This window comes from Sus scrofa, chromosome 17 (assembly GCF_054392235.1).
Source record: "Sus scrofa isolate SSC_HxYL_T2T_F1_AM1 chromosome 17, Sscrofa_HxYL_maternal_Yorkshire_Landrace_v2.0, whole genome shotgun sequence".
NCBI lineage: Eukaryota > Metazoa > Chordata > Mammalia > Artiodactyla > Suidae > Sus > Sus scrofa.
Genome location: NC_139399.1, coordinates 48,141,805 through 48,283,884, shown reverse-complemented (window position 1 = coordinate 48,283,884; position 142,080 = coordinate 48,141,805). Strand labels below are relative to the sequence as shown.

Below are 142,080 nucleotides of genomic sequence, written 5' to 3'. Positions count from 1 at the left end.
AGCTATCACTTCACACCCGTCAGAATGGCCATCATCAAAAAGTCTACAAACAATGCTGGAGAGGGTGCGGAGAAAAGGGAACCCTCCTACACTGCTGGTGGGAATGCAGGTTGGTGCAACCACAGTGGAGAGCCATGTGGAGATTCCTTAAAAAAAAAAACTAAAGAACTACCATGTAATCCAGCAGTCACACTCCTGGTCATATATCCAAAGAAAACAATAATTTGAAAGGATCCTTGCATCCCAACATTCATTGCAGCATTACTGGCAATAGCCAAGACATGGAAGCAACCTAAACATCCATTGACAGAGGATGGATGAAGAAGATGTGGTACATATATACAATGGAATATTACTCAGCCATAAAAAGAATGAAATAATGGCATTGGTAGTAGCAACATGGATGAACCTAGAGATAGATGATCATACTAAGTGAAGTAAGACAAAGACAGATACCATATGAGATCACTAATAGTGGAATCTAATAAAAATGATACAAAAGAACTTATTTGCAAAACAGAAACAGACCCACAGATTTCAAAAGCAAACTTATGGTTATCAAAGGGGAAGTATTGCAGGGAGACATGGTATATACACACTATTGTATACAAAATCAAATCTTTAACAAGGGCCTACTATATAGCTCAGGGAAATCTATTCGATACCCTGTGATAGCCTATATGGGGAAAGAATCTGAAAAAGAATGGAGATTCACTTTGCTGATATATTTTGCTGTGAATATATATAGCTGATTCACTTCGCTGTGTGCCTGCAACTAACACAACATAGTACTATTTATTTAAAAAAAAAAAAAAAAAGAGGCCAATCAGTGATGGCCAATAAGGTGGGTTGTATTATAAGAAAGCTAACTTCAAATCACGTCAGTGTGCAGAATGATTCCCTGGAGTTGGCACCAGTCTAGGTAAAGAAAACAATGTGTCCTGTCACCCCTCTGGCTGCCTGCAAGAAAGGGTTTCCAGGGACCCCACAAGCCTGGAGGAAGGGAGAATACCTAAGAGGCCATCACCATTGTCCAGGTGAGAGGTGATGCCAAAAATACAGCTTCTCTGTTTTTTGGTTTTTTGTTTTGGAGTGATTTTTTTTGTTTTTTGGTTTTGTTTTGTTTTGTTTGCTTTTTAGGGCCATACCCGCAGCATACGGAATTTCCCAGGCTAGGAGTTGAGTCAGAGCTACAGCTGCCGGCCTACATCACAGCCACAGCAAGGCAGGATCCGATCCGTGTCTACGACCTACACCACAGCTCACGGCAACACCAGATCCCTGACCCACTGATCGAGGCCAGAGATCAAACCCGCATCCTCGTGGGTACTAGTCGGATTTGTTTCCACTGTGCCAAAAACGGGAACTCCCAAAATACAGCTTCTTTATTTCTCCATGACTCAAGTTCACTCTTTCCACCACCCTACCCCTAAATGATGAGGTCCTATTATACAGCACAGGGAACTATTTCCAATCTATTGGACTATTTCCAAGAGACTATGTCCAGTCCTCTCTTGGGATAGAACATGATGGAAGACAGTATGAAAAAAAAAATGTGTATACATATGCATGATGGGGTCACTATGCAGTACAACAGAAATTGGCACAACACTGTAAATCAACTCTAATAAAAAAAACATTCAGTGAAAAAAAAAATGGAGCATAGATACACATGGAACTTTGCAGAGGAGGTGACCACAGGTCTGACTTCTTAAAGATGAGTAGGAATGAGAAAGGTAGAAGAGACTGGAAGGACATTTCAAGCAAAGGAAGCAGCACAGAAGTGAGAATTAGCAAATGTGAGCTTGGGGGCATTTAGAGTTCCCGGAATATGAGAGAATGAAGAGGGAATGAAGAGTAGACTGAAGAAGTGGACAGAGATGAGAGCCTTCCGGGCGTTTTGACCATCGTGCAATCAGTGCTATTTTTACACCAGTGACACATTCAGATTGGTGGCATGGGAAAATCTCTGTGACCAGTGTAAAGACTAGATGTGGAAAGTGATGGTCACTAGGTAGGGAATTCAATTAAAAGCCCATCATCATGGTCCAGGTTAGATAGGATGAGGCCTGGCCTAGAGCAGTGGCAAGAGGGATGGACAGAACCTGGAAAGTTTTAGAAAATAAAGTCAGAAATGCATGGCTCTATTGTTGTAGAGCCAAGGGTGATTCCCATGTGTCTTGGGTGGGGCCCTCAGGGGGTGATGGGGAGGTGCTAGGGATGGGAAGCACAGCATGGGGCCAGTTCGAGTGGAGCAATAATGGGCTCGGTCCCAGACAGAGCTTTCTGAAGCTGGGGGCACATCCAGGTGGATCTCAGCAGGCAGCTGGATCCCAATCCAGGAAGTGATTGGACTGGAGAGGCCAACCCCAGGCTCAGGAACCCCAGGAATGAGTGAGATGACCAGAGTGGGAGAGGACCCCAGGGCAGAATCGTGATTTACAGTGACATTTGAGGGGCTGATTGAGGTGTGGGAGGTCAACAAAGGAGAGGGAGAGACAAACAACTAGGAGAGGGGGTTGCCAAGGCAACCAAGGTAGTGACGAGTTCCAAGGAGAAAGTAATCAACACTCTGATGTGGCCCGAATCGCAGAAAAATAAGAAGCAAAGTCCTTTGAATTTAGCAATCAGAGGGCTGTTATGAACCTTAGCAAGTACTGTTTGGGAGGGCGAAGGGGTAAAAGCTAGTTAACAGGGGCAATGGAATAAATGGGTAGAGGAGATGCAGGCCTCTCCTGAGAAAGTTTGGATGACTAGGGGAGGTGCTGGGTGGCAGCGAGAAAAATGTGAGTGATCAATGGAGGATTTTTGAAAATGAGAGACCCTAGAATCTTCTCGTCTTGAAAAAGGCCATTAGCAGAGAGGTAGGGGATGAAAAGAGGAATGATTTGTGAGCTTGGATCCATTTTCTGAACCTGGCTGAAAGGAAACAGGGTGGGTATGATTGCAGATGTCTCGAGAGCAGATGTCTCGAGAGCGAGCGGTGGAGAAGACTCCCTTTCTGATTCTGAAAAGCTTAGAGGCAAGTCCTTGTCCGCTGTCAAATTCCACAGGGTGCTTAGGACCAGTAAGAAAGGGTAAAGGTGCATTGAGTGGAGGAGCAGAAGGTCCTTTGGTGACCGTGCTGGATATTCTTCACTGGCCCCTCCAGAGCCATCCTCCCTTTGTTTGCATCCTGCTCTGTGCCCTGGATGGCTGACCACCACCCATGCTCCCTGCCCTCTGGCTTCTAGCTGAGTTTGACCAATAGAAGAACCAGTGGGAAAGTCAAGGGGAAAGGAGAGTAAGGTTCTCTTGCCTGTCTTCCTATGGGCTGTAGGTTGGCACTGACCATAATCCCTTGTTCGTGGATACAGGTGGGGTCCCTTTCTTAAAGCCACAGCTTTCTCTCCAGGTTCTGTAAACCCATGCCCTCCTCTCATCTCTTTAAGAGTAGACTTACTGATGACTTCCAGTTGTTTCTCATTCCTGGGTCCTTTGTTATCTCTGGAACCCTTGGCCCTCCCACACTCTGTGAGTAGTCTGTTTATTAAAATAACTTCGGTCGAGTCCTTTAGAGTGCGCCACCCTGCCAGGATTCTGGTGGAATCAGTGAACTTGGTTCATCTAAGCACTGGGACAGGTGCGTGGGAAGGTATGTGACATTGAGCAAAGACAGACTTCATCTCTCCCCGCCTAGGGCTGCCAGTCCAGGGAGGGAGCCAGATTGCCATCAAGTAAATCAAGAAATCCCTAATTTTAAGCTCTAATAGGTGCCATGGAGAAATCTTCCTAGATCAGAGAAGCGACATTTGATCAGAGGAGTGGAAGTTAACCAAAAATGGGAAGAGCATGGCACATGAGGTTATGGCATGTGGGGAGCTCTGTGGTAGGAGGGTGGTACATTCCAGAAACCAGAAGGACTTCATAACTTCATAACTGCGGCACTTATCAGTAAGAATGATTTTGACCCAAGTGACAGAAAACCCAACTCAAAAACAGTTAAACAATAAGAGCTTTATTATCACACATAATGAGTTCCAAGGGAGGCAGCTCTAATGTCATCAAGGACCCAGTTTCTGTCCATCTTTCAGTTCTCCCATCCTCTGAATATCAGCTCCTGTCCCCATGGTCACAAGATGGCTGCAGGCACTCCAGGCATTGTATTCCCCATACCAAAGTCCAGAGATGGGTGAGAGTGGTTGTTCCTTATACCTCTCTTTGAGGATCTTTCCCACGCCTCTACCACTACCAACTCTCATTGATCAGATTTGCCCCAAATGCCCACTCAGAAACCAGTCACTGACAAGAGAAATAGGCCTTCCCATTGTGACTCTCGTAGATCAGTCTTTGTCACCTGGAGTGTTTTCTGTTAGCAAGAACCAAATAGAAATGACTGTTGGGGTAGGAACCATGTAGAGAGTGGGGAGAGGGGGTGGTCACGGTGTATGATGAGGCTGGAGAAATCAGTTGATCTTTCTCTAAAAGCCATTGAATGATTTCAAGTAGGAGATGGGTATTAAAAAGAAGTATATACTTAAAAGACCACCCTGGCTATTCTGGGAAGCTTGGATCATTGGAAGGAAGAGTAATTTGAGGAGAACAATTAGCAGGTAACTGCAGTGGAGCAAGTGAGAGATGATGGCTTGGACTAAGTTATTGGTGGTGATGATGGAAAGAGTTAGGAGGTACGACCAACTTGCCTTATGATGGGATGTCACAGGTGCAGTAGGAGAAGACTCTAGGGTGACTGCCAAGTGTCTCCTACCATAGCAATGGCATCATTCTCCAAAACAGGAAACAGTAGATGAGGATAATTTAGAGGAAGAAGGATTAGGAATTTGCACTAAAAAAGGATAATCAAGTGATGAAAAAGAAAAGCAGATCAGGAATTTCATTTCAGTCACAAGACTGAGATGTCTGAGACATTGGCCAATGGTTGGCTATCAGTTCTGGAGCACAGGGTAGAGCTCTGGAAGGGCGGTCATTCAAGAGAAAGATGGATGTGTTGGTCTAAAGCTCAGAGGAGGCTGGGACTGGACAATCAGTTTGGAGAATCAGCACCCAGGAGGTAGGCAAAGCACTAGGGATGCATAAGATTGAGGGAAAAGGTACTCAGTGAAAGAGAAGACCAAGCCCCAGACAACCCTGACACTGAATGGGGCTGGTCTAGATAGGGAGGTGGCATGTGAGAAAGAGAAGATAAGGAAAGACAGAACACAGAAGCCCGTGAAGGAGAGTTTCCAGGACAGAGTGGCCACTGGCCAGCCAGGTGCGCAGACATCCAGGGAGGTGAGGGCATGCCCTGGACCTGGTCTTTGGGGACCCCTGCCACTGCAATTTTAGGGGAGGGGGCAAAGCTAACTGGGTGGAGGATGATGTGGAGACTGATTGAGAAAGCAGGAGGGAAAAGGGGGACCTGGGAGGGGAGGACAGAAGGTTCTGGAAAGTACTCTTTCTTTCAAGCTGTTGTTTGGAGGGAGAAGGGCTATGTGAGTTTGAAAAGCAGGGACAGGTAGCGGAAGGGGCCCCAGAATGGGGGGATTAAGTGTATAGGTGAAGGGATTAGTTGTGTTCATGGAAAGGGGCAAATTAAATCATGTACATTTTACCAAGTAACCTGATCTCCGTGTTTTTCTGGAGGTTGTTTCTCTACCCTCTGAGTACTGACTACAGCTCTGATCAGCAGCGATTTCATCCTGCCTCTTGTCTGGGGCCATGTCTTTATTCGTTTTTTTGGTTTTTTGGGGTTTTGGGGGTTTTTTGTTTGTTTGTTTGTTTGTTTGTTTTTGGTACCTTTCAGTACCTAGCAACAGGCAGTGAGTGAGGTAGAGGTAGAATAATGATTTTCTGCTTGAAATCAAATGTCTGAAATGGAGGTTCAGAATTTTTTCTTTTTTATCAAAAAGACCTTGTGAGAACTTCTCAAGCTGGGAGATTGGCGGCAAAAGAAGCTTTGGGAGAGGTAGGGATGGGAGGGTTGGGGGTTGGAAATGTCACCAGTTTAGTTCCGTGGCTGGGCACTGGGAGGCGTGCTCAGAGGATGTGCACAGGAGGAAGGGCTGGGACTCCTCCTCCCAAGCTGGACCCAGCTTTTCACAGGTGACAGTGTGGGATCCAAGGTGCACCTGCGACCTAAACCACAGCTCACTGCAACGCTGGATCCCTGATCCACTGACTGAGGTCAAGGATCAAACCTGAGCCCTCAAGGATACTAGTTGGATTCGTTTCAGCTGAGCCACAATGGGAACTCCCTGTTTATATATATATACACACACACAAATATATATATATATATATATATACACACACACACATATATTTTGGCCTTTTTGCCTTTTCTAGGGCTGCTCTCAAGGCATATGGAGGTTCCCAGGCTAGGGGTCGAATTGGAGCTGTAGCCGCCAGCCTACACCAGAGCCACAGCAGCTCGGGATCCGAGCCGCGTCTGCGACCTACACCACAGCTCACAGCAATGCCAGATCCTTAACCCACTGAGCAAGGCCAGGGATCGAACCTGTAACCTCATGGTTCCTAGTCAGATTCGTTAACCACTGTGCCATGACGGGAACTCCTGTTTATATTTTTTAATTCATTAATTCTGGCCAGTGGTATAGGCCAGTGGCTACAGCTCCAGTTCAACCCCTAGCCTGGGAACTTCCATATGTCACGGGTGCGGCCCTAAAAAGCAATGAAATAAAATAATAAAATAAAAATGATCACATCATTTTCCTCCATATAATCAGCCTTCAGGGACTTCCCATTGCTCTTAGAACAAACTCCTGTCCTGGTTTCAAGGCCTGCCAGGCTCACTGGACCTGCCCGTTTCTTCGATCCCCGCTCACTGTCCATTGGCCACCAGCGTATTCTTTCAGTTCCTCAATTGCACCCAGGCAAGTCCTCTCCGACAGCCTTTGCTCACATTGTCCCTCGTCCCAGGAAACCTCTCCCCCACCTCTTCCTCTCAGCCTTTCCAGCTTAAACATCCACTCAGAGAAAGCCCTCCCTGGCCCCCTGTCCAGAGCAGGGTCCCTGCCCCACTTCCTTCCTGAACATTCTGTTGGTTTCCCGCACATCCTCTGACTTCTTCTAAGAAAAGCTCCCCACAGGCCATTTCTTAGAGACCATTTCCCCCCACCCACTCTGGTGTTCCCGCCCCCCCCCCCACACACACACAGTTGCTGCGTGGAGAGTAAATCTGGCCGATGTTCTCCACCTCACTTGGTGGGGGCAAGCCCATTTTACAGAAAAGGAAGCTGAGGTCTCCAGAGACAGTGTGTGGCTGGCAGGGGCAGTGCTGAGCCCAGATCTCTCGACCTCGTCTCCAGATTTCAGGGCCATAGCGAGCCCCTGCGGAGCGCAGTGATGCAATTTGATATCCAGGGAGAAGAAATAGCTAGAAAAATGTGTATAGGAGTTCCCTTCCTGGCTCAGCAGTTAACAAACCCAAACAGGATCCATGAAGATGCGAGTTCAATCCTTGGCCTCGATCAGTGGGTTTAGGATCTGGCGTTGCTCTGGCTGTGGCGTACACCAGCAGCTATAGCTCTGATTTTACCCCTAGCCTGCAAACCTCCATATGCTGCAGGTGTGGCCCTAAAAAAAAAGCAAACAAACAAAGAAAAAACGTGCATATGTGTGGGAAAGTGGTCCTGTGGGAAGCCCATGATGAGATACCCAAAAGGATGTTGAATGTGGGTGCTGGATGTTTGGTCAACCAATCTGATCAGAAGTAGAGATTTCCAGGATTCTAGCCCTAACAGATACTACAGTACAACATAAAACAGAATGATATTTTTCTTGGCAAAAAAAAAGGGGGAAGACCAGGAGTTCCTGTTGTGGCTCAGTAGTAACAAGCCTGACTAGCATCCATGAGGATGCAGGTTCAATCCTTGGCCCCACTCAGTGGGTTAAGGATCCAACGTTGCCATGAGCTGTGTTGTAGGCTGGCAGCTGCAGCTCCGACTCGACTCCTAGCCTGGGAACTTCCATATGCCTTGGGTGTGGCCCTAAAAAAAAGGGAGGGGGAATGTCTCAATGGAATAGAGGAGAAAACCCAGATGGAGATTCTCCAGAATATCACTGCAGCTTATGAGAAGAGCAGAGGCACCACACAAAGTAATGGCGAGTGGAAGGATTTGTCATGAAGTGGGGCTGGGAAATGATTTTTATCTATTTAGGAAACCAAAAGCAAGTTTCACCTCCCCTTGGACTAATCATCAAAATCAGTGTCAGGTGATTTAAAGAGTTTACTGCAAAAAAGAAAAAAAAAATTATACTACTAACTAGAAGAAAAGTGGAAATGATTCATTAACTAAACTGTGATTGAGGGAGGCCATTGCAGCCCTCAGAGCCATAGAGAGAATTATGATGGAAAATACAAATATAATTGCCTATAGGAAATGTAAGTTTCTCTGTGTTGAAAATTCTCATAAATAAAACATTCACCGAGCAGTAAGAGTTTTCGTAATGAATTGTTGGGGCAATAAAAGGCAGTAAGAGTCCATTTATGAAAGATGAAGTTCAAAAGGCAAATTCAGTTAAAAATGTTGAACTTAGTCATAATAAAATACATGTAAATTAGGATGGAGAGATACCACTTTGGGCCCATCAAAAGCGCACTACAAAACAAGAGGCTGGCAGTGCTGGCTCGATCCCAGTGGTACAGGACCTCTTGTGCACAGCTGGCAGGACTGTGAAGTGGCAAAACCTTTCTAGAAGACAATTTGCTTAAGATGTGTAAAGAGCCTCAAAAAGGTTCATACTGTTTGGCTCAGGAATTCCATTCACAGGAAGCTCATCCCAAGAAAATGATCTAAAGGAAAGAAAGATGGGTGCAGATAGATGTGCACTGTGGCTTTATTTATAAAAGCCAAAAAAATGGGGGGGGGGGAACAGGGAGGGAAAAAAAGGAAGCTATCAAAATCTCCAGTCCCTGGGGAATGGTTAACCAAATTATGTTTCATTCATTAAATAGATTATTAGGCAGCCATTAAACATAATAATTACAAAGAATGTTGACTAACACGGAGAAATGCTTAGCATATAATCAGTGTAAGAGGATGGTGCAAAATTATATATATAATAAAAGTATTTATTGTAAACAAATGCATAAAAAGACCAAGAGGAGATTGCTCTTCAGATGCATTTGCACAGAACCCAACTGTGGGTGCTGGGATTCCAGATTTTTCTGTTCTTCTTCATGCTTTCGTTACTGCACACATTTTCAGCCATGATCAGGTGTCACTGTTTTATGAATATAGTTTTCAAAAAGACGGATGAGAACGAGAATGGTGTATTGAACACAATATACAATATACTCGCCATCCAAGATCATATACTACTTTTATACTAGGCGAACCAAGAAAAAAGAAAACAAAAATCAAGGGAAAAAAGAGAGCATCAGGTCTGAAGGGGATGGTACCTGCATCAGGCAAGTTTTGAAGGTGAGGAGGAGGGACGATCAGAAAAGGAAAGAAAATGGTCCAGCGTGAGGGAGGCTGCCTGGGTGGGTTCCTTTCAAAGAGCCGAGGAGTGGGGAGCTTTGTGCTCCTGGCAGCCCATGCCCCTCGTTTGAAATGCCCATCCTAGAATATGGTAAGACCTCGTCTGTTCTATAGATCAGTGTGTCTCTTCCTGGCCATGCTGTTTCATCATTTCTGCTTTATCCTTTGTGACCTAGTAGGACAAATTCAATCCTTTTCCTCCTACTGTGCTCCCACCACTTGTTTTTCTTTCTCCAAATTATCTTGGCTATTCTTGCCCATCTCCTCTCCCTTATGACCTTTAGAATCAGCTTATTAAGTTCCCATTAGAAAACCCTGGTGGGATTTTGATTAGGAAGGCATTGAATTTGTACATTAATTTGGAGAAAATTGACATCTTCACAATATCGAGTCTTCAGGACCCTAACATTTCAAGGGTGGTTGAGTCAGAGGCTCTGATTAATGAGACTGGGAAGGAAAAGGCGTCATAGAGACGGGTTAAAAACAAGGAGAGGGTGTTGTCATGGAAACCAAGAGAGCCGAGCGTTTCAAGAAGGCGAGGGTGATCAACAATATCAGACCCTGCAGAGAATTCCAATAAGACAGGGATGGAAAAACACCCACTGAAGTTGGTAATTAGGAGGTTATCGGAGCCCTCAGCAAGAGCGGTTTCAGGGGTGAGATGGAGCAGAACCCTGACTGCAGCGCCTGAGGATAATAGATAGTCAGCAAAGACTCCCCTTTTGCCGAAGTTTAGATAATTAAGTTTAGATAATTAGAAAAGTTTCAAGAAGGATTGTTTGGAAGCTAAGAAAGTGAAGTGTGGAGTCGGGAGAAAGTTTTCTACTCAAGTCAACAAAGAGTTCTTGAGCCTCTCCTTCCTACGTGCTGGCTAGCTCTCGCAGGGGGACCTGTGAACAGGACAGACACAGCCTGCCCCCACGAGCTGATGGAAGGAGAGGTGTATGGTGCCCAGAGCAGCAACGGGGCCGGAAGTCAGGGAGGAGGGGGTCTGCTGATGTTTCCCAGAAGAAATCTGAAAGATGAGCCGTCATCCACCACTCAGAGGAATCCGAATGAGCATTCCAAATGAAGGCCCTGCAGCGGGAGGGGAAGGGAAGGAAGGCTGGCCCGTGATAGGGGAGCAGGGTGAGAAGTCAGCTGGAGGATTCAGCAGGCTGGGGAGGTTTGGGGCTTGATCCTAAGAATGATGGCGACAGCAGGAGTCCGGAGGGGGTTCTTTGGAGGAACCTTAAAACAGCAATGAGGGAGTTCCTGTGGTGGCGCAGCTGTAACACACCCGACTAGTATCCATAAAGATGCAGGTTCGATCCCTGGCCTCGCTCAGTGGGTTAAGGATCCGGCATGGCCGTGAGCTGCGGTGTAGGTCATAGATGCGGCTCGGATCTGGCGGATGTGGCTGTGGCTGTGGCATAGGCTGGCAGCTGCAGCTTTAATTCCATCCCTAGCCAGGGAACTTCCGTATGCCACAGGTGCAGCCCTAAAAGTAAGATTAAAATAAAATAAAATAAAATAAAAAATAAAATAGCGATGACATGTTCCTACTTGCAGGTTGAAGGTATCCCTCTGGCTTCTAGTGAGGAAAAAAGGATGCAGGGGTGCAGGCAGGGCTGCAGGGAGATGGCAACTCTCCAAGGGCAATCCATACTAGGGCTGGGGGCTTGGACTAGCTTGTTGGCAGTGGAGGTGAAGAGAGCCAGGAGGATTCAGGAGCCACTGGGAGGTCAAGACTCCAAGGCATGAGGCTGGCCTGTGGGTGGGGGATGGGTGCGAGTGAGCAGGGGAGAAAGACCCCCCCCATGTCTGTTTGGTGGTATCTTTCCATGAGATGTGGGACTCTGGTGCAGCCCCAGATTTTGGACAGAGCTAGCTGTCTGCCGAATGTGTTGAGTATGAGGGGCATTTTTGAAGAACTCAGGCTGAAGATGAGGATTGGGGGGGGTTCAAGCACAGGTGGGGGTGTAGGGGGTATTGAAGCAACTCGGGCGGTGGGTGAAATTAAGGAGTAGAGTATGGAGGGAATGAACAGAGGACAGAGGCTAAGCCCAGACGGGCACCAGCATTAAGGGGGCTAGATACGGAAAAAAGAGACTGAGAAGGAGGGACAGAGGGGCAAGCAAGATGGGAGAGAGTCTCCAGAAGCCCAGGGAGGAGAGTTTCCCAAAGGACAGAGGTGGCTGCAGAGGGGCCATGGGCAGGAGGGGAGGTGAAGCCTGATTGGCTACTCTGGACTTGGCCTTTGGGGCCCTTTGCCACTTTTGGGGGGAGATCAAAGGTGAAGATCTATGGTCTACCTGTGAGGGGAGGAGGGTGGATAAAGGTGCAGCGTATTTCATTTGGCTTTGGTTTTAATAGAAGAGCAATATCTGGGCATGTTAATTTTCCCAGAAGGCACCTGTGGGATGTGAGCCATTGCAGAGCAGGGGCAATTAGCTAAATGAAGCCTCCAAGGAAATGAGGTCACGTGGACGAGAGGGATCCATCCCAGGCAATGATGTGCATCCAGCTCCCGGGAGACAAGTCAATACTTGGCCTTTTACCGAGTAACCTATGTCCCACTTTCTTTCAGGGAATTTGTATGTGACCTTTTGTGACTTAGCCGTGTCTCACATTAGCAGGAATTTCATCCTGACCATGGCCAGGACTCTGTCGCATTCATTCAAGAACCATCCCCACTGGGGGCTGCTGAATACATTATTGTCTGACTTGAAATAAAAATCTGCAATAGAGGATCAAAATCTTATAGCCAAGGGAGTTCCTGTTATGGCTCGACAGGTTACAAACCCACCGGTGTCCATGAGGATGCGGGTTCGGTCCCTGGCCTCCATCAGTGCATTAAGGATCCCACACAGCATTGTTGTGAGCTGTGGTGTAGCTCACAGATGCAGCTCAGATCTCATGTTGCTGTGGCTGTGGTATAGACTGGCAGCTGCAGCTCTGATTCGACCCCTGGCCTGGGAATATCCATATGCTGTAGGCGCAGCCCTAAAAGAGGGGAGGCTGTAGTTCCCATGGTGGCTCTTTGGAAACAAACTTGACTAGTATCCATGAAGACACAGGCTCAATCCCTGGCCTCATTCAGTGGATTAAGAATTCTGCATTTCCATGAGCTGTGGTGTAGGTCGCAGATGTGGCTCAGATCCGTGTTGCCGTGGCTGTGGCATAGGCCGGCAGCTGCAGCGCCAATTCATCCCCTAGCCTGGGAACGTCCATATGCAGCCCTAAAAAGACCAAAACCAACCAACCAAACAAAAAAACCTTTTAGCCAAAAAGAGTTTGCGATCAATAGGACGATCAGAAAAACGTGTGCACACACATGCACCGGCTGAGTTCTACATGGGAGAGTGAATGAGGAGTTAGGAGAGCTTTCCAAAGGGGAGTGTGGCAAGAATGCCAACCATTTCATCCACACTCCCCCCATATAATGTCACCCAGGACCCCCGAGAACAGTGCACCCGGGAAGCTTGGGCAGTGGCATGGAGAGTGAGGCAAAAGGAATTCCACTCGTACACAGTGTAAGAGAAAACTATTACCATACATGAGACAGTTAAAAAAAGGGCACCCTGGAGCAGTGAGGAAAGAAGGGCTTAGTCAATAAAAGGTGCTAGAATGATCGCTAAGCCATTTGGAAAAGCAAATCCACCTTATTCTTCACTTCATGTTATACACCAACATCAAGTTCAGATGGATTAAAGATTTCAATTAAAAATCACACTTGAATAAAGTCGAAGTGAATATTCCTCCAAAACTCTGGATAAGTGCTGCCTTCTAAGCCTAAAAGCAAGGGAAGCATTCACAAAGAAAAGAAAGGGAAAACAGATTTGAAATTTTAGACTTAACTGTACGAACATGGAAAATAACTTCTTAAGATGTCACGCCGAGGGTTAATATCCTTGGTGTTTAAGAATCCATACAAATTGAGTTTTAAAAATTCACATCACTGCTGGATAAATGTGAAGGGAGAGGAACACTCAATTAACAGAAGATTAATTTTTTATGGCTCATAGGTTGAACCTATTTTCCAATATCTAATTATTTTTTAAAAAGTAAATTAAAACAACAGTGAGATAACACTTTTTGCCCATCACAGAGTGGGGAAAAACATTTTTAATGAGAATACCCCATGCTGGCTAGGGTGTGATGAAACCGACAATACTGCTGATGGGAATGTAAATTACTACAGCCTTTGACCCAGTAATTACACTTATGGCGCTCCATCAGAAGAAGATAATCTCAAATTGACAAAGATTTATGTACAAAGAGAGGTAGCGTGGCCTTGTTTATAACGAAACAAAAAGTTGAAACAACTGAAATAATCAACTATTGGGAAAATGTTAAATTATTTAATATCCACTCAAATGGACTATTATTCAATTAATCATGGTTTTTACCAAAAGAGCTGGAAAATTCTTTACGATATCAAAGTGGAGCAGCAAATGAGAAACCAGAGTGCAAAACATGTGCCAGATATTATCTCAGCTATGGAAACAAACAGAAAAACACAGCTAGGGGAATTCCCTGGTGGCTTAGCAGGTTAAGGATCCGGCATTGTCAATGCTGTGGCTCAGGTTCGATCCCTGGTCCCAGAGGTTCTGCATGCCACAAGTGTGGCCAAAAAAAAAAAAAAAACCAAACAAACAAACAAACGGAAAAGTACTGGGACTCTGAGCCCAAGGGCAGAGGACTCGGGACACTTTTGATGGAGGACAGGGAAATAAATTGTCAAGCTCTGGAACAGGCCAGAGTAGCATCCTGGTTGTCTTCTCAAATTCAAAGAACTTTGTATCTGGAGAAGAGGAAGACTGGAATCTCGCTTCAGCATGGTTCTGTGGTCCAGCCTGCCCTAAAGCTCAAAGAAAGGATTGCATTGGTCATGAGCTTAAGAAATTGGCATTGTTCAGTATATCCAAACCAAAGGACAAAGGGAAGTCACCATTGAGCCATACCAGGGCATGGAGATATTACCTTAAGACAATGGAGCCATGGAAGATTTTTAAGCTTTCCCTTCTAGACAAATTACGTCTTCAGGGACTCTCTTCTTTGCAATACCAAAAACCCAACTCAAACTAGCTCAGGCAGGTGTTCCTGTCATGGCTCAACAGAAACGAATCTGACTAGCAACCATGAGGACACAGGTTCAATCCCTGGCCCCACTTAGTGGGTTAAGGATCTGGCATTGCCGTGAGCTGTGGTGTAGGTTGCAGACACGGCTCAGATCTGTCATTGCTGTGGCTGTGGTATAGGTCAGCAGCTGCAGCTCTGATGTGACCCCTAGCCTGGGAACCTCCATATGGCCCAGGTGCAGCCCTAAAAAGACCAAAAAAAAAAAAAAACCTATCTCAGGCATAAAAATAAAGACTAACAAAAGAGCAAAATCTAAAACTATAAAAATTTTAGAATAAAACATCTGAGAAAACCTTTGTGACCTCAGGTTAGGCAAAGTTTTCTTAGATATGATGCCAAAAGCATTATCATGAAAGAATAAACTGATAAGTTGGACTTCATCAAGATTACAAACGTATGTTCTTTGAAAGACACCAGTAAAAGAATGAAATAACCAGCCACAGACTGAAGAACATATTTGCAAGTCATATCTGACAAAGGTCTTGTATATATGAAGAAGTCTCAAAATCAATTTTAAAAAATTAAAAATGAGCAAACGATTTGAACAGACACTTCACCAAAGACGATTTACAGGTGACAAATAAAATACACGAAGAGATGCTCAACATGATCCGCCATTAGGGGAAAATGCAAGTTAAAACCACAAGGCATGCCACTCACATACCTATTAGAATGTCTAAAAGTCAAAAGACAAACATACCAAGTGCTGGCGAGGATGTGGAACAACTGGAAGTCTCATCCATGGTGGGTGGGGATGTAAAAATTGTACAACCACTCTGAAAGATAATTTGGCAGTTTCTTAAAAAGTTAAACACACACCTGTCATATGATCCAGCCATTCTTCTCCTTGATATTTAACCCAAAGTAATGAAAGCATGTATTCAAAGACTGGTACATGAATGTTCACAGCTGTTTTATTTGTAAGACCCCAAACTGGAAACACTCTGAACACCCATCGACAGGTGAATGGATAAACAAGCTGTGGTACATCCACACAGTGTAATACACTTTAGTAGTAAAAAGGAATAAAGTATCAATACACAACAAATTAGATGAATCTCAAAATAATTATGCTGGGCGAAATAAGCCAGACAACAAGAGTGTATATGTTTCCATTTATAGAAGATTCTGGGTATTGCAAATTAGTATAAGGTGACAGAAAGCTGATCGGTGGTTGCCTGTGGAATGGAGGGAAGGGGTTCAGTAGGAAGAGAAGAGGAGATTGCAAAGTGACATGAGAAATGTTTTGTGGAGTTCCCGTCGTGGCGCAGTGGTTAACGAATCCGACTAGGAACCATGAGGTTGCGGGTTCGATCCCTGCCCTTGCTCAGTGTGTTAACGATCCGGCGTTGCCGTGAGCTGTGTTGTAGGTTGCAGACGCGGCTCGGATCCCGCGTTGCTGTGGCTCTGGCGTAGGCCGGTGGCTACAGCTCCGATTCAACCCCTAGCCTGGGAACCTCCATATGCCGCGGGAGCGGCCCAAGAAATAGCAACAATAACAACAACAACAACAACAAAAGACAAAAGAAGACAAAAAAAAAAAAAGAAATGTTTTGTGATGATGGTGGGTATGTGTATTATCTTGACTGGTGGTGGTCTCAAGGATATATACATATGTAAAAACTTTCCGAACGGTACACTTTAAATAGGTGCGGTGTTTGTATGTCAATTATACCTCAAAAAAGCTATGAAATAAATAAATACAGAAGTAAATAAATAAGAATATGGGACTTGCATTGGTGCAACTTGGTATCAGAGTCTTTTCCCAGTCTCTCATCTCGACATTCAGTTTCCCTAGAACCCAGATACACCCCTGCCCTTCCTGAGTCAATAAAATTCCCCTTTTGCCTAAGCTGTTTTAAGCTTGGTTTCTGTTGTTTACGACCAAAGTGTTCTGGATAGCATGGAGATGATGCCTAGACTGTTATGAGAACACAAGAAGGGGACTATATTCTCATCTTGGGGAACTCAGAATTGGTGGAGGGGTCAGGAAAAAGATACCTAGGGAAGGTGACATTTCAGTTGATTTCTTAAGGAGCTGGGACCCGAGGAGAAGCAACTGCAAAACTTCCTAGGCAGAGGGAGCAGCCAGGAACTGTGAAGTGTGTGCTTGGAGGCAGTTGGGTGTCTCTGGAGTTTGGGATGGGAGGGGGATTGGTGGGAAACTGGAAAATTCAGCTGAGAGCAGCTTGTATCATGGACAGACTTGTGTTGTGTGGAGATCTCACTGGGACGTGGAAAAGCAGGTGGGCCCAGGAGGAGTCATTGCCACAGCTCAGAGCTGACCTTGAGGAACCTGTGGATGCCTGGGGGAGATGAGCAACAGGGGTCAGGTCTAGAAGTCTGGTTCTCAGGTGAACATCTCACCTGCAGGCACCGAGCTAAGGCTGTCACCATGTCAATGGCTGTAACCTGGGAAGACTGAGGGCTCAGGAGAGCCCACCGGGATCTGAGAACCTCCAACCCGACATTTCGGGGGCTGGCAGAGCCCAGGGCGCCTACAAAAGCAGTGGAGAGAAGGAAATGTCAGAGCCACGTGGCCACGTGAGCAGAGCCGAGAGCAGGTTGTCATGGAAACTGAGCTAGTGAAGCATTTCTAGGAGAGAGGGATCAGCAGGACCAAATGTAGCAGAAAATTCCAAACCGATGAAGGCTGAAAATTTTCTTTTGATTTGGCAATTAGTAGGACATTGATGAGCTTAATAAGAACAATTTCAGGGGATCGTGGGCCAGTGAGCGGGTGGCGATGGAAAGCGATTTAGGAGGGAAAGTGGACCAGAGGTGGTGATGGGCTCACTGGAGGTGGGGGCAGGGGCAGCAGTGTCAAGCAAGACCCCCAGGATGCTGGCTTTCAGAAGGGACAGCAGTGGGGAAGGCTGTTAGAGGCAGATCAGGACATTTTTATCTCACAGACACATTGGGGCTTTGACAATGTGCCGAACCCTGTTCTCAGTGCTTCACTTGCATTAATTCATTTATGCTTATAACTATCCTATAAGGTAGGTACTAGCTCATTAATCACCATTTACACCTGAAGAAACTGACACAAGAGGTTGAAACGTTGCCCATGGCAAGGAGAGACCGAGTCTGGATTTGAAGCCAGGCGACCTGGACAAGTTGTTGTGAGACCCCGAGCTAAACAAATGGGGATCAAGGAGGCAGGTGGTTCTAGGTTTGGGGGGCTGGGGGGGCTGGGGCTGGAGGCCTCAGAGCAGCCACATGTGGGGAAGGGCCCTGACTTGCCTCAAGCCCAAGCCAGTGGGGGACGCACACTGGGGGTCACTGGGTCCAGACGGGGGTCAGGGCTTTTAGGGATGGGCGACACTGGCCCAGACTACACCCCCATTTAGGGGGGCCACCAGGGAGATTGAAAAGGCAGGGTCAGGAGTTCCGTTGTGACTCAGTGGACTAGTCTCCATGAGGAGGCAGGTTGGATCCCTGGCCTCGCTCAGTGGGTTACGGATCCAGTGCTGTTGTGAGTTGTGGTGTAGGCTGCAGCTCCGATTTGACCCCTAGCCTGGCAACTTCCATATACTGCAGGTGCAGCCATTAAAAAAAGAAAAGAAAAGGCAGGGCCAGGGGACGGATGCGAAGAAGAGGGTCACTCCTGAAAGTGGAGTGGCCGACAGTGGGCCGTGTCCCCAGAGGTGAGGGGAGGTGACTTGGCCGTAGGGAGGCCTTTGGGGACCTTTGCCAGGCAGCCTCAGGGGAAGGCATAGGAACCCCAAAAAGGAAGCCATCAAAGGTCGGGCTATGAGGGAAAGAGGGACGAGGAGCACTAGAAGGACACGCGGAGTCCAGAAAAGTATTGTTTTTCAATGGAAACCGGGTTTTTTAATTTCAAAATTTTAATTAGAAAATGCACTCATATGGTTCAAAATTCAAAACCTACAAAAGAATGCCAGGTCAAAAGTCTCCCTGGGGCCCCTGTGCCCCTCTGCCCCAGGGTCCCCTCCATAAAGGCAACCAGCATATCTTTCCAGAGACAGAAAATTAAAAGTCACCATATAGAATTCTGGAATTCTGTAAATACACAGAAAAAAGAAAATTCAGAGTGTTGAAGCTCTTAGGGGCAGGACGCCTTGCAGAGTGAGTGATGGAACAGAGGGACACAGGAGCTGGGGGTCCCGTGGGGCAGAGGGAAATTAGTTTTGGACAAGAACGCATGTTTCATTGAATGGAACAAAATTAAATCGTTCTCCTGCTGCCAAGTTCTGTGAGCTCGGCCTTCTTCTGGGCCCTCTGGGCGTCCGGGCCTGGCGGCAGCTCCCGCTCCCAGGCATCGGTCCTGCCCCACAGCTGGAGCTCCCGCCCTGCCTTTGAAACTCTCCACACCTGGCCGCCGAATTAATCCCGCCAGCTGCTCCAAGAACGTTTTCTGACATGAAATGAAATGTCTGAAATGCAGCTCAATCTACTTTTTTAATTACTGGAACCAAGTGGAGTGTCAAGGGGACGTGACTGGAACCTCTAGGGCTGAGGGGAGGCAGAGGCAGTGGAGCGGGGGCGGGGGGCAGAGCAGAGGCTAGGCTGCCCACCAGGAAGGTTCCCGAATCTCTGCCTGCCTGCAGCCTCAGAAAGGGAAGCTGCAACAGCAGGGCCATCCCTCCCACGGCTGTCGGGCCCCTCTCGTGGTTGGCGTGGGGGTGGCGTTTGTCCCCTCACCTCAGCAGCCCCAGCTCTGGGGGATGCAGGGGCTGGACGGAGAAGAGGCCCAAGGGATTATGAGGTGAGCTCTGGGCAGGGGTCCCTGTGCCCCCAGTGCCTTCCCCTCCCCTCATTCTGTGACTCCAGGCAGATGGCCCCCAACTCTGGGCTCAGTCCCTCTGGCTGTAGAAAGGGTGGGTGGGGTTTGGGGAGAGTTTGCCCTGGGTGACCACTCCCTCCTGCCACCGTTTGGGGCCCTGACCATGTCAGACTTTTAGAGCCATGGGCCGCCTTCCTGTTGGAGAGTGATGCCTGGGTGACCACTCAGGACCCAAGTCACGGGACCCCACTGTCCAGTACACACAAATATCATGGAACCAGACCCAGGAAGCTCAGGGGGTCAGCGGGCACCCCAAAGACAGGCTTCTGGTAGGTTGAGGGGATAGGGGCTGGGCCTTGGGTCCTCCTGATGCATCCTCGGGGAGCAGGCAGAGTCCACCTGCCAGGAGTTCACAGGTGGGCTTTACACAGCTTCACTGCGTGACGGGAGCTCAGCCAGCACAGTCCCTGCCACCCCATGAGACCTCAGCCCCCGTTCCTGCTGCCTTGGAAGGTGACTTTTGAGAGCCTCAGTAAGTGCTATGACCTCTGAGGTGGAACTTGGGAAACCATTATAAGGAACAATCATTTTTTATGTCCATTTTAGTTTTTGTTTGTTTGTTTTCTTTTTAGGGCCACACCCACGGCACATGGAAGTTCCCAGGCTAGGGGTCCAATTGGAGCTGCAGCTGCGGGCCTGCACCACAGCCACAGCAGCACCAGATCTGAGCTATATCCACGAACTATGCTGCAGCTTGTGACAACACTGGATCCTTAACCCACTGACTGAGGCCAGGGATTGAACCTGAATCCTTATGGATTCTAGTCAGGTTCTTAACACACTGAGCCACAATGGGAACTCTGTTTTGTTTTGTTTTATTTTCTCTCTCTTTTTTTTTTAGAGCTGCACCCGCAGCATATGGAAGTTCCCAAGCTAGGGGTTGAATCAGAGCTGCCACCACCGGCCTACCCCACAGCCGCAGCAACACCAGATCCTCAGCCTACTGAGCAAGGCCAATGATTGAACTCGTGTCCTCATGGATACTAGTCGGGGTCATTATTGCTGAGCCACAAGGGGAATTCCTGTTTTAGTATTTTGAATTGAAAATTAATACATCTGTGGGGTCAGGGCCCCCATTTCCCTCCCTAGAGGCCACCTCTGTCACCTGGCTGTTAGGAGTCCTTGAGGCCCTCATGGCCTAATGTTAGGGTGGAGGGGAGGGGCTGGAGGTACACAGGGCCAGCTGACCCATCAGATGCAGGGGTGCAGGAGGGAGAGCAGCTGGGTGCTTGTGCTCAGGTGCCCGCCTGGGGGACCTGGTGGGTGTTTGCCATGTTCCCTGCAGAGCAATCTCTAAAGAGCAGTCTGGTGGAAGGTGATGGGTTTGATGTAGGACATCTTGGGCTTCAGGGGGCCTGAGGGACATGAAATCCAGATGGAGGAAATCACCTGGCACAGCAGACTGGCCCCGTCTCACCAGGAACAAATGGATCGTCCTTGCCTGTCCCTCTAGAAGCTTCCCCTCCATGTTCCCAGCAACCAGCACCCATTCCATACACTCTCCCCTTTCCACAAAATGCTGCCCCCTTCCCATCACGTGGTCCTGCCCCTGCTCCAGGGGGGAAAACCTCACCTCTGAACCCCTGCCCTCCAAAGCGGGGAGAGTTGCCCCTCCACCCACTGTCAGCCAGCCATCCCCAGGTCTCCTCTCCCTCCTGGCCCTCCAAGGCCTTGCTCCCTTAGCAAAGAACCCCAGCCCCATCCTGCTCCAGTAGACACTCCTGGGACCCCACACTGCTCCAGCTCCTGGAGCATGCCTTTGGCCGTGCCTGCATCATACTTAATTTCCTGGGCCAGCGATTAAACCCAAGCCTCAGCAGGAACCAGAGCCACAGCAGTGACAATGCCAGGTCCTTAATCCACGAACCCACCAGGGAGCTCCAAAGGTCTCTTGTTAATATGGGTGTTTTCAGCTGCAGATGAGATGTGAGGACCAGGACTGGGGCTGTTCTGTTCCCCAGCAGAGATTCTCAGTAGTATTTAATGGTTGGCTAAATTCATCCACGTGGAGATATTAACGTGCCAGGCGGAAATGCAGGAAATACAGGAGAAGATGCCCAAAGCCCTTGACCAAGTGAAGCTCATAGCAAGAAGAGCAGATAGACACGAAGCAGATGCATGGGTAACTACATCCTTGGCCCTCAGAGATCATAAATGTGATGATGAAATGCAGGATGAGGGCAAGAGGCTGAGCGTGGCCAGAGCCTTTTCCTGGCTGATGGGGTGGCGGAAGGGTCAGACTATTTAGATGGGATAAGCAGGGAAGCCTCTCTGAGGAGGCGGCCTTCAGTCAGAGACTAAATGACCCAAGGGAGTAAATCATGTGGCATCGGGGGAAGGAGGCGCACCAGGCAGAGGGAGTGTGTTCCGTTTGCTAGGGCCGCCGTAACAAGTACCACAAATTTAAACAACAGGACTGTACTGGCTCACAGTTCTGGGGCTAGAAGTCCAGGATCAAGGCATAGGCAGGCTTGGTTCCTTCCGAGGGCTGTGAGGGAGGATCTGGCCCACACCTTCGTCCTGGTTTCTGGAGGCTTGCTGGTGGGCTTTGGTGTTCCTTGGCTTGTCCAGACGCTTCACCTCTGTCTCCACTTTCCTCTGCACGTGGTTTTCTTCCTGTCTGCATACCTGTGTCCACATTTCTTTCTAGGACGTCAGTTCTACTGCTTTAGGGGCCCCACTCTACACCAGTATGAACTTTTCTTAATGACTTAATCTGCAGTGACCCTATTTCCATATTCAGAGATGCTGGGGTTATCACTTGAGTAGGTGGATTTAGGGGACACAAAATTCAGCCCACCACAGAGAGGCTCTGGAGCAGGGCCTGCAGTAGGACAAGCCTAGTGTGTTCCCACGATGGCAAAGACACCAGAGTGGCTGCAACAGAGCAAGGACGGGGGAGGGACGGGCTGCACCTCGCAGTTGATGGCCTCGATTCCAAGTGCAGTGGGGGGCACTGTGGGTCTGGGAGACCACACCCGTTTGTATAGATCCTTCTGGCTGCCCCGTGGAGAGTGACTGGCTCCGCACTGGGTCTGGATGTGGGCGTCCTTTCCTCCAGAGGGGTGCTGATGAGCCCTAATGAGGGTGCAGTGGAAGACAAGACAAATTTCCAGCAAGGGCGGGTGCCACACGGAAGCGGGAGGAGCCCGAAGGCCAATAGAACTGCTGGAGTCAGTGGCTCTGGGGACCAAGGACGAGAGGGGCAAGGAGATCTGAGTCATCTGTGTGCACCCAAGCCGGGAGGGGACAGAGACGCATCTGGCATGGTTGGTATCCAGGGGCACTTCAGTGGCCTGATCTACAGCTCAGAGACCAGGTCTAGCCCGGGACTCGGGCGGGGAGGGAGGAGACAGTCCATGGGGCTGAGGACACACTGAAGGGAGGGGTCCAGGGCCTTGAGAAGAGAAGAGAAGCCCAGCAAGGCCACTAGGGGAAGGTCTAGATGGTGGCCAGGGGGACCAGAGAAGGTGGTTTACCAAGGGAGGGAGGAGGGCATTTCTGGAAGGTGGAAGCTGTGCCCCGAGGGCTGGGAGCAGAAACGTTGGGATGGGGAGACCAGGAGAGAATGGCGCCCCCGGGGATCGGCAGCTGGGAAGCTCTGGGTGACCTCAGGCAGAGGAGCTGGTCGGGAGAGGGGTTTGGGGGGACAACTGGTTGGGAACCATACCCTGCCCTGCCCTGCAGGCGCCCCGGGAAGGGAAAGGCGGGAAAGGGAGAGGTGGGGAGGCAGGGGCCAGTGGGGACCTGTTCTCTGGAAAGTGACATTTGATATAGCAGTTTTTTGAGAAGACAGGTCAGGAATATGGAGCAAGTAAGGATGTGACAACTAGGGACCAGATGGAGCCAAGGGTGTAGGTCGGGGGGATTATCATCAGACATGTGTTACGTGCACAGGACCTAATTAAACTGCCTCTCTTCCTGGAAAGGCTGATCTCTCCTGTGCTGCTCTCCATGGCAACGGGGCCCCACGTAGGTACCATTTCCATCTGCATCATGGCTGGGGCACGCGTTCCCCACCCTCTATCAGCCTTGTCCACTTGCGACGGTCAGTAGCACTGATGAGTGCTAAATGCATTTGGTTTTGTATTAAAGCCTAGTACACAAGTACAGCAGGCAAGTCTGGATTGCGCGGCTCCATGATTTTGAAATTATGAACACATCCATGTAACCACTACTTAGATCAAGACGAGAACAATTTCGGAGTTCCCATTGTGGCTCAGCAGTAACGAACCTGACAAGTAACCATGAGGATGCAGGTTCCATCCCTGGCCTCACTCAGTGGGTTAAGGATCCAGCATTGCCGTGAGCTGTGGTGTTTAAGCCACAGACGTGGCTCAGATCTGTCATTGCTGTGGCTGTGGGGTAGGTTGGCAGCTGCAGTTGCAATTCAGCCCCTAACCTGGGAAACTTCCATATGCCTCGGGCATGGCCCTCAAAAGACAAAAAAAAAAAAAAAAGAGAGAGAGAGACAGAGACAGAGACAGAAAGAAATCAGGAGAGTAATTCCTTCTGGATGGTGGGTACCAACTAGGAGACTTCTAAGGGATGAAATTGTTCTTGCTTTTTTTTTTTTTTTTTGTCTTTTTAGGGCCACACCTGAGGCATATGGAAGTTCCCAGGCTAGGGGTCGAATCAGAGCTGCAGCTGCCAGCCTACACCACAGCCACAACAACTCCAGCTCTAAGCCAAGTCTGCATCCTACAACTCAGCCAAGTCTGCATCCTACACCTCAGCTCATGGCAACACCAGATCCTTAACTCACTGAGTTGAGGCCAGGGATTGAACCTGCGTCCTTGTGGATCCTAGTCGGGTTCATTACCACTGAGCCATGATGGGATCTCCTCTCCTGAATTCTATCACCCAAGGGTTTTGCTTGTTCTTAAACGTCACATGACCATTCACTCTAGTGTGTATAGTTTTAACAAATGCATGCAGTTGTACGACCCCCACCATAATTGAGATATAAAATATTTCATTCCCCTCCCAAATTCCCTCAAGCACTACCAGCCCCTAGCCACCCCTGATCTGTTCTCTGTCTCTATTCTTTTGTCTTTTTCCAGAATGTCATATAAATGGAATCGCAGGGGTCTGGCTTCTTTCACTTACAATGCATTGGAAAATTCATCCATGTGTGTTTTGGTGTTTGTTCCTTTTCATTGCTGGGAACTGTTGCATTTGGATGGATGTACCACAGCTTTTTGTTTTTGTTGTATTTAAATCTTTTTAGCAGTTGATGGACATTGGGGTTGTTTCCAGTTTGGGACAATTGGGGATAGAATTGCTATGAACATCTATGTAGAGGTGTTTGTGTAAACAAAGGTTTTCATTTCTCTCAGGTAGATGCCTGGGAGGGGATTGCTGTGTTATATGGTAAAATGTATGTGTAACTTACAAGAAACTGTCCAACAGTTTTCAAAGGCTGTGCTATTTTGCATTCACCCAGGAATGGATGAGAGTTCCAGCTGCTCCTCATCCCTGCAGCACTTTATATTGTTGGGGTTTGCTCTATTCTGTGTTGTTTTCATTTTAGCCATGCCTTTGGGTTCGTAGTGGTTCATGTTTCTTGCCTGTGTTTTTGTTGGGTTGACTGGGAGGGTTTTGAGTGGAGAAAGGGCATGATCAGAGGTCAGATATGTGCTCAAGGGCTGGCTGGAGGTTCATCCAAAAGAATGGATAAAACTTTACCCTGGGGTCTGGGAGGAGTTGGTGCATTGTCTGGGTGATGAGGCCACACTGGTGTGGGGTGACCATGAGGATTCAGGGAGTGAGAGATCTGAGTGGGGTTCCAAGGGTGTTTGGGAGGAACTGGCACTCCTTGGCTATTGTGGTCACCGTTGACCTAGGTCAGGGTCCCCAGAAGCAGAACATAGGACAAGAATTTAGGGACAAGTGGCTTTTAAAGGAAGTGATCCTAAGTCAAACAGGTCAGGAAATGGGGATGTGGGACAGGAAAGGGGAGGAGGCCTGGCGAGGCTGCATCTCAGACAGGTCGTGCAGTGGGTGGACCCGACCTGATCCCACGGGGTCTCCAGAGGGTCTGGCGCACGCCCGAGCTGTCCTTCATGGAAGGAAGGAAGCCGGGCTTGCACACTCCCACACGAGTCAGGCATCAGCAAGGGCATTGGGGGTGCATAGTGGGGTTGGAGGAAGGATGCACTCCTGGTTCTTAATACCTGTGGGAAAAATGCTCCCGATGCCCAAGAAGAGCTGTAGTTGTGGGAAACCAAATACCCCAAAGATGGGGAGAGGGAGGCACAAAAACTGGTCAAAAGGCATCTGAAAGGATGTGGAGAGCATCCACGCAATCCACTCCCAGCGTTGAACCACGGCACCTGGAACAGGGCGGGCACCTAGCAGATGCTCAATAAATCCTGTTGGCTGACTGAGTGACAGAAGCGGCTGAGGCGGATTGCTCAGGAAGGAGAGCTGGTTCCGGAGGAAAGACGAGGGGTTTGGTGTGCGGCCTGATGACCCTGAGCTGACGATGGGTAATGGGCCGTTCTAAGGGTCTGGTGCGCAGAGCTGGGCCCGCCTGGGAGGTGGGCGTGGAGAGAGGGGAGGGGGGGAGGAAGACCTAGAGGCTTGCGGGGCCTCCGGGAAGAGGAGCTGCAGAGGGTGAGGAGCAAGTGGCCAGAGATGAGGGGGAGGAGACAGGGAGAGATGGTGACACTGAGGAAACCCAGGGCCACATGTTTGAGGAAGAAAAGGTGGTCGGCCAGCTCGGTGCCAGCCGAGCTAAAGCCGCGGGCTGTGATCCCGCGGGACAGGCTGATGAAACTGGCCAGGAAGATTGCGATGGCCCGGAAGACCTGGAGAAGCCTGGCAGGGGCAGGGGAGACAGGCCTGAGAGTGAGGGGGCGGAGGGCAGAAGGGGGGCGGGGAGAGGAAGGCTGTGGGAAGAGGGACGAAAGGGGCCGAGGGGCCCCATGTTGACAGGATCCGGGCCAGGTGGCAGGATTAGTTTTAGACAATACCTCAGTGTTGGGCTGAGCTGCCTGAGGTGAATTAATTAAGTCCTCAGCGGGTAACTTTATCCCCGTGTCCTGGGTGAACCTCTTGGGGTCCCGAATGCTCCCGGGGAGGGCGGGTGGCATCCTGCCTGGGGCCCCCAGGCGTGGTCCTATTCACTGTGGCCAACATTGAAAGCCCCCAAGAGGGCCAGTGGGCAAGTGGGCCCCTGCGAGCCCTTCGGAACAGTGACGGGGGCGGGAGTGGGGACAGGGATGGAGGCAGCTGGATGGAGAGACCTGCCTGCAAAGGAGAGGAGAGGGAGCTGGGGGAGGCAGAGGCGGTGGGATGGGAGCCGTTGAGAATTTTTATGAGCAGAGAGAAAGGAGCCAGCAGGGAGGGAGAAATGGGAGGAAGAAGAAGAAAAGGGGGCATGAGGCCCTAGAGGAGATGGCCAAGGGGCAGCTGGCCTGAGACGCACAAAGGTGCTGGCTGGTCGCTCCAGAGACAATCGGGAGGGGAGTGGTGGGAGCCGGTGCCCCCCCAAAGCCTCCACGGTCTCCCCTGAGCAGGAGCCCAGGTTGTCTGGCGAGCCTGGGGGAACAAGGGGCACCGGGGGCTCGGGCAGAACAGCTGTTGCAAGAGTGGAAAGGAAGGAGTTTGGGGACCACTTGAGGGGCTGCTGAGCTGCATTTAAGACCCAGCTGAGGTTGGAGAAAATTAATCTGTGCTGGCGCCAATCAGTGTGGTGATGTGATTTTCGCCTGCCGTACTTGGCAGCCCAGAGGTGGAATGGAGAAAACAGATGGTTTCCTTCGCTCCTGCTCATCCACCGTCTAAAGCCGGCAACCCTGGCCGCCTCTCATTTACAGACGGGAAAACTAAGGTGCAACAAGTGTTACAACAAGAAAGGAAGTTAGGGCCCAGCCCAGGGACCTGGACCCCCCAGCTTGGGGCAGACCCCTGGCCCTGCTACCTTCCAATCGCATGCAACTCCCTGCCTCCAAACCCAGACACTCACAGGGCTCACCCCTTGTGTGCCCGGAACTGCTCAGCTCAGCTTTGCGTGCTCACTAAAACCTCTCTGCCAGGGGCCAGGAGGAAACAGAGGTATGTGTTGGGTCCAGGGTCATACAGCATGTGCGTCCACATTTTTATCAATTCTCGCCAATGTGGTGTATAGATTCAACATGATTGCAATCAAAATTCTAGTAGCCTTTGTGTAGAAGCTGACAAAATGATTCTTAAATAGATAGAGAAATGCAAAGAAGCTAGAATAGTCTAAACAATTTTGAAAACAAAAACAAACACAAAGTAGGAGGACTTGTGCTACCTAATTTCAAGACTTACTATAAACCTAGAGTAAGCAAGATAATATGGGAGTGGCCTATAGATAAATGCAACATGATACAGAGTCAGAAATACAACCATATCTATGTTTATACTAGAGTGCTGAGTGGTGGGAGACCGTCAAGGACCATGGAGAGGCATTTCTGGGGGATGGAAAAGTCTATATCTGACTATAGTAGTGGTTAAATCACTATAATATTTGTCAGAACTCATCAAAATACACCCTTAAGGAGTTCCCATTGTGTCTCAGAAGGTTAAAAATCCTGCCTTTGGGAGTTCCCATTGTGACTCAGTGGTAACGAACTCAGCTAGTATCCGTGAGAACACAGGTTCAATCTCTGGCCTCGCTCAGTAGGTTAGGGATCCAGTGTTGCTGTGAGCTGCAGTGTAGGTTGCACACTCAGCTGGGATTTGGCATTGCTGTGGCTGTGGCATAGACTGGCAGCTGCAGCTCCGATACCATCCCTAGCCTGGGAATTTCCATATGGCATAATACCTGCAACCCTAAAAAGACAAAAAAGAAAAAAGAAAAGAAAATCCTGCCTTGTATCTGGGTGGCACAGGTTCCATCCCTGGCCTGGTACAGTGGGTTAAGGATCCAGCATTGCCACAGCTGAGGCACAGGTCACAGCTGTGGCTTGGATTCAGTCCCTGACTTGGAAACTTCCAAATGCTGCAAGCAAGGCAAAAAACAAACCAACAAACAAAACACCTTAAAATGGATTCATTTCAGGTGTTCCTGTTGTGGCAGAGTGGAAATGAATCTGACTAGTATCCATGAGGATGAAGGTTCGATGCCTGGCCTCAATCATTGGCTTAAGGATCCGGCTTTGCCATGAGCTGTGGTGTAGGTCACAGATGCTGCTTGGATCCCGAGTTGCTGTGGCTGTGGCAAAGGCCAGCAATTTGACCCCTAGCCTGGAACCTTCATATGTGGGAGGAGTGGCCCTAAAAAAAAAAGGATTCATTTCACTGTATGTAAATTACACCCCAATAATTTAAAATATTATTTAAATTATCATCATGAGAAAAATTAGAACTATGTGGACCTCCCTTATAAGTACTTTCTGATTTATCAATTGTTTTTATTTATTGTTGGGGGAAAGCAGCCATAATCTTGGGACCTCCGAAGGCCTTAATTCAGCCCTGGACGGCTCGTCAGGCTCAGTTACCAGAGTCTTGAATGCCAAGTATAGTGATCTATGAATTATTTTACACTCTTCTCTTCAAGAGGCAGAGTGTAATTCCCCTCTCCTGAGTGTGGGCTGGACTTAGCAACATTCTTCAAACACTAGAATAAAGCAGAAGTGAAGGTATAAGATTTCAAACACCAGGTCACCAAAGGCACTGCAGGGCACTCTCTCTCTCACTATTTGCCTCTCCTCTTTCATCACTTCCTCTGGCGGAAGCCAGCTGCCATGTTCTGAGACCCTTCCGTAACCCTCTGGAGAGCCCACGCGGTGAGGAACCGAGGCCTCCCGCCAACAGCCATGCCGGTGCGCCATCTTGGAAGCAGTGCCCTCTCCTTAGCCGAGTCTTCAGAGCACCACAGCCCAGCCGTCCATTTGACCACACCTCCTGAGAGAACCAGAGCCAGAACCACCCAGCCAGGCTGCTCCTGGATTTTGGACTCCTGGAAACGACGTGAGAGAATAAACATTTGTTTTAAGCTGCTTAGCTCAAAGGTCATTTGTTATGTTGTAGAAGATAATGTACCAAGTTAAGGAGTTCGGCTGTCTCCTAGGGGCATTGAGGAATCCCAGAAAGTGTTAGAGAAAGGGAGTGGCGTGGAAGGGGCCAAACTTAGGAAGAAGTCTCTTGGTCCCAGGGTGGAGAAGGAACTAGAAGTCACGGGGTCCAGAGAACAGCAGCTAGAGGCAGAGACGCTGGAGCTGGGTTTCTGTTCCAGGTAGTTGAGTCAGGGAATTGCACTCTGGGCAGAGGAAACACGTGTGCTAAGGCAAGGAGGCCAGACAGTGTCTAGTGTCAGGGGCAACGGGTACAGACGGAGAGTGAGATTGCCAGCACAAGCATGGGTGGATAGTAAGATGCTCAGGGCCTGGCCAGGCCTTCCCACCTCCTCCCCAGCCTAGCCTAGACCAGCACCAGCTGTTGCTCCAAGATGTACTGGACACCTGCAGACCCCTAGCTCAACTTAAATCTCGCATGAGCCCCAGAGTTGTGCTGGCCCATCCCAGTGGGGATGCAGCAGGGAACAAGAAAACAAAATTCCCTGCACTCACTAAGCTTTCATATTAATGGAGGGAGACAGGAGACAAGCAAAACAAAAGGTAAATATAGCGTGAAGAGGAATATGCAGGATAATGAGGATTACACATTGGGGCAGCTGTGACTCGGGTGGCCATCTACTTAGAATTCACTGAGAAGGTAACATTTGAGCAAACACCTGTGAAGGGAGTAAGTTAGTCACAGTGAGATCCGGGAAAATGGTCTTCCAGGCAAAGTGAACAGCCAGTGCAAAGGCCCTGGGGTGAGAACACGACTATCAGAGCCTCATATCCAATAAAGAGCCTTCATGCAAATTTAAAAAAGGCACCTTGGACTTCACTTCCAGCCCTGAAAAAGGAATAAGGACTGGATTCAGCCTTCTGCCATAATCTAGACAAAATTTTAGAAAAAAATGATGTTTAGACATTGGACAACAAGTAGCATGAGAAAGTGGATCCCTGTGAACAAGGCAAACAAATAAAATGAGCTCTACAACTGACCCAGCTTTCCTCCCGGACGCATCCGGGTATAGAGAGGGGAAACCCAAATAGAGGTACTGCTGAGTCGCTCCAAGTTCAGGTAGGCTGAGGAATTTGTAAATTGGGGATCAGAGTACCTGATTGGAGGAAGCTATGCAGAAAAATAGCTCCAGAAATCTACATAAGGCTCCCCTTGAATCGTTACTGGATACAAGGTTGTCATATGGAGGGTGAAACTCCACGAGGCCAGGAGAAGACAGATGGGCTGGGTTCTAAGCTGAACAAGACGAAGAACTCACACAGGGTGGGGAGACTTTTAAGCTCCGTCCCCCTGGAGCTTGAGTCCTTGATGGCCTGATGGGATAAACTCTTCCCTGAGTGAAGGTCACTGTGAAGCCGCCCCAAAAAGCTTAAAAATGAGTCTCAAGCTGATCGAAGTAATTAGCGGGTAATCTTGACTACACATCACTTCTTAAAGGAAGACAGCAAAAATCCAGGCCATGAACAGTGTAACATTGACAGTGTTGAGCAGCCAATCCAAAACTCTTAGATGGGCCAAGAAGCAGAAAAATGTGACCCATAGCAAGAAGGAAAACCAGTAAATAGAAATGAATCCAAAAATAACAGAGATGGTGGAGCAAGGAGGCAAGACTGTTAAAGGGGCTTTTATAGCTGTGTGTTTAAAAGAAAAAGGCGGAGTTCCTGTCGTGGCACAGCGGAAACGAATCTGACTAGGAACCATATAGGTTGTGGGTTCGATCCCTGGCCTTGCTCAGTGGGTTAAGGATCCGGCGTTGCCGTGAGCTGTGGTGTAAGTTGCAGATGAGGCTCGGATCCTGCGTTGCTGTGGCTGTAGTGTAGGCCAGCAGCTATATCTCCGATTAGACCCCTAGCCTGGGACCCTCTATATGCCATGGATGTGGCCCTAAAAAAAGCAAAAAAAAAATAGGGCAACCTTTCTTCTAAGCAAAGACACCCACCAGAGCTCATGGCTTATAGAGCAGAATGGGAGCTGGACGCCCTCAGGTAGGGTGTGCCCTAACCATGGAGGACAGCTCTGGTGTCTATCCAGGGGACCCCAAGGAGGCTGGCATGGCTGGAGCAGTGCGAGCAAAGGTGTGGGAGACGAAGGCAGAGGTGACAGGGAGGTAGATCGTGGAAGGCCTGCGGGTCACTGTGAGGATATTGGCTTTTACTCTGGGTGACACAGGAGCCACCGGAGGGTTTGATCAAAGAGTGCCGATTGTGGAGTTCCCATCGTGGCTTAGTGGTTAACGAGTCTGACTAGGAACCATGAGGTTGCGGGTTTGATCCCTGGCCTCGATCAGTGGGTTAAGGATCTGGCGTTGCTGTGGCTCTGGTGTAGGCGGACGACAATAGCTCTGATTGGACCCCTAGCCTGGGGTCCAATCATATGCCGAGGGAACAGCCCTAGAAAAGGCAAAAAGACAAAAAAAAAAAAGAGTGTCAATTGCTCCAGAAGTTAACGGAGGATGAAGAGGAGGGGGTGAGAGTGGGGGCTGGAGGACGCTGGAGGAGGCCTCTTCAGTGATCCAAACACACGATGCTGGGGCCTGGCTAGAGGCAGGAGACAAAGCGATTGGGATTCGAGGAGAGAGACTCGGCAGGAAGTGGGGACAGATGGCCCTGGGCAACAAAAGCAGAAGGAGCCAGAGCTGACTTGAGCTCCTGGGCGCCCCGTCTTGGCACGCAGTGGCCCGAGGTGTAATGAGAAGGGGAGAAATGCACGGCCTGGGGGGTGAAGATGACGCTGTGGGTTGGAGGCACCTGTGGAACCAACCAAATGTAGCCTAAAGCCCATGACTTGAGAGACAGGAAAAAGCAGAGAGGGGTCTTGGCTGCAGGAGCAGCTAGAAGATGTCAGCGTGGAGGGCAGGGAGTGTGGCGGAATGAGGGCAGGGGAAGGAACGGAAGAGAGACAGGACAGCCGGACAAACAGACCCTGCCCGCATGCTGTGGTGGATGGTGGATGGGCAGACAGATGAAGTGACCCTGAGTGTGACAACGAGGGTGGGAGCCCACCCTGACCAGACCTTGGCGACATGTGATCAGCTGGCATGAACACACAGAGACACACACAGTGGAGCACACACACACAGAGCAAAACTCCACAAACTCCAGAAAGAAAGGAGGAAGGAAGGAAGGGCTGCAGGCCCAGGTGCGGGCACACACACACACACACGCACACACTGCAGGAATAACGCACAAACAGCAAATTCAATAAAGCTCCGCTGGAGAGTGGGAGAGAGAAAATGAGGCTGAGCGAGGTAAAGTCAGAGACAGTGAGAGAAGGGGGAAGGGCCTCAGGGAGACAGACGCACGGACAGGCGAGACACTGCCCCAGCCCACGAGGAGGGGCACACACACACACACACACAAATCCACAGGTGCCCGTCCTCCTTGGCTCTGACACCTGGAAGGTGCTTGGTGTCTGAGGTGGGTGAATGCACTGATGGGAGGGTGAGGGAGTTGGAAGTCACCCAGCAAATGAAAAGGAGAAAGAAGGTACAAAGGGACCCACGAGTGTGATTTGTGGTGAGACACATAGACACTGTTGTGACATGGCATGAGGACCAAATCTAGAGGGACAGTGGGACAATAAGAGATGATAGAGAAGGGGAGGAGACTCAGAGTCAGAGATTCAGAGAGGAAGAGGTGGGCTCACACAGACAGACCAAAAACAGGTGCAGCGAAGCCTGATGTGGGGACCCTGGACAAGCAAGATGCTGAAAGAGGCTTGCATGGAAGCCTGCCTGCCTGCCTTCCCTCCCTCCCACCCTCCCTTCTCTCCCTCCTTCCTTCCAATTTCCAAGATAATTCACACCAGTCTAATAAGTGAATCTATATGGGAGAATTTGTTAGAAACCAGGATTTGGGGTAACTTTAGTCCTCCCTGTAATGTTTTAATTTCTTCAATGTATTCATACTATCGCTTGGATAATTACAAATTCGTTTTCCAAAGGAGGATAAGAGACAGAGAGTAGGAGAAAGATACCCAACCACAGACATGTCTTCTGTCTGTCCATCCATCCTCCCCTCCAGCTACACACATTCCTCAGCCCCTTCTCTGTGCTGAGACCCAGCAAGAACTCAGACTCACACACTGCCCTCAAGATGCCCATGGGCTGGTGGGAAAGAAAAAACCCTCCACACATCCATGTGCCTTATTGTTTCTGGAGGCTCCTATGATACCGGGGCAGGGGAGAGGGGAGCTTTCAGCGGAGAGGGGGCACTGGGCTTCATCAAGAAGGATGAGGTGCATTTGGCAAGCAGGATGTCAATAAAGGGCTCACTTGAGAACCATGATGAACTCAGGGCTGTGGTCAAGTGCAAAGGACCCAGTGGGGTAGGGGCAGGGATGGAAGCAATCAGATCCACGGGTTCCTTCCCCAGCTCCTGTGTAGATAGATAGAGAAGGGAGATGGAACAAAAAGGAGAAACCGGATCACTGGAGAACTTCTGTCCTTGTGTTGGAGGAAAGTGGACCCTGAATGAGGGGAAAAGGATGGCTGTTGCCAGGGCAACCGTACTGGTCGTGGGAAAGAAGAGGAGCCAAGGAAAGATGAGAGATTTTGGAGGAAGAACCCGCACAAACTTGAAGGATGGCGGCAGAGGGAGAGTGATGCCTGGACTCTGGTTCCTGGAGATGGAAGGTAGGGAGCACAGATGAGGGTGGAGAGGATGAAGGTTGGTCTAGCTCACTGAGCCTGTGATGCTGGTGGCATGACAGAGGGGGGCTGAGCAGGGGACAGCAGATCTATGAGGCTAGAGCTGAAGGAGCGGGGAGATGGGGAGGCCAGCACAGAAGCAAGGGGCGTTTGTGCGGAGGGAATCTCTGCAGTCCTGGTGTGGACACTGTGGCACATGAGAACACGTGGAGAGAGAGGAGAAAAGGGGAAGGCACAGCCGTGGGGAGCACTGCCAGGGAAGATCGAGACCAGACGGGTCTGAAGAGGTGCCTAAGGCAGACGACACACTTGCACGTGTGCACGCATGACACACACACACAGTGAGGCTGAGAGTGACTTAGAGAATTCAGAGGTCCCCATCACTCAATCTTCTAATGGGTGATAACTGGGTCTTTTTCCCCCTGGACTCCTTGGAACTCAGCCTGAGGCTTTGGAACTCCCATCCTTAGCAGAGTACCCAGGCACTTAATGGATGTCTGTTGGTGGATGGATGGATGGATGGATGGATGGATGGATGGATGGATGGTACTGTCATCCACTTGCCCATCCACATGATGCCACAGTCATGGCTGAGAGAACAGAGGGCTCTAGCAGCCCCTTAGAGAGAGAATTGGCAGGGAGGGGAGACAGATGAGCTGTGGGAGGCTAAACAGGGCTCCTGGCTTCGGGATGGCACCAGAGAGGCAGTGACATTCTGTGTTAATAAGGACAGGAAAGGGACTGGTTGGGGGCGTGGAAGTGATGAGTCTGAGGCACCTGTGGAGGGAGGCTCGACGCTGGCTCCCATCCGTGACTGGAGAGAGTGGGGGTAGGTGGTTCGGCGCAGGAAGAAAATGGGGGCCCAGAGGGCAGGAGGTAAGTGTGTACACAGAACAGGTGGTCTGAGAGGAGGGGAGGGGAGGAGAAGAGGAGAGAGAGACCCTGGTCCAGAGCTCACCTGACGTTCTGTGCACAGATGAATGGATGAGCCATCAGATGAAGAGTCCGTGAGAGTGATGGACAGGGTGGGAGCCAGCCTTGACCATGCCCCAGAGAGACGTGACTCCACACACACACAGAGAAAGAAACACAAAGAAAGAGCAAAACTCCACAAGTTTCCAGAAAGCAAGAGAAAGAGCTGGAGGGGAAAGTAGCAGACACACGCGCACACACAGGCACACATACACACAGAGCAGGAATGACGCACACACTCGAAGCAAAATTCAATAAGGCTCCTCGGGAGAGCGGAGCGAGCGCGGCGGAGCGAGATGAAGACAGAGGCGGGGGTGGGGGGGCACATCAATAAAAAGTCAAAAAATAAAATGAAGAGGGGGAGGTGGGACCCTCAGGGAGACAGAGGCAGGCAGATGCAGACACGTGCACACGCGCACACACACCCACACACACACAGACGAGTGTGCGAGGGAGGGAGAGGTGGGTGGACAAAACCTGCTGTGATGCCTCCGAGAGAGGGGCTTGCTGTGACCCACGGTCCTCACAGAGACGGGTGCCACCTGTGACCCTCAGGGAAGGAGAAACAGGGCAGAACGAAGGAGGGAAGGAGAGAGGCAGCCCCACGGACCTCTGGACAGGCAGCCATGTGAACACTCAGACAGACAGACAGACAGAAAAGAACCCACATATTTGGGTCACATTCTAGAGGCCAAGCCCAGCTCCAGAAGAGGAAAAAAAGGCAGGTAGGGATATCTGAGCACCGACGTGTAGGCAACTCTGTTGGAGTGAAAAAGAGAAAAGAGCCTCCATGTCCATCCCCAGGAGGAGAGCTGATCAACCACACCTAACACTGTTCTGGACTGCGCCCTGGAGCGGATTTTAAAAACAGGGTGCGACCTGCGCTGTATGGGCAGACTGGCTTTCGGGGGGGCACATGACCAGTTTGGACCTTTTGTTGATTTCTGTGTTGTAAATACAATCACCAAGGCCAATTTCAATCTACCAACCGGCCATCACTGGACAGAGGTGGGAAGAGACAGCCACGGTCGCCCCTGCAGCCAGATCAAGTGGCCCCAGCACAGTGGCCGTGGGTCGGCATGTTCATGAAAGCACCCAGTCAACGGCACTTAGAGGGACATTCAGCAGGAAGGGATGACAGATAAAGGAGGAATCAGAGAAGACGCCTGGCTTCTGAGCCCGAGGAGGGCAGCAATTCACATGCCATGGACACACACCATATACACACAGTGAGACGGACGTAAAGTTAAAGCAAATGCCACCGATCGAACAAGAGAGGGCTGAGGGGACGGTGGCGCGTGTGGGCACTCGTACCACACAGCAGGCATGACGAGTGGACTCAGAGCAACGTTCACGAAGGTCTCTTTGGAGAGAAGAAGGGAGCCTGGCTGACAGAGAGCTGAGGACGAGGGCAGAGGGAGGGATGGAGGGGAGGAGAATCCTCTGGAAGGCACAGAAAGGAGGAGGCCTCGATGGAGGAGCACAGGCGGCACACAGGTGGGGGCAGCTAGGAGGCCGTGGCTGGGAGAGGGGTGGCTGGATGGATACACACTTGGGGCGGCAGGGGGACTCAGAGTGACTTAGCAACGTGAATGCTCAGACCGACTGACCAAAAGGAATACACATATGGCTGGCTAAGGGCCAAGGGCTGAGAACCTTCTAGAACTACGCTTTCCAGTATGGGAGCCGATAGCCTCATGTGGTTCTTGCACACTTGACATGTGACAAGTCCAGATCGAGACCTGAGGCGTGTAAAACACACACAAGATTTCAGAGACTTCGTATCTTTTCAAAAAGGAAAAGATAACTCCTTAATATTTTCATTGGTTACATGTTGAAACCATGACGTTTTGGATACACTGGATTAAATAAAATATATGATTAAAGTTAATTTCATCTATTTCTTTTGATGTTTTCTCTTGACTCTTTAAATATGGCTATTAGAAAATATAGAATTATATATGTGGCTCAGGTTACATTCCTACTGGACAGGGCTGGATGAGAGAGCAGACGGGGAGGCAGGCGGCTTGGAAGTTGGTGCCAACTTTTTATGTCACGGTGATAAAGTGAAAAGAGTGGACACAAGCTCAGTAGCCATCAATGAAGGATCAGCTAAGCCAACGCTCATGTCACGGTCTTCTGGCTACTACGCCTCGGATCAAAGAATGACAGAATTTTCCTGTGAGCTGCCAGGGAAAGTAATCCAAGACGGATCATCAAGAAAAACCCATTACAGAACAATACACACTTGGATTTAGGATGAAAAAATGAAAAACACTGCATTTTTATGAGTTCCCAGGAAGGGGAGTACAGAGGACGCACGCATTTCCTACGCTGAGCCCCACAGTTCACTCTGGGCAGGAGGGTTGTGAGGGGCTGGAATTAGGGGAAGGGGTCGTCAAAAGACATCTTAGTCTTAGAGTTCCCTTGTGGCACAGCAGGTTAAGGATCCTGTGTTGTCACTGCTGCGGCTCCAGTTGCTGCCATAGCGTGGGTTCGATCCCTGGCCCTACCTCTGCATGCCGTGGGTGTGGCCAATGAAGAAAAAAAGACAAAGAAACTTTAGCCTTGCGTGTAACATGTTCATATGTATCTTTAAAAGTTATGTAGCATTTCCGTCGTGAAAAGTTAATGTTTTTTAGAAAAGGAGAGAGAGGCAGAAAAAGGAGGGGGAAACTAAACTAACAGAAGATGACGACAAAGAAACTCACAGACACACCTTCTGTGTGTCCATCTGTCTGTTTATCCCATAGCCGGTTGAAAGAAACCAAGGACCCTGCCCTCAAGAGCTCACAATCCACAGGGGTCTGGCCTCCCCCAGGGGTGGTCACATGGGCTGAGGGGTGTCTCCAGGGGCAAGGGGTCAGCAAAGACTCCTTCAGGTTTCAACTGGGGCAGGGGGAGGGGGCAGGAGGGCACAAATTTGGGAAGAGGAAAGGATGAAGCCTGTGGTGGTCCCAGCAAGTGTGAGAAGGATGTCGGAGGCATCCTTCAATGAGCAGCTGGGGCTCAGCAGAACCTCTGGGCCTGAGACAGAGGGAGTGCTGGGGGCTTAGAGTGTGGACAGGTAATGTCACCTGCAGGCGGGAATCTCCTTCAGGGGAAGGGGCAACACTGGAAGCAGGAAGCAGGAAAAGAAAGGACCAAGTCCTGGGGAGCAGTAGCACTGAGGGGTAGATGGAGGCAGTGCGGGAGCCAAGGAAACGCAGGAGGAACCATCTGAATCTGGTCAACTGGCTGTCAACTCAGGGCCAAGACAATTAACTGGGAAAAGAATAGAATCTTCAACGAATGGGGCTGAAACAACTGGATATCCACAGGCAATAGGAGGAGGTTGGACCTCTAGCTCCTACCAGATACAAAAATTAACTTAAAATGGATCAAAGACCAGAGCTTGTGAAAGAGCTAAAACTATAAAACTCTTAGAAGGAAACAAAGGCATAAATCTTCGAGACTCTGGACAGCAATGGTTTCTTAGCTATGACACCTGATGCACAAACAACGAAAGAAAACATAGATAAACTGGACGTCATCAAAACTAAAAACGTGTGTGCTTTAAAAGACACCACCAAAGGGTGAAAAGACAGCCAACAGAATGGAATAATATTTTTGCAAATTATACATCTCTTAAGGGACTGGCATCTGGAATGTATATATAAAAAAAAACTATCACAACTCAGTAATAAAAAGACAAATAGTCTAATTTAAGAAATGGGCAAAGGATCTGAACAGATATTTCTCCAAAGATATATGGACATGGCCAATAAGGACATGAAAAGATGCTCAACCTCTTCAGTCATCAGGAAACTGCAAATCCAAACCATGATGAGCTACCCCTTCACACCCCCTGGAATAGCTGTGATCAGAAAGCTATAGAATAACAAGTGTTGGTAAGGACGTGGGGAAATGGCAGGTGTCGGCGATGGTGCTGGAACCCTCAGCCTAGAAGGAGTGCTGCTTTGGAAAACAGTCTGGTAGTTCCTCAAAAGGTCAACCATGAAGTATCCCATGGCCCAGCAATTCAATCCCTGGACTATACCCAAGGAAAAAGAAATACATGCCCACGTAAAAATGCACATTTCTTGGAAGTGGACGTTTCCATGCCTACACAAAAATGTGTACATGGATGTTCCTGTAGCAGCATTATTCATAACAGCCAAGAGGTTGAAACTGACAAATGGAGAGATAAAATGTGGTTCATCCATAAACTGGAATAGTAATTTGACAAGAAAAGAAATGAAGTACCTATAACGTGCTACGCCATAGAGGAATCTTGAGAATATGCCCGATGAAAGAAGCTGGGCACAAAGGACCACGTATTGTAGGATTCCACTTCCAGGAAATGCTCAGAATAGGTAACTTTAGAGACAGAAAGCAGGTAAGTGGTTGCCTAGGGCTGGAGGGGAGGGGAAAGAAGGGGGGTGACGGCTGAGGGGTAGGGGGTGCCTTGGGGTGGGGCGGAGGCAGGTATTGTCATGAAAACATCCTAAAGTTGATTGCGGTGATGGGGGTCCCAATTCTATGGAGGTCCTAAAAGCCATTGAATTGTATCACTTCCCTGGGTGTGTGAATTACATCTCAATAAATTTGTTTACAAAACAAAAAGAGGGAGAGGTGGGAGGAAAAACCGGAGCAATGAATTCCAGGAGAGTGGGAGGCAAGGAGGGAGGGGTATCCACAAGGGAGGACAGCCTGGTGAGAGCCCCCCCCCACCCCCACCCCAAGGGCTGGAAGGTGAATAGGGAAGCAGAACTGGAAAACAAAGGCCTGTGGGGGGCCTCCTCCCACACTGGGGTTGCCTCAGGACTGGGGGTGGGCTCAGGACTGGGGGTGGGCTCAGGCAGGACTGGGGGTGGGCTCAGGACTGGGGGTGGGCTCAGGACTGGGGTGCATCTGACGATGTGCCATTCCTCCCCCGCTCGTCTGGGGTGGCAGAGAAGATGACGGGTGTTAGGCTGGACCAAATGGACCAGGGAGAAACCTTTGTTTCTCTGGGAGAGAGGTGAGTGTCCATCTGGATGCTGGAAGTTGCCTTGGGGAAGGAGAAGAGAAAAAGGACTCTGGGAGAGATGGGCGAGAGAGGAATCAGCAGGAATTGGGAACAAGAGTGGAGGTGGGATGTCGAGGTGTAGGGAGGGGTCTTTGGATGTTTTTCTTTCCTTTTGCTTTTTAGTGCCGCACCCGCAGCATATGGAGGTTCCCAGACCAGGGGTCTAATCAGAGCTACACCTTCTGCCTATACCACAGCTCACAGCAAAGCCAGATCCTCAACCCACTGAGCAAGGCCAGGGATCGAACCCACAACCTCATGGTTCCTAGTCAGATTTATTTCCACTGCACTACAACAGGAACTCCATGGATTTCTTACCCAGAGATGGGGCCAGTGGTTTGCACTGCTGGGGCTAAGGCCGGCACTATGGCTGTGTGTGTCCAGCAGGGGCTGGTATGGATGCAGAAATGCACCATCTACAGGAGGGGGTCTCTGAAGCCCTAGGCCTGATGGTCCCAGAGAGAGGAGAGGGAGTAGGGCACAGCCCTGGGAGCACTGATGCACTCTAATGGGAAGATGGGGGAGGATCCAGCAAAGAAGGGACCAAGACAGCAAACAGGTAGATTCCCCCTTTTCTCTCTCCCCGTCCACACACACAAACACACACACACACACACACACACACACACACACACACACAGTATAGTGATCAGAGTAACAAAAAGATTTGGGACTGCTCTATCATTGTCTTCTCATGATGCCTTAACTTACCTGTCTCCCTTGGAGCTCTTCCTCAGCAAAGAGCCCAATGGATGCTCATATAGGTTAGAAGGATGAATGGTGTATGGGTGGCTGGGTGGATGGATGGATGGACGGATGGATGGATGGATGGATGGATATGGTTGAAGAACCAAATTCTTATACCTCAGCTGAGGCAGCAGCTCAGAAGTTGGAGAGGAGTCCTAACCTTTGAGGAAGACTTGGCGGGAAGAGGGGACAGGTGGGCCATGAAGGTAAGAATAGGAATAGTCAGAGATGACTTGGGGCTCCTGATCGTGGAGCCCTGGGTGGTAGTCATGCCCATTACTAATGAGAATGGGATCAGAAAGACATCCCGTGGGTGGAGAGACAGTACAATGGAATTGAGGAGCTGGGTAAGGGCTTCCTCAAGCTCAAGTCTGTGGCCGGAGGGGAAAAGAAAGAGGTCCGATGTGCAGGAGACACAGTGGTGCTGGTAGTGGTGGGGTTTCAGCACAGTGGACAAGTGCACCCTGGAATGTGTGTGTGTGTGGAGCAGAGAACCTGGGAGTGTGCGAGTGGGAAGAAGAGGAGTCGGGGAAGAATGGGAGAAACAGAACTGACTGACACTTAACTCATTAAGCAGGTTATGGACACATAGAGGAGCCGGCAAATGAACAGGCAAGGAGAGCAACAGAGAGGGTAAAGCCCACTCTAATCATGTAATCACATCTCAGGGGAAAAGATGAGGCCCAAACGTGTTCACACACAGCGAGATGGAGCAAAGACAGGATACAGGTCCTGGCACCTGCTGCTGTGTGTTTGTGGATGATGGGTGGAGGAACTCAGGGAGTAAGAATAAAATCAGATCATAGAACCAGACAGAATAAAATTCATGTGTGACCACTCTGCTGGTCACCTTCCTGATAACAGACTTCCTGTAGGGAAAGGGAGTGGGAACCAGGATCAGGGGAATGAAAGAGAATGTCAAGGCTTTAGAACAAAACTCTGCAAGCCCCCAGAAAAGAGAGAGAGCTGCGGGGGAAGGGCAGCCAGCCCAAGCACGCACACACACACATATATACAGCAGCAATGACGCACAGCCTCAGAGCAAAATTCAATAATTCTCCTCTGGAGAGAGGGAAAGAGCAGAGATGAGCAAGACACAGTCAGATACAGAAAGAGAAGAGGGATTAGACGTCAATAAGAAAGTTGAAAAGAAGCGGGGGCAGCAAGATTCACAGGCAGACAGATGGGGGGCAGGCAGAGACAGAGGTGCAGGCTCACGTGTGCCCACACGCACCTCACCAGACACCCCACCCCACATAGGGCACGGGGAGAGGCTCCGGGTGATATGCCAGATGGATGGTAGATGAGTGGAGGGGGTCGTGGATGGATGGTGGATGAATGCGTGGAGGGGGGTAGATGGATGGGTGGATACATGGAGGCAGGGTGGATGGATGGGTGGATACATGGGGGAGTGGATGGATGGTGGATGGACGGGTGGTGGATGGATGGATGGTGGATGGATGCATGGATGCGTAGTGGGGGTGGATGAATGGATGGATGCGTGGAGGAGGGTAGGTGGATGGGTGGATATGTGGAGGGGGGTGGATGGATGGATGTTGGATGGACAGGTGGTGGATGGATGGATGGTGGATTGATGGGTGAATGCGTGGGGGAGTGTGTATGGATGGATGGCTAGATGGATGGATGAAGCACCCCAGACACTGGAAACAAAACTTAATAGAGATCCCAGACAGAGAAAGTTCTAGAAGTCTTGTGCTGGCTCCTCCACCCGCCTCCAACTTCTCCTCAGCTCCAGGAGGCTGCCTGACCACCATCAGTGGGCTCCCTTCCCTCTGGCCTCCAGTTGGGTTTGGCCCATGAGATGCCCTGACAGGAGACAGGCGGGGGAGGAGAAAGCTTCCCGGGATCACCTCCACTGGCTGGTCCCCTGACAGAAGGCCACCGCTCCTCTCAAAGCGGCCCCTCTCTGAGACTGTTGCCTCCAGGTTCTGGTCATTCTATCCGCCCCTCATCCCCTGAGTAGCAGAGGTGGTCACAACCTAACCTCTGTCATTCCCAGGTTTCTGGGTTTTTGTATTACCACACTTGGCAACTTAGTGCCCTTGTAAGTAAACTCTCCTCTAATGTTCCTAAAGTCGAATGTTCTATCTCTTTCCTGTTGAGACCCTAACACAAACCCACAGAGAGAAGAACAGACAACACACATGTGTGCATGCATGAACACAAATGCACACACACACGTGCGGGGAAACAGAATGCACACAGAAAGGGGAAGCAGGGATACGGCTGGCCCTGGCAACCTTGTTTTAATAACAAAAAAGTAGAAATTATCTCAATGTCCATTACCTAAAGAAAGGCTACATAGTCCATGATGTTTCTCTTCTCTGAAATATCATGCAGCCAGTAAAAAGGCTGACATACAGCCTTGTGTGTTAAGATAGAAAGAGATTCCCCCCAAATTGCTCAGTCAAAAATCCCGCTGAACAATATACACAGCTCAGTATAATTTCTACGGGGAAAAGCACCCTAAACCCAAAACCATCAAAACCACTTTCTATTTCTATAGGGAAAATCGTGTATGTACATATATGTGTATATATATGCATGTGTGTGAATCTAGGAATGCATGTGTGTGTATATCTGTATGTATGCATGTGTATCTGCTAAAGTAATAACCGTGGTTGGAGAACAGGGTGGGAGGAATGTCAGAAGGACCCCTTTAGTCTTTGATAGGGACTGTGTTGCATCGGCTGTAGATTGCCTTGGGTGGTATACTCGTTTGGATAATATTGATTCTTTTTTATTTTATTTTTTATTTTTTTTATTACTCAAGTGAATTTATCACATCTGTAGTTGTATAATGATGATATCAATCCGATTTCACAGGATTTCCATCCCACAGCCCAAGCACATCCCCCTACCCCCAAAACTGTCTCCTCCAGAGACCATAAGTTTTTCGATGTCTGTGAGTCAGCATCTGTTCTGCAAAGAAGTTCAGTCTGTCCTTAATATTGATTCTTCCAATCCAAGAACATGGTATATCTTTCCATCTGTTTGTATCACCTTTGATTTATTTCATCAGTGTCTTGTAGTTTTCAGAGTACGGGTCAGGGACCCCCCTTTAGTCTTATCTGTTATTCCTTACTTTTCATACACAGAGGAAGTGTCCGTGGGTCTCTTAGGTAACCAAATCCTAATTTTAACAGGAGAGGAGGCAGCAAGAGGAGAAAGAGAACTAGAAAGTTGAAACAGAAGACCCTCTAGACAGACACAGCTTCCATCGGTCTGTCCGCCTATCCTCCCCACCTTCCACGGTTGTGGGTCAGCCCCTCCTCTGCACCGACACAGGCAGACCCTGTCCCAAGAAGCTCAAAGGAAGACATCCAAAGCCACACACGTCTGGGTGCTCCAGACACCTCCGGGGTGCCTCCCTCGGGGAAGGGTCAGAGGGCATTTCTGGGGAGGACACAGACCAGGATAGACAGGGGAAGTGGGGAGGCCATGCCTCAGAGGAACACCCTCTCACAGCAACAGATGTGGGGGTCGAAGCTCAGTAGGAAGAGGCCTGAAGAGGTGTGGCTGGGAGGGAGGGAGGGCACCGACCTGGAGGAAGCAGGCTGAGCAGGTGAGGAAGGCAGGGAATAGCCCCCACAAGCAGAGATGCCTCAGCTCAGGGAGCAAGAGAAGCCTCCAAAGGAACACAGGAGAGACGGCTGGACACGGGGGTGGAAAACCAGGAGGCTCATCATCCTGGGAGCCCAGGGTCCCTGTGGACCAGGAGAGACATGGAAAGAAAGGACCTGATTCTGTCTGGAGGTCAGTGGAGGCCTCACTTGAGCACCATGGATGGGCTCAAGTTCAGCTGCAGGTGTTTGCAGAGGGCGGGGGGTGGGAAGGATGAGGAGAAAGTCAGGGCCTAATGTTTTCTCCCAAGCTCTTCCGTGGACTGAAGGAGAGAGCAGACAGAAGGTACTGGGAACAAAAGGTCAGTGGAGGGAGGTGAACGTGTTTGTCTCGGAAAAAAACCCAGGAGAGGGGAAACATGGTGTTGCCAAGGCAGCCACGCTGACGGGGGGGGGGGGATGGAGAGAAACAGAGTAGAAGATGGGGGTGGGGGGGTCAGAGGAAGAATCAACGTAAAGGTGGGAGGCAGGATAGGAGGAGGGGGCCGCGATTTCCACCCCCCAGATGGCGGAGGGGCAGGGGAAGCGGTAGGGGAAGTCGAGGCTCTCCTCCCAGACTTGGTGAATTTGCCATGCGGGTGGGAACCCCAAGTGAGGATGAAAAGGTGTTTGGGTCCATGGGCCTGGCTGTACTCAGACATGAACAAGGGGGCAACAGTAGCCCCCCCGATGTGCAGGGCGTGGCCCAAGGAGAATGTGTGAGCAGAGGAGAGCAGAAAGAGGCGACCACAGCCTAGGGGGCTCTGATACTGGAGGGAGGCGGGGAGGCAGGCTGGAGGAGCGGACAGACAGAAAGGTCCACACACCCTGGGTGTGAGACTCAGAGACCACAACTTGGGGAGCCTTTATTACCCCCCGCATCTTCTCATGGTGTAACAACTGGTCTGTCTTCCCCCAGACTCTGAGTTTCCTCAGGACACAGCTGGGACTATGGGCTCTTTGCCCTGAGCAGAGCGCACAGTAGGTGTTCCACTGGCATTTAGTGATGGGTGGATGGGTGGATGAGTGCCATCCAGGGACAAGATTTGGGGTCCTTGCTGAGGCAGAGCTGAAGAATGAGACAGGGATCCTGAGCAGACTCGGGGGATCTCTTGGCAGGAAGGGGGCCCGTATGGGTCTTGAGCAGTAGGGGAGACAGAGAGAGACATGAGGCACCAAGCAAGGGAGGGACATTCAGTGCTGATGAGAACAGAAAGCGATGCCCACCCTGGGGTGTAGAGATGCTGGGGGAGGGTGTTGTGTTGCTCTGGATTTAAGACACTCAAGGGGGAGCGTCCCAGACAGGGTTGGCTCTGAGAGGGTCTCATCTCCAGGAGCATAGCAGCTCTCCCATGGCGGGCAGGGGCAGGGTGGTCCAGGGAATCTGTATGGAGTAGAGAAATTGGGCACAGGGGAGAACCTGGTCCCCCGCAAGTGTGAAGGTGGGTGGAGAAGAAGCAGTAGCTGAGGAAGAACATGTAGAGCACAGGATAGATACCAGCCCAGAGCTCCCTATGGATGGATAGGTGAGTGGATGGATGGATGGATGGATGGACGGACAATGAATAGACAGGCATTCAGGAAAACTTGAAGCAGGATGGAAAAGGTGGGAGTCCGCCTTGACCCTGAACACACACACACACACACAAACACACTCATACACACACACACTCACACACTCACTCACCCACCACACAGCAAGCCACAGAGAAAGAAAAACTCTACAAGCCTCAGAAACAAGAGAGGAAGCTGCGGGGGAAGCAGCAGCTACGCGTACACACACAGAGCAGAAATGACGCACAAACAGAACGAAATTCAATAAGACTCCTCTGGAGAACTGAGGGCGATGAAGTTAGAGGCAGCAAGAGAGGGGGTGGTACGGCAAGAAGTTTGAAAATTCGAAGAAGGGGCGCAGAACCCCCCAGGGAGGCGAGGAGGTGGAGGTACCCATGTCCCCAGTTTAGCACAGACACCACCCAGCCTGGCGCCCTGGCTCCCAGGAGCCGCCCTGGGGGGGTTCCTAGGTGGATAGATGGATCCCAAGGGGTGAGAACTGAGCCTGAGGAAGACCCCAGGGGGACCCAGGCTGCAGGTAGCTCCCCACAGCTCCCTCCTCTGCCTCCTCCCAGCTCTCAGCCCCCAGGAGGCTGAGCTGTGCTGACAGAGGCAGGTGCCCCCCTCCCCAGGCCTGGGCCCCCAGCTTCCTGCTGGGCCTGGCCGGAGCAGGGGTGGGATCTGAGGGAGGGGAAGGTGAGGTCCGCTTGTTTGATCCCCTGGACCTCAGGCTGCCAGACCCCCCTCCTCTCGAGGCAGACTTCTAGAAACTTCTCCTGATTCACTGCCACCACCCCTGGCTTCCTGCACCACCCGGGCAGTTCCCTGACCCACACCTCAGCAGCTTTGTCAACAGACCTCCTCAAATCCCCTTCATTTGTGGAGAGTTCTGTTGGGACCTGACTGAGGCCAGGATGGGAACAGGGCTCCAAGGAGACCGTGGTTTTATACAAAAAGCCTTAATTGTTCTTTAAAAAAAAAACAAAAAACAAAAAACAAATGCAATAGATTCTTATCTCACCTGTGGAATTTAAAAATTATTTTCGGAGTTCCCATTGTGGCACAGCAGAAATGAATCTGATTAGGAACCATGAGGTTTCGGGTTCGATCGCTGGCCTTGATCAGTGGGCTAAGGATCCAGTGTTGCCGTGAGCTGTGGTGTAGGTCACAAATGCAGATCGGATCCCACGTTGCTGTGGCTGTGGTATAGGCTGGCAGCTGCAGCTCTGATTGGACCCCTAGCCTGGGAACCTCCATATGCCGCTGGTGCAGCCCTAAAATAAATAAATAAATAAATAAATAAAAATTATTTTCAAAAAGGAGAGATGAAGCCAGTGGGGAGAAAGAACAAGAGCATGGAAGACATGAGGCTCACAGCCACCTGTCCAACCTCCCTCCAGGCCAGACCCCAAGAGAGGGCCGCCCAGGCTGGGAGGCGCCGGCCACCCCACAGGGAGAAAGATGACCAAAGGTACAGTGCTTGGGGTGCACAGAGAGTGCTCACTGGGTCCCTTGGGGCCCCGAGGAAAGGGTCAGCAGGGCTTCTCTGGGGAGGGCCCAGGACCCAAGGCCTTTCCTCTGTGTGAGATGGGGGTTGGGAGACGGGGAAGGACCTATGGCAGCCACTTCAAAGGGACGCTCCCTGTTGCTAGCATGTGGCAGGAGCTGAGCCAGCTGGGCAGAGTGCAGTGTGGTGGGGGGAGTGGGGAGGAGGGAGCCAGGACAAGCCCCTGGGAGCACTGAGACCCTACAGAGGCTGGTAGGGTGTGGGGGGGACGCTCTGAAGGAAACTGAGGGGCCACAGCCTGAGAGGTGTGCAGTCCTGGCCCCCAGCATCAGGGGCCCCTGGGGGCCAGAGGGAATGAGGAGTGAAGCGGGCTGGCTGGGCATCAATGAGCAGGTGGAGGGGCCTTGCTGGAGAGCTGCAGGGGGAGGAGAAATGACTGGGGCCTAATGTCCCACCCCCACCCCAGTCAGCTCCTGGTGGGGGGGGAAGGAGAGGGAAGATGGGAGGGAGACAGGAACCTCTCTCCTCAGTTGGGAGGGAGGTGAGCAAACCTCCCCCTGCCCACCCCCCCTGCCCCCCACCAAGAGGACCCAGGAGGAGGGGGAGAGGACAGCCGTTGCCAGGGCAACGACACTGGCCATGAGGATGGGGAAGAGCAAGGGGGTGGTGGGAAAAAGCCTTTGGGGAAAGAATCATGAAGAATTGGGGGTCGATTAGAGGTGGGCGTGGGGAGAGGGGAAAGGTGGCCAGATTTCTGGCTCTGGAAATGAAGGGTGGCTCTGGTCAGAGGATAGAGAATTTGGTCCTGGTTTGGTGAGTTTGTAATGCTGGTGAGACCACCAACTGGAGCCAAGGAGGGAACCATGGATATTCAGGATCTGAAGTGAGGCAGCATCTTGTGGAGGGTTCCCTTGAACCCCCAGGAGTGGAAAACAAGGCCACGGAGGCTACAAGGGAGAGAAGGAGGAGGGTGCAGCTTGAGGAGCATCAATGCTGAAAAAGCAAGAGGAGAGAGAAGGGTCTGGAAAAGTGCCCAAGACAGAGACACACACACACTGAAGTTCAGAGTGACATAGAGTCGTGAGAAGCCCCCATCACTCATCTTTTTTTTTTTTTTTTGTCTTTTTTTAGGGCCATGCCTGCAGCATATAGAGGTTCCTGGGCTAGGGGTCAAATCAGAGCTCCAGCTGCTGGCCTACACCACAGCTGCAGTAGCACAGGATCCGAGTCCCATCTGAGACCTACACCACAGTTCACAGCAATGCCAAATCCTTAACCCACTGAGCAAGGGCAGGGACTGAACCCACATCCACATGGATCCTAGTCAGGTTCATTAACTGCTAAGCCACGAAGGGAACTCCCCATTACCCATCTTGCAGCGCAGTGATAACTGGTCTCTGAGCTCCTGTGGGGTGTGGACTTTAGGGTTTGGGTCCTCAGCGAGATTCTGTGGGTGCTCCGGGCAAGTTTATTGGATGGATGCATGATGGGTGGATGGATGGATGATGGATGGATGGATGAAGGATAGATGGATGGATGAAATAGTCCAGGCATCAAAGAGCTGATGACTGAGTTGTGGCAGAAGCCGAAGGGATTGGGGTGGGGAGGGAAGTGCTGAGCAGCCCCTGAGGGAAGAGGGGACAGATGGGGGTGGACGGCAAGAGTGAGCACAGTCAGAGATGACTCCAACTCCTCGCTTCAAAGCCCCAGGTGGTGGTGGTGATGCTTTGCACTAATGAGAACCGGGAGAAAAAGGCATTTGGGGGCTCAGGAGATGATGCACTGGGTTTGCATGCGAGCCCAGAATCAGTGGCAGGAGGGGGAGGGAATGAGTAGGTTGGAGCTGCAGAAGGACACGGGTGTCGGTGCCAAGAAGGATGCTTCCAGAAGGACCTATGGGAAGCAGGTAAAAAGTAGGAGGAGGGAAAGATCCAGGACATGGAACTTGGGGCCCTCAATGTGAGGGTCTATGAAGCAGAAGGACTCAGGGAAGAAAGAGGGTCAGGACAGACAGACCTACGACACAGCTCAACAACGGTGTCGCGGGTCGTCAGATGGGCAGACAGACAGACAAAGCGTCCTAGAGGATGATAGGGGGCGAGACCCGATCTCATGCCTGCCTCAGAGAGAGCATCGTGACCCCAACACATGTCCACATGTGCGTGTTGCACGCCCATGGTAAGGCAGAGAGAAAGTGAAAAATTTCACAAGCTTGAGAAAGAGATGGAGTTGAGGGTGCGGGCTGTGCACCCTCTCACACGCGCTCACAGCAGCAATGACGCACACACGCAGAGCGGAATTGGATAACACTTTCTCAGGGGAGTGGGAAAGCACAGCTGAGCGAGAGAGATCAGGACAGAAGCAAGGAGAGCGAGATGCTGTGTACATTTAACAGGTAGACAATAAACCAGAAGAAGGGGGGCGGGGCCTTCAGGGGACCCACGGGCAGGCAGGAGGAGGGAGGCAGGGGAAGTGCACGGGCACACACACCCTAACACACACACACACTAAGCTCTGCTCCTGGAACAGGCTCTGGATGTCTGGAGGGGCTGAGAGGGTGGGGGTATCCCAGAGAGGGTGAGAACAAAACCTAGGGATGGCCCCAGAAAGAGGAAAGCCCCTTAGATGATCCTAATTCAAGTGTGACATCGATTTCACAATGGGATCTTTACTGATTCATAGAGCGGAGAACAGGCAACACAGAAACACACACACGCACAAACCTAATAACTAGGGCCAAGTCCAAAAAGCACAGGAAAATTTAAAGAGAGACTAAGAGAATGAAGCAGGGAAAGAGATACACAGAGCTCTCAGAGAGCCCAGGTGACAGATGAAAAGGCACGGACAAGGTTTGGAATGACCCTAGGGCCTGGAGAAGAGGGAGCTGGAAGGAGACAGCATGTGTTGGGCTCAGCCTTCTCTGCAATGCTAAGTAAATACAACCAGGAGTTCCCGTTGTGGCACAATGGTTAACAAATCCGACTAGGAACCATGAGGTTGCAGGTTCAATCCCTGGCCTTGCTCAGTGGGTTAATGATCCGGCGTTGCCGTGAGCTGTGGTGTAGGTCGCAGACGTGGCTCGGATCCCACATTGCTGTGGCTCAGGCGTAGGCAGGTGGCTACAGCTCCGATTCGACCCCTAGCCTGAGAACCTCCATATGTCACGGGAGCAACCCTGGAAATGGCAAAAAAAAAAAAAAAACCAAAATTCTCATCCTTGGAGGGGAAGAGCTAAATAAACTCCAGTGCAGCCCTTCCCAGGAATCCTGGGAGCAGAGGAAAAGGACTGACGGCAAAATACGTTCTAATAGGGAAAAGGAGCCTTCAGAGAATTGTTGAGGGTAAAAGCCCGCGAGAGAATAATACACACAGTATGAGGCAATTTCTTTTAAAAACAAGAACATCAACGGTATTTTGAATACTATTTACTAGCCCATGCCCTGCACTTTCTAGAGGAATATATATGCTGCCGTATCTAATTGCTTGTTGATTTTTGTATATTGACTTTGTATGCTGTGACCTTGTTAAACTCACTTAATAGTTGTAGGAGTCTTTTGTGTAGATTCTTTAGACATTCCTATGCAGACAACAACGTCATCTGCTAAGAGAGACAGTTTTACTTCTCTTCCCGTCTGTATGTGTGTTTACTCCTTTTTCTTGCCGTATTGCACTGGCTAGGACCTCCACTGTGATGCTGAAGAAGAGTGACGAAAGCAGATGTCCTTGCCTTGTTCTGAGCTTAGGCGGAGAGCAGTCTTTCTCAAGTGGGTATTATTTTAGCTGCTATTTAGGACCCTGTATATATATATATATATATATATATATACATATGCTGAATTTTTCATACTAATTTGATCATGCTAGCTTCCTCTTGGAAAAGAAATTGCAGACCAGAATGTGGGCTGAGGGGACAGCAGAAGAGACTGTCTTTGGTCTCCTATGCAGTGTTTTAATATTTTCAGATAATACGTTCATATATCACAGGTGAGAGCAAAAAGTAATTTCTATTAAAAAATAGAGTGGGTGGCAGAAAGAGGAGGAAAAAACTGACAAAGAACAGAGAGTTAGAGGAAACCCAAGACTTCCATGTGTCTGTCCATCCCTCCTCTTGCCCCAGGCCCAAACATTCCCTAACCTCTCCTCTGCACTGACATCTGGAGAAGAAATCTCACAACGTTCGCCTGGTGGAGAGAAAGGCACCCAGGCCAAGGAATTCCTGGATGTTCCCAGAAGAGGGTTCCTGGGAGAGAGTGCCTAGGAAATGATGGGGATATGATGGGATATTGGGAGAGAGGCTGTCTGGGGCTTCATCAAAGAGAACATGTGCTTTATCCTTTTTTTTTTTTTTCTTATGCACCTGCTTATGGGGGCATATGGAAGTTCCCGGGCTAGGGGTCAAATCGGAGCCACAGCTCTGGCCTATGCCACAGCCACAGCAATGCCACTTCCAAGTCACAGCTGTGACCTACGCTTTAGCTTGTGGCAATGCCGGATCCTTAACCCTCTGAGCGAGGCTAGGATCAAACCCGCATCCTCACAGGAACCATACTGGGTTCTTAACCAGCTGAGCCACAAAGGGAACTCCCATGGTGCCTTATTCTTGAAAGATAGCTTTGGAAGCGGAAGGGAAAGAGGTCATTGCAACCTTGCTGACACTGAGGAGAAGCCCATGGGACCTCCCCGGGGGCCTCTCCACGCGGCAGATTGCTTTCTGCAATGGAAGAGAGATCACGGACCTGGCAGACAGGAGGTCGGTAGAAGGATTTGCCGAGTATGATGGTAGGTGGGCCCAGAGGAAGTGGGGGCGGCTATGCTAAAGCTGAGGCTTCTCAAATCGAAGGAGAGAGTGGACAGGAGTGAGCCAGGACAAGACGGAATGTTTCTCCACAAGTCAGAGGGAAGTGAGCACGTTCCCCCGCTGAGAGGAGCCTGGAGAGAAGGGAGAGCATGGCCGTTGCCAGGGCAACCATATCTGCCCTGAGGATGGGCAGGAATAAGGGAGAAGACAGAGAGATGTCAGAGGAAGAACTGGCAAAAAATTGGAACTAAATTGGAAATGGAGGGTGAAGGAGAAGAGAAGGTGGTGGCTGGATTTCTGGTCTTGGAATTGGGGGTAAGGATGAGGGAGGAGGGTGGGGATGAGGAGGAGTTTGGTCCTTTCTTGGTAAGTCTGTGATGGGGCACCCAGTGGGGCTGAGGAAGGTGCAGTGGATATGCTCAAGGGAGCTTCTGCGCAGAGCAGGGTCTCTGAAGCCCTGAGCATGCGGAGCTCATGGAAGGAGAGAAGGAGGAGGATGCAGCCCTGGGGAGTGCTGGTTCTGAAGGGTTGGAAGGAGGAAGAAGGTCTGAAAAAGTGACCAAGGCAAAGAAGATGGTTGTCACCTCCCAAAACACACAGAGCATAGTGACCAAAGTGACAGAAAATCTTGGGAAGTTCCACCCTACATCTCATAGTGCAGAGGTGACAGGTCTCTTACCTCTGGACTCTGATGGGCCCCTGCAGGACATGGGCTGGGGCTTTGGGGCTCTGTTCTCAGCAGAGGTCCAGTGGGTGCTGGGGGCAAGTTTGTTGGTTAGATGGGTGGATCTATGGAGGGATGGATGCATGCATGCATGCAGTGGTCCAGGCTTCAATTTTCTGGCCAGGCTAAGGGAGGGGCTGCTAAACCAGTGGGGGATGGGTGCTGAACAGCTTTGGGAGGAAGATTCTACAGGAAAGAGAACAGATGGGCTGTGGGTGGCAGGAGAGTGAGGACTCAGAGATGACTCGGGGCTCCTGGCTGTGGACCCAAGCAGGCAGTGACACTCAGTGCTAATGAGAACAGGGAGAGAAACCCATTAGAGGTGCGGAAATGATGCGGTGAGCTTGTCATATGCTGGGTTTGAGGTACCAAAGCCAGCTGGGAATTGGCTTTGAGTTTTCAACTTATGAGCAAAATGGGAGTCTGGCCTGCAGGGCTGTCAGCCTTGGGGGGCAGGGGAGCATGTGCAGGGGAGGGAGTGGGGGACACACTGGGCATCCCAGAGTGCAAAGGCAGGTCGGGGGACAGGAGAGGGGTGGCAAGGCCATGGGCAGCCGACCGCCATGCACTCACACCACACACACGCGCACACACCATGGACCAGCCCAGGTTCTGGCATGAAGCAGGTGTTTAATAAACCTCTCGTGGATGAATCAACAAATAGTTGGATAAAGTGTGAATGACAATGACCCAGAGACTGGGAACCACCTCAGCCCAAGCCCCCAAGGGAAAGACATGAGAGACTGACAGATGTTTACACACACACACACCACAAATGGCTCACGGTCTCAGAGCAAAAATTCAAAAAAGTTCCTCTGCAGAGAGAAAGGGAATGTGGTTTTGGAGTGAGACAGAAACAAAAGGTGATAAGAAGGGAGAAGGAGCCGTCAGACAGAGGGACACATATGGGCACACCCTACACACACACACACACACACACACACACATTCTCACTGATTGGCACAGAATCCAGCACTTGTTAAATGATGGATGGATGGATGGCTGGCTGGATGGATGGATGGGGCCAAGGTGGATGGATAGGTAGGTGGATGGATAGATGGAGGGATGGCTGGAAGGGTAATCCGGAGAGGAGAATAAAATTTGATAAAGGGCCCAGAATATGAGTGAGTCATATATATGTGCGCGCACACACACACACACACACACACAGAGGATGAGCCACTCACAAGGGAGGGCCAAGCCTGTGAGGGCTCAGAAGAAGAACACAGAAGCTGGAAGAGGATGAAAAACACAGCCAAGAAAGGCAGGGGGGCCGGTGGGGAGCTGGGGCGGAGGGTCCAGGAGGAGCACTGTGAAGGAAGAGACTTGACAGGATTGGGTCACCAGTCGGATTCCTGCCTGAAACTCCTGAGTATTTCTAGAGCACCTACTATGTGCCAGCCACTGTTGAATGAGCAAATGACAACAGGGAGCTTCTGTTGTGGGACTTTCAGCTCCTCTTCTCCCAGTACGGATCTGCTGGTCCAGAAGACAGAAAAAGGCCAAGTAAGTTAGTGAGATCATTTTTGACATCGATGAGAATTGGAAGGAGGGTAAAGCAGGATGGCAAGACAGATCTGAGGGTGGGGAGGGGTGCCCTTTAGAAGAGATGATGAAGAAAGGCCTGCCTGAGGAGGTGGCATCTGAGCTGAGAACTCACTGACAGAAGGAAGGAGGCAGTTTGGGGAATTTCTGGGAGAAGTGTCTTAGGCTGAAAGAATGACTTCGGCTAGAGCCCTAAGACAAGAATGAGCTTGGGGACGTTCCTGTTGTGGCTCAGTGGTAACAAGCCCAACTAGTATCCACGAGGGTTCGATCCTGGGCCTCGCTCTGTGGGTTAAGGATCCAGCGTTGCCATGAGCTGTGGTGTAGCTTGCAGATGCAGCTCAGATCTGGCATTGCCATGGCTGTGGCATAGGCCGGCAGCTGTAGCTCTGATGCAACCCCTAGCCTGGGAACTTCCATATGCCCCAGGTGCAGCCCTCAAAAAATGTTTTAAGAAGCAATAATAAGGAGTTCCCGTCGTGGCGCAGTGGTTAACGAATCCGACTAGGAACCATGAGGTTGCGGGTTCGGTCCCTGCCCTTGCTCAGTGGGTTAACGATCCGGCGTTGCCGTGAGCTGTGGTGTAGGTTGCAGACGCGGCTCGGATCCCGAGTTGCTGTGCCTCTGGCGTAGGCCGGTGGCTACAGCTCCGATTCAACCCCTAGCCTGGGAACCTCCATATGCTGCGGGAGCGGCCCAAGAAATAGCAACAATAACAACAACAACATCAACAACAAAAAAGACAAAAAAAAAAAAAAAAAAAGAAGAAGCAATAATAATAATAACGAGCTTGGCACGTTGGAGGGGTAGCAAAGAGGCCAGTGGGGCTGGACTGAGTGAGTGAGAGGAGGAAATGAGAGAGCCCTTGACCTTGTTGAAGCTAGCACAAGGTCATGGCCAGATCATGTCAGACTTCGCAGGGTATAGCATAAAGCTTGGGTTTTATGGTCAGTGCAATGGGAAACCATTGGAAGAGTTTAAGCAAAGAGTGGTTCTGTCTGATTTACAAGATCCCTCTGGTCTGGACACAGGAATAGAAGCAGGGAGCCCAGGGAGGAGGCTGGGCTATTGTCGCAGAGAAAGGATGGCGGCTTGAGTTAGGGTGGAGCAGCCAGGGGTGAAGAAAACAGAATGACTCTGGGATCCCTTGGAAGTTCATTCGGTGAGACTTACCAGTGAACTGACCGGGGAATAGGTATGAATGATGAAGGTAGCAAGGGACTCCTGGATAACTTCCAGAGTTTCAGGGTGGTGTGATTTATTGATCTGGGGAAGATTGGGGAAGGAACCGGTTTTCAGGGAGGATGGAGTGATTTCACCTTTGGGTGTAGGGAGTTTGAAACGCGTGTTGGACAGCCCAGTAGAGATGGTGAATGGTCAGTGGAGTCTGGAGGTCAGGGAGCCCTGGAGTTTGGGAAGCACCAGAAAATAGATAGTTTGGGGAGTTCCCTGGTGGTCTAGTGGTTAGGACTTGGAGCTTCCACTGCTGCAGCCTGGATTCAATCCCTGGTCTGGAAATAAGATGCCACAACAAGCCACTGCACAGGGCAACCAAAAAAAAAAAAAAAAAAAAAAGTATGCTAAACTATCGAGTTAGAGAGATTGTGTAAATCTAGAAGAGAAGGGGAACCAAATAGAAACTACTGTACAGCCCAGGGAACTATACCCAATATTTTATAATAACATATAAAGGAAAAGAATCTGAAAAAGAATATATACATATATGTATAATGATATCTATGCTGTTATGAAACTAACATGACAGTGTAAATCAACTATGCTTCAATTTTTTTAAAAAAAGAAGAACATGGCAGAATAACACTTGTATTCCTGATACTAATGTGTCATCAGCTATGTACAATTGCTGTTAAAGAAAATGCCAAAATCAGATTTATAAAGAAGGTTATTTCATCCATAGATGGATGACCAACAAAATCAATGATAAATCTTTCCTAAGCATATATGTTATATGGTATATATGTGCTAGTCATTGGACCTTTATGAGGTATCTTTAAGAGCTATTATTCAAAACAAGTATGAAATAAATATATTAGCCATGTCTTTAAATCACTCTATCACACAGTATTAAATCAACATTTTAAAAAATGTTGAAATATTCAATATTTTCAATAATGCTCAGTAATAGTTAACATATTGTTCAAAATAAAATAAAACACGTAAATGGGTTTATTATTAATAGAAAATTTTAATTATTAAAATATTTTATCTTTAAACTTTTATTACTGTGCATGCTTTAGAATGGCCATAAACAGCAATAAAAAAAATCAATATATTAAGGTTTAAAAAAAGAGAAAGTGGCCATTTAGAGGTTGGGGGAAGTGGGAGGATCCAGCAAATGAGACCAAAATGCGGAAAAGTAAAATCAGAAGAATCTCGTATCATGAGAGCCAAGGAAAGTGAATGATTTGAGATTGAGAGAGTGTTCAACCACATTCCAGCTGCTGGGACAGGGGAGATGAGGGCTGAGAATGGACCACTGGATCTGACAAGCTGGAGGTCACTGGTGACCTTGCCAAGCGTGGTGTCTGTGTAAGGTGGCGATGAAAGGCAATTAGAAAAGTTTAGAGAAAGGATGGTGGGGGCTGACGTTCAAGGTCTTGACATGAGTAAATAAGATGGAATGACAACAGGTGATGGCTTGCGAGTGGGATGGCTTGAAGTTGCGACTTTGGAGTTGGAGCTGTTGTTGCAAGGTCAAAGATGCCGTCATAGTTGAGGTCATGTAGAGGACAAGATTCTTGGCACTTGGGAGGTCAATACCATGGTGGCGGCTACACCATCCACGTGGGTGATGAGGTAGGTCATCAGGGATGGCCACAGGATGAGGAACCAGGAATTACAATCCTCACTGGTTGAGGGAGCAGGTGGGAGACTGGAAAATGACCACCCCAGTGAGAAGTGCTGGTGGGTTGAGCAAAGCAGACTCGAAGAGTGATGCAGAAGTACCACCCTCCAAGACAGGGCAATTTGCGGTCTTGTTTACCGACCCAGGGACCCCAGGAGGAGGAATACATGTGGGAAAGATGCTGAGTCCACTTTGGGACAACAAGGAGTGGCAGGTGCCTGGAGGGACATCCCAGGTGGAAGCATCTAGGAGATGGCTGATCATACAGAACGAGGCTCAAAATAATGATCAGACAGGAGGTAAAAAACCAAGAATCATGGTATTTGAGTGGTTACTGAGACAGTGAACAGATGGGAGGAGAAAGGAGAGGGGCTGAAGACACAGTCCTGGGTGAGGGATGGAGGCTCTTGTTTTAGGCTTGGGTGGCAGCTGTAACAGTTACTAGGGTGAGGGAGGTGAGGTGGGGGTCAGGCTTGGAGACTGGAAGTCAAGGGCTCATTTGGAGCACACTGGAGGCGAATCGCCTGAGGTCGCCCACGTGGAGATGTGGCTGCGGGAATCTGGGCTTCAGGCCCTGGCTGGGAGTCCTCCGCACAAGGCTTGCTGGGTTTTCAACTCATAGGACTGGATGAATCAAGATTCCCCAAGGAAGTAAGAAGAAAGAGACAGAGAGAAGACCTCCAAAGACTGAGCCAGGGGCTCCCCAACATTTCATCAACAAGTGGTCCTGTAGCTTTTCCCCAGCAGCCAGTCAGGAAGGACAGGACAAGGAGAGATGGAATGAATGTCCTGAAAACTGAGAACAGCGATGAAATGCTGCAAAGGTTGAAATGAAAATGTCCTCTAAATCCGGTTACATGGAGGCCACACCGATGACCTTGACGGAGGTGGAGGGAGGTGCTGATCACAGTGGGGGAGTGAAATGGGCTTGTTGGGGTGCAGGGGCAACTCTTTCCCCAAGCTTTCTGAGAAAGAAGGAGAGCGACAGAGCCGTAGTTGGTGCAGAGATGGGGTCAAGGGAGGGATCTTTTTCTAGGATGGGAGAGCTCTGCCTGCTGGCTGGAGGGATCCAAAGTTTTTTCCAAAGGGTAGCCATCCTTCCAAAAGTACAGCATCTGAGACAAGGAGGTGGAAGTGGGCACGGAGAGGAGGACGAGGAAGAGACGAAAGGCACACCCCCTGGGTCGTTCATTCGTTGGTTGAGAAAATCTGTAATAACAGCTATCCATTTAATCCTTAATAATAGCTACGGATTGTGAGCCTGGCCCTGCTGTAACAGCTTTTCAAAATTCATCTAATCCTCGTGACACCCCATGAGGAACGTGCTGTCAGTGGCTTCATTTACAGACGAGGGGACTTGGGAAGGTGACAGGTGTTTGAGCAAGAAGTGGAAGGACAGGCGCAGAGGTGGGGGGCCAGAGAGGGGGGCTGTGCCACAGGAGGGGCTCAGCAGGGGCTGCTGAGGGGCTCCCAGAGGGAGAGTCAGCAGGAAGCCTGACAGATGGCTGTGGCCGGCAGGAGCTGAAGAATCAGAGATGACGCCAGGGTCCTGGCTGCAGCCCCCGATTGGGCGCTAATGAGAACAGGAGGAGATCCTGTTTGGGAGCTGCGGGGACAAGGTGGTGGGTTTGGGGCACCCGTGGAGAGGCCCAGCCAGTGCTGGCTTCGGGTCTTTATCCTTGGGGACCGCAGGAGCTGGGGGTGCCCTGCCCAGGAAGAAGGGGCAGAGTGGGCAGACAACAGGCTCAGGACAGGAGACGCAGAAAAGGGAAAGACTTCCCAGCCCTTTACACTTTGAAAAAAAAGCGCTTAATATATACCACCTCGTACCACTTAGAGGGTGACTCTGGAGCCGGACAGCCTGGTTCCAATCCTACTTCCACCACTTACTTGCTGTGTGAGCTGGGACAAGTCACTTAACCTCTCTGAGGCTTGGTCTCCCATCTATAAATGGGGGTAATAATAGTATCAAGAAGCATATTGTAAGGAGATTAAATGAAAAATACACATAAGGCCCTAGGGGCAGTTTCAGGCAGGCAGGGAACAATATCGAAGATTAGCCACTGACCTTGCAGCTGGCCTTCCATTCTGTCCTGCCCTGCCCTGAACACCCAAAGCCTTGAGGAAGGAAGACACACAAAAGGAGAATGATGGGGAGTTCCTGTCATAGCTCAGTGGTAAAGAACCTGACTAGGATTCATAAGGATCCGGGTTCGATCCCTGGCCTTGCTCAGCGGGTTGGGGATCTGGCATTGCTGTGAACTGCGGTGTAGATCTCAGATGCGGCTGAGATCTGGCATTGCTGTGGCTGTGGTGTAGGCCGGCAGCTGCGGCTTTGATTCGATCCCTGGCCTGGGAACTTCCATATGCTGCAGGTGCTGCCCTAAAAAGCAAAAAATAAATAAAATAGAATAATGATAGGATCCCAGATTTGTTTGAACAGCCACATGTATGAGAGAGCCCAGGAGGAAGGTACATGAGGCACAGGGGGTCAGGAAAGACTGCAGAGCGGGACAGTTGAGCTGGGCCTTGGAGGGTGCTTACGAGTCAGCTGGCGGAGAAAGAAGGTTCATTCATTCTTCCAGCCACTCCCCAGCCTCCCCATGGGCCTTGATGGTGCCTGGCTCTGTGCTGGAGAGGGGAGGCCAAAGCTCTGGAGGGAACCTGAGCACCAGGCCGGCCCTCATGTCACTCCCAGTCTGGTGAGGGAGGCAGGCATGAAAGAAATAGATTGTTCTAGGAGAATGTGGTGACAGCCAGCAACCGGGGATGTGCTCAGGAGCTTATGGGAGCCCCAAGGCAGGATGCTGACTTGGGGGTGACAGAAGGGGCAGAGGAGGGGAGCCAGGTAAAGGGTATGACAAGCGAAGGAGGGTTGCATCCCAGGCCGGGGACAGCCATAACCAAAGGCTTCAAAGGGGACACCTTGTGTTGTGAAGGTCACGGGTGTCCCCAGGCTTCCCGACCAGGCTTCCCTCCACCATCCCCACTGCCCACAGGCCTCTGTGGTTTCCCTTGCTCCCTGATCCCTACAGAACACCTCAGAAGAGCCATACCTGGGGGAGGGAGGGATGGAAGGCAAGAAGGAAGGAAGAGAGATGGAGGGAGGGAGGAAGGAAGAAGGAAGGGGTAGATGGAAGGGGTGAGGTGAGCTGCGACACAGCCAGAGAGAAGGGAGGGGAGCCACAGGGTGGCTGAAGCTCTAACCAGCCTGTATGGGCACCTGCTGCGTGTCCACACTGTGCTGAGCACACCTGACATGAGCCATCACATGGAGCCTCAGAATTTTTTATCCCCATTTTGCAGGTGGGGACACCGAGGCTCTGAGAGTCACTCACGCGAGGATCATTGTAAGATGGGAACAGGTGTTGGGCACCAAAGCCCAGAGGCTAATTTATCTCCCGTGTTACGGCGAGAGGCAGGAGGCAGAGGCAAAACCACATGGAGAGAAGATGGCTGAGTTCTCTGAGCAGGAGGCCACCTGGGCCACGGGAGAGGCTGGGAGGGTCCAGACCATTCCCCCTCCACCTGCTGCCATGAGCCACACCCCACTTCCCAGCCCCCAGCCCCGAACGCAGCTGAAAGAATGAAGCCCCTCCACGCCCGGGCTCCGGCCCTCTGCCACACTCAACTCCTGGGCTGCAAGGAAACCTTCTAGAAGCACCACCCAGTCTCCTGCTGCTACTCGCTCCACCTGCCTTATCAACCCCCCCAACCCCCCACCAGCTCTTCCTCATTCTTGAAGAACCTGAAAACAAAGGGACGGGGGGGCAGAAAAAAGGGATGGTGGGACACTGGAAGGCACCCAGCATGGCCAGTGCCAGCATCCTGAGGGAGGCAGCAAAAGCGAGAGGAGGGGTGACAGGGTCTCTCTGTCTCTCTCCACATCCCCTCCCTCTAGTTTTTTCTGCTGGATTTCTCTGTCTCGCTTCCTCTCTCCTCTCGTTCTTTCTCATCTCACGCACATGTGTGCGTGCACGTGCACACACACGCGCGCACACACACATCTGATGGAGCCCCAGAAGGAGAGGAAAGGACGGGGTGAGGGGGAGACTGTCAGACAGACAGACTTGCCAGACAAAGACATTCAGACGGGCTGACAAAGACACATGGGGGTGTCCCAGGTGGGGACCCCCAAATGCTTCTAAAGGAACTGGAGGAAGAAGAGAATGGAGTCCAATCTGCAGAGAAAGACACACACCGAGAGGAAAGGTTCACAGGTACAAGGCAATTGTGAAAAGATCTCAAAATGTTAACAGCGGCTCCTTTCTCTCTGGGAGGTGGGATTACAGGGGATTTTTATTTCATATTCTTCTGCACGTTCTCTCTGGAATTTTCCACCTTCTCTGCGGTGAACACATATTACTTCTGAAACCAAAGGAAAACATAAATGTCATTTCTGAAAGAGAGAGCACATCTGCGGGGTTGCGGGGGGGAACAAAGCCTCCAAAGCCGCAGAGGAGCAGCGGGAGCGCGGACGGCACTCACATACACACACACACATGTGCATACACACAGTCGTCCACGCAGGCTTGCACACACATGGGCTCACACATTCACACACCCCTTCACCTTCACACAGACTGCCACCCACAGGCACACACAGCCTCCCTTTCTTTGGGAGTTTGTGTTCCCAGCACGAATAGCCAGAGAGAAATTCCAGAAACGTCCAAGGAAGGAGAAGAGTGGAGAAGACGAGAAAGGAAAGGCACTGAGGGCAGCCTGGAGACAGAAGGACAGACACACACACTCACACCCCTCCAGCCCAGGGCAGGACTCTGGCGGCCACTGACACCGGGCTCCTGATGCCCTCCTTCTGCTGGTGGTGGTTGCGGTTATAACTTTAACGAACTGTTCTTATTACAAAGGTAATAATGCCATTTGTGTTCCTGGCAGACAATTTAGAAAAAAAAAAAATGATGCTCTACTTTTTGAATGAGCAACAGAACTTATGAATGGGAGTGACCAACGGAGACACAGGGAGAGCAAACTGTGAGAAAACCACAGAGAGGAAGCAAGAGAGGTGAGAGCCTGCAGAAGGATGCACACAAACACACACACACACACACACACACACACACACACACACACACACACTGATGCGGACAAAGGGGCAAGGGCAAGATGGCAATTCGAAAAGGCTGCAGAAAGTGGAGGGTGGCACGCAGGCCGGCAGCTGGTGTCCAGGGAGCCAGGCACGTGGACCCAAGCCCAACAGACACCCCTTGGAGCTCCCACAGGGTGGGGGCAAAATTCATGAGGACTTGAGTGATGGGAGGGGGACTTGTCATCCCGCAGACACACACTCCCGGCCCCGGCGTCTTCGGGACAGATTTTATGAATGAATGAATGTGAGTGTGGGTGGGAACCCCAGGGTGAGAGCAGAACCCATGCAGACTGAGACAGACACCAGAGACAGAGGGACAGGCTGAGACACAGAGACAGGCTCTGAATCAGATCAGAGACAGTAACAGCGGCTGAGAAGGGCAGAGAGCAGAAGAAGGAGGGGCAGTAGGGGGGGGGGCAGGGGTGAGGGGCACAGCAAGGAGGGGCCCAGGTTACAGGCCAGCTCAGGTCCACGCCCAGCACCGCCCCCGCCCCCGCCGGGGCCCCCTCCTCCGAGAACCAGGATCAATAGGCGACTTCTATTGTTTTCTCCCCGCTTCTCTGTATTTTCTAAACGATCTATCATGAAGATGGATGCGTTACTTTGGGGATCAGGAGGAAACATGTGCCTTGAAAGAAAAAGAAAAGAAAGAAAAATGGTACAGAGATGGAGTGGAGATGAAGCTACAGAGAACACGCAGGGGAGTGATCAGACACGTCCACACACACACGTCCTGGGACCGGGGGCAGAGTGGGGGGGAGCAGGCAGGAGCGGGGGGCTGGGGGCGGGGGAAGTGGGCAAACAGGCATGGAGCCCCAGATCTCCAAACACCCCTGCACTCACCCAGGGAGAACATGCTCCTGGAGACCGGGGATGCATTTGTTGATCACCAGCTGTGTGCAGGCGCACCTAGGGTTAGGTTGGTTCCCTCAAGCGTACCAAAATCTTGGGTGGCAAGAGGTCCGGGCAGGAGAAGGTCTCCAGAGAAGGGTCCCAGAGCCCAGAGGCTCAAAGCAGTGTCCCGGGGGAGGAAGAGAAAATTGCCAAACAGATGGGAAGAAGGCCTGGGGCGCAAGGGGGCTTGCTTACCGAGCAGGAGGAAAGCTCATGCATGGGGACAAAGGCTGGAGGAGCAGAATGCGTGGTGAGACAGAGGCAGGACAGCGAGAAACAGAGGGAGACGCAGACAGAGACAGAAGCACAGATGAGCAAAGGAGGCTGAGGGTCTGCAAGGCCTCGGAAGTTGGCTTTGCTCTTTGCACAATGAGAGTGGAGGGATTTAGGGTCTGGAGGTTAGGGGTTGTTTCTGAAGAAGAAAGATCAGAGAGGAAGCCGGTGGAGCCTTCCAGGAAAATATGGGTGCCCTCGGGGGGAGAAGTGGGTGGAGAGCTGCTTAGGGAAGAGCAGCTGCAGGACGGGTGACTGTGGGGGGTGGAGGGCTGGGCTGACCTGGGCACCTAGAGGAATGACCGGGACCCCCACGTCAAAGGGGTCTCGGGAGCAGAGAGTGGGGTGAGATTTGCGGCACTGCCAGATATAGCGGTGTGAGGACCCCTCACACACGATGCCCCAGGAAAGGGGGGGAGTCATAGCTGGGGTGCCCCGGGGAGCTCCAGCAGGGTACGGTGGGCAGGGGGAGTGGAAGGAGAGGCAGATGTGAAGACTCACTCACAGACACACACACCAGAGGCCGGCAGGAAGGGGAGCCCGAGAGAGGAGGAGGGACGGAAGGAAATACGTGGCATGAGACAGACTCAGACATGGCACATCTGGAAAAGTCGAGGAGGAGGGAGAGGGAGGCCAAGACACAGAGAGAGAGGACGAGCGTTGGGGGTGTGGGGAGGCAGAGAGGGAGGAGAGAAGGAAAGAGGGATGCAGAGCCCGTGATGGGATGAGACCCAGAGACAGAGGGGAGAGTCACGCACGGGGAGGCTGAGAGGTGGACAGAGAGACCAGAGAGGGGAGCGGGCTGGGGAGCGCCCCCTCCTCCCCTCCTTCCTGTCTCAGAGCCGGGCAGATTCAGCAACCCTCAGAGACAGAGGGAACGGGCTGGAGGGAGGGGCACGAGCAGAGGGGTGTGCACACTCACAGGTGCATGCGCGCGCGCGCACACACACACACACACACACACACGCGTGTGCGCACAGCCCAGCCAGTGCGCGGGAGAGACTGGAGGGGCGTTGATTGAATAGAGGGATGAATGCAGCAGACTCACAGAATGAGCACAAAAGCAGGAACCCTGCAGAGAGGGGGCCCTAAGCAGGGGCTACTCTGTCTCTGTCTCTCTCATTGTGTGTGTGTGGGGGGGGGCACAAGCGCAAAGAATGACAATGACCCCCAGGGCTGGAGCAGAGAGAAGAGAAAGCAAGTACAGCGTGGTGGACACTCAGAGGAACAGACATACACACACATACACACAAACACACGACAAAGCATTTGGTGCTCGAAAGGAGCACAAAGCCACCTACTGCTCCAGAGAGGAAGGTGGGAGAGAGAGCGAGGCAGGAGAGGGGAAGGCGGCCCTCTCCATACCCACCTGGGGCTCCGGGGATGTCACTGTCCTAAGCACAGGTGACCCAGAGCCTGAACTGACAAAAGGATGCATGCCATTAGCACGCAGTGGAGCAGGAGCTGTGCTGGAAGCCTCTTCCTTCCCCAAACCACAGGGGGAAGACACTTTGCTCAGGGTGAAAGGGGGAGCTTGGGAGGGTGACTCAGACCTGGATGCAGAGCTCTGAGGCAGGTCAGGACTCGGGGCAGTGGGGTGAGAATGCCAGGGGAGGGGTCCCTGCGGTGGCACAGGGGCAGAGGAAGGTGAGGCTTGAGGAGCACTGGGGACTGAGGTCCGGACTCTGTTTTGTGGGTGGCAGAACCAAGGAGTGACGCACCAGGGAAGACACATGTGGTCAGAGGGGTTTGAGAAGGCGCTGCTGTCTGGAGAGGGTGATGTGGGGGAAGCAGGGGTGGCCAGCCAGCCGAGGGGCAGCAGGAGGCAGCCTGGCAACAGGGAACAGCAGGAGACTGAAGAGGCGGCCATGGTAGGTGGCTCAGGATGGAGAGAGGGAGTCCAGGGTGCAGCCAGCCCAGGGGGTGGCAGTTGGGGGGAGGCACAGGTCATCCTGGGAACAGGCGGGCCCAGTGTCCCAAGACAGGAGGCCTTTTGAGACTTAAAAAGAGGCAAAGTGGGCAAAGTGTGGTCTCTCCATATAAGTGGAATATTATTCACCCCATAAAAGGAGCAAAGTCCTGACACACACTATGATGTGGATGAATCTCGAAAACATTACTCTAAGGGAAAGAAATTAGGCTCAAAAGGTTGGGACGTATGGTAGAACTCTGTTCATTGGAAATATCTGGAAGAGATAAATCCACAGAGACAGAAAGCAGATGGGTGGTTGCCTGGGATGGGAAGTGGGAGGAGAGGGAATGGGGAATAACTGCTTAAGGGGATGGCGTTTTATCTTGGGATATTAAAAAAAAAAAGCTTTGGGACTAGATAGAGGTTGTACAACACTGTGAATGCACTACATGCCACTAACTTGTTCACTTTAAAATGGGGAATTTTACGGTCTGTGAATTTCACCTCCATAAAACAAAATTTTTAAGAAAAAATAAAAAGTAATTCACCAAGCAGGCACGTGAGGAAAGGGATTTCCAGGAGGAGCTACCAGCACCTGCAAAGGTGCAGAGGCCTGAAGAGGGTGCAAAGGGGAGCGGGGAGGGGCTTGGAAGCAGAGGAGAGGAGGCGGGAGGGGGTGGGCTTGAATGCTTCTGGGATGTGGGAGCCTCAGGGAGCTATGGGGAGGGAGAAGGTAAGATCGGAGCCGCTTTGCAGAGCTGTGCCTGGTCTCCACGTGGCAAAGGGGTCCATAGGGTGAGATGGGAGACCAGGAGGCCAGAGAGGAGACAGGTATCAGCCACTCAAGGAGGGCTGGTGAGGTGTGAGCCGTGGGCGCCAGGTGGCGAGGTGATTCAGCCGAGCCCGCTGCCCTGGAGTTGGGACCCAGTTAGCCGCAGGTGAGAGCGGGTGGGGTAGCTGCGGCTGGAGCTAGGGACTGCCTCCCTGGGGACTGGGTGGGCAAGAAGAGGCACTTCCCTGCATCCCAGCCAGGCAGAGCTTAGAAATGAGGTGGTTCAGTCAGTCCGAGAACACGAACTGAGTACCTTCTCCACGCTGGGCAGCACTTAGGAGCTGGAGACGCAGCACTAAACAGACACGCCCGCCCTCCTGGAACCCACAGCACAGTGGCAGGAGGATGGTGTGAGAGACTGAAAACAAACCAATAAATCCATATCTAAGATGACAGCTGGCAGGAAAAAGTGCTTTGAAGACACACAGAGCAGGAGAGGGGCAAGAAGAGCTAAAACAGAGGCTGCTGCGTTAGACTAAGTAGTCAGGGAGGCCATTCTGCAGAGGGGATGATGGAGTGGAGACCTGAGGAGGTGAACAAGCACACAGACTGAGAGAGAGAGAGAGAGAGAGAGCACTCCAGCCAGGGGGGACGGCAGGTGCAAAGGCCCTGGGGTGGGAGCAGCATGTCTCATTCAAAGAAAATCGAGGACCGAGTGGCTGCAGCAGAGGTGACAGCAGTGAGGAGGGGGCAGCAGCAGAGCCCTGCCTGGGGCCAAGGGGCTTCAGTGTGGGTGCTGGGGAGCTCCCAGGTTCTGCAGCAGGGCACCCCCCCCCAGGGAGAGAGATAGAACCTGGGGAGGACAGGGGCATGGAGAGAAGGACAGGAGGACCTGTCTGGCTCCAGCCCAGCCAGCGCCCCCTAGAGGGGTTGGCTGCTGGAGACTTGAGTTATCCCTGAAAGTTTCCCCAACAAACTAGCTCAGCAGCAGGAAAGCAGCAGGAGGGCTAGAGCAAGGAGCTTTGGACAGACGCGTTTAGACTGCAGACTAGACTGCAGACGCAGGCCTGACGCCGCTGGAGGAAAAGAGATGAAAGCCTGAGAAAGGCTTCGAGGGGGAGCGGGGCGGTGGGGGTGAGGGGGTGGGGAGCGCAGCAGCGGCGAGGCGAGACCCCCACGCCGCCAGGGGCTCGGGATGACGCACATGGCTGGGCCCACGTGGGGCACAAGGTGTGACATACCGCCTGCTCTCAGACTGGCGAAGCCACCAGGCACAGACGGTGACGTGTGCCACCCGACAAAGCCCCACGGAAGGGGATACAGAGAAAGAAGAGGAGGGGGAGGGAGATGCGGGAGCTGGAGAGCCAGGCGGTGGGCGGGGGGCCGGATCTGTGGCCAGACAGACAGACCTAGGAGCCCCCAGACAGAGAGGGAAGAACACACAGACACAATCACCCAAACAGACCCCTCCCTGAGATCCACAGACAGACACCTCTGTGCACACTCAGCACTGCACATGTGGGAGACAAGGACAGAAAGACACACGGAGAGTCTGGACAGACAGCTGCCACACAGTAAGACCTATACAGAGACCAGCAGACACACCGGTTCACACCGGCTGAAACAATCAGAAACTCAAGTCGGGACAAGTCAGGACACAGAGACCATCAGATAAACACAAACACATGGACACAAAGAGACACACAAACACAGACACTAGGATGCCCAGACGTCCAATACACACACAGACACATCCACGGACACACAGACAGGAGGACCAGATACTCACACACATTGGTGCACAGCGACAGACACACAGACCCTTACCCTGAGTCAGACCAAAACACACATACACTGAAACACGGAGGGAGACGGGCAGGGAGCAGGGGGAACGCCCAAGGGCAGGACGGATGGACGGGGAAGTTGGAAAAAGTGAGAAAACAAAGACGAAGAAGAGGATGTGAAGCCAGATGCCCACCAGGCTCGGGGTCGCCCCTCCACACCAGGGGCCCAGCCACGGCTATGCGTTTGACCCCAAGACCTGCCCCACAGCAGGGGGATTAGGGGTTGGGGGATATTTGCGCCCCTCCTGCCCTCGGTGGGGCGAGGGCAATGTTTGTTGACTGATGCATGACCAAATTTGCCTGATGTTGGAGGGTCACTCTGAGAGGCCAAGTGCACCTTGAGGGGACAGGTGACATGGAAGCCAGTGCAGGGCAAGACACGGAGAAGGAGCCAGCAAGGAGGCAGGGGGAGAGTCAAAGGATGCAGGGTCCCAGAGGTTCAGAGAATGGCCTTGTCTGCAGACTCAGCCCTCAGTTTGCTGGAAACGGGGAGAGGCCCTGGGGAGAGCCATTTCAAGGGGTCAGCGAGTGAGAGGGAGGTGCCCTGGAATGGGATAACCCTGGGATAGGACGTGGGCAGGTGGGGGCCTCGAGGGGGGTTCCACGGGGGGAGACAGACCCTGGCGGGTGGATGGCCCGGGGCTCAGCTGGGCTAGAGACCTCTGTGGCAGCCCGTTGTTTGCTCCTGATGGAGTGAACGGAGTTGGCGAAGGGGGCTGGGGAGCTGCAAGGGGCAGGGGGAGGAGGGCCAGGCCGGAGCCACAGCCGAGGTGGACAGGCCAGCACACATGCAGCATGAGCAGCCAGCAAGGGAAGAAAGGAGAAGAGAGAGAGAGAGGAAGAAATAGAGCCAGGCTCACCTGGAAAATTCTAGATGGAGCCCCCAGGAGCGGGAGAGGAGGAGAGAGAGGCAGAGGTGGGGGAAGCAGGAGCGAGGGGGAGGTGGTGGGCGAGCGGGACACACACACACACACACACACACACACACACACACTCTCACGCACACATACACTCCTGCAGTGACGCACAGAATAGAAGCAGAATTCAATAATGACTTGGAGACAGAGCGGAGGAGCGGGGCGAGAGCGGAGAGCGGGAGCAGAGAGCCAGGGGAGGGAGGGAGCGAGTTAGACGCACACAGCCCGTCTCAGGAGGTAGTCAATAATTGTTGATTGAATGAAGGAACAAAGATGAGGGGATCTCAGAAGGAAAGCAACGTGCGAGAAAGTTCCGAGACGGAGAGACAGAATGCCACACATATACACAGTGAGGGGAAAACAAAAAATCCCGATCGAGTTCTGGATTCAAAACAATGAGAATAAACAGTCCTGGAGTCAGAGTAACAGTTCCCTTGGGGGGCTGGGGGAGGTCACGAGCGAGTGCTGGAGGCTGGGGGGTCTGTGTCTGCGCCAAGGGAAACGGTTCCACAGGTATAGACAACGCGTGAAATTCATTGGGATTTTTCACTTAAGATTGTGCATTTTGTGGTATGTTAAGCTATACCTCAATTTTTTTTTAATGAGAGAATGAAGATAAGAGAGGGAAGGAAAGAAGTATGTCAGATGGGGAAAGAGGAACAGGTGCACACGAGCACACGTGGGCACAGGTACACACACACACACACACACACACACACACACACACACACGATTCGGCAATGCCCACAAGAGAGACAGCGGCTTGGATCCAGCATTGCTGTGGCTGTGGTGTAGGCCGGCAGCTATAGCTCCCATTTGACCCCTAGCCTGGGAACCTCCATATGCCGCGGATGCAGGCCTAAAAAGACAAAAGACCAAAAAAAAAAAAAAAAAAAAAAAGCTAATTCGACCAACAGAGAAAGCCTGCTGCTTAGACCTTCGCAAGGAAAGAGAGAGAGACCCGGGACTGGCTGGGGGAGGAGGGGGGCACAAGGCTGGAAGGCAATGGCCAATATCAGCCTCTGGAGCTGGAGGCATCAGGGGGTGGGGCTGCTGGGGCAGGTGTCCACCACCGCATGGGACAGCCTGGCCAGAGTGACCTGTTGGAGGTGGGGGTGATGCATGCATATGGGGGAGAAGGGGGCCAGGAAGGTGCTGAGTCTGTGATGCGCCTTGAGAAGTGCAGGGGCCAAGTTTGGGGAGGGGCCCGGGAGCAGCCGCGCTTGGTCTGGAGCCCACGACACAGGGGCAGGGGGAGAGGGAGGGGTCGTGGGCACTGAGACAGCCCAGCAGCAACTTGTGCAGGGAGAACAACAGTGGACCCAGGAAGGGGGGCGGGGTGGGGAGTAGGAAAAGGGCCCAGAAATAACTCTCAGACAGACAGGCGGATGGCTAGATGGATGGAAGGAAAGACAGGTCACCACGTGCTCATCGGTGGAGTGACAGCAAACACCAGACAGAGCTGCAGCGATGGATGTAGACAGAGAAACTTAGGGGGAAGCCGGGAGAGAGACAGACCCCAGAGTGCATGGAAAAATCCAAACAGAGCCAGAGAAAGGAGAGGAACAGAGAGCAAGGGGTGAGAGATGTGTCACACACACACACACACACACACTCACACACTCAGGCGTGCAGTCATGAGAGGTGTTCCGTACTGACCGAGAGAAAACACAGAGCAGGAGCAGAGGATTAGGGAAAGTGGCCAAGTTGACACAGTGACAGCTTGTCACACACGGATACACACACACAACCTCTCTCCGAATCTGTGCACACGGGGCCGTTTCAGAATGGTCTTTGAGACAGGGGGGCCGCAGGCGGGCAGGAGGGAGAAACACACACACACACACACACACACACACTGCCCACCCCAGCAAAGGAGAGGCTGGAGTGTTGATTGAATGGAAAGATAAATGCAAATAGCTCAGAGAATAAGCATAAAAGCCGAGAACCCCAAAGACAGGGGCCTGGGCAGGGGGCTACTCCGTCCCTGTTAGTCCTCAGCGGGGCTCTCTCTCTCACTCTCACACACACACACACACACACACACACACCCCGGCCGGGTAGGAGCAGCTGCTCACAATGGATGTTCTAGGAAGAGCTGGGGTGTGAAAGGAGACAAAGCCCCCAGCAGGGACCCCCAGAGCAGAGCAAGAGCGGCCGCAGCTGCCCACGCTGGGAATTCCACATGCCACCAGGGACAGGGACAGGGCACAGACCCCGGCTCGGCCACACGCACAAGCCTGAGGGCCCCGCACGAGGGGTGTGGGGAGGAAGCGAATGGGGGACATGTTGTTGGGGACACACACACACACACACACACGACTATGCGGTCACAGCTTGGCGGAGAGAACGCATTAACGCAGGGAGCGCACAGAGTCAGGCTGAAACCAACCGAGAGGCAGAGACAGAGAGAGACACAGAGCAAAACAAAAAGAGAGACAGAGGCAGACCCGGAGACAAAGGATAGGAAAAGAGAGGGAAACGCAGAAAGGCAGTGGGGGAGGGGTGAAGAGCTGACCGACAGACCGAAAGCGAGAGCGACACGACCAGACAGAGGGGCGACCCTGGGCAGAGGGGCGGGCGGCCTGGAAAGAGGAAGCCGAGGTGGGGGCTGTGGAGGAGGAGGGGGAGAAAGATCCGCAGAGGAGGGGACAGAGCCCCAGGCCGCCTCTGAAGAGCAGCCCCATCGATGGGGGTTTTAATCGGGGTTTTAAGACGGAAGAAGCAAAGGAATGAATGAAAGAAAGGGACCTTCGGCACAGCCCACGCTGGACTCAGGCAACAGCCGGGGGTCCGCAGGGGACCAGAGGCCACACAGCCCACGCCACCCACATTGCACAACCCGCACACAACCACACACGGCCCAGGAGCACACACACATGAACAACTGCAGGAAACTGGAGAAAAGATAAGGTTCCCATAAGCCCAGGGAGAAGGGGAAGGAGAGAGACGCAGATACAGAGGCGTGGGGAGAGCGGAGTTGCGTGCGCCTCTCTCGCCCTCTCTCGGTGTCAGTCTGTAAGTCTGTCTGTCTCCCTCTCGCCGCTCGCTCTCCCACATACAATCACACCCCACACCCCAAAACAGGGGTGAACCGGGGGGGCAGAGGAAAGAGAGCACGTGATGACCGGGTGGCTGTCCCACCTCCTGGCTTTGGCACGCACAGCTGTCCCGCTGCCTGGACGCATCCCTTCCCCACCCCCAGCCCCGCTTCTCCACTGCTGCCCTCCAGCCTTGCTCAGCCCCCTCCTCAGGGGAGCCCTCCCAGACCCTCTCCTCAAGCTCAGACCCCGTCTCTACTCTCCCAGGCCTCTGCACCTGTTCTGCTCATTGTCCGTCTGGAACAGTAAGTGCCTTGCCCATGGCTGCCCCCCACCCCCCTCAGATTGTTCTCACTCTGAACCCCAACCCCTGACCGGGGCCAGGTGCTCAGTGGAAATGTGTTCGGTGAATGCTTACACCCTTGAGGGAAAGCAAAACTGCAAGGTGTAAGGATGAACGTGGAGGGGAAAAGCCGAGGGTGAAAGAGGCAGGCAGAGGGAGAATGGCAGAGCCCTGGAGGGGGACAGAAAAATGGGGCAGTGCTTTTAGAATAATCTAGAAGGAGGCACCTGGGTGGGGGCAGAGGCCTGGGAGCTGGCAGGCAGTGGTGGGGTGAAGTACTCTCAGTAGGCACAGGCAAACACACACACACACACTCGCACACAGCCAGGCAGGGGCAGCTGCTCCATGCTGAGTGTTTTCTGAAGAGACCAAGGAATGAAACAAAACACCCACCCCCAGCCCATGGCAAGGGGAGGGGGCTGCAGGGAGAGAGCCCATGCTGGAAACTCAGCAAGCCTGCAGATGAGAGAGGGCCGAAGGCCTGGGGGATGGATGGCGAGCAGACACACAGACACCAGGGCCACGCACGTTTGTTGGAGGAGTGAATGAATGAACAGAGATCCCAGAGCAAAGGCCAAACCTGCTAGGGTGAAAGAAATGACGAGAGGGACCGAGCCACAAAGACTCAGGGGCCAGGGGTGACACCCGTGGCTTTGATGCACTCACCCCCATGTCAGGGACCAAAGGCAGGGGGCAGAGTGGAAATGAAGAAAGACACGGGGCGAGGATTGCTGTTCTGCCAGCAACAGTGTTTGTCCAGACCCCGCATAGAGAAGGCACTCAGTAAATCTGCAGCCCACAATATCTTTAAGGGCCCTTGACAAGCATACTTTAATTTCTTTTAAAATCAGAAGAAAAATGAACTCAAACTCAAAGAAATTGTTTTCATCTATAATATGAATATATTCAACTTTCTATCAGTCTTGTGGGAAAATAGAATTTTTTGGTATTTTTTATGAAGGAAGCAGCCCATGAAGGCAAAGCTAACTAGAGCCCACGAAAGTCATACTGGGGCTCTGGTTGAGCACCCAAGCCTGGGACCGGGTAATACACGGCCAAGGTTAGGACAGACGCTACTTCAGGGAGTGCTGGAGTCAAGGAATCCAGGGAAGGGGCGATGAGGGGGCCTTCCCTGAGGAGGTGGATATACAGGCTGAAGGAGGAAAAGACACGTCAGGCAATCAGGTGGCTGGAGCCAGATTGCCGACAGGAGAGGCAGACAGGGACACCAGAGACAAGGGATTCCGAGTAGGGCCAGAGGTGGGAGGAGGAAAAGAAAGGCCATGGCAGAGTGCGGGGAGGGATGGCCAAGCCTCCCAAGGCATGCGGCCCAGCGAGGGAGGCTGAACGGTGGGGCCCCCTGCAAAGGGGGCAGGAGCGGACAGGAGGTGCGCTGCGTTTGGAGGGTCGAAGGTGAGGTGTCCAGGGGACGGTTGCCAGGGAAACCATTCAGGAGGGAGGCCTTGAGGTGGAGGCTGGAAGGAGAATGGAAGCCAAGATGGGGGGTGAGCAGAAAGTGACCCTCGGGAGCCCCGGGGAAGGGGCTGGGGGTGCACAACAGGTTCATTCACAGATACGCATGCACTCGGATGCATTCATACCAAGGGCGGCAAGAAAGGGAGGAAGAATGAGAAGGAGGATTTTAATAAAACTGCAGGGAGGTGGAGGTGGGAGGTAGAAAAAGACCCACTGGCACAGAGATCCAGTGGCAAATGTGCGCGCGCGCACACACACACACACACACACACGCAGGACAATCAGAGAAAGAGAGGGGTATTTAATGAGACCACAGCAAGGGGGAGGCGAGGTGGCAAAGGCAGATACACAGATGGATGGACAGATGGACAGACAGGCAGAGCCCTGAATCCCACGGAACACACTGAGGGGAGCACAGGTCAGGTATGGGTTGAGAAGAGCCCCAGGGAGGGAGGGCTGGGGAGAGTGGGATGGACAGACAGATGGGCATCTCTCAGCCAGACCCCCCCCTCCGACCCCCACATCAACTCCCCTCTCCCTCCACGTCTCTTCCCGGCCAGTCCTTTATTTCTGTGTTTCTGTCGGTCTCTCTCTTTCTCTCTGCAAACCACAGCTTTCTGGAGCCCCAAGAGAAAAATGGGAAAAGAAGACAGAGATGAGAGAAAAAGACGAGGGACTGTGTGTGTGTGTCCAGCACGAGGTCTGGTTGGAATTTTTAGGAGGGGAGGGAGGGAAGAGACGAAGGGGCAGAGGATGAGCAAAGAGACGAACGGCAGCGCGGGGCCGCAGCCTGTAAGGGTCAGGAAAACGCACATGCTCCACACGCCACGCACACCGCACACGCACACATTACACACCGAGGAACCGCAATTCCTGGAAGGGAGGTCAGTGAAACTGTAGAGAAAGGGAGGCAGGGAAGGGGCTGAGAAAGACAGAGCCAGCACAGGGGGCTCACACAGATACACAGGGAGGCACGTGCAGTCACAAAGCCGCAGGGGCCGTGGGGGGTGGGGGGTGGCGGTTTCCTCTTTGGAACAAGTTTTACGAATGAATGTCTCAAAGAACCAAGAGGCTGGCAGTCCAGAGGGAGAGCCCGTGTCTGTGGGCCAGAGGATGGAGAGACAGAGACAGACACGGAGGCCAGTGGGCAGAGAAGAGGCAACAGACCCAGATGGACACACACCCCAGAAACATGTCCCAACCTCTCTAGGTGGGAGGGGAGGGTAGAGAGCACAAATGACCGTCTTTTTTATGTGCTTTTCTGTATCTTTCCTCCTCTGCTATAAGAAATATATTTATATATATTACTTTTTCTCCACGGGAGCCAACATCTCATTTTTCTCAAAAAGGAAAAATGCATGCAGAATAAGAAAAAAAAACATTGAAACCTGGAAGGGCAGGTGGAGGGGACAAGGAGGTCTCCGTGTCTCCAATCCCCTGCCGTGGGCTGGAAACTGAACAGGGCAGCAGAGGGAGGAGCCAGCAGAAAGGCCGTGAGATGGCGGTCCCAGCCGGGTGGACGCTGCTCTCACCTCTTCACTCCGTCTCTCTCTCGAAGAGTCGAGCAAAAAGCAAACCTGACAGAGGCCCAGAGTGAGGGAGTCAAAACCAGAGAAGGAGCCAGAGACACAGCAAACTTCTGCCTCCCTTCCCTGACCAGGCAGCACCCCATGGGCCACATCTGGGTGCATCGGGCAGAATTTCCCCAGCCCCTCAAGCTCTCATTCTAGTGATGGAGCCGCGTGAACCTCTGTTACGTGACAACCTTTTTAAGTTCCGGGGGGGTCATGGAAAACCTCCCAGAGGTGGTCTATGGGGCTCATAGATGTGTTTTGAAGGATGAATAGGAGTTTGTCAGGCTGCAGAGAGGAAAGAAAGGCATTCTCAGTGGTGGGAACAGCCTGGGCAAAGGCTCAGCTGTGTGGGAGGGCCCGGGGGAGAATAAGAGGCCAGAAAACTTGGTAAAGAGAAAAAAAAAAAATCTGAGACACAGAGAGAGAAAGAGAGACTTGAAAAACAGAGACAGCAGCAAGGCACAGAGAAAGAGAAACTAGCAAAAGTGAGAAACAGACACATATAGAAACAGAGACAGAAAACCAGAAGCAGCACTGAGACACACAGAGAAAGACAGAGAAGTAGGTGGAAGGAGGTTTAGGGAAGAGAAAAGAAACAAAAAATTGTCCAGACAGAGAACCTGGGCCAGAGTCAGGGAGAGCTTGTGAAGCAAAGACAGACAAAGAACGAGAGACAAAGGCAGAGAGAGACACAAAAAGAGGCATACACACTGAATCACAGGGCGAGCCACGCTGCCGCCGAGAGATGGAAAGGGGGCTGGGGGGCCTCCCGGCTCCACCGGCCTCCCAGCACCCAGCACCACGCAGGCGCACTCCCTACCCGTCACTGCAGCGCAGGCCAGCGCTCTGTCCCCACCAGGGCTGGGTCCCGGGCTGCTCGCAGTGTCCCTGCGCTCCCAGGCACATGTGGGACCTGGTAGGAGTGGCCTGTACACACCCTGAGCCCACATGCATCCCTGAAGACATACGCGGTTCCCCACGCAAATGAGCGGAGTCCGGCCATACGCATCGGACCCAAGGCCCCGGGGAGGCTGAAGGTTCAGGCAGAACCACTTGGAGTGGTGTCTACACAGTACACACAAATCCCTGCGCATAGAGACAGAAAAAAATAGGTTCATACATCGGGGCATACACCCGCAGGAGCCCAGACTCACAGACCACCTGGACACATGTCCACACACCAACACAGACACCCATGAGCAGAGACCCATACACACCCACGTGAACACAAAGGCACACACTCCCACGAGCCTAAACGCATATCATGCTCCTGTCTCTGTGCCCCAGACACATGCACACTCACAGGGTCTCCCGTGTCCATTCTTACCCAGACACTGTGGTATCTGGCTCGTGATATTAACAGTAAACAGAAAAACGCCTTGATTTTGATCTCCCCTCCCCCCTCCCCGCAAGCCCTCCAGCTCCAGTGCTGCCTGCAAAGACCCCTCTGACCACAGTCTGTCCCTCACCTCCCCGCCCCTCTCTCTCCAGCACACAACAGATACTCAAGAAACCACTGGCCAAATTCTGAGGTCTGTTTGTGTTTAATCAGACAATATGCAAAGTATTTACAACCAATTCCAAACCCCCCTCCCCCCCCAGGCCTGGGCTGTGGAATGTGGGACTCCCCCAGGCCCTGCCCAGAGCCGGGGGGTCCCCTAGGCCTCTGCATAGTCATCTGAAATCTACAAAACACTGTTTTTTTAAAAAAAGGGACCGTATTAGGACACCTTATACAAAGGGTGCTGGGCAGTCGGAACAGCATTTGAGATCACGCCGGGGTAAGTGAGCCCAGATTTGACCAGGGCGGACAGGAGAAGACTCGGGTAATAAACATGTATGAAAGAAAAAGTTGAAATTTCATAGGCAGGCACCGCTTGGCCTCCTTCCCCACTGGCAGGGCCTGGCTGGCTCGAGAACCCCTGGCAGCGGGAGTGTTATTGCTATGATGGGGGTGGTGGGGGCTGCGGGTGAAATGTACAACATGTCTGGGGAACAGAGCAGGGGGCATTTTTACATGTTAAATATGGACACACACATGGAGCAACACACATGCACACGCACACACACACACGTACACGCACACAAGGGCCCTTGGCACAATGCCTACAAATTGTCAGCTGCCCCTTTTAGGAAGGGCACACTGAGGCCCGGGGAGAAGCCACCAGATATTCCCAAGGCTGCACGGCAGAACTAGGGCCAAAACACCAACCCTTCATACCACGGGCTGGCCTCACCACGTGGCGCCAGGCCACAGGATCTGGACAGGAGTGGAGCAGTTGCAGAGCAGTGGCAGTGCCATGGCCACATATGGAGACAGACACTGCAATCCAGAGAGGAAGCAGGGGCTGCCCAAGGGCACAGGGCCAGACCTGGTGCACATTAATAGACACCCCGGTCCTCTCTCATCCCAGCACAGGCACTCCTTTCCCTATGCACGAGTTAAGGGGTGCCAACTTGGGGAGAAGAGCAGGGGCCAGGCATTGAAATGACACAGGACGAATTGGGGGAAGGAGGACCAGGGGTTCCTTCCTGAGGCCAAGGCCTCCCAACCACTTGGATCTTCTACTTCTGCTTGATTGCCTCCAGAGCCTGTGAGCTCACTCCCTTTCATGGTTGGCTAGCTCTGAAGGTAAAAAACCACCCACATTCTGATTGAAATCTGCCTCCTTATCTTTGAGCCATCGCCCTTCATTTCTAGCTCAGCCCTCTATCCACCTCCACTCCCCACCCCCACAACAGCCCCACTGAGCAAGCAGTGGCAACACGAATCTCTCTGCAATCTCTAACCCATCCTCAGGCCCCTTGTCTCCTGGGCTGCCCCAGTCTGTCCACGATGCCTCCAAGGACAATCTCGCTGGTTCCTGAGGAAGACAGAGGGAGCACCGGGTTCCAATCCCGCCTCAACCGTGAACTGCTCTGCAGCCTTGGACAAGTCACATCCCCTCTCTGGACTCAGTTTCTCCAGGGGTAATACAGGGACAAGGAGTTGATGATCTCTGAGGATCCCTCATGTCTAAGGAGGGCAGGGTTGGGGGGGTCCACCCCACCCACCATCATCACGTCCAGCTAGGCCTTGGGCCGCCCAGCCTGGGAGCCACAGCACAGGGGTCTGGACCCAGTGGCCTCCACCAACGGGTCTTTCAGAAATGGACGGCAAGTAGGGTGGCAGGTAGGCCAAGGGCCAGGGGCCCATCACTCCTCTTTGGAAAGGCTCTTGGGCCAGCTCTGCAGACAGACCTGGGAGAGGCGTGGAAGTGGGAAGGAGCCAGTGTGTGGATTAGGGCGAGGCTAAGAAAAGGGCGCCCTCAGCCCCAGCCCTTCTTCCCAGTTCCTCCTGCTGAGATGCGCAGAGCTCAGGGAGGGCGTGCAGGGAGAAGGCGGGTGGCTGGGCGGAGGCCCGGACACAGTCACTGCGCCAGCCTCAGACCCCGCCCCCAGGGCTGCCCGGGGCCCCAAGCCCTTCCATGCCACAAAAGACGGAGGGGCCTTGTCCTTGGCCCCTCAGAGAGGATCAATGGCGGGCAGGCAGAGGGAGGCGAGACCCCATGTCAGGGGCCACCCAACCCAGGATCCAAGCTGAGAAGGCAGTCTGGCCCTGTAGCCTGTACCCTATAGGTTCTCTCCGGGCTGGTACTGGGGCTCGGTGGACGTGAAGTAGTCCTCCAGGAAGGCCTGCAGGTACTCGAAGGTGGGCCGTTCCTCCGGGTCCTTCCGCCAGCACTGGCACATGAGGTCATGCAGAGACTCGGGACACTCAGGCGGACAGGGCATCCGGTAGCCCCGCTCCACCTGGTCCAGCACCTCGCGGTTCACCATCCCTGTGGGCGGAGGGAGGCGTGAAGCGGCTGGCTGCGGTGAGAAAAGTGGGGCGGGGGGAAGCGGACAGGGACAACAGAGATGGCTTCCTGCCTAGGACAGGGTGGCCGTGACCATGGGGAAGGGAGCTGGCCTTGGGCTGGGAGCCCTGAACAAAAAGAGAGCCTAAGATCAGATGTTCCACCTCTTGGTTATACAGATGGGGAAACTGAGGCCCGGGAGGGGCTGTGACTTGCCCGAGGTCACCTGAGCAGAGGGGCCCCAGGGCAGGGGCAGAAGGACCAAAGATGGGCTGCTAGGCGCCCTCTTACCAGGGTAGGGCACCCGTCCCTTGGTTGTGAGCTCCGTCAGCAGGATCCCAAAGGACCACACGTCGGACTTGATGGTGAACCGGCCATAGAGGGCAGCTTCTGGAGCCGTCCACTTGATGGGGAATTTGGCACCTGCAGAGGCAGGTAGGGTCAGGAGAAGCTCAGGAGAACATCCTGATCACTCTGCCAGGTAGGAACCATTCTCATCCCCACTTGACAGAGGAGGAAACTGAGGCTCAGAGCAGGAGCCTGACTCCCTATGGCCACACGGCACTGCCGGGACCCTGCCCACCTTGCCGAGCTGTGTACTCATTGTCTTCGATGAGCCGAGCCAGCCCGAAGTCGGCCACTTTGCACGCGAGGTTCTCTCCAACCAGGATGTTGGCAGCACGGAGGTCTCGGTGGACATAGTTCATCCGCTCCACGTAGGCCATGCCCGAGGCGATCTGCAGGCAGAACCCCGCGAGCCTGGTTCAGGGGCGACCCTGTGCCCTTCCCAGGTCACAGGGCATGTACCCAGGGGTGGGGCCATCCCCAGGGGTGGACAGACAACCAAATACCCTGCCCTTCCCAGGTCTTCAGGCAATGAAGTCAGTTTACAATAAATACTGTTGGCACAAAAAGCAGGACCAGCACCAGGTGGGGGTGTAGCACAGGGCAAAGGGCAAAGGAGAGGCCCAAGACCAGATGCAGCCAGGAAAGTGGAGTGACCATGAAAAAGAGGCCCCAGATGCCCCCAGAGATGCAGATGAGTGCCAGCTCCTGCCTGTTGTCCCAAGTCTCTCCCTGAGCCTCAGTTTTCTCATCTGTTAAATGGAATAATGGCCATCCCTATCTCCCCTGATTGTGATAAGGATTAAATAAAAACTAGCTGCTGGAGTTCCCACTGTGGCACAATGGGTTAAGAACCCAACTACAGCAGCCCGAGTCGCTGCAGAGGTGCAGGGTCAATCCCTGGCCCCACATAGTGGGTTAAAGGATCCAGCATTGCTTCGGTTGCAACATAGGTCAAACCTGTGGCTTGGTTTCAATCCCTGGCCCAGAAATACAAAATATGGAGTTCCCGTTGTGGCTCAGTGGGTTAAGAATCCACCTAGTATCCATGAGGGTGTGGATTCCATCCCTGGCCTCGCTCAGTGGGTTAAAGAATCTGGTGTTGACACAAGCTACAGCATAGGTCACAGATGCAGCTCAGATCTGGTGTTGCTGTGGCTGTGGTATAGGCCAGCAGCTGTAGCTCCATTTCCACCCCTAGCCTGGGAACTTCCATATGCTGCAGGTGTAGCTCTAAAGAAAAGAAAAAAACAGAAAAGAAACAAACAATAAAGTTCCCATCTTGGCACTGCGAAACGAATCTGACTAGTATCCATGAGGACACAGGTTTGATCCCTGGCCTTGTTCAATGGGTTAAGGACCTGGCATTGCCGTGAGCTGTGCTGCGGGTTGTAGAGGCAACTCAGATCTGGCGTTGCTGTGGTTGTGGCATAGGCCAGAGGCTATAGCTCTGAGTCAACCCCTAGCCTGGGAACCTCTATATGCTGCAGGTGCAGCCCTAAAAAGATTTTTAAAAAAAGAAAGAAAAAAAAAGAAATAAAAATTTTATTTTTTTTAATTTTAATTTTATTTTTTTGCATTTTTGCCTTTTCTAGGGCCGCTTCCCACGGCATATGGAGGTTCCCAGGCTAGGGGTCTAATCGGAGCCATAACCACCAGCCTACACCAGAGCCACAGCAACTCGGGATCCGAGCCGCGTCTGTGACCTACACCACAGCTCATGGTAACACCGGATCCTTAACCCACTGAGCAAGGCCAGGGATCAAACCTGCAACCTCATGGTTCCTAGTCAGATTCGTTAACCACTGCGCCATGACGGGAACTCCAAGAAATAAAAATTTTAAAAAGTAGTTGTTGAGTAGTACCTACAGCAAGCAAATATTAATACATGTCTGTTGAGTGACTGAATGACTTTCAGACAGAAGAAAACTGAGGCCTGAGGTTCCACAGTAAGTCAGTGACTCCTGATGCCCAGGTAAGGGCTCTTTCCTCTGCCCAGAGCCACCACACAGCATCTAAAGTGGTACCAGGAATACATGTGGTGAGGTCAGCAAGTGTGGGAGCAATCAAGGCAAGCTTCCTGGAGGGGGCACTCAAGAATCCAGAACTGGCTGACCAGGTCGGCGCACTCGAGGCCAGGTGTGGGAGGCAGGAGGGGCAAACTCACCTGAGCAGCCATGTCCACCAGCTGAGGCAGTCGCAGGTACTTGCCCGTCTCACCCTTGAGAAAGTCCAGCAAACTCCCTGGGCAGAAAGAAAGTGGCTCTAGCCCCAACGCTGTTCCCCCTGAGCCAGGAAGCAGTGATTCCCAGACGCTGTTCACCGGGGCAGGCTGGGCTTGCTTTAACCGCACTGCAGATTTTATGTAAACCCATCTCTGAATAAAGCCTTTGTTTGTCCCTCTTGAAAAGGCAAGCAGGATGGAAAACAACCAAAGGTGGACCTCCAGGCAAACAGCATTGGGGCACAGCCATATAAGGAATACTATTCAGCAATAAAAAAGGAACGAACTACTGATACGCAGCGCAAGAAGGAAAACCCTTGGATGTAAAAGATTTACATATATGAAACTCTATGAAACAAATCTGTGAAGCAGAAAGCCCATCAGTGGCTTGTCTGGGTTTGAGGCCAGATGGTGCTGTCTCTGGAGGGTACAAGGGTGCTTTCTGGGGGTGATGGAGCTCTAGATCTTGATTGTTCTAAGAGAGGCACGGTGTATCCAATTGTTAAAATGCACTGAACTGGATGCCTAAAACGGGTGTACTTCATCATATGTAAATCATACCTCCAAAAAGTGGAATTTTGAAAAAAAAAAAGTTAAATTTAAAACTAAGTAAAGGTCAAGCCAGGAACTTGACCCAAATGTAGCTCAGCTTGGAGGATCGGGGGAGTTCTCCTCCCAAGCCTGGAATAGCCCACAGCTTTAGAAAACCAGCAAAAGCGGGGATACCAGGTGCATTGTGGGAGATCACTTAAAAACAAAATGAAACAAGAAAGGCACTCTTTGGTTTAACCTTCCACTGACATGGGAAGTTGATTCTTTCCCTTCCACATTTAAAGACAGACACGCTACACCTGCCCGAAGCGCGTCCCACCTGCCCTTTGGTGAGGACCCCAGCGAGGGGCTGCCCGCGTCTCCGCGCCGCCACGAGGGCCTCACCCTTGCTCATGTATTCCGTGACGATGTAGATGGGCTCCTCCGACACCACCGCGTACAGCTGCACCAGCTTCTCATGCCTCAGTTTCTTCATGACCTGGGCCTCCTGCAGGAAGGCCTCCGGAGACATCGTGCCAGGCTTCAGGGTTTTGATGGCTACCCTAGTGGTGCCATTCCAGGTCCCTGTATGGAAAGGGGGGAGCTGTCTCAGTGGAAGACCCCCATGCCCGTCTCATAGGGGACCAGGATCTGCCTTCCTGGATGCCAAGTTTAGCTCTGGCCTCCCTAGCCATGTGCCAAGTCCAGCCAAGGCCCAGCATCCACCCCCCCCGCCTCTTTTTTTAAGGCCACACTCACGGCATATGGAAGATCCCGGGCTAGGGATGGAATTGGAGAAGCAGCTGCCAGCCTATGCCACAGCCACAGCAATGCAGGATCCAAGCCATGTCTGTGACCTACATCACAGCTCACGGCAATGCCGGATCCTTAACCCACTGAGCAAGGCCAGGGATCGAACCTGCATCCTCATGGATCCTAGTCAGGGTGGTTTCCACTGAGCTACAGTGGGAACTCCAGCCCAGCCCTTTTCTGAGCCTCAGTTTCCCCATCTGCAAAATGGGCATAATGGCAGGACGCTTTTCACAGGTCTGCCCAAAGATTAAATGAGTTTCTGGTACATGTTCAAGAAATAGTAGCTGTGGTTAGGACTCTGATTATGAGAAACGTCCCCAAGGCAGCACGTTCTTCTGAGAGTTGGGAGACATGGTTCCAACTCAATTGCTCTCTCCTGGGTGGTCACGTTCCCTCTGGGTCACACATCAAAGGTGCCTCAAGCTTTAGCAAATTTGGAATGTGTAATGGTGGGGCTGAGGTGGGGGCTGAGCTGGTCTCAAGGCAAGGCCAGGAGAGCAAGAGCTGGTATCAAGACACACTCCCCCCAAAAGGAAGACTTTGCACCAAGTTTGGCTCCCACCTCTGCCTCCTGCCCAGCAGTGGGACTATAGGCAAGTCAGTTCCCTTCTCTGAGCCTCAATTTTCTCCTCTGGAACGTGGGGACGCTATAGTATCCACCTGCAGGGCTGTGTGAGGATTAAACGATATTTTAACCACTAGACCAAGTTCATTGTGAGGACACAGTTATAACAGCAGCGACTGCCATTTTATTATTATCATTTGGTGTGTTTTTTTTAGGGGGGAGTGTTTTTTTCTTTTTTGGCCACCCCACAGCATATGGAGTTCCCGGGCCAGCGATCATAACCAAGCCGAGGAGTGCCCACTGTGGCTCAGTGAAAACAAACCCAAGTAGTGCCCATGAGAATGCAGGTTTAATCCCTGGCCCTGGCATTGCCATTAAGGATCCAGCATTGTCATGAGCTGTGGTGTAGGTCACAGATGCAGCTCAGATCCCGCATTGCTCCAGCTGTGATGTAGGCAGGAGGCTGCAGATCCGATTCGACCCCTAGCTCAGGACCTTCTATATGCCGCAGGTGCTGGCCCTAAAAAGCTTTAAAAAAAGGAACCAAGCTGCAGCCTCAGCAACACCGGCTCCTTAACCCAATGCCAGGGATCGAATCTGCATTCTGGCCGCTGTAGAGACGCTGCCAATCCCATTGCACCATAGCAGGAACTCCGGGCTTTTAAATTGTGAGGCCTCAGGGGAAGCTGTTCTAAACCAGTGCATTTAATCTGAGTTTTTCTCCGAGGCAGGCCTGAGGCTCCTTGAGCGGCCTTGAGCCTACCTACCCCTTCCTGTCCTGGCCTCCATCTGTGGATTGGGGCCCAGCCCATGTCTGTGGCCCTCCAGACACAGGCCATCTGGGGATTCACTAGTGAACCTGGATCATCCAGGGAGGAACGAGAGCCTCCTCCTCTGGCCTCACTTCATGCCCAAGCCAGGAAGCAGGTCTGCAGCCACCAGAACAGCTGATGCTGTGGATGTCTCAGGGTTTGCTCACATGTCTGTGCCTAGAAGCTGGCTTCTTCACCCCGGCCCCTCTCCCGCCAACACCTCCCGTTTCCTGACTCTGCTGGACCTCCAGCCGGCAGGCCTTTGCCCCTGCGGTGCCTGCCACCCAGGAACCCCCTGCTCTCCTCCACCACCTCTTCCTCTGAAGGGAGGAAAGTGGAGGCAGTGATGTCAAGCGAATACTGCGGCTCAGGTGGAGCGACCTTGGGACCTGCACAGGCGATCCCTCCGCTGGACGCAGGCTCACTACCCTGCCTCCCTCACCCTGAACCGTGTCAAAAGAAACCAGTCAGCAGAAGAGAGTCTGGGTTTTGTCGGGGCTGCGAGATGTGTGTTTGCAGGGACGGGTTTGCCATTTGTCCAGAGTTAGACAGGAGATTGTTCCCAGGCCTGGAATACTCCAAACCCGGCACTTCCCAGCGCTCCTCACGTGAACTGAGGCTTCTTGTCCCACAGCGGAGAGCGAACATACAGACGCACGCGGGGCCAGCATTCTCTCAGCCCCACTGGTGGGTCCTGCTATCACCAGCCCCATTTTACAGCTGGGAAGATCGAGGTTCAGAGTGAAGCCACCCACCTGGCCCAGACTACACGGCGAGTCACTGAGGAGTCACGATGCCCCGCCCCAAGCAGGTGCCACGGTCTGTGGAGGGGGGCAGTTTACACCCCAGCTTGCTGCCAGTCACCCATATTGAAAACGGGGCCCACTGTTCAGCAGAGGTGCTGAGACTCATGAAGGTGAAGGCTGGGAGAACTAATGAGGTCTTGAGCTGCTGCAGAGACTACACTGGTTCTCAAAGCCCCCCCTGCGGGGACAGGGGCAAGGACTTACCCATCCACACCTCTCCAAAGCAGCCCTGGCCCAGCTTGACCTCCAGCCGCAGCGACTCCCGGGGGATCTCCCAGGCATCCTTGGCCAGGCCCTGAGTCTGCGGCTTGGACGTGGGGCACACAGTGGTGAGGCGGTGGCACAGGCCATCTGCGTGTTCTGAAGACAGAGGCAGGAGGTGAAGTTCAGGCCAGGCAAGCGCCCCGGGGCCTTTGGGTTCCACAGTGCATACAGGCTTTGGGGACATCCATGATGCCCTCCAGACCAGGTGGACACACCTGTGTGTACACACCCTCCCCGACACAGGCCCATGCTGCCTCATACGCCTGCTCCCTGAGGCATTCATTCATTCATCAGACTTTAAGGGGTGGCTACCTGGGCAGGTGCCAGGGAGCCAGTGGGGGACAAGTCCAGTGGAACCCTGTCCTCAGGGAGCTCACAGTCCAGGGTGGCACCCAACTTCCCTTAATCCCCTCCCAGGATCATGAGAGTGACAGAAGGGAGCTGTGCATGCAATAGCAGGAGGGCTGGGTGGAATCCTGGAAGGCTTCCTAGAGGAAGAGGTGTCTCGGCTTAGATCTGCAGAGGATGAGCAGTTGACTAGGGAATAGGCCCTGAGGGAGGAATAAGCCACAGGGTTGGAGGAGCCGAAAGGAGGCCGTGGGCTTCAGGCGAGTGAGTGGGGGAAGGAGGCCCCAGGTAAGGCAGGGAGGCCAGCTGGGTTAGACCACTTAAGGCCTCAGAGTTCCATGTGGGGGTTTCAAACTCCAAGGTCACCCCTGGAGGGTTTCGATCTGGGGGAACAGGGCTCAGAGTGAACCCAAGAGTGGTGGCCCAGGGGATGGAATGGGGTGGCAGCTCCTGGAGGGAGTTGGGAGGCCCAGCTGACAAAGGAGGGGAAGCTGGCGCTCTCAGCAAAGGCCACACCTGCACGCTGAAGCCTCAGACACACAGCACCCGTGGAGATCTGCCCGCAGGGGAGCACACAGGCCACTATACGTCAGTCCTCCTGGGCAGCCCCGGACATCCACACGGCTCAGCCACATTCTTGCACACGTGGCCAGGTTCGGGCCCGCCACCTGCGCGTGAGCTCCCCGCCTGCCACGCTCTTTCCCCCTCTCTGCTTCGATCGATCTAGCCGCCCCCTCCTTGTCTCCCGGTAACCGGTTCTAACCGGTCCTAGGGCTGCAGAGACAAATGACACCAGCCTATGCCCCCTCCTTCCCGGCTCACTCCTCCAGGCAGCCCCCTCCTCACCAGACAGCTGCTGGGAAGAGAAGGAGGATGGAGGGGCGGGGGTAGGGGGGAGACGGGGAGGAGGGGGCCTAGGGAGGAAAGAAGGAAGAAAGAGGGGGAGGGAGGAGGGGAATGGAAGGCGGGAGAAAGGGGAAAGGAAGAAGGGGGTGCGAGACGGGGGCCCACATCCGCAGGGTGAGAGAAGCCCTGGCCTTTGTCGGCCCCAAAGCCCCCCACCTCAGGGTCTGCAGCTCCCAGGACAGGCCAAGACTGCCCCCCATACCCTCGGAGGGCTGAGTCTCGCCCGCGCCCAGCTGGCCCCCCGGAGGCCTCCCGACACTCACTGGAGTAGTAGGCCACCAGCTGCTGCAGGCTGTTGAACTGGGTGCGTGAGGTGATGTAGAAGCCGCCGCTGTCCAGCTTGCGGATCTTGTAGTGCTTCACATTGAGGCCCTTGGCGTTGTCGAAGTCGGACACAGAGAGGCAGTAGGCGCCTGCAGGGGCGGCCAGAGAGGAGCGTGACCAGCACGCAGACACCCCTGCCGCCCCAGGCCATGGCTCTGAGTGCACCTGCCCGACACAGGAGGTGAGGGAGACCAAGGCAGAGCCAGGTCTGGTCCAGCCCGTCTCTGAGCACCCCGGCTCTGGGGTGGCCACAGGGCCAGGGCCAAGTGACAAAGGGGCACCTGACTGGTGAGCCTTTTCATGCACTCTTGGTCTTGGCAAGATGTCTGAAGCCCGGGTGTGCATCCCAGCGGTGTGTCTGGGCCTCAGTTTCCTCCTCTGTACAATGGGGCTACTCCTAGGGCTGCTGGGAAGATTCGATGAGATCACATATAAGGGGGCCTGGTACACAGCAGGTGCTCAATAAATGTTTGCAGGGAGCCTAACGGGAAAGGCCCCAAGTGGCTGTGTGTTCCTGGTCTAACTGCCTCCCATCTGCGGGTCCACCCAGGGAAGCACTGTCCATGCCCTGCCGCTTCCTGAAGACTCCAGGCTCAGGCAGGTGCCAGGGGTTGGCTGAGGCTGGGGCGGTCATGGGCAGGGGACCATGTGCTGGGTGTGGCCTGAAGGCTGCCAAGGCTAAGCTGGGCCAGCCCTGGTGGCCCCCTTACTGTTTATTGCCTTTGAGTCCACAGAACCCCTGGACGATCCTCAGGGTGGGCTTACAATCTCCAGTGTAAAGAAGGGAAAATGAGGCCCAGAGAGGGAAAGCAGCTAGCCTCAGGTCACCCAGCAAGGACTTGAACCTGTACCTAGGTCTCTACAGCCTGCATGGGACAACTATGACTTTCTGCAGATGGCCCAGGCCATGTGCATGTAGAAGCCACAGGCCTGGGTCTAAGGCCAAGCCCTGAACACATGTGCACACTCACAGCCATGCCCATGTCCAGTGGCTGCCTGTGCAGACATGTCCACACCCCCAAGGACAAACCCACAGCAATTCACTCCCACACAGCAACACACAGACAACTCCACCCCCCGTGCACACACACATGCTGGGACCCACACATGGCATGGCACGGCCACACAACTGCTCATAAATGCACACACATGACATGGATGCTCTGCTTTCCCATCTCCTACTGAGCCCCAGGCCCACAGAAGCGGGAGCTTTGTTGCCATGGTGATGGGGAAGTCTGCAACCCACTTGCAGAGGGGCTGGAGAGAAAGGGAGTGATCATTCTCTGGCAGAGGGGAGGGACTGCAGAGGAACAGAGGCCAGGACTGTTGGAGGAAGGGCAAAGCCAGGTCCCAGCACCCATTCCAGCCCCCAAGGCCCCTGGAGAAGAGGAAGGAGAGGGGCCCATTGCCTCAGCACCCTCCCTGGGAATAGCTCTGTGACCATCAAACCTCCTGACGACCTGTACCTGTTCCTCATCTGAGGAACCTAAAGCCAGAGAGCTTGGCCTCTTTTGCTGCACCTCTGGCCACCCCAGATAACTCAGTGCTCCTTAAAAGTACCTCCCTGCCTTTGAGCCTGTCTTTTCTCCAGCTGGAGGGCTGTTCCCACCCGACTCCACATACCAAACTCCTATTTATTCTGCAACACCCAGATCAAATAACCCACAAAGGGCTCAGTTCCCACCGGCCAGCAGAAGCACTCATACCTTTCGTGGTTTCGCTTTCTCGCACTAAGAAGGTCCCTCTTGGGTTCTCCGCATTGAGCAGTAACCTTTCTGACTCGCGTCTGGTGATCTTGCCAAAGTACCACCTGGCGTGGGAGGAAGAAGGATGGTGCTGGTAGTCCAGGCTTCTGCCCGCCTACAGTGCCTCTTCCTGGAATTTGGCTGGGCCCGGGCAGTCAGCCTCCCACTCCAGCCCAGGAGAGCAGCTCGGACCCAGCAGTGGCAGTGAGCTAGCAGGAAGCCAGAGTTAATACTCACTCCTCAGCTTGGATGGAGTCGGAAGGTGCCACGTAGTTGCTGGGGATGTAGCCCGTCTGTCCTGTGCTGAGTGAGTGGGCCAGCCACCAGTCTCCCTCTCTGAGCAAAGGGAGAGGGAGGGAGCAAAGGGGAAGAAGGGAACCATCAGCAATGGGTCCCGAGGTCTGCAGTCTTCACAGGTGTTGCGCAGGGGTGGGGTCAGGGGGGTTGGCTCTTGAGGCTGAGTGAGGTGCAGGGAACAGTGGCATCAGGCCACTCACAGCCCGCCAGGCCGAGGTGGCCTGGAGTGCTTCCTCTCCCTATCCCAGATGCCTCTTGGCCAAGGCTGACTCAGATGAGGCCCGAATTCACAGGGGCAGAGTCCTGAAATGGGAAGTGATCTGCTCCCCTCCAGATAAACCAGGTCGTCTCAAGATGCCAAGAGCCACCTAGGGATTGAGGGAGGGAGCTCCCTGTCTCCAGGGAGCAAGCAAGTTGTAACAGAAGATTCCTGCCTCAGGGGGAGGTCCACTCAGACCTTCCAAGCCTCCTGAAGCCCTGAGATTTGGAAGGCCAAGCCTGGGAGCTGGTGAGACCTGGGTAGAGGCAAGGGGTGGCCCTTTGGGGGCTTGGTGACAACCCGGGCGCCAACCTTACAAACTAGAGCGATGACTGGCTTTGTTACAAATCATGGGTCACACCCACAGGGCTCCTTGACTGAAAACCACAGACCTCCTTCTGCAGCCTACCCATCTCCGGGGGAAACTGAGGCCAGAGGGGGCTGGGACTTGCCCAAAGTCACACAGCGAGTCATGTCAGAGGGAGCTGAGGTGGCGGAGCCCCAGTGCCCAGGGCCCTTCTGCACTAATTGCCCCTGGAGGAGGATGGGGAGGAGCAGGTGATGGGGACAGGGTGATGGGGCAGGAGGAGCCCCTGGCAGGGCGGGTCCCCTTGGGCTGGGGGGGAGGGGAGAGGGGCGGAAGTACCTTTGCAGCCATCTGAATGTGAACCAGGTCTGGCTGGAGCGGGGGTCCAGAGACACAGAGGAGGGAGGAGAAAGCGAGAGCCCAACAGGAAAGAAGAGGCAGAGATGGGGGTGGTGAGAGAGAGAGAGGCAGAAAGAGCGAGGGAGGGAGCGGGGGTGCCAGGCGGTGCTGGGGACCAGGGACAAGGGGACAGGGTGGGGCAGCCACAGAGGCCTCGCATCCAAAGCAATCAAAGGGGAGGGGGAGAGGGTCCATGGGGAGGCCAACGGGAAGGGCTGCCTGGGAAATAGGGGCCAGCGCCCTCCATTCCCACTATGCTGATGGGAAGACTGAGGCTGGAGAAGCAAAGGCTCTGCTCAAGGTCACACTGTCCACCCAGACTCCTGACTCCCAGATAAGAAGGAATCCTTCCCTACGGGGGTGGGGTGGGGGGGTGGGGCATGATACTTTGCTGAGCATCTGGATCAGAGGCTGCTTTTGACCTCACCCCCCACCCCCCCACCTCCCCCACTGACACCGCAAGCAGGATGCGCTCCCCCATCCCCATTGCCAGGACCTAGGGAGAGAAAGGCTCTTGCCCACAGCCACAGTCTGGACTTGAACCTGGACCTCTGGCTCCTGGTTCTGAGCTGTCCCTGACCTATATTCTTCAGCCCATTTTGAAGATGGAGAAGTTGAGGCCGGGAGAGACAGGGGCTGAGGGAGCTCTTTGAGAACAGGTGAGTACAGGTGAGCATCCCAGAGCCAGGGGCTCAGCCACGAGGGCCGAGGCTCCACCATAGGAAGGGAGAGGGCTCCAGGGTAAGGAAAGAAGCCCTCAGATGCCCAGAACCTCCATCTACCCCTCTGTGTACATGGCAGGGGGCGGGGGGGTTCCATAGCTGTCTGTCCCATTTGACCTTCAAGGCCACCCTGCAAAGAAGGAAGGGAGGCCACAGCTCCCAATGAAGAAACTGTAGCACAGAGATGTCTCGGAACCAGCCCAAGGACACACAGCACGCAGGCCCGAGTAACCCAGCACTTTCTTTGTACAGCTGGGGAAACTGAGGCAGAGAGCGGGACAGAGACTTGCCCAAAGCTACACAGCAAGACCTCACATCACAGGCAAGGGCTGAAATCTTCCAATCTAGAATCTTCATTTCATCAAGGGAGAAAAGAAGGCACAGAGAAGGGCAGTGATTTGCCCAAAGCCACACAGTGACAGAGCAAGGGTGAGAAGCAGGGGCCCTACATGCCAGCGGCCAGACCCAGCAGGCCTCCGGGATGCCTGCAGCCTCCCCAGGCCCCTCAAGTCTCGGAAACCCTCAGGGAAACTGGGGGAGACAGAGGAGGAGGCAGCAGGGCTCGGGTCAAGGGACTGGGCTGAGGTCTGGGTCAGAGACTACAAAAGAGGGCAGACTAACAAAGCCAGAGTTTGCAAGCTGGCCTCAAGGGAGCTCCCAGCCTCGCACTCACAGTGGAAGGCCGACAGGACCGTGTGCCCAGAGGCCAGCCAAGCAGGGCCCCAGAAGCAAGGAAGGTTCAGCTCTGCTGGTGTTACCCAGAGTTCAGCCGGCAGAGCCTCCGGCTCCCGGACGCCAGCCCTGGGTGAGTTTGGGCTCACAGTCCAGTTTGGTGGGTTTTATCTCATGAGGGCAGGGAAAGAGCTGCACTGCCATCCCACTAAGGATCCAAGGACCAGCTTCAGCCTGGGTCCAGCTCAAGGGGCACCTAAGAACTTGAGCACCAGCGTCAGACCATCCTGGCGCCATCCCAGGCTGTGCTACCTTGGCCCCGCCTCGGTTTCCTCATCTGCAGGATGGGGTTACTCATGCCCCACTCCCAGAATGGAAAATACCAACACAGGGCCTGGCACATAGGTGCTCAATGTGTGTGGCAATATCTTATTTGGCTAAAAAAGAAGGAAAACGATGAAATCTGCCTCTCTATGGTCCCCCTCCCCACTCTCCAAAAAGTTTTTTTAAAAAAAGAAACAAAGCAGCTCAGTCCCAGTCTCCACTAAGAATTTGCTGTGTGACCTTGGGCAAGTACCCTACCCTCTCTGGGTCTTAGTTTCCTCATCTAGAGGAAGGCGATAATCTTCACCACATCTCCCTGGCAGGCAAAGCGTGTCAACAGTCAGCATCAAGCCAGGCTCGGAGTAAGCTGTGTACCGTGATTATCCTCTGGGCTTCAGTTTGCTCCCCTGTGAAATGGACATCGCAAGCCCCATCTTCCCGTGCCCACAGTCGGGGAGGGTCGACCCTGCCTCAGGTGGCTGTGAGCTGGCCCTGCCAAGGGTCATGGACTACCCTCCCAAGGAGAGGCACCACAGCTCCCCAGATCAGTCCAGTCTGGCAGGGATCCCAATCTGAGCCCAGCGTCAGAAGTGCCAGGCATTAACCTAACAGGTAGAGCAGATTTACTGCATCTGGCACTTTCCCTGGGGCCTGGTCCTCACCAGCCAGGCAGGAGGCGGTGGGGGAAGGAAATCACACACTTGCCCTGCCTGAGCCCTCATCTTCCCACACGTGGCCAGAGGGGAAAGCCCTGGACCAGGAGTCTCCAAGCTACGATCTTCCATCCCCACCGCTGTCACTAGCTGTGTGACTTCAAGCTACTGACCTCACCTCTCTGAGCCTCAGGATCCTCTCTTGGGAGCCTAGTCTTTGTGGCTAATCCAGGCTGGCATGTGCAACAGGCATGTGGCAGCTCTGGGACCTGGAAAGTCATGCCAAGTTTGGGTCCTTCTATTTAACTCATTTGGGCTGTTGGGACGGGTTCTAGAGGCACTTTGGGGATTTTGGACAACCTAGGGCAGCCGGGCACGGCCCAGGCAAGTTTCCGGGCCCTGAGGCCCGGGCCTGTGGGTGATGTGGAGAGAGCAGGGTGAGGCCGAGGAAGGTCATGTGAAGACAGCAGGAAGGGGTCCATTGCTCCACGGTGGGGAGTGGAACTGGTGTGCCCAGGGCAAGGGGGCAGAGGCCAGCATCCCCACAGAAGCGGCTGGAATCTGAGTGGGAGGAGAGGGCAGCTTGGGAAGCAACCCAGAGTCAGACTCAGCAGGGCTCTGACCCCTGAAGACAGATGCCAGGGCAGGGGGGCTCAGGGCAGCCATACCTCAGCCCTCGGCGGACTTCCTCGGACCCAAGGCCACACAGCACCCAGGATTGTAGGAGCAGGACCATTGGGCAGGAAGATCCAGGGAGCAGGGTCTCTAGGCTACTACTGTGAGGAAACCACCCCCCACCCTCGGCCCGCCCCAGCACAGACTTAGAAAGGCCCTCACTCACACAGGATGGCCAGGTGGGGCAGGAGGTTGACAATGATGGACCCTAAGCAGTAATAGTGGAAGGACAGGCAGGAGGGTTCTTAGATAAAGTATGAGACCTGGACACCTCAAATTTGGGTGACCCATCTTCCACTAAGCCCCGCCCCCCACCCTGTTACCCCTCCTCTTCCCCTAATGCCAGCCCCCCCACTCTACCATCACCCAATGTCTCAGGCAAAGGAGCAGCTGAGTGCTGTGATGTGACGAAGGCTCCTGAGCCTTTCCCACCCGCCAATCAGGGCGCCTCACTTCCAGGCCTCCATCACTTCCAGGCCTCCCACAGCCTCAGACCCAACAGCACATCCTGCAGCTGTCCTGGAAGGCGCGAAGAAGGAAGGGCAGGAGTGAGTGAGGGCTGCCCTCTGACTCTGGGTGAAAGACGCAGAGGTTTCCAGAGCCTTTCCTCTGGCCATGCCTTTGCTCTACCAGCTGTGACAACACTGCCCCACCCCACCCCCACCAGATCAAGACACCCTTCCCACTGTTGCTGGCTGAGGTCCCCCCAGTACTTCAAAGCCTCCAACCTGAGTCTGTCCATCCCTGCTCAGCGCCCCCGCCCCCCTCCTGGCTCCTCTGTGAATCCACGGAGACCCTCCTCCAAGGGCTGGGGGCCACGCCTACTCCTCCCAGCTCTGCCATGACTAGCTGTGTGACCTTGAGCAAGTCATTGCACCTCTCTGGGCCTCAGTTTCCTCATCTGTAAAATGGAGCGAATATGCATGTCCACTTCCCAGGGCTGTGCTGCTGTACAAACAAAACAACACAACTGAAAGCGCTCAGCCTGAGACCCCGTTTACCCGCAGGGCTCAAGAAATGGTGGCTATTTTATTACTGTTCACCTTGTGCACCAGCTCTACCTGGGCACCCCAGCCCCCTCCCCAGGTGCTGAGCAGCAGGTGATGGGGGAACCCAGAAATGTGGCAGGCCCAAGAGCAACCCTCAGGGAGTTCCCAGTTTGGGGGGAGGCAGATGCAAACAGCTGGAACCATAAGAGAATCAGAGCAGCCCTGGGACTCAGACAGAGGCAGGTGGGGGGAGCTGGGAAAGCCCCCTCCCCCAGGGAGAGCAGCTTAAGGAAGGGAGAGAGCTGCTGCCCAAGTTCCAGTCCTGGCTTTGCTACTTGGTAGCTGTGTGACCTTGGGCAAGGGCCTTCACATCGCTGAGCCTCAGTTTCCTCATCTGCAAAATGGAGGTGGCTCCTCCCCCATCACTGTAGCCCCGGCGGGCGGGACTGCAGCAGAGTAAACACGAGGACAGGGGTAAAAATGCCTGCTCCCTTTTTTCCCTTTTGCCTCACAAAGAAGGCGGTTCTGAGCTGGATCTCGAGGGATGAATAGGAGTTCGCCAGACAGAGATGGGAGAAAGGGCATTTCAGGCAGAAGGAACAACATGCACAAGGTCAGGGAGGCACGAACAAGCAAGACATGCTTGGAAACAGTGGAGATGACCAACTTCCTTAGCCAGGCCTTTGAAGATGCTCATGGATCGAGTCTACTCTACCCCTAGAACTCGGTGTCCTTGCAGTCCTGAAGGTATCCGGCCCCTCCAGCGCTCCACCCACCTTGACGGGGACGGCTTTCCACCACCCCCACAGGCCACGTGACTTCACAGGGCTTCCTTCAAGGTCCTGCTTGAACCTCCCAGCCCTGGTGGTCACCACAAGAGGGGGACACACAGCAGGGGCCCCGAAGCCTGCACTGACCCTGGCCTCGTCCTCTGCCTGCCACTTGGCCTGGACTGGGGCTGGGGCCCGGCCACACTCTGGCTGCAGGAGGGCATGGCCTTCTCCACCCAGGCCTCACTGGGCCCAGCACTGGACCCTGCATGCGGCCGGCACTCCAGGTGGGCTGAACGGGGAGAGGGTGAGTTAGCAGGATGGGGACGGGAATGGGGTGTGATGGGGAGTGACGGGGTGATGGGACAACCCTCCCCATTCTCAGCCTGGGGTGAAGGGCAGGATCTGGTCAAACTAGTGGGGATGAGGACAGAAGCTGGGGAAGCTGGAGGGGGTGCAGCCAAGGGAGCCAGACCCTAGGAAGCGCATGCCGGCAGCAGCCCCACCCCCACCGCCAAAGCGCCCCCACCCAGCCCGCCCCGCCCCCGGAGTGAGTACACACCTGACATCCACCTTCCTCCTAAGGGCCAGCGAGAGAGAAGCAGAGAGAGGGAGAAGCTGAGACAGAGCTGGAGGGAGCAAGCACTGGCAGGGAATGGGGAGCGGGGGTCCCCGAGGCTGGGGGGATGCTGGGGAGCGGGGGATGGGAAGTGGCAGAGAGGGGACAGCAGGCCCTATAAGGGCAAAAATGCAGCAGGTGTGGGGCTGCATCCTGCCCTCCCCACTGTGATCACCCCTGGGTATAGGACCCAAAGCCTGCCCCACCCACTGCCCATGACAGGTGTGGCACCCCACCCTGGAAAAGGAGGGGAGCGGGGCAGAGGGGAAGGACTCCCATCCCATGGCTACAGCCCCACTCACCTCTCACCAGTTCTTTATCCCCACTCACAGGGCCCCCCCTCCCCCTCACACGCCAGCTTGGCTCTTGGATGCCATGCCCCAAGGCTGGAGTTCCTGCAGGTGAGCCAGAGATGCCCACCAGGGTGCCTGCCCACCACCCCTTATCCCATCACCTCATCCCCATGCCCTATCCTGACCCCTCTCCCACTGGGTCCCCCAAATGGGTCCCCCCAGCCCTCCGAATGTGGGCCCCTCCCTCTACAGCTGGAGACTCCGGCTTCACTGGCTGTCCCAGGCTCTCCAGTGCCTATGTGGACACAGCCTCCAGCTCACAGGCTCTGCTTTGTGTGGTCCTGGGTCCCAGGCCCAGTCCTGCCCTCACCACCTGCAACTTCTGCGGGTTCTGTGATCTGGAACGCTGTGCTCTGTTGACCAATTACAGAGCCTTCCCAGAGCCCCTGCCTCATCACTCCTGCAGGCCCCAGGTCAGCTCCCTGGACCTTGGCTGCCTTGATGCTGAGCTCTCCCCACTGCCCATCAGGCTGGCCTCCCCACTCTGGGGTCACTCAAAGCTGTCTGTCTCAAGACCAGGCCCTGGATCAGGGTCCAGAGGGGTGACGGGGAAGGGGGGGGCGGGGGACTCACGTGTTGTTGACAATCTGGAGCCGTTCCCCTTTCTTGAAAGACAGGTCAGTCTCTGTCCGTGACTCATAGTCATAGAGGGCTACAAAGGTGGTCACCCCGCCTGCAGGGCAAGAGGGGCGTGTCAGAACGGCCAAGGCCTTGGCTGGGGGGAGGGGCGGAGTTGGTCTCCTACCACCAGCCCAGAGGCCTGGTCCCATTCACAGGGGGCGGGCCTCTATGCATGCCCACCTTGTCCAGGGGTCCAGGCAAGCCTGTGAAAGGTGTAGGAAGCATGCGTGTCTCTCCGTGTCTGAGTGTGCCCACTGGGCTCTAGGTTATGCTAGCTGTTGGTTTATCTGTTTGGTACCTGTCTTTCCCATAGAAGCAGAAGCCCCCAATAACAGGCATCTTTGTTTTGATCCTAGAGCCTGGGGGTCCTCTATGGGTGTCTCCGAATGAGCTACTGACTCTGTGTGTGTGTGGCTCTGTCTGAGGGTGTCCGAGTAAGTGTCGTGTTTGTGTGAGGGTCTTAGGTCTGTGCGTCTTCAGGACCTCCAACCTGCTCCCCGTGCCTCCCTGAGAAGCCCCCAGCTCTCATGGCCTCAGTTTCTCTCTCTCGTCCTCTATCTCTAGGACGATATGCTCTGTATCAGATTCACCCCTAAAGGCAATGAAGTGTGCCTGGGACTGCTATATTACCAAGGCGCCAGCAGAGGGCGCAGGGGCGCACCTCGGCGTTCGGCGGGGCTCTGAAGACCGAAGCCCCCCGTCTCCCTCCCAAAGAGCCCCGCCCTCTTGGCCACGCACCGCCTCCAGTCCTGATCCTTCTCTGGGCTGACCAGAGCCAAGAGCAAAGCCTCCAAGCTGCTCCCTGTGCCTCCCTGAGAAGCCCCCAGCTCTCACGGCCTCAGTTTCTCTCTATCGTCCTCTATCTCTAGGTTCCTTTATGCTCTGCATCGGATTCACCCCTAGAAGCAATGAAGTGTGCACCACACTTTCCAGTTTATAAAGCCTCCAGGCAACTCCCAACAGTCCCCAAGGCCCAGTAACCCACAGGCTCCTCCCCTTCAGTGAGAGAAAGAGCAGAGCAGCCTAAGCCCGACGGGGGGGGGGGGGGGGGGGGGCAGGGCCACCCGGCACCCACACTCCCAGGCCCACTGACCAGCCAGGGGCCCCGCCCTCTGCGGGGAGGTGACAGTGTCCGAGGAGTTGAAGCCACCAAACAGCTTGGGCTCGGCGGCCGCAGGGGCGAAGGCCGTGCTGGGGCCTCGATGACCATCCGCGGAGGCTGGCTTGCTGGGGGTCTGTGAGGTGGGAAAGGCACCACCGCCACCGCCGCCGCCGCCCCCGCCGCCGTGGGTGTTCTCCGCAGGCTCCAGGCTGCGGCGCCGCTGGCTGGCGTCCTTGGGCTTGCTCTTGTTGCTGCCCATGGTTCTGCTGGAGATGAGAGAGAACCTTAGGGTGAAGACCTCAGGGAGCAGGCCGGGCTGCCGGGGTCCCTAAGCTTGCACTCCCACCCATTCTACAGACAGGGAAACTGAGGCTCAAAGAGGTCTCTTTGGGTAAATTAGCCTTCCAGAACCTCAGTTTCTCCATCTGTAAAATGGGAACAATGATGGTACCCATGAAGTGCTTCTTTGGTACAGGGCCAAGCACAGAAGAAACCTCATAATCAGAAGCCCTAACCTCCCCAACCTTCCCAGGTCACTGTTTCTCTCCATTGGGGGCAGGGCCGTGTCTGAGTCACATCTGTGTTCCAGGCACATCGGAAAGGGCTAAGGGTTTGTTGAGTTAATACATGCCTGACTGAAACTGTCTCACACCAGAGGGAAAGTGCTAAAAGTTGCAGCCAGGGCAGGGGTACTGCAGGCAGCTGGAAGAAGGAGAAATGGCTGGGAGCTCACTCCAGCCCCAGGGCCTTTGCACATGTGGTTCCCTCTGCCTGAATGCTCTTCCCTGATCCCTTCACCAGAGTAACTCATGCCTCCTTCAGTTCCCAGCCTAAGTCAAGTCACCTCTTTGGAGGCAGCATGTGGGGGATGGGAGGGAAATGTTTAGGGGTGATGGATGATCTTGACTGTGCTGATAGTTCCGTGAGTGCATCCATGTGTCAAAATTATCAAGCTATACACCTTAAATAAGTATAGTTTATTGTATGTCAATTACATCTCAATACAGCTATCAAGGGGGAAAAGTCACCTCTTTGGGAAGGGTTTCCCAACTCCTTTCACTGGTCTAAGTCCCTCTGCTTTTTGTGCCTCTTCTTGATAAAATGTGGCCCAGATTTGGGGGTTGTTTATGGGTTTATATGATTGTTGTCATGGGCCTTTGCCTGTCTAGCTCACTGCTGTGCTCCCTGCACCTAACACAGGGTATGTATGGCACAGTAGGTGCTCAATAAACAGCTGGACGAATGAATGAATCTCTCAAGAGTTAAGAGTTCTCTGAGCCGGAATTCCCATCATGGTGCCATGGGATCAGTGGTGTCTCTGCAGCGCCAGGGTGCAGGTTCAATCCCCAGCCTGGCACAGTGGGTTAAAGGAACCAGCATTGCCACAGCTGTGGCTTAGGTCGAAACTGCTGCTCAGATCTGATCCCCGGCCCAGGAACTCCATATGCCAGGTGGCGACCAAAATAGAGGGGGAAAAAGTGGTAGAGATCTCCGAGCCAGAAATCTGGGAGGGCTAGAGATCAGGGAGCAGAGAGACACCCAAGCTGCACACTCCCCAGGGATGCCCGCAGCCCTGCCACCCCTCTTCGCTTCCCATGTCTCCATCCTCAGGTCCTGGCTCCCACCCACCGTGCCTGGCCAGGTCTCCCCCCACCCCCCACAGCCATCCCTCCCAGCTCCCTCAACTTGGCAGCCCTGACAGGTCACCACCTCACCTGGTGGAAGGCAGGGGCTCTCCCAGAGGACCTGGGAAGCAGCCCGAGGTCTCAGCACAAACACCAGGTATGGAGTCAAGGGTCTTGCACTAGAGGACCTGCTCCACCTCTCCCTGCTGGGTGACCTTGGGCAAGTCACTTCCCCTCTCTGGGCCTCAGCGTCCTCATCTACAAAGTGGGAAGAAAGCAGACCTCTCAGGACTGTTGGGAGGATAGGATCAGAAAGAGAAATCACCACGGCTCTGACTCTGGGATCAGATTTCATCAGGCTCTGACTCCGGCAGGCCTGGTGCTGAGAACTACCCAGACCTGAAATATCTCTCATTCCTGCCAAAGCGAGAGTGAGGCTGGGTATGGCACAGTGGTTAAACGGCTTTGGGGAGATCCCACTGTGGCTCAGTGGGTTAAAGAACCCAACATAGTGTCTGTGACGAGCTGGGTTCCATCCCTGCCTGGCCTCACTCAGTGGGTTAAGGATCCAGCATGGCTGCAAGTTGCGGTGTAGGTCATAGATGCGGCTTGGATCCCACATTGCTGTGGCTGTGGTGCAGGCTGGCAGCTGCAGTTCCGGTTCGACCCCTGGCCTGGGAACTTCCCTATGCCACAAGAGCAGCCCTAAAAAAAAGAAAGAAAGAAAAGAAAGGTGACCTCTGGAGCCAGACTCCCCAGACTCAAATCCCGGCTCTGTCCCTCGTCAATGGCATGACCTCAAGCAAATGATTTAACTTCTCTGTGTGCCCATTTCTTCATTCGCAAACGACTGTGACATCTGAAGGCAGCAAGGCAGAAGGCTGGGAACATGCGGTGACCCTGCCCCATCAGCTATCCTGATCCTGTGATTCTGGACCTGCTGGTGACATGAGCTCCAATTATTCTCCAGGGGATGCTGCAGGCCTGGAATCTGTCCAAAATTTCCTCTGGAAACCCATGAATGGAAAAAGGTCCCCTTGACGGGTTGGGGCCTCGGCAAGACTGTTTGCCCTGAGCACCAAGCCCAGCTCTGTGACCCTGCCCTTCCCTATGTGACCTTTAGCCAGCCCCTGTAACCCTCTGGGCCTCAGGCTGCTCATCTGCACAATGGGGTCATGGCTTGCACGCTCCCTGGGGACCATCCAGCTCAGAGAATGTGGGGCCGGGAAGGCCCTGGGGAGACCTGCTCACTGGGGCCTCCTGACAGACATGCCAACGGGCCTAGGAAGGCCAATTTCTATGGCAACCCAATCCCTTGAGGTCATGGTTCCCATCAGCCCTCATACAGGTGGTGTCCCAGGGGACCTCCTGACCCAGTTACCCACAGCTCCAGGCTTAATGGAGGCTGGGCCCCCACGACTGTACCCTCCCCCTGCCTGCTCCCTGGTATAGCGGTCACAGCACCAACTGTGCAGCAAGCCCTCTGCCAATCAGCACAAGGGGACACAGAGAGGATCTGGCCAGGTCCTGCCTCAAAGGGTGCATGCTCTCACAGGGGACTTGTTTGTGGGACTTCGAGAGGAAATAAAAAATTACAAAAACACATTTAAAAATACATTTTTAAAAATTTTAATGAGGGGAGTTCCTGTCGTGGCTCAGCAGTAACGAACCTGATTAGGATCCATGAAGATGTGGGTTTGATCTCCGGCCTTGCTCAGTGGGTTAAGAATCCGGCATTTCTGTGAGCTGTGGTGTAGGTCACAGATATGGCCCAGATCTAGCCTTGCTATGGCTGTGGTGCGGGCCGGCAGTGGTAGCTCTGATTTGACCCCTAGCCTGGGAACTTCCATATGCTGCAGGTGTGGCTAAAAAGCAAAAAAAAAAAAAAATTAATGAGGAACTTTCTATGAATCCAAACTTTCTTCAGATGAACTAAGTGATAGAGAGTGAGCCCCCTGTCACTGGAGGTAATCAAAGACAGGAGAAAGGGTACTTGGTTGATGCACCATGGAGGAAGAAGGAAAGCTAGGTGTTCTGAAATATTTGCAGAATAGACAAAAGACTAAAGGAGCACAGACACATGATTTGCCTCCTGCTTTGTTCCTGAAATGCCACGTTGTAGAGACCATGTATCATTCTGCGATAGTCAACCACTCCCAGAGCCTGGACCTTGCACTGGGCCCCGTTCTAAGCACTTTGCAAATATTGACTCATCAAACCTCCATGATAATGGAGGGGGTAGATATAGTGTCCCTATTTTACTGATGAAGAAGCAGAGGTATAGAAAGGTTGAGGCACCTGCCTGAGGTCACACAGCAAGGGTGAATACAAAGGAGTGGGGACATGAAACCCAACTGGACAGGGTGGGATCAGGAACTGCTCCTGGGATCCACCTCCTGCCCGCTGACCTCTCTTTCACATACGAACAGCCAGACACTGTTGGCAAATGGAGCATGAATGGATAAGCAGCCTAGCCCAGTCACTAGAGAAAGCCAAGATTTTAAGCTTGGACAAGACATCATATGCTTGAGGAAGGACAGCACGTTTAGGGTGGGGTCCAGTCCCTACAGGGCTGCAGCGGTGCTGCATGACCTTGGAAGAGACACTCCCCCCGCCTTGACCTTGGTCTCTTTCTTGAGGCAAGCCTCTGTCTCAGGGCACAAACGCTAAGTCACCATGAGCTGGGTCTCTGAGAAGGGCCAGACCCCACATCTTTTCCGCCACGCGCACACTCCAAAGCAGAGATAGATCCTCGGGGTCCAAGAGGAAGTGGTAGGGGCTCCGCATTGGGGGTGTCTGAGGTTTGCAGAGGAAGGTGCCCTCTTTCCTTCCCGGGAGTGGGAGGCACTCCCAACCACAGGCTCTGTACCGAGGGCCTGCGCTACCACTAAGTGAGAGGCCCCGGGGCTGCCCTTCGGCACCTCCGACCAGCGCCCCAAAGCCTCATGCTCAGCAGGTCCCAAACGGACATGGCCTCTCCCTCGAAGGCTTTCCCTCACCCCGTGTCACTGTCTCAGGGCTGCTCCCCCATCCTCCCTGCTACTCTCCCTCAAACGCATCCCTCCCCCCGCCCTATCTGCAGGCCTCGGGCCAGGTCTCTGTCCTCCTGACCTGGGAGAGCAGTGGCGGCCCCTCCAGTGCGCCCTCCTGCGGCAGCCAGAGGCATCTCCATAATCCACACAAACAAATGGGGCCTCCTCTGCTCAACACTGTCCACAGAAAACTGGAAACGACCTCAGGGTGTATCAGAGAGGGACTGGACAAGCAAATAATGAAGCTAATTAAATGGAAAGAGAGCTCAGTGTGGCCTGGGAAGAGGCTCACAACACACTGTTAAGTGAAAAGAGGAGGGTGGCCGTGTAGAATGTCCTCTGGGCCACTCGGAGCCTGTTTCCTCAACCAGAAAATGGGGGCAATCATGCCACCTATGTCAGAGGCTTGGTGGGAGGATTAAATGAGACAACGCATACAGTGGGCTTAGGGTGACACTTGCCATGGAGGACACATGAACTACAGTTATTTCTGTAAGGAAAATTAGTGCGTGAATGTGAATGTGAATGTGTGTGTGTGTGCGCGCGCGCGCGCAGAGGTGCACACACGAGCCATAGAAGTTTAGAGAAAGCTCTGGAAGGAGTCCAAAAGGTTTGCATCCAAAAGGTGTGGAGAGGCAAAGGAATATCCCTTCACTACTTTCTCACCTCCCAGCCTTTGCCTCCTCCGGTCATACAGACACAACATCCAGAAGAATCAGAAAAGACTGCAGTTCAGTCAGGACATACCCACGCCTTCCCTCCTGACTCTGAAGAATGTCACCTCCACCTCTTCTAAGGGTGGGAGGGAGGCCAGGAACTTAGTAGTTGAGAATAAGACCTCCAGTTCGAATCCTGGCCCCACTACCTACGACTAGCTAAATCTTCCTGGGCAAGTCACGTGATCTCTCTGTTTCCTTACCTTTAAAATGGGGGTTGGAGTTCCCCGCTGTGGTGCAACAGGATCTGTGACATCTCTGGAGCTCTGGGATGTGGGTTCCATCACTAGCCTGGCACAGTGGGTTAAGCATCCAGCATCACCACAGCTGCAGCGTAGGTCACAACTGCGGCTCGGATCTGATCCCTAGCCCAGGAACTCCATATGCCAAGGGGTGGCCAAAAAAGGGGGGGAAATGGGGGTAATAATAAAGCTGACATTTGAGAATTAAGTAACAGAGTCCATGTGCCAGGCAGAGAATAAGTATATGATAAACGGTGCTCACTGTTGTTTGCTGTTATTATTACCATTACAGGTGACAAGAGGAGCAATGCAAGAGGGAGCAAGAGTAGCTGGCAGGGCCTGGAATGCCAAGCACAGAACGGAGGATTTTGCATACAGTTGATACTCAATTGTCCGGACATACATCAAGGTGAAGTAGGGACTATAACTTTTCAGGTGGGACCAAAGTTCAGAGAAGCCAAAACCTTCCCTGAGGCCACACAGCAGCGAGTGCGGCAGAGGTGGGATTGCTCAAGGGTCAGAAGGCACTTCTGGAGTCCCATCCATGTGCTGATGTCCCCACTGCCCTAGGCACCCCACCACTGCACCATCTCCACCTCCCTAACACAGAGGCAACAGGGTCAGCAGTCAGCCTCTGACATCCACATCTGTATCTCTGGACCTTCCAGGGAAGAAGAAGCTTCGCGGAAGGCTTGGAGCCAAAATGCCAGGTTCAGGTGCCAACTTGCCACTTCCTAGCCATGCAGCCTCTAGGGGGCCTCAGTTTATCCCTTATCAAAAATGGGAATGTGCATTAATTCCTATGCAATTGGGCTTGAGGAAAAACCATGAAGTAATGCTTCTAAAGTGACTAGAACATAGAAAGTGCTCAATAAATACTAGCTATTACTATCATTACTATGGAAGAGCTCTCTTTGGAGCTTTGCTTTTTTTTCTAACCACTTTTACAATTAGGCAGAGGCTTCCAAAATTCCTACTGTGTGCCAAGCCCTGTGTGTGGCCCTGAAGAGACTGCCTGGTAGAGTTGATTAGAGCCAAGACCTACAAAAGCCACTTCACAGGGAAAGAGTCCAGAAAAGACATGCATGTCCACAAGTTAACTTTGTTCTAAGATGCCTGCCAGTGCAATGTGCTAAGAAAACGAAATGGAAGGAATAAAATGGAATTAGAAAAGAGAAGATGAGAGAGTTCCCGTCATGGCTCAGCATAAACTAATCTGACCAGCATCCATGAGGAAGCAAGTTCAATCCCTGGCCTTGCTCAGTGGGTTAAGGATCCAGCATTGCTATGAGCTGCGGTGTAGGTGGCAAATGCAAATGTAGCTCAGATCTGGTGTTGCTGTAGCTGTGCTGTAGGTTGGTAGCTGCAGCTCCAATGTGAGCCCTAGCTCAGGAGCTTCCATATGCCACAGGCGCAGCCCTAAACAAAAAAAAAGAAAAAAGACAACTATCATTATTTGAATTTGTTATCAACATAGATCTGAGATATCCAAGAGAATCTGCTACAAAACAATTAAATAAAAAGTGAATTAAGTAAAGTGGAAATTAAAAGTTAATGTCCAAAATCAGTAAGGTATCTATATACCCACAGAAATCAGGAAATAAGATGAAAGAAAGCTTAGCATTACAAAAATATCAATTCTTCCTGAATAAATCTAAAAATTGAATGTGAATAAAAACTCCAACAGAATTTTTTTGTTGTTGTTGTTGCTATTTCTTGGGCCGCTCCCGCAGCATATGGAGGTTCCCAGGCTAGGGGTTGAATCCGAGCTGTAGCCACCGGCCTACGCCAGAGCCACAGCAACGCAGGATCCGAGCCGCGTCTGCAACCTACACCACAGCTCACGGCAACGCCGGATCCCTAACCCACTGAGCAAGGGCAGGGACCGAACCCGCAACCTCATGGTTCCTAGTCGGATTCGTTAACCACTGTGCCATGATGGGAACTCCAGAATTTTTTTTTAACTAGGCAAGTCAGTGTTCAAGTTTATGAGTGAATGTATAAGAATAGGCAGTAAAATCCTAAAAATTAATTAGGAGAATTAGCCCAATCAGACAGTAAAACTTATTATAAAGTCATGGTAATTAAAACTGTGTGATATCAGTACAAAAACAGGTAAATCAATGGAGCAGAATAGAGGATCCAAAAATTTTCCCCAAACATATGGTAATTTAATATATTATGAAAGTATTTCATAACAGTGAAAAAAAGGTAGACTTTTTAAGATGGAGTTGGGCCAATGATCTGCCCTCAAGAAACAAAGTCGGACCTCAATCTCACCCCATATGCCCATAAATCCCAGATCAATCATATTTAAACCACACAAAAATAAAACCATAAAGCTCTAAAAATGGGAGGGAGAATAATTTTTCTAGTCTCAGCATGGGAAAAGGATTTCTAAACATGATCAAAAACCTAAAAATCATTTAAAAAATAATAAATCAACCTACATAAACATCTAAAACATCTGCATGGCTCAAATAAACATAAGTCCAAAACTAGGAAAAATATTTGTAACTCATAGGATAGACAAAGGGTTTTTTCCCTTAATATATAAAGAGTTCCCATAAAGTAAGAAAAATAACCATGAGGAGTTCCCACTGTGGCTCAGCAGGTTAAGAATTCAACTAGTATCCATGAGGTACCAGTTCGAACCCTGGCTTTGCTCAGTGGCTTAAGGATCCAGCTTTGGCACAAGCTGAAGATCTGGCTTGGATGTGGTGTTGCTGTGATTGTGGCATAGGCCAGCAGCTGCAGCTCTAATTTAACTCCTAGCCTGGGAACTTCCATATGCTGAGGGTGCTAGCCCTACAAAAGAAAAAAAGGAAAAGAAAAGAAAATTAACCATAGTGGTTTATAGCAAATGAAATGGTGCTTAAAACATATGAGAAAATGTACAACCTCACTTAGAAGATGAATCAAATTAAAACTACATAAGCCACCCAGCAACAGCAGAATATACATTCTTCTCAAGTGTACATGGGATGTTCTCCAGGATAGACCATATGCTAAGTCATAAAACAAGCCTCAATAAATTAAATGGAATGAAATCATAAAAAGTATATTTCTAACCACAATGGAATGAATTAAGAAATCAATTACAGAAGGAAATTTGGGGTATTACAAATAAGTGAAAATCAAACACCCAGTAACCAATGAATCAAAGAAGAAATCACCCAAAAAGGTAGAAAATATTTTGAGATGAATGAAAATTCATCATCATCATATGTTGTGAGTGACACAGCATATCAAAATGTATGGGATGCAGTAAAGTAGGACTTAAAGGGACATGTATGGCTGTAATGCCCATATTACAGAAGAAGAAAGATCTTGAATTAATAACCTAAACTTCTACCTTAAGACACTAGGTGTCTTAAGAGGAAAAGCAAACCTTAGAGCAAGAAAAAGGAAGGAGGAGTTCCCTTCATGGCTCAGGGGTTAACGAACCTGACTGGGATCCATGAGGATGCCTAGCCTTACTCAGTGGGTGAAGGATCCAGTGTTGCCATGAGTTGTGGTGTAGGTCGCAGACGAGGTTCAGATCTGGCATTGCTGTGGCTGTGGCATAAGCTGGCCGGTGTGGCTCTGATTAGACCCCTAGCCTGGGAACCTCCATATGCCACCCTAAAAAGCAAAAAAAAAAAAAAAAAAAAAAAAAAAAGAGGAAGAAGAAGAAGTAAAGAAGATTTTAAGGAAATGCTATGAACAATGCTATGCCAACAAATTAGATAATGTGGATGAAATGGACAGACACCTAGGAAAACACAAACTACTGAAAGCAAGAAGAAATGAAAAATTTGAATAAAGTTAAAACAAGTAAAAAGATTTAATTAGTAATTTTAAAACTTCTCACAAAGAAAAACTCAGGCCCAGATGACCTGACTGGTGAATTCTACCAAACGTTTAAAGAAGAATTAACACCAGTTAAGGAACATAGCTTACTCTACAAAGCCAGTATTACCCTAACACCAAAACCCGACAAAGACATCATAAGAAAAGAAAACCACAGACCATTATCTCATGACTATAAGATGTAAAAATTTTCAACAAAATATCCGCAAACTGGATCCTGCAATATAAAAAGAATTATACATCGTGACCCAATGAGCTTTGCCCCAAGAATACAAGGTTGGCTTAACTTCTGAAAAATCAATCATGTAATGTACCATACCAATAAAATAAAGGATAAAAACCATACAATAATCTCAATAGATGCAGAAGAAGTATTTGGCAAAGTCCAATACCCTTTCATGATAAAAACACCACAAACTAGAAGAAGGGAATTTCTTCAACCAGATAAAGGGCATCTATGAAAAACCTACATCAAACATCACACTTAATGGTGAAAGACTGAATGCTTTCCACCTAAGATCAGGAATAAGACAAGGATGTCCACTCTCACCAGTTCTATTCAACATCGTACTGGAGGTTCCAACCAGGGCAATAAAGGAAGAAGATGAAATCAAAGGCATCCAGATTGGAAAGAGAGAAGTAAGAGCATCTCTATTTTAGGTAACATAATCTTCTATATAAAAATTCCTAAGGACTCCACTAAACATTTATGAGAGCTAATAAATAAGTTCAGCAAGTTGCAAGATATAAGGTTCATATATAAAAATAAACTGCATTTCTATATACTAGCAAACAATCCAATAATAAAATGAAGAAAATAAACTGTCATATCAAAAGAAGACTTAGAAATAATATTAAGAAAAGAAGTGCAACATTTTTACTCTGAAAACTACAAAAATTATTGAAAGAAATGAAAGAACTAAGTAAATGGAAAGACATCCCATTTTCATGAACTGGAAGACTATGCATTGTTAACACGGCAGCAGTCAGTCCCCAAACTGACCTATAGAGACAACATAATCCCTAACAAAATCCCACCTAGCTTCTTTGCAAACATTGACAAACTGATCCTAAATTCATATGGACAGTCAAGGGGCCCAGAACAGCCAAAACAATCTTGAAAAAGAAAAACAAAATTTGAGGGCCCACACTTCTCAATTTCAAAACTTGCTGCAAAGCCCTGGTAATCAAGACGGGGTGGTACTGGTATGAGGATAGATTTATAAATCAATGGCGAGAATTGAGAGGCTAGAAATAAACACCCACATTTATGGTTAGTTGATTTTTGGCAAGGGTGCCAATATAACTCAATGGAGAAAGAAGAATCTTTTCAACGAATGCTTCAGGAGCAACCGGATACACTCAAGCAAAAGAAGGAAGTGGGGCACCTTCCTCAAACCCTACACAAAAAGTAACTCAAAATGGATCACAAACCTAAATATAAAAGGTAAAACTAAAAAATTCTTATTGGAAAATACAGGCATAAATTTTGCCACCTTGGATCTCAGTGGGGTTTTTTTAAATTTTATTAAAGTACAATTGATTTATAATGTGGTGTTAATTTCTTCTGTACAGCAAAGTGATTTATTTATATGTATATATATTCTTTTTAATATACTTTCCCATTACGGTTTATCACAGGATATTGAATATAGTTCCCTGTGCTGCACAGTAGGACAGGACCTTCTTGTTTATCCATCCTATCTGCACATAACACAATGATTTCATAAACATAACACAGGAAACAAAGAAAAAATAGATAAACTGGACTCATCAAAATTAAAACCTTTTGTGTGTCAAAGGACACCATCAAGAGAATAAAAAGAGGAGTTCCCACTGTGGCTCAGTAGGTTAAGGACATGACGCTGTCTCTGTGAGGATGCAGGTTTGATCCCTGACCTCACTCAGTGGATTAAGGATCCAGCATTGCCTTGGGACTGTGGCATGGGCCCCAGATGCAGCTCCCATTCAACCCCTGGCCTGGGAACTTCTGTGTTACAGGTACAGCCATAAAAAGAAAAAATTTAAAATTAAAAAAAAAAATTTTTAAAGAAAGTAAAAAGAATGCACCAAATGGTAGAAAATATTGCAAACCATGTATTTGATAAGGGACTTGTATCTAAAATATGTAAAGAATTTTTACAGCTCAACAAACAAAATGACAAACAACCTAATTTAAAAAGGGGCAAAGGGAGTTCCCATCGTGGCTCAGCGGAAATGAATCTGACTAGTATCCATGAGGATGCAAGTTCGATCCCTGGCCTCTCTCAGTGGGTTAAGGATCCAGCACTGCCATGAGCTGTGGTGCAGGTGACAGATGTGGCTCAGATCCTGAGTTGCTGCAGCTGTGGTGTGAGCCAGTGGCCACAGCTACGATTCGACCCCTAGCCTGGAAACCTCCATATGCCACGGGTGCGGCCCAAAAAAACAAATAAATAAATAGGCAAAGGATCTGAATAGACATTTCTCCAAAGAAAATATACAAATGGTCAATAACTGCATGAAAAGATGCTCAACATCATCAGTCATCAGGAAAATGCAAATCAAAATCCCAAAGAGCTAACCACTTCACACCCACTAGGAAGGCTGTAATTAAAGCCAGAAAACAAGTTGTTGACAAGGATGTAGAGAAATTGGTAACTTCATACATTGCTGGTCCGAATGTGAAATGATGTAGCTATTTTGTTCTTTTTTTTTTTCTTTTTTTTGTCTTTTCTAGGGCCAGAGCCACAGCAACGTGGGATCCGAGCCATGTCTGCCACCTACACCACAGCTCATGGCAACGCCGGATCGTTAACCCACTGATTGAGGCCCAGGGATCGAACCCGCAACCTCATGGTTCCTAGTCAGATTCATTAACCACTGAGCCGCGACTGGAACTCCCCGATGTAACTATTTTGGAAAACAGTCTGGCAGTTTCTCAAAAGGTTAAACATACAGTTACCATAGGATCCAGAAGTCCTGCTCCTAGGTACACACCCCAGAGAAAAAATATATATATGCACATAAAAACTTGAACAGGAATGTTCATGGCAGCATTATTCCTTATAGCCCAAAAGTGGAAACAACTATAGGCCCATCAATTGATAGATAAAGGTATTTTAAAACTGTGGTATATCCATATTATGAGTATTATTTGGCAAGAAAAAGGAATGGAGAACTGACACGTGCTACAACATGGATGAACCTTGCAAACATGCCGAATGAAAGCAGCCAGACACAAATGACCACATGTTGTGTGATTCCATTTACATGAAAGGCCCAGGATAAGCAAATCTATAAAAACACAAAGTAGATTAGTTGCGGCTGGGGCTGGGGGAGGGGCAGCAGGCACTGACTAAATGGATACGCAGTTTCTCTTTGGGGGTGATGATAATGTTCTCAAATTGATTGTGGAGGAGTTCCCATTGTGCCTCAGTGGTAAGGAAGCCAACTCCTATCCATGAGGATACAGGTTTGATCCCTGGCCTTACTCGGTGGGTTAAAGATCCAGTATTGCTGTGAGCTGTGGTCTAGGCCACAGACGTGGCTCGGATCTGGCATGGCTGTAGCTGTGGTGTAGACCGGCAGCTGTGGCTCCAATTTGACCCCTGGCCTGGGAACTTCCAAACTTCCATATGCCATGGGTATGGCCCTAAAAAGCAAAAAAGAAGAAGAAGAAAGAAAAAAGACAGACAGGCTTACCTGGTTCAGATCCTGATGCTCTCTCTCATAGCTGAACAAGTCACTTTACCTCTGAGCCTCTGTTCTGCAAAGAGAGAAATAATAGAATTAAATAAGACAAGGCGCCACACAGCACACACACGGCTCCCCATCATGTGTGTTTGGCTCCTCGTGGTAGGTGCATGGTCCATGTTGGTTATTACTATGGTCTATGTAGGAGTTCCCTTTGTGGCTCAGTGCAAAACGAACCCGACTAGTATCCACGAGGACGAAGGTTCAATCCTTGGCCTCTGGCGTTGCTGTGAGCTGTGATGCGAGTTGCAGAAACAGCTTGGATCCTGAGTTGCTGTGGCTGTGCACAGGCCGGCAGCTGCAGCTCCATTTCAACCCCTAGCCTGGGGACTTCCATATGCCTCGGGTGTGGCCCTAAAAAAATATATATATGGTCTGTGTACACCAAGGTGGATTGTAAAGCCACCAGAGAGCCTCAGTCCAAGTGTTCAGAGCATTAGCAAGCTCCTAAACTGGGAGAAACTGGGAAAGGCTTCCTGGGAGAGGTGAGTTTGAGAAGGGCTTCAAGGTCGAGAAGAAGGCTGGCAAAGGCTTAGAAGTAGGCAAGCTCTGGGTATTGGCTCAATCGTGCAGTCACGGCTCCCTCAACAAAGCTTAGCCGAGCACCAACTATGTGCCAAGCACTGCAGTGGGAAAGAAGGGCAAAGCCAGGTAGCTGGACCAGCCAAGTGAGAAATTAGGGAGAGTGTGGGGATGAGAGCTGGGGCAGAGCCTTACCCAGGACCGAGTGCTCACAAAGCAGACCAGGAAAAGGAGGCTCAGAGAGGGAGAGGGGTTGCCTAAAATCACACAGCACCTTAACTTCTGGAAGGGGCCTCTCCGGGCTCCACCCTCCCCCTGACCCACAGGCCTAGAGAAGAGAAAGCCCACAGGGGCCACCCCAATGTGTACTCATCAGAAGGTGGACATAGATGGTGTCCAAACTGGGGACCCCAGCAAGGAGCGACAACTGGTTTTCAGATGATAACAGTACCTGGTTGATGGGTAGAGACTGTACCATGCTAGGTACCACGCTAGGTACCATACTAGGAAGTGCACTACATCCAGGAGTCCAGGTAACCTACGTGGTTAGCCGCGTTTTACAGATGCGGAAACTGAGGCACAGAGAGGTCAAGTTGCTTGCCTAATGTCACACAGCTCATAAGAGACGGCATCAGCAGGCAGACTCAGATTGTCTGGGCTCTGTAGCCTAATGTTCCAGGGCCCATCCCCCAAGGGAGCCACTGCCCGGACCTATATCAGCGGTCACACCCCTTCTCAAAAGGACCCCAGGTGGAAGCTGTTCTCAGCCAGTCCAGGAATGTCTCCTGATAACAGTACCCAACAGGGGGTGGGAGGGGTGGGAGGGGTGGGAGGTAGAGGTTGTGTGGCAAATGTGTGGGGGTGGAGGAGGGAGGAGCAGGGGTAGGAAAGGACATGGCCCATTTGAGTCCATCTGTCTTGCTCCTGGAGAGAAGGGAGCAGAAAGGCACCTGCCTGAGCCAGATGGGTGCAGCATCCTGGTTAAGGGGGGTCCAGCAATGGCCCATGGAAGGACCCTGAGCAAGTCAACTAAAGCCTCCTTCAGTACCATGGAGACACCCATAATCAACCCCGGGCAGCTGCAAAGGCCACGGAGCTAACCATGTGTGCCTGGGCCATGCTGGATAAATGGGGCCCTGACCAGTGCAGCTATAGCATTACTGCCATTGTTACTGTTTAGCTCTCCAGTTCTTACCAGGACTCTGCTTCGTGGGGATGATTAGCCCTATCTCTCAGAGAAGGCAACAGAGACAGGTTCAGAAAAGCCAAGTCAGGTGCCCAGGCCACCACCCGAGCCAGCAGAGAACCAGCTGGGGATCCTGGCTCTCCTGGCCCCAGGCCACCTTGGCCCTCTCCCCAAAGCCACTGGTCCCAGCTGGGCTCTCACAGGGAGTTATTACACCAGGGACTCAGCAGGGCCCCTGCCAGTCCACTTTCCATTAGGGGAATAGGAGGCCAAGACAGGGAGAGCGGCTGGCCCAAGGCCACACAGCCCAAGAAGGACCACTTGTGGAGAGAACATGTCACTCCTCTGAATCTCCAAGGCCGGGTCCCCAGCTGACCCCGCTCCCCGCCTTCCTCCTCGCAACAGCCCTGGGGGGCAGGTACCACCAGCACCGGCCGTGTCCCCAGGGGAGGAAGCTGAAGCTGGAGGAACATGGGAGAGGACGCAGGCCCTATGGCCCACCTCACAGGTGGGGACGGTGACCCTTTCCTGCCTCCCCTGGGGCCTCCCGCACTAGGCAGGAATCGCTGATTTCCTTTTCTCCTTCAGGCTCTCAAAAGAATTACCTGCTCAGCTGGGGTGTTTTTCCACAAGTGGTTTCAGAAAATAGGAAAGAGTCCTGCTTCAGGGCAGGAATATGAATAATGACAGTAATAAGAATAAGGCAGCAGCAAGAGCGAATATTGATTTAGCATCTACTATATGCCATTTTTATCACCCCATTCTACAGATGAAGAAATAGAAGCATAGACAGGTTAAATGATGTGATTAAAACCTCATCTTAGGGAGTTCCTGTTGTGGAGCAGCGGAAACAAATCCGACTAGGAACCATGAGGTTGTGGGTTCAATCCCTGACCTCACTCAGTGGGTTAAGGATCTAGCGTTGCCGTGAGCTGTGGTGTAGGTCACAGACACGGCTCAGGTCCTGCATTGCTGCGGCTGTGGCGAGTCTGGCAGCTGTAGCTCCAATTCAACCCCTAGGCTGGGAACTTCCAGACACCACACCCATGGCCATAAAAAGCAAAAAAAAAAAAAAAAAAAAAAGTAAAACCTCACTTTAGACTTCCTGCTGTGGCACAAGAGGATCAGCAGCATCTCTGCAATGCCAGGACACAGGTTCGATCCCCGGCCCAGCACAGTGGATTAAGGATCCAGGATTGCAGCTGCTGCAGTGTAGCTCACAACTGAGGCTTAGATCGGATCCCAGGCCTAGGAACTCCATATGCCATGGGGTGGCCAAAAAAGAAAACAACAACAGCATCATAGCTAAGTGACAACCTCCTCTGACTCTGAGCTTCTCCCTGAAGAGGGGCTCCCACAAAGGGCGCAAGGAAGGAGCCATGCCCAGCGCCCTCCCTAGAACTCAGTGCAGGCTGGTGGGGTGGAATGAGGCACACTGATGGGGTGTGGAAACCTACTCTTTTCCCCATCACGTCCTCCCATGTGGGGTTCACCCCTGCCATGCCCCCAATAGCTCTAGCACCAGTTGTGGCCAAGCTCACCATACACATGAGCACACGGGGGCTCTGGAAAGCTGCCCCAGCCAGGAAGTGGTGGGCCAGGCTGCCAACCCAGGTCCAAGTGATGCCAGAGCCCACCCTCTCTCCACTGCACCTGCAAGAAGGCAGAGGGAGGGCGGCCCGGGAGGTGGGCACAGCACAGGCAGAGGCCTCGAGGCAGGAAGGTCAGACGTCAGGGGGTTACTGAGTGAGAGGTCTGGACTGAGAGGGTTCCAGCTTATGTGGGTCACTGTGGGCTTTTGGCCCAAGTATGAGGAGGTCTGAGGGAGGCCCTGAGAGAGACTGTCCAGCCATTTAGGTCAGAAACTAAGAGGGAAGGTCATGACAAAATTCTCAGGCCCCTAAGTGTGCTGGGTGGGGTCGGGGGAGGTTACTGAGCCTCCAGTCCACAGCGATCCTGCCAGAGCACAGTCATCTCCAGCTCCAGAGGGCTGGAGGGGCAAGAGGAGGCACCTAAACCCTGGTGGACTTCCCAGAGGAGGGGACATCTCAGCTGAGGTCCAAAGGCTGAGCAGTTTGTAAAAAGAGGGAGGGGAAACGTGATCCTGGCAGAAGGCATTGCTGGGCCAAAGGCCTAGAGGTGGGACCATTTAGAGAAAGGCAAAGAGCCAGGTCCGTTTAAGTCTTGGAGCCTTAGTTTCTCCAGCAGCAAAATAAGGGACCTTCTCCAGCCCATGCCCAAGGGGAAGGGCAGTAGGAAGGGGGCTACTGGCTCCTCCTGCCACTGGAGCATCTTTGGGGTGGGTGAGGTTGGCAGGGTTGGGAGGCTTCTCTGACCCCTCACCCCTGCCCCCTGCCAGGTTTTACCCCAGAGCCCAAGCCAGGCAGCCCAGCAGGTGGACGGTGAGGGCAGCTCACAGGCCAGGAGGCCACAGCCCCGATCTCAGAGAGCCTTGTGAAATGTCCCCTTCACAGATGAGAAGTGGAGGCTCAGAGGGGGACACTCAGCCCCAGGTCACACAGCAAGGTGGAGGCTGTCCCTCCAATGAGGGCAGGACTGGGACTTGGATTAAAATAAGATTTTCAGAGCACAAGGCCCAAGAGTGCTGGACTGAGGAGGAGATACAAGAGAAGATACTGGTCCCAAATGACCACAGACCAGGCAGATCTCGGGGACCAGCCAGGTACCTCCTGGCCTGCCCTGATGAGGGCTGGTCCCCACGTGGCTAAGCGGAACACCTCCATCAGAATCTCCGTGGGCAAGTCACGCCCCTTCCTGGCCTCAGCATCTGAGCTTGGACAGAGGCCCTGGCGTGCCAAGGACCCCTTAACAGAGGCCCAGTATCAAGGGTGACCACAGGGAACACTGAGGTGACAAGTTTCACTCGCTCCCAGCCTCTCCAAGGTCAGGTCTCCCGGGCCCCCCAGCAGCCCCACCCCCACTGGCTGATGGCTGACAGGCCTTGTGAGGGGATGGCTGCCAGCCGGCCCCTGCCCACGGCCCCCACTATTTCCTGCCAGCAGCTCTGGCTGCTTCTCTGCTGTGGGAACACACAGTGCCCCCTCCTCCCCACCCACGCCCACGCAGGAACTCCCTCCAGGGACACTAGTGGGCAGGCGCACCTGGCGACCAGGCCTCTCCGCACAGTCAGCCCTGAGCTCAAGCCCCCACACTCAAAGCCTACGCATGCCTGCCCTGGACGTGTGACCTCGGGAGGGTCCAGCCCTCCCTTTACTCATCCATGAAATGGGAACTCTGGCAGAGCTCTGAGGGAGAGGGCGTCCAAGGCTGAAGCTGAGGGCAGTGGTCAGCAAGACGGCCAAAGCCCTTAAAGCTTCTACGTGCCATTCAGGGGATCAAGGCCAAGGGTGGAGGGGGCCCTGCTGCACTCAGAAGCCTCCTGCAGCTGCCATCCCACTGGGAGTTAAAAGCCAACATCAGAAGGGTCCAGAGGCTCTCCCTGACCTCCCCCCACATCCTTCTGCCTTTTCTTCCCTCCACTCTCCCCCTCGCTCACTCTGTTCCTCTGGCCTCCTTGCTGTTCCTCCAACACTCCCGCACGCCCCGACCTTAAGGTCCTGGAACCCGGATTCTCTTGCCCCAGAGCTCGAGTCCTCTCTCCCCTCCTGGGAGGTGAGCTTCTGGGAGTGGGCTTCCCCCCACCTCGCCCCTGCCACCATCTAATCATCTAATCACAGCCCATTCTCTCCGCCCAGCCAGCCCTCCCCGGCTTGACATTTGACCCAACACATTTACCGCGTTCTTGCAGACCCCGTGCCTATTTTCCTTACTGCGTTTTTTGAATCCCCACCCGAATGTCAGCCCTGCGGGAGAGCACGGGGTGATTCGTTCTTTGCTGTATCTCCAGCCTCTAAGAACACTGTCTGGCACATAGAGGGGCTCAGTAAATATTTGTGGGAGGGAGGGGTGAATGGATAGAGGGATAGAGGAATAGAGAAGTGGAAGTGGGGGGAGGGAGAGCAGGAGGGATCAAAGGAAGGGGAGGGGTGAGACGGTCCCACCCAGGGCCCCGCAAGAGAGACAGGGACAGGTCTCAGCCCTAGGTGTGTCCAGCCCCACAGCCTATGCCCCGGCCACTATGCTCTCCTGCCCTAGCCTGCCATGTCCCGGTGGCAGGGTCTCTGGCTGCCCTGGTTACAGAGGACCGTGTGCAAGTCTGAGACGGCTCAAGGCCCAGCGCCCCACCCAACACCAGCTCAGGCATGGAATGGGTACCGGGGGATGTTTGCTGCATGAGCCAGGAGTGAGTGAAGCATGAGCCAGGGGCCATCCATGGGCCAGGGCAGCCAGAACGTGTCTGATCCTGTGTTCACGGTACAAACACATGCAGGGCTGGCAGGCCTCAAACCGGCTCTGCCAGTGGGGCCGGGGCGGGGCCGGCACTGCAGGCTCAGGCTGGCAGGGCAGGCAGATGGCAGGGGTGCTGGGGCCGGCCTGCTGCCCGGGGAGGGTGAGGGCTAAACAAGTGGCCCGTGGTGCTCCGGCTCATCCCAGCCCTAAAGAGATGAAACCGTTCCCACCCTGGTGGCTCTTGGGCTTCTTCTTGGGCAGGAAGGGACCCCTTTCCAGATCCTAGGTCCTGACCTGCTCGGTAAAGGGCAAGGTCCCTGCTTGCTAGGACCGGTCCTCAGCCTAGAAGCCCTAGAGGGAGAGGCAAGGCCGGGAAGCAGTGGCACCAGAGCAGGACAAGGCAGCAGGCAACCTGGTATAAAGCCCCCCTCAAGTTGCTGCACAGCTTTGAGGCAATCCTGGGCCTTCAAGATCATTTTCCCACGGAGAAAGCACTGCTGGGAATGAGTTCCAGAGACCTTCAATCCCAAGAGAGTTTACCAGAAGAAGCCACCCTGACAACTCCAGTCTTACCCCCAAAGCCCACCTCTGGGAATGGATGTGGTCAGAGCTTGGACTCACATGTGTCCTCGCTCCCCATAGAAACAACAATAATAAAAACACCTGCTGATCACTGAACACTATATATGCCTGGCATCTGGCTTTACATGGACTGTTTCATGTGGTCCTCGCAGCAACACTGTGAGGGAGGGACCGCCACTGTACCCATTTCCCAGCAGAGGAAACAAGGCCCAGATCGCATGGCAAGTTGGAGTGCAGGCCCCTGACCCCATCCCTGATGGATGGACAGCCTCCATCTCCCCAAGACAGGTCAGGGCAGGAAAGAAATCTCAGATACTCTCTGAAATCTACAGCTAGAGTTGTGGGGGCAGCGTCTACAGTCCCCAGAACCACAGACTCCTAAGTCCTGAGAGGCCAAACTTGCTCCCATGGTGTAACCTGGGCTGTGGGTGTACCCTGCCAAGCCTCAGTTTTCTCATCTGTAGAATGGGTAGGATCTGGCCAAGTTTGCTTAGGGTGTACTGCTGCTTAAAGCCACGGGAACCAGAGGATGCAGTCCAGCCCTCAGGACAAAGCAGGAGAAGCTGCTGGGCCTATGAGCCTCCAGATGCATGAGGGGGAGGGGGAGTGAGCACAAACCAGAAGCCCGAGGTGGTCTGCAGGGGGAACTCAGCCCCTCAGCAGCCCAAGAGAGGAAGAGTGATTTTTCATGTAACCCTGGTTCCAAGCCCTGTCTGTCCCACCTCCAAATGCATCCTGAATCCACCATGATCACACCCTAGTCCAGCCCCCCACCCCCAAGCAGGCCAATTCAGGGCAGAGAGCCTTTCTGAAATGTCAGTCTGAACCCATCACTCAGCGCCACATCCCTCCCAGCCCGCCCTCCAAGACAAACGACAAAGTCCTCACAGTGGACACTCCCAGCCCCACCCCCTTCACGCACACTGGCCACTTCCGCTTTCCCTGAGACCCTGGGACACACCTGCCTGAGGGCCCTGGCGCTGGCCCTTCCCTCCACCCAGAGCACACTTCCTGTAGACACGCGCCTCACTCCCTCCCTTCCTTCAGGTGCTTTACTCAGATGTCACCCGCTTTCCTGAGCTTTCCTGACCAACACGGCAGCACACCCGGCCAACCCCGTGCTCTTTCCGTATCTCCTTTCAAAAGCCACCTCTTCCTCCTGGGAGGCCTCCCTGCCCTCCCCCCACCCGAGGGAGAACCTGCCACATCCCCTTCCCAGCACCGCCCGCCCGTAGCTCGATGACATAACGCATCCCACGAGGACGGGACTGATGAGGACCCGGGGGCCACCTCTGTCTCACTCACAGCTGAATACTCTGCAGTGGGTGTCATGTTCAAAGGAGTTAACAACCAGGATGCTTGGGTGGCAAATGGTCAGAATGGACAGGGGCCAAAGGTACAGGGTCTAGCATGGGGGGCGGGGGGTATTTGATAACTAGTGAATGAAGGCACAAATGAGCAAGTGACTAGACGGATGGAGGACGGATGGCCGGAGAGATGGATGGAGATGGACGGAGAGATGGACGGAGAGATGGATGGCCGGGTAAGTAAACAGGGCACACACAGCAGGCCTGGGACTTACCAGGGATGCCTGGGGCCCTGAGAAGGTGGCCCAGGGAAGGGAAGGGTCCGCCCATACTCACCAGCCAGACGGTGCAGCTGCAGCCTCTCCTGCTCGGCCCGACTTTCATTTCCCATCCTCTCAGTCTGAGGACGCTCCTTCCCCCCGGGGGAACTGGGTGAGGAGGAGGGGCAGACGGCCCCTGGTCCCCACAGAGGGGGGGCTCCCAGGCTCCATCTGTCCCGCCACAAAGGGGCTTTGTCCTCAGTGCTGAGAGCCCGGGGCAGACCGGAAGCTGCCCCTCAGCCGCCCAGCAGGTCCCACCACCCCCAGTCAGCTGGGCCAATGGCCTTAAAGCCAGATCCCAGAGGCTGGCGCAGTGTTGGGCACGGCCCTCTAAAATCTCATGAATCCTCCCTAGAGCCCTAGGAGAGAGGTTCCAGGATGCCCCTCTGTTTTCACAGATGGGGAAACTGAGGCAAAGTCACTTGGCCAAGGTCTCCCAGCCAGTGAAGAACAAAGCTGGGATTCAAATCCAGGCCCACCTGACCACTGCTCTCAACTCTCCTGGTCTGGAGTATAGACTGGGTTCAGGGAGGTGGGGGTGCCTTTCTAGAGGCACACGTGGACAACCATGCCTGGCCCTTCACACGAGGGAGGGAGGTCAAGGCCTGAAGCCAGAGCTCTCGCCCCGGGTACCAGCCAGGCCCCAACACGTCTCCACCACTTCCAGCCAGGCACACAATCGCAGGGGAAGGACATGCAGGCAGGCGGACCAGGGAGCAGAGGTCCCCTGCCCCTCACCCGCCGATCCCATCAATCCCAGACCTGCCATTTGCCTGGCTGGCACCCACCTTCTCTCCAGGCCCATCTGTTCTCAAGGTAGTCACCAAGGCCACTTCGCCAAAGTCACACAGCCAACAGGGCACCTCCCCTCAGCTGGGCAATACCCATAGTGCCAGACAAATCAGTCCTGCCCTGCCCCGTGGCCTTTCCTGGCTGCCTGAGAGCCATATGTAGACCCCCGCAAGGAAGGAACTGCAGGTCATGGCGGGGGGGTGGGGGGTCCACTGACTCGCACCGGCCACCTCTCAAGGCAAAACTCTACCGCTCCTCGGAGCTCCAGCAAGAGCAGCTACTCACACTGCACCCTCAGGCCTTTCCTAAACTCCACCCACTCCCAGAGAACCGTTCCATTCTTCCAGGTATGTCATACGTACCGCTTCCTCCAGGAAGTCTTCCCTGACCCACTTCCTCCAAGACCGCACACAGGCCCCTACCTTGTGCCCCAGGCAGGGACTCTTGATCCCTATCTTGAACCCCAGCCTCTGTGGGCTGCCTCCACTTGGCAACAGTAACTGAGCAGCCTGGCCGGGTCCTTCTCTCTGTCCTTCCTTCACATCTTCAGCGGGAGGCCTCGCCGAGAAGGCCGGCCCTGCTCCCAGCAGCCCCTGGCCAAAGCCTCGCCTGATCAACCCAGTCACCCTCCAACTACCTTGTACTTGGCCGGCTGCTCCCCAGCTCCCCAGGCTATGCTGACACCCACTGGGCTATTTCCCACCTCCAAACCTTCGCTCATGTTGTCTCTTCTTCCTGGCAGGCCCTCACCCTTCTTTTTCCCTCATGAGCTCCTGCCCACCCTTTAAGCCTCAGGCCAGGTATCACCTCCTCTGTGAAGCCCTGCTGGCTTCATAATAGCTGCCCCAGTTCACATGGCACCTACCCCACGGTAGGGCAATGATCAGCATCTGTATCTGGCTCCCTCCAGGGTGCAGGCTCCCAGAGTACAGGTTTGGGGTCCCCAGTGCCCAGCACAAAGCCCAGACCTCACCAGCAGATAATTGAAAATGCAGGAGTTCCCAGCGTGGCTCAGCGGTAATGAACCTGACTAGCATCCATGAGGACGCGGGTTCGATCTCTGGCCTCGCTCAGTGGGTTAAGGATCCGGTATTGCCGTGAGCTGTGGGGTAGGTCAGACACAGCTCGGATCTGGTGTTGCTGTGGCTGTGGCGTAGGCTGGCAGCTGCAGCTCTGATTTGACCCCTAGCCTGGGAACCTCCATATGCCGCAGCTGTGGCCATTAAAAAAAAAAAAAAAATTGAAAGTGCAGCTGCCAACTCCCTGCCCAGAGAAGCCAGGGGCAGAAGCCAGGAGCAAGTGCCCAAGGCAGTACTGAGTCCTCTTTTGCCCACGCTGCCCACAGATCTAAGGTAGGGGCAGAGCGGGGGAGGGGGCTTTCCACAAACGGCCAACTGGTAACCAAACCCACGTCGTTACTAAAACTAGGGCACAGGAGAGAAACGGGAACAGCAGAATTGTCCCCAAATAGAACTGTGGCTCATCTGGTTCCAGGGCCTCCGGGAACACCTGGCGGGGTGGGGGTGGGGAGGGCAGGTGCCTGCTCCCAAGGCTTCGAAAGGAAACCTAAAGTTTGAAGGGCAGCGAGGTCAGCATGGCTGCAGTCGGCACTGGCACCCTGCCCACCCCCCTCAGGGTCAGTCTGAACTCTGAAGGTGGGGGATCCTCTCCCACTTGCCCCCACCTATCTACGAGGTGGTCCCTAAACTGCCGCACCTCTGAGCCTTTGCTCAGCAGGGTCCTCCACCTGGAGCGTTGCTCCCCTTGCTGCCAGTCAGAATCCTGCCACTCCTTATCACCATGGCCACTGACTGGGCACTTTCTCTAAGCCTGACCTGGGTGGGCAGTGGTGGGGGGACGAGCTTATCAAATCTTCCCCACAGCCCTATGAGGAAAAGACTCCTTCCCCCATCTCACAGATAAGGAAACTGAGGCTCAAAAAGAGAAGCTGGAGTTCCCTGGTAGACTAAAGGTTAAAGGAGCTGTTGTTGTCACTGCTGTGGCACAGGTTTGATCCCTGGTCCAGGAACTTCCGTATGATGTGGCCACGGCCAAAAAAAAAAGAGAGAGAGAGAAAAGCCATTTGCCCAGGGCACACAAAGCAGATGAGGCAAGTGGACCAGGTGATGCAGCAGGACCTGGGCACCCAGAAGGTCTGGTGGGCCTGGTTAAGGCAGGCTCAGTCGTGGAGACTTGGCATAATTCAGGGACATTAGGGCACAGACCCACAGACAGAGCAAGATCCCTTGCATCCCCCTGACCCCCACCCTAGGGAGCTGATAGATGACTGAGGAGCCACACGGATATGATATCATGGAACCATGCCCCCAAAATATGTGCAGACCCACTGCACAGATGAGAAAACTGAGTCCTGGAGGAGGAAGGTTTCCCCATCTAGAAAGTGGGATGTGCTCCAGGACCCTTCTGGCTGTGACATCCCCTGGTGGCCTGGTGAATGCTATTTCCCTTCTCTGTGTCCCAGTTTTCCTCTCTGGAGAATGGGGCTCGGATTCCCTTCCTCCCCTGGTGGATATAAACTATAATCAAATAACAGCTAACATTTATTGTGCATCTCCTACGTGCTGGCATTCCTCAGAGCATCACGCGTGGTGCGATCCTTAGAACAAGCCCATGATGTGGATACTGCCATCAGGCCTGTTTTCTCAAATGGGGAAACTGAGGCACAGAGAGGTGAACTGACTCACCAAAGTCACACAGCTAGTATGGAGGTAGAGGAGAAGCCGGGGTGCTGGGGGTGGGGAAGGTGGCTTCCCAGAAGAGTCTCCTGGCTTTCGCGCTGCCCCGAGAGGAACAAAGGGGAGGGGCTGGAGGAGGAGTCAGGGTCCCGCAGGAGGCAGAGGGTGGCTCAGCCCAGAGGAGGCGGGGCAGGCCTGCAGCTCTGCCAGAGAAGGCCTTGGATCCAAATCCAGGCACTGGATGGTTTGGGCAAGTCCTCTGGCTTCTCTAAGCCTCCTCTTGGGTAAAACGGGGCCAGACCTGCTGCCTCACAGGGAGACTGTGAGGACCAGGCACAGCCACTCGCCTGGCACTGAGCGGGGCTGCACTAGGTACTCAGGGGAGCAATGACTATTGGAGGAACCCTCAGGGTTGGGCCACAGGACTCACGGTCCCTTTAGGATCTGAGTTGTATCTGAGCGTCCCTCCCAAAGAGTGGGAAGGGGAGCACAGCCCGCCTCTTCTCTAATTCCTAGATGGAAACCTCCCAGGTCTGCCAGCTTTCCAGGCTGTGTGGCCTCAGGCAAATCACTTCACCTCTCTGAACTTCCCGATCCTCCTTTTGACAAGAAGCCGAGGCTTCAGTGGGGCTCTGGGGGAGGAGTTCCTCTCTGGGGGGATGGGGGCTTGTGGGGGGAGGGCGGTACAGTTCCATCTGCCCAAGCAGAGCGAGCAGTACCTGGCAGGACCCTGCCTTGAGGGCCTTCATCTGCCAAATGGAGGTTATTATAAAGGTCTGTCTCCCTCCCAGCCCTGAAGGGGACGATCAGAGGTGATTGTGGAAAGTGCTTTGTAAACTGTAAAGTGCAGCACCCTTGGGAGTGATAACTATCACCGTAATCCCTTAGAGGCAAAAAGCATCCTACGACCTGGCATCTGAGGCAGAATGTGTTACAGCCATGGCAGAGGGCAGAGAGGGGGCAGGGTGGGTGCAAAGGAGGGAAGCAGGGAAAGCGTGGACTTGGGTTGAGAGCGTGGTCAGTGAAAGCTCTCTGGGTTTTTCTGGCCTCAAACTCAGCCACACGGTGGGTATGGAGAGGGAGGGCACGCCAGGCAGCGGGACCTGAGAGGCTAAGGCATGGATGCTGGACAACCTGGACCTGCAGGAAAGGCTAATGGGTCACCTGAATGAAAGGGAAACGCAGGAGGTGACAGGGTGAAGCGGAGGGAAGAGCTCGGCCCAGACCTCCTGCAGGAGCTTTGCTGTGGACCCCGGGACCCTCCCGCCTCTCAGCCTCAGCTGCTTCTCCAAAAGCACAAGAGCAGTAACAGCCCCTGCCTCCAGGCCAAGCAGGCAAAGATGCCAAGTACCCGGTGTTCAAATGGTAGGGGCCTTGAATGCCAGGGGTCAGGGCACTGGAAGGCCTCAACAAGCCCCAGGCAGGAGCTGGGCTCACGGAAGCTGGATGGAGCTGGTGGCTGCCAATTGATCTGGCCACCAAATCTGTCTTTAGTTAACCTACCCTCAGCCCCGCCCCACAGAACAAGCCTGGACACAGGCGTCCATTTCAGCCCCAGGGGTTCCAGGATCAATTGGCCTGCAGAGGCCCAGAATTCCCGCCTCATCAGGGAAGTACCTTCATAACCACAGGCACTCAGAAATCTACTGTGTGCGGGGCCCTGTGCCGGAGGTGACACATGTTCGCACATCAGATCCTCATGCCACTTTGTCAGAGCTGTACTGGATGGCACTGGTGTCTCCACTTCAAAGATGGGAGATTCAGGCTCAGAGCAATCATTTTCCCATAATCATGCACAGCAACCAAGTGGCCGAGCCATGACTCGAACCCGGAACCAATTCGCTCCAAAGGTCTGGCTACTTCCACACCCTGTGGTCCATGGACATCCACAGAGCACCCATGATATGCTGGTCCTGGGAGCTGGCGGCAGGGGCGGGGGGGCGAAATCCCTGCAAGATCCCAGTGCTCCAGATCTGCGTGGAGATCCACCAGCCAGAGCTGGAAGCCCTGAGAGTCAGGATGGCCTGCCCCACTCCCCAGCAACACATCCATCCTACACCCGGGGAAAGCTCTCAGCCAAGCTGAGCGCACACCCAGTGGGACTCGGATACCGCTCATCAACCAGAAGCCAGGATTCTGACCTCATATCTCACTCTGCCGGGTGATTGTGGTCCCAGCCCCTGGCCTCTCTGAGCCTCAGTTTCCCTTCTGTGTGATAGGAACAAAAATTCCACCCACCCCGGGGATGGGGCAAAGGATAGAATGAGCCACCTTGCCATGACCTGGCTGGGGAGGGTGCAATGTGACAACATCGCCATCAGACAAAGTAAAAGTCAAGGCTGCAAATCTGGATAAAGCGGCTGGAGAGAAGAGCATCCATTCTTGACGGGAGAGGCCAAGACTCCCCACCCCTTCGCAACACCGACCTCCTTCCCCCAGCCCTGGGAGTCCACCTGTGCTGGCCTCACAGCCCAGTAGGTCTGAGGATTCAAAGGACCAATTCCCACAGTCTTTTTATAGCCCTGCAGCCCTGCTGACACTCCCACCTCCACGTGGCATCAAAGAGGACTCAGCCAGGCCATCCCCTGGAGGAGCTGGGCTCTGTTGCAGAGCCTCAAGGAGGGAAAAGCCCTCACTGGAGAGATGAGGAAACTGAGAACCAGAGCAGGAAAGGACTTGGGCAAGATCATCTGGCTTCTTCTCTCTGGCTTCTCATTTTATTCTGGAACTTCTCGGGTAGCTCCTAGAGGAGGGGCGGTACTGGGGCCCAGGTTGGAGGGGAAGTCACTTGCTCAAGATCCCACAGCAAGGGGTGGGGAAATTGGGGTCTGGCTTCCAGCTCTGAGATCTTCCCCAATCCTCTACTCTGTGACTCAGCCCCACCCCCACATCCACCCCCACAGCCTGGTTGGGAGGAGAGAGCCCTGGATGAAAAGACAAGAGGTGGGCATTTTTCTCCCTGCTTGGATAATAGGTCCTGGGTCTTTCTGGCCTCAAATTACCCATCTGTGAAAAGAGAAGGTCAGAAGAGATCAGGAATGACAAACTCATGGCACACAGACAATGATGTCTAATCATCTGCCAGGGCAGACCTTGCTAATCTATCACAGCACTCCTTCCCACGAAGCCAAGACCGGCCTCAGAATGTTTCTCAAGACAGCAACCTCGATCTTGGGGATTTGAGCCCTGAGCCATTCCTAGATGAGATAATATCTGAGTCCCCCTGCTCAAGCGAAGGGAGAAAGAAAGATGTACCATTTACTGGGCATCCAGTTGTTTCCAGCCACTGGGAGACACGTCTGATTGAATCCTCACCAGGGAGGTGTGCAGAAGCTGAGGTTCAGAGAGGCTACGTGATATATGCCTTTGAACAGACAGGCGGGAAGGAGGCCTTGAACACAAAGGAAGGACCTAGAGGGTCACCCTCCGCAGGAAGAATGATGTAGAACCAGCCAGCAGGTGAGCGCCTAAGGTACAGCCTCAACGCATCCTCCTCCTGGCCCTACTGAGTGCAAGACGCGGGCCTCTTTTACAGCTCCAGAAACCAAGTCACAAGAAGGGGGTATCAGCTGCCAGCAAACAAAGGACATGTGCATGTTTCTGGCTCTGTCCTGCCCCTAGTTATGGAGCCACTGTGTGCGAAACGCTTTCCTCCACTCCCCTTGGGACATCCTGGGGGCCATGACACATACTACCTCACTTCATAGATGAGGAAACTGGGGTGCCCCCAAAGGAAGTAGCCCCCCACCCTCCCAGGGGCTCCAGTGGAAACCAGAGTGGTTTGCCATGGAGATAAAGGGTAGGAGCAGCAGAGAGGAAGTCAAGGGCTGGGGAAACCCAAGGGGAGATAGAGGCTCGGGAGCCACAGAACGGAGGCAGGAAATAAGGCTCTGGACCAAAGGCCCAGGGCTTGGGGCTGGAGGCCTCCGAAGGGGTCCCAGGGCCTACAGAGACATGGGAGGGCCTGGCCACACCCAGTCCTGGACCAGGACTCCAGAGCCCCACAGCCTAAGTTCAGCCCTGTCACTCGGCAACTGGGAGATACTAACCAAGTGGCTTCTTCTCTCTGGGTCTTAGTAAATACTGGAAAATGGGGCCAATCCCACCTAACATGAGCTTTCAAGAAACTGGGATGGCAGGTGTTCCCTTTGTGACCCAGTGTAAACAAACCCAACTAGTATCCATAAGGACTCGGGTTCGATCCCTGGCCTCGCTCGGTGGGTTAAGGATCGGGTGAGCTGCGGTGTAGATCGAGGAGGCAGCTCGGATGTGGCACTGCTGTGGCTGTGGTGTAGGCCAGCAGCTGCAGCTCCAATTCAACCCCTAGCCTGGGAACTTCCATGTGCCGTGGGTGTGGCCCTAAAAGCAAAACAAAGAAAAAGAAACTGGGGTGGGCTGGACCAACAGTGCTCTCCCCAGCTGAGCCTCCTCCCACACAGAGGCTGAGGTGGGACTTAAGTCACCCAGTGCGGATCCTTTCCTAGACCCACACCGTCAGAATCAGTGAGGTCATCCCCTCAAAGCCCTCACTGGACAGCTGGGGAGGCCGGACCCATTGAGCCAACTCATTTCCTGAGTACCTGCTGGTACCAGGTACTGGGCATGCAGCCCTCCTTTAACTCTCACCTGATAGATATGTACTGTTCCCATTTCAAGACAAGGAAGCTAAGTCTCAGGAAGATGGCATGAATCACCCAAAGACACACAGCAAGCAGGCACGGTCAGAACTTGAATGAAAGCCCTTCTGATTCTTGAGCCCTTACCATGCCTCTGTCTCCATCTCTCCAGCCGACCCCTCCCCACCTCACTCCCAGCTTCCAGCCACCCTGCATGGCACTGCCCCAACGCTGGCTCTCAGCCTCTCCTGGCTTCCTGCTACCGAACTCCTATTCTACTTTAAAGCCCAGCCTCAAATGCCTACTCCTCTTGTACCTGATCTGGGCCCCCACAGAGTACCTGGAGTCCAGCCCACATATCTAGTTGCACCAGGCACCTTGGGCAGCTCTGCACCCCTGGTCTCCAACATGGGGCTGTTGACACGGGGGATACCAGTCAGCCCCCTGTGTGAAGATGAAGGCCAAACCCCTCCCCAAGGCCCAGATGGCCCCACATGGTCCAGCCCTGCTGATAACAACCCCCCATTTCACCTCTGACCCCCTCCCCTTAATTTTCTGTGCTCCAGACTCACAGGCCCTCCCATTGTTTCTCCATAACGGCACACACTCCCCCACCTCAGGACCCTTGCACGTGGAGGTCCCCTGCCTGGTAAGCCCTATCCGTAGCTCCATGCCTGGCCAACTCCTCCATGCTTCGGGATTCCTCTGCGCCTCACATCTCTCTCTAAGCCCTTATCACATCGTGATTACATATTAATATATTTGGCAACTTGTTTGCTACTTAGCTCACCCTCCAGACTTAACTTTCCTGGCAGCCAGGGACCTGTCCACAATTCCCCAGCAAGGACACCCCCCCACTCCCCACCCCCCCAAGGCTGACCACTCCCCACAACCCAGGGGCCCTGGGAAGTAGCTGAGCACGCTCTCCCCTTCTCGGTTGAGCAAACTCCTGCTTCCTCTCATCACCGCCTCCTGGAAGCCTCCAGATGCCTCCTACAGCTCCCACTGCTAACCCATCCCCACACTGCTCGGCCCAAGTTCAAAGCTCCTAGAACATCATCGGTGCCTGTATCAGGCAGATTTGGGGAAATGGGGTCAGTGAGGACCAAGGGATGTCAGCAGGACACGGAGCCATCTCCCCCCGGTTCCTGGGGCTTGGGGGAGCCAGACAACACCTCCATCCCAGGTCACAATCAAGGAAGAAGTCAATGTAGGAACTGGCTGTGAGCTGGGGATCATTCATGCTCCAGGAAAAGGCTAGGGGAGGTGGGAGAAAGCCAGGCGGCCTTCCTGGGAGAGGTGGGCTTTGAGCTAAGCCTTAAAGAGCAAGAGCAGATAAGCAGCTCATAGAGGAGAGGGCCCTCCCAGCAGCAGGGACACCTTCAGGAGCCAAGCCCCAGGGGCCGCACAGGAGGGCCTGGGCAGGCAGTCAGCTGAGAGAGGTGACACACTGTAAATCACTTCCCTGGGTGGAAAGACCACATCACCAAGGCACACACATCACCACATCACTAAAAGGGCCGCGTGGCTTCCATACAATCACTCATCGGTATAGTCTTTTCCAGCCCTGTCCTCTGCCTGTTCGCACACTGGGAAACCACTGCTCCCCCCTCATCGGAAGGGTGCATGGGCAGCCAGACCAGGGATTCTGAGGTCGAGGCTCTCACTCCAGCTTCAAGCTGTGTGGGCCTGGTCAAGTCCCTTCCCCTCTCTGAGCCTCGGTTTCTCACCAGCAAAACGAGGCTACATGAGAGTCCCTCCCTCATAGGAGGCGCTCAGAAGATGTCAGCAGTGATCATGATCACTGGCCCATTTTATACTTAACAAAACTGAGGCCAGCGGGAGCCACGTACTGCCTAAGGTCACACAGCTGCTGGGGGACAAAATGGTGCTCAGGGCTATTTCTTTCTCAAGGGTTTAGGAGTGGCTTCGGGGGCACCCAATCCATCTTCTTCTGGGGATGCACCCCACTTGGGCCAACAACTTCACCTCCCAGCCACCTTTTTTTAGGCAATTCATCCAGTAAGGTGTGCATTTATTGAACACCTATTACATGCCGAGCCCCTACATGCAGAAGCACAGAGATTCTTCCCCTGAGGATGCCCACTGCACACACATGGACTCAGAGGCGCGCGGTCCCTTGGCCCAGGTCACCTATGAGATGAGAAGCCTACAGCTGTTTTGTCTCCCCAGCCAGGAGGCCAGAAGAGGGTCAGCACAGGACCAGCCAGATCCATTCTTGAGATCAAGTCTGATCTCAACTGTACTGTGGCTAAGCCTGGACTCACCTCTAGTGACCCAGAGACAGAGTCCCTAAAGCCTGGGAGGCCTGACCCAGGGGCACACAAGGGCTTTGCCACTATCAAGTCTGCCTGAACTGATACCCTATAGGTGAGCCCCTTCTGTTCACCCCATCCTTCCAACAGCCCAGTAGTAAACCCAGCCAGGCCCAAGCTGGGCCTGATGAGGACTCTGAGCTCAGAGAGGTCAGGTAGTTGCCTGAGGACACACAGCAAGGCAAGTAAGTGGTGGTCCCTGTTGGGACTCAAACCCACCACCAATGCCAGCCCGGGCAGGCAGATGGACCCGGCCTGGTGGTGAAATCCCAAAACTTTTGCCAACTTCTGAGCACACAGGCGGCTGGGCCTGCCCAGAGGCAAGTCTAGGGGGCTGTGGGCAGCAGGAACCAAGCACAGTCGGGCCCAGTCCCTTTCAGGCCGTCAGCACCAGGCCCTACCCAAAGCCCCACGAAGACGGGAAAATCCTGGTGCCCTGGCCAAGCACTCCCTCCCGGGCGCCCCCAGGCCCACCCCGCCCGCCCCCTCATCACCTCCCATCCCGGGCTAGGGGCGCCAGGCCGGGCAGCCGCGGCCAGAGGCGGCGCCGACCGGCTCAGATTTCAGATTTGGCCTAGACCTGGCCTGGGGGCTCAGGCCCAGCTCGCGGCTCTCAGGGGCCCGTAGGGGTAAGGTGGGCCGGAGGGGGTTCCAGCGCAGACAGGACCCCTACGCCCCCCCACAGAGCCCCCTCCCCCCCACCCCCAGGCATCACAACAAAAGGCCGCACCAGGCACGTCCCCGTGCGCCGGCCCAGCGCTCCTGGATCGCAGCTCGGCCCGGGGGTGGGTGGGGGGAAAAGGGGGGGCCAGGAGCCCCAGCGGCCCGGCGATCCGACGCCAGGGTGGTCCCCGGGCAGGGGCTCCCTCACTCGGGCGGGGACCGGGAGCCGGCGGCGGGGTGGGGGGCGCTCACCTGGGCCAGCGGACAGGCGGACGCACCGGCAGGCAGACGCACGGGAGGAAGGACCTCCGGACGGCCAAGGGTTCGGGCACACGGCGGCCAGGCCGCTCCGGCTCCCAGGCCGGAATGGATTCCCGGCCGGGAGAGACAGATCGAGAGAGAAAGGGAGAGGGAGGAGGAGGAGGAGGAGGAGGAGGAGGCGGCGGCTCAGGGAGGGGAAGAGGAGGGAGGGAGCGCGCGAGCAGGGAGGAGGGGCCCGGCAGGCCGCCGGGAGGAGGAGGAAGGAGGAAGCGCGCCGGGACGGATTCCCCGCCGGTGACCTGGGATAGACCCAGGCGCGGGCCACCCCCGCCCCCCAACCCTGGGGTCCGGGCGGGCGGGGAATGGGGGGCGGAGGCACCGGGCACGGAAGCCCCGCCCCCCACCCCGCCCCAAGAGAGTCCCTACCCTTTGGGACACCCATCAGCCCTCACGCGAAAATGCCCACCCTCACTGCCCCCAATCCACCTACCCTGTTTACCCCAAATCTACCTCTCCCGAAATTATCAGTAATAATAATAACTGCAGCACTGATGGAGTGCTCACTCCTTGCCAGGTGCCACGCTAAGCTATTCAGGTCAACTTTATGATCTATTCGTACCAACCAGCTGGGCTGGGCAGACCCAAGATTATCCCTATTTTATAGAGGAAGAAACTGAGGCACAGAGAAGGGAATCACCTGACAAGAACCAGGTCTTGGGATTTCCTGTTGTGGTGCAGCAGAAACAAATCCGTCTAGCATCCTTGATCCCTGGCCTCCCTCAGTGGGTTAAGGATCAGATGTTGCCGTGAGCTGTGGTATAGGTCACAGACAGGGCTTGGATCCTGCGTTGCTGCGGCTGTGGTGTAGGCCAGCAGCTGTAGCTCCAATTTGACCCCTAGCCTGGGAACTTCTATATGCTGCGGGTGTGGCCCTAAAACAAACAAAAAAAAATAGGCCTTGGACCCTGGCCTTGACCTGAGTTTCCTTGACCTGAGTTTCCCAAAGTGGGGACTGGAGCAGAAAGGACAGTGTGGGAAAGAGTAACGTTTATTTTAATAGATATGTATTCCTTTTAATGGATAGAAGAGAAAAAAAACTAAGGCAGCCTATCCAATGTCAGCCAGTCCAGATACTCCTACTTAGGATGGGGCTGAAATAGGTGTTTAGTGGCACTTATACTTCCATGTAAATGAAGAGGCTGAGGACCTCTGGACGCAGGGGGCAGAGAGTATAGCAGAGAAAGGAGGGGACATTGAGGAAAGGCTGGTTTAGCTACAGAGCCTCCTGCACCACCTATTCCCCCTCTGGCTTCAGGACTGCCCTCTTGAGGGTGGGTGCTGTATCCTTGGTTCTTCGCACGTTACAGCACAGGGGAAGGGAGGGCCCGAACCCAGCTTTAAATACCACCATCTGGAGTTCCATTGTGGCTCGGCGGAAAAGAATCCTACTAGGAACCGCGAAGTTGCAGGTTTGATCCCTGGCCTCACTCAGTGGGTTAGGGATCCGGCGTTGCTGTGAGCTGTGGTGTTGGTCGCAGATGAGGCTCAGATCTGGCCTTGCTGTGGCTGTGGCCTAGGCCAGCGGCAACAGCTCCGATTAGACCCCTAGCCTGGGAACCTCCACATGCCGCGGGTGTGGCCTTAAAAAGACAAAAGACAAAAAATAAATAAACAAATAATAAATAAATGCCATCCTCTGCCTCCACTTTCCTTCTCAGAAAGTTTTCCCATTTCACAGATGGGAAACTAAGGCCCAGCAGGGTCAAATGGTGTCAGGTTTGGGCTTCTCCTTCTGAGAGGAGCTGGGAGGGGAATCAGGGTACAATATAGTATCCAGGAGACCAGGAATGAGCAAGGCCTGGAGCCAGACTGATCGCCGCCTGCTATACCTTTGTACAAGCCCATCGACTTCCCCAGTCCAGTCCCCTCACCTACGAAACGGGAGCAAACACGGCCTCCGAGGACTCCTGGGAAGGTTAGAACTGACAAGGTTGGGAGTAGCTGAGGTTGCGCGCCATGAATGGCAACTACCATGGTTGGTAAACTAAGGCCAGAGGGGAAAGGGGCTGCTTGAAGTCTCCTGGAAATGCAGCAGCAGAGCCAGCCCCAGAAGCCGGCCTGGGCTGGTGAAATGGCTGCACGTATTTGCAAGGCTGGCTTAAAGATTAACCGTGGCTTCCCGAGATACCGGGCAGGGCCCCCAGCTGGAGTAGCAGGTTTCTCAGCCCTTGTTCACTCCTCAGATAGGCCTGAGGCCTTGACTGGAGACCCAGGCTACGGGTGGGAGGTTCATCCAGTGTGTGCTGGGGCTGGCCCTCACCACTCTTCATCTGCAAGAGCCGACTATATTCATCTCTTCCCAAAGCCAGGTTCAGGGCTGTCATGTTGGTAGCTTGATATCAGCCATGTTGGAACTATTAACACCTTGGAAATCAGCAAATTCTACAAATCAAGGCTTTTTTCCTGCCCGAGAGCTAGCTGTTAAATATTTACCAGCACATGACTAGATTCATCTCTAGGAATTCGACAGAAAGTTGGGCTTCCTTTAGAGCTAGGATGGCAGAGGGCTTAAAGGCACAAACTTTGGACCCACAGACCTGGGTTTAAGTCCCATCTCTACCCCTTCATGGATATGTGACTTTAAGCCTGCCTTTTCTCTGAACCTCACTATGCCAGCCTGCAAAATGGGTAAAGATGGTGCATCCCTCAGGCGGCTCACGTGAGGATGAAGCGACTTACACCCAGCATGTCCGAGCCCTCATTCACACCTATGCACTCTCTTGGAAGAGTCAGGGCAACAAATCTGGGCTCCGAGCACAGATGCCACCTTCCACCTGGAGCCACCACTGGTTTGGCTCAGAAGTTGATAGTCTCAGGAGGATGTGGCCAGCACACTGGTTTCATGATGGAGTGTTGGAAAAGTTCATTATTTTCATCCACCCCTCTGGGCCTTCACTCAGGCTGTAACCCCTACCAGGAATGCTCATGCCACATCCCTGTCCACCAAGACCCCGAGTAAGTGCCACCTCCTCCAGGACATGCTTCCTGAAAGAAATACTCTGATGGAGGCACATCCCAAGCCATTTGGGGAGTTCCCATCGTGGCTCAGCAGGTTAAGAACCCAACTAGTATCCATAAAGATGCAGGTTCAATCCCTGGCCTCTCTCAGCAGGTTAAGGATCCAGGGTTGCCACAAGTTGTGGCATAGGTTGTGGATGCAGCTCAGATCTGGTGTTGCTGTGGCTGTGGTGTAGGCCGGTAGCTGCAGTTACTATTTGACCCCTATCCTGGGAAATTCCATATGCCACAGGTGCAGTCCTAAAAAGACAAAAAAAAAAAAAAAAAACCCAAAAAACAAAAAAAACAAGCCATTCAGGGTTTGTCTGTTCCAACCCCAAGAACAGGGACTATGGCCTGGTCTATGCCCAGCACAGAGCAGGCACTGCCCACTTGGCCAGAGAGAGGACCCAGACTAGGAATCCACATACAAGAGTCCCACCACTTCCATTCATCAACTATGTAACCTCACCCTCTTTGAGCCTCAATTTACTAATCAATAAAGTGGGTGCAGCAACCCTACCAAGTTTCAGGATTATCACATTGCAAGAGTAGCCAGTCTGGCCTGGTGGATCAGCAAGTGACTCTCTGTCCATTATTTTGCTTAAAACATTGTTAGTAAAACAGCAACTCATTGCTTACTTCCCACAAATCATTTATCATCATTAAGGGACAGCAAACACTTATTGACCGCCGAAGGTATATGCAGCCCTGGGCCAGGTCTGGAACACCAAGAAGGACAATTTCCCAACCCAAACACCCCCAGATGACAGATGTCATTGAGGTCAACTTGGGGAGATGGTGGGCACTGGCTGTACACAGTTCTCTGTCTCTGGAAGCCTCCTCTTCCCTTCTGCCCCCCACCTGGGTCAAAGCCACAACCGAGGACAAGATGGAGCATGTGGGGTGAGGCCTGGCCTCCCACAACTGTCAGCAGACCTGTGGTGAGAGCTTTCCCATGCCATGAGATCAGGGGCACTTCACCCAGGGCCCTAGTGGTAGCCTTTTTGGTCATGCCCACTCTGAGCCCAGCTCATCCTTGGAAAGCAACTGGGAAGCTGACCCATCACAGGCACTCAGTGGGAAATTCCAGACTAGTGCTGTCATTCCCCAGATGGTTGACGGCGAGTTGTCATCCAAAGAAGCAGGTTCAGGGCTGCAGGACAAGGTGGAAGAGTGGGCAGGCTCTTACTTGCAGCTGTGGAATGGGCTTGGCACCCAACATGGTAGCACACTTTACAGTTTACACAGAGATGCCTGGGGCATCAGTGCATTAGCCTGATCTGACCCTTGCCAAGCACTCAGGCCTCTCTTGCAGGCTCTGGTCCCCTTCTCTCCTTGTCACGCTCGCCCCCCTGCTGACTCTCCGCCATAGCAGTTTATTCCACCCCAAGTCCTCTGCACCTGTCCCTGTGCCTGGAATGCTCTCCACCTGTAGCCCTGGCTAAGGCTTTCTCTTCCTTCCTATGGTCAGTCAATATTTACTGAGCATCTACTATGTGCTAGGGTCTGTGGGACATGCTAGGCATACAGCAGTGAACAAACCAGGTCTGGTCTCTGCCTTGGAGTTACTCACAGTCTGGGGACAAGTCACAGCATGCTAGGCACAGCTAAAGGACACACGCTGGGGTCCAGGGGATTGGGAGGAAGGGGCTCTAACTCAGCAAGTGTGTTGGAGTAGGGGGGCTGGTAAAAGAAGGAGGTCATCTGTGGAGAGCAGAGAGTGGAGAAGCCAGAGCAGGTAGGTGCAGGTGCAAATGGGACAGAAAAGGCATTCCAAGCAGAGGGAGCAGCATGAGCAAAGAGAGAGAAGCCGAAAACACTGCCGTGTTTGGAATGATACCTGGGCAGCGCTAATGGAGCCCAGTGTGATGTGTGGGCTGGGGTGAGGGAAGAGAGGCTGGGAGGAGCCCTGAAGATCCTTGAATGCCAGGCTTAGCTTCTGTCTTGGGGGCACTGGGGAGCTATGGAAGGTGGTGAACAGAGAAGGGCCTGGGAAGACGTACTGTCACCGAGTGGGAGGCAGATTGAGGGGCGGTGGGGAGCAGTCTGGAGGCCTCTGAGCTGATGGCAACCACAACTGAGGACCAGTTGAGTGGATCCCCTGGCTTACATTGGGGTGCGTGTGCGTGGGCACATACCTAGGTTCCTGTGAGTGAGGCCAGACTGGCCCAAAGGCCTGAAGCATCCTTAGCGCCATGAGAGTCAGCAGCCAGGAGTAGGTAAGCCTGTGCTTCCTCAGAGGCTGGCCTCCAGGGGAGGGGGGATGGTGGTCAGTGCCAGCAGGTTCCTCCAGCATCCACCCTCTTCCAGGGAAGGGATGGAGACAGTGGGCACTTGAGCAGATGGAGCCCAGGTGATGACATACAAATGACAGTGTTGACCTCTGAGTGCCACCCCGCACACTCAGAATCCTCATGACCTCATCTTCTGGGGCTGCAAGGCCCATTCACAGACAGGAAGCCGGAGATCAAAATTTCTCTTCTCAGGAGTTCCCACTGTGGCTCAGTGGAAACAAACCCAACTAGTATCCATGGGGATGAGGGTTCGATCCCTGGCCTGGCTCAATGCGTTAAGGATCTGGTGTTGCTGTGAACTGTGGTGTAGGTCACAGACACAGCTCAGATCTCGCGTTGCTATGGCTGTGGTCTAGGCCGGCAGCTCCAATTCTACCCTTAGCCTGGGAACTTCCATATGCCACGGGTGTGGCCCTCAAAAGACAAAAAAAAAAAAAAAAAAATTTTCTTCTCAGCCCAGAGTCTGGTGACAAAACAGAGGGTATGACACAGGAGGAAAAGCCCTGCCCATGTCTCACAAGGGAGACACCTGGCCGCACCAAGAAACTCAGCCATTCATCACATCACTCCCCTCCACCTGAGGACTCAGAGGAAGACAGACACTCTCCCAAGGTCACACAGAGAGTCACTGGCAAGCAGAGCCCGCCCTCCTCCAGCCCAGGCCTCCTTCTACCATATCTGAGAATGTTTGTGAGAAAAGATAAAAGGAGCCAGGGCCCTTGATCTGCCTGGCTTGGCAGGAGGGCAGAGGGCAAGGCGGAAATCTGCAGCCAGAGCTGTGACCTCACAGATCAGAGCGGGTGAGGAACCTGCTGAGCAGACAGGAGACGGTCTGCAACAGGAGGGCTTCAAAGAGCGCTCATAAAAATAACCATCACGGTCAGCTCGCGGTCACCGTGCACGGAGCTTCCTGGGCAGTGCCCTGTTCTGGGGCTCCGTGTGGAGCAACCTGTTTGTTCTCTATGGCAAGTTGGAAGCTCCTGTTATCCCCATTGCACAGATGAGAAAACTGAGGCTCCATGAAGCGAAGTGCCACAGCGAGGGAGGGCAGGACCTCAAACTCAAGCCCAGGCAGAACTCAAGCCCTCCTGAATCTGGAACTGGGGCTCTGCAGTTCTGTCCCACCCCCAGACCATCTGCGAGCCTTGGCCGTCACTATTTCACGTCCACCCTCTGAGCCCTCCCAGCCCAAGCCTCTGCTTCCAGCTCCTGGAATGTCTGCATCTCCCCCATTTCCCAGGCTTGCTGGGAAGACGGAATGTAGCAATGTTTTGTGGGAGTGCTTTGCAAAGGAGATACTACAGAAGAAAAAGCGCTAATACTATCCTTGGCCCTGCCTAACCTCCCCGCCCTGCTCCTTCGGTGTGAGCTGCTCACAGCGATGACCTCCCGTCCAAAGAGGACAGCACGGCAGGCGGGGTAACTTTATCCTGGAGAGACTTGACAAACAGTGCCTCAGCCCTGTGTCAAGGTCGACATCCACAGGGAGAAGTCACGATGATAATACGAACCCTCGATACAGTGCGATGAGCATAGCGCTTCACCTGTGTCTTCTTCCCCACAACCCATCATCCAGCGTAACCAGGAGAAAAACATCCGACACATTCCAACAGAGGGACTTTCTACAAAGTAGCTGATCCGTCCTCCTCAAAACCATCAAGGTCATCAAAGACAAGGGAAGCCCAAGACATGGTCACAGCCAAGAGGAGCCTGAGGAGACACACTGAGGAAACGTAATGTGGCAGCCTGGATGGGATCCTGACACAGAAAAAGGACATTAGGGGAAACCAAGGAATTCTGAATAAAGTATGGACATTCGTTAACAATAACGCATCAATACTGGTTCATTAGCTGTCACAAATATTCCACCCTGGGGTGAGATGCTAGGAACATGGGAAACTGGTTGGAGGGTATATGCCAGGTTATGTTCTAGAACAAAGGACAGAATTTTAGGACAGACAGGAAGCCAAGAGAGCTGCTTGCTGCTAAACTTTTCTCTTTAAAGCCTGGGAAACTGGGAGTTCCTGTCATGGCTCAGCGGAAATGAATCTGACTAGGAACCATGAGGTTGTGGGTTTGATCCCTGGCCTTGCTCAGTGGGTTAAGGATCCAGCGTTGCTGTGAGCTGTAGTGTAGGTTGCAGTCGGGTCTCAGATCTGGCTGGCTGTGGCTGTGGCATAGGCTGGTAGCTGCAGCTCCGATTTGACCCCTAGCCTGGGAACCCTCATGTGCTACGGGCACAGCCCTTAAAAAAAAAAAAAAGAAAAAAAAAAAAGTCTGGGAAACTGAGGACTAGGGAATGGAAGAGATATGCCCAAGGTCATAGGCAAGTTTATGACAGCCTGAACGAGGATTCTCAAGGTCACAAGTATTCATCAAATGCCTACTGTCTACAAGACACCAGCCCAGGTCCTCATCATGATGAAGGCAGGTTGGGAGGTTCCAAGACTTGTCTGTGGGTCAGCATCTCCCCTGGGCCAGGTGTCCGGGGACACAGACCCTACCCACTGGGGGCTCTCAAACCAGAAGAGAAAACAGATGCTGAAACACCCTGAGCCAGAAAGCTGGAGAGCCATGAGGTCCTGTGTCCAAAAGATTCTGCGCCACCATCTGCGGCCTGTGTGTTCTTGCTAAGCCTCATTGTGCAGCTGGGCTAGGCGAAGGGAGATTGTGAGAGAACCTTCTTTCTGAAGGGGATGCTGAGGGGATTCAATAAGATGTCATGGGTATGAGGTCTCTAGCACAGTGCCTTGGGCACTGCAAGTGCTCAATAAACAATGATTCCTTTGTTTTTTTTTTTTTTTTAGGGCTGCACCCTGCACCATATGGAAGTTTCCAGGCTAGTTGAATCTGAGCTGCAGCCACTGGCCTACACCACAGCCACAGCAACACCAGAACTAAGCTGCATCTGCAACCTACATTGCAGCTTACAGCAATGCCAGATCCTTAACCCACTGAGCAAGGCCAGGGAAGGAACCTGCATCCTCATGAATACCAGTTGGGTTCTTAACCTGCAGAGCCCCAACGGGAACTCCTCTTTTTATTTATTTTTAAATGCAGTCTGAGTGCTAAAGAGCTCAGAGAGGGAGCAATTTGTCAGTTTGCTTTGGTAGTGTTTTTGCATGTGGATTCCCAGATGAGGAGTATTTAGGTTGGGTCTTGAAGGATGGGAAGGAGTTTGCCAGGCAGAGAGGATACAGAAGCTGTAGCACCGGCCTCCAGAGTTCTCTGGCGGGTCTGGCAGAGAGGGAGACGCAGCAGCCACTCTGCAGGGCATTCCCACGCGATGAAACTTCCCCATTTCTGGGCCTTAATGCCTCCTTCCTGGCCTCCCTGGGCTTCAGGGTTCACCATTGCCTGAGTCAAGGGCAGAGGCAGCAGGGAACGGGCAAGGGTGGGGGCGGGCACCAGAGCTGAACAACTCCAGGACTTTCTGCAAATGAAACCCAGCCCTGCCTCCCACTCACCAGCTGAGTGTCGCTTATACAACTTCCTCCTTCTGTTCCTGTTCAGGAATTACCCAGGCAGGGCTCTGGGCTAGTTAGGGATCTGCCCCCAGTGCTGGGTCTGGAGGTTCCTGTCTGGTCACTCAAAGACTCACAGATACTTTGTCTCATGCCCAGGTCCCACCGTTCGACATACACTTTCTCCTTCCCACCTCTGCCCATCAGGCCCTGTGTATCGCCTGCCATCTCCCCTCGGCTTCTCCAAGCCCCGCGTGTCTTCTTCCTCCCATCCCAAGCCCCTCCTGGAAGCCTCCTGCGCAGACCGCTCCTGGTCCCTGCATCCCCTCTGCTCCATTCACGCCTCTCCCATGGCAGGCCCCACACCGGGGTTGGGGACGGATATAGCAGCGAACAGGACCAGCATGGCCCCTGTCCTTGGGAGCCTGGGCCTCTACCCCCTGTGTCCTGTGCATCCTGTATGCTTTGTCCACGATTCCCCGGGCGGGCAGTCGGAAGCCAGGACCCCAGTCTGGTGCCGCCGCTACACAGTACGGTCTTGGGCAAGTCCCTTCCCCTCTCTGGTCGGCATTGTTTCCATAGCTGCTGAGGGGAGAGGTTCAATGACATATCCAGGGAGCCTTAAGGGAATAGGTGGGAGGGATGGAAAGGACTGTCCCCACCCACTTTGCTGACCCCAAGTGGAACAGGTGAAATGCCTACACAGGGCTTCAATTCAGCAGAGTTTCTGGGCATAAACACACATGGAAGCCGAGGAAAGGGCATCCACTCTGTCAAACAGTGTAGTTAAAAGTGATATGGAGACAGGGCTTTGAATCCTACCCAGACAGCTCCGTGGCCTTGAGCAAGGCGTTGGACCCCTCTCACTCTCACCGCTCTTGTCTGCACACTGGGGATAACTGTACGCAAATCCTTTGTTTAGTGATTAGCATGGCACACACATGCTAGATGTTAAGTAAATGGATATTATTATTGTTGTTGTTGTTATCATTATTTCTGGTGCAGTCAACTTAAGAGTCCTTTAGAAAAGTGGACAGCTGTTGCCATATGATCCAGCAATTCCACTCCTGGGCATATGTCCAGACAAAACTATAATTCAAAAAGATACATGTACCTATATGTTCAGAGTGGCACTTTCATCACAGCCAAAACATGGAAATAACCTAAATATCCATGAAATATCACACAGCCATAAAAGAGAATGAAATAATACCAACTGCAGCAACACAGTTGGACCTAGAGATTATCATACTAAGTCAGTCAGACGAAGACAGATATTACATGATATCACTAATACATGGAATCTAAAATATGATACGAAGGAGCCTATCTATGAAACAGAAACAGACTCAAGACATAGAGAACAGGCTTGTGGTTGCCAAGGTGAAGGAGGGGTGGGGGAGGAGTGGAAAGGGAGGCTGAGGTTAGTAGATGCAAACTATTATATATAGAATGGATGAACAAGGCCCTACTGTAGAGCACAGGGACCTATATTCAATATCCAGTGATAAACCACAATGGAAAAGAATATAAAAAAGAATATATATATGGTATATATACTAAATCACTTTGCTGGACAGCAGATATTCACACATTGTAAATCAACTACACTTCAATAAAAAAAAGAAAAGCAGATAGTTGTGGCAGCCTTAAAATTAACAATAATAGATTCATATATTTTGCATGGAAAGAGTTCATGCTTGAAGTTCCTATGGTGGCTTAGCCGTAACGAACACAACTAATATCCATGAGAACGTGGGTTTGATTCCTAGCCTCGCTCAGTGGGTTAAGGATCCAGCGTTGCCATGAGCTGTGGTGTCGGCTCAGATTTGGTGTTGCTGTGGCTGTGGTGGAGGCTTCAGGTGCAGCTCCGATTCAGCTCCTAACCTGGGAACTTCCAAATGCAGCATGTGCAAAAAGAGTTCATGCTACACTAGTAAATGTAAATGCAAATGCTGTAGTTTTAACAATACAATCTCATTTCTGGTTTTGGTTTTGTTTTGTTTTTTAAGTGGGAGTAGGGGAAATAACAGGAACAAATACTACCATGCTTCCAGCAGTTGTCCTGGGGATGGGAGGAGGGACACACAGATGAGCTTAATAATTTTTTCTTTTGTGCTTGTTTTTATTTTTAAGTTTTCTATGATGAGCTCATGTTATTGAGGCACTAGAAAGTGATGGAGATTATTTGCGAATCTGATCTGCTCCCTAACTGGTCTGGATGCCCCATGTAAGGTCTGGTCACGGAGCTTCACAGCTCAGGGCTCCAGGTGGGGGGGCAAAGTCCTCAAGCGTAAGCTGGTCATGCACTTGGCCTCTCCCATCAGCTCTGGGCCACCCCTCCCCCCAGGCGCCTCTGCCTGGGATCCTGTGGCTCATTTCGCTCCTGGCCCCACCTGATGAGGAAGAGAGAGACTCCCCTGGGGGAAGTGCTCAGTTCTCTTCCATGACGTTCTGGGGCCCTGTTCTTCCCCTTTCCGTGGACCTCGGCTCACCCTGTTTATGTCCACAAACCCTCCCAGGGTAGGGCA

The 142,080-nt window shown here is 52.8% G+C and overlaps 1 protein-coding gene and 3 long non-coding RNA genes across 16 annotated transcripts; 2 read left to right on the top strand and 2 right to left on the bottom strand.

Moving 5' to 3' along the window:
• The first annotated feature begins 1,783 nt into the window (after positions 1-1,783).
• LOC146395298 (uncharacterized) lies at positions 1,784-9,426 on the top strand. Its single transcript, XR_014832312.1, has 2 exons — positions 1,784-5,893; positions 6,629-9,426. It is a non-coding gene; the product is annotated as an uncharacterized LOC146395298 (long non-coding RNA).
• Positions 9,427-56,820: 47,394 nt separating this feature from the next.
• On the bottom strand, positions 56,821-76,739 carry LOC146395297 (uncharacterized). The gene is made up of 3 exons (XR_014832308.1): positions 76,622-76,739; positions 75,468-75,656; positions 56,821-61,868 (listed from the first exon to the last, which is right to left on the bottom strand). It is a non-coding gene; the product is annotated as an uncharacterized LOC146395297 (long non-coding RNA).
• On the top strand, positions 74,375-78,651 carry LOC146395296 (uncharacterized). 2 transcript variants are annotated; one of them, XR_014832311.1, is made up of 2 exons: positions 74,375-74,497; positions 78,454-78,651. It is a non-coding gene; the product is annotated as an uncharacterized LOC146395296 (long non-coding RNA). The 2 variants fall into 2 exon arrangements; XR_014832310.1 differs by having other exon boundaries at positions 74,406-74,502.
• On the bottom strand, positions 77,182-130,838 carry SRC (SRC proto-oncogene, non-receptor tyrosine kinase). Of its 12 annotated transcripts, none has more exons than XM_021077969.2 (16): positions 130,723-130,838; positions 111,089-111,152; positions 99,653-99,820; positions 97,929-98,203; positions 96,788-96,887; positions 95,805-95,822; positions 90,378-90,410; positions 89,413-89,511; positions 89,137-89,240; positions 87,370-87,519; positions 85,793-85,948; positions 82,998-83,177; positions 82,005-82,081; positions 80,076-80,229; positions 79,784-79,915; positions 77,182-79,474 (listed from the first exon to the last, which is right to left on the bottom strand). In XM_021077969.2, exons 4-16 carry the CDS (start codon positions 98,194-98,196, stop codon positions 79,266-79,268), a joined length of 1,680 nt encoding a protein of 559 aa, XP_020933628.1. In that variant the 5' UTR covers positions 98,197-98,203; positions 99,653-99,820; positions 111,089-111,152; positions 130,723-130,838; the 3' UTR covers positions 77,182-79,265. The 12 variants fall into 12 exon arrangements, with proteins under 12 accessions (XP_020933628.1, XP_020933630.1, XP_020933629.1 ...); XM_021077971.2 differs by having other exon boundaries at positions 97,929-98,200; XM_021077970.2 differs by lacking the exon at positions 130,723-130,838 and adding an exon at positions 119,384-119,449.
• Between the last annotated feature and the right edge of the window lie 11,242 nt (positions 130,839-142,080).

Coding starts and splice junctions, on each gene's coding strand:
- SRC (XM_021077969.2), bottom strand. CDS start 98,196: ATGGGCAGCAACAAGAGCAAGCCCAAGGACGCCAGCCAGCGGCGCCGC. Junction 83,178..85,792: donor CTTTGGAGAGGTGTGGATGG/GTAAGTCCTTGC, acceptor CTTTCCATACAG/GGACCTGGAATGGCACCACT. Junction 79,475..79,783: donor GGGACGGGTGCCCTACCCTG/GTAAGAGGGCGC, acceptor CTCCGCCCACAG/GGATGGTGAACCGCGAGGTG.